Consider the following 144,179-nt stretch of genomic DNA (forward strand, 5'->3'; position numbering starts at 1 on the left):
TGTTGACCTAAACAATCGTCTAGCGCGTGCGCGTTAAATGATATGCGAGCAACTCATCGTCTACGCGACGTGATTCTCAACGATCGCGTACTCGATCGTCAAAACGATACGATCAACTCTTAATCACATACCCCATCGTTTAAACGATGCATTCAACAACGATCGCATAGAACATCTTCTGCACGATACGATCAACCCTAGATTGCCTTCTTCCTTGAAGAACCGCAACGTTTGCCCAAAACTTCGACGAACGACTCAAAACTTCAAACAAACTTTAAATACAGACTCGATAACGATTATTAATGCCCAAAAACACAGGGGCCTTTACAAACAATCGCAAATGTAAAAGGATCTAAATCAAACTGAGGCTAATCATCCCAAAAACATCCATTAATTTGCACATCCACAACAAGTTTAACCATTAAACAGCGTAGAAATGCACCCACCATGAATGTAAATCTTATTTCGTTGCAACAGATGAAATCGGAGTATCAGAACCTGGCTATGATACCAATTGAATGATCTCTTACTAAAGAGTTCTATGAGCGCGTTCGGATCTCTTCGATCTCACCGTGACCAAAATACATATTATACATTCAATACATACAGTTATGCAAACAAACATTAATTATCGGCATGCTATGAACAAGAAAATAACAAAGGAAAGAGTGTCATACCAGTTGAAGACGTTCTTCAAACTTCGGCACTCCAAAAGTGGAAAACCTCCACGTGATCTACCAACGCCCAACAGCAGCATGAACACGAATGCCGCGGAGACGACACCACCAGAAAAAAGCCCCGAGTGTTCTCAGAGTGAAAACCCAAAGGGTGGTCTTTAGTGAATTTGGTAAAGGCAAAAAGAAACATGAATCGTGTAGGCGATAAACAAGTGGAAGGGAAAAAGACGCTATCCCATAGTAGACTGCTTATCGTTTAAGAGGAGTTACACGATCGTGTAGGATTTATTAATGAACGTTTAGGAAAAGGTATATGATCGTTTAGCAAAATTGGCACACTGTACGATTGTTTAGAGAAGCTATGTGATCATGTAGGCGACAATGTGCGATCGTTTAGGCGAAGAGTGCTATCATATAGGCTCTCGATTTTCTTTAAGCGATCGTTTTATTCTCTAACGCGCGCTTGCGAAATCTTTTGGGCGATCAATTGAACCATTCAAAAATGAAAACATTTTTCATTTTAATTCATCGGTTACAATAACCGATGCTGCCCCACTAACCCATGTTCGAATGTGAATTTTGGATTAATTATCATATAATTAACCAACTAATTAATTAATAGATATAATCATATTATATTTTTATCCTATAGTTTGATATCACATATCTACTATAGTATTTTCTCCTCTACTTGATATAAATCATATTTATATCTAATTTCCTCCAAAATAATGTATCTCATATATTTAGCCAATTATATCATATATAATTAACCAGTCCAATTATATCATATATAATCAAACTTCCTCTTGTCAATTTGAACATTTCAAATTAACGCAAATACTACTTCTCGACTTTATCCAAGCTACCCAAGGGACCTAATGGACCTGTGGCTTGAAGCTCCAACGGTCCATGAATAGCTGACTAAACTCTTTAGCCACGAGATCCACCATTCGTTAACTGCCAGGCATTCCACTAGAGACCAACAGTTGAACTCTTCTTACCACAGATATATTTCTATGTCCATCGGATATAACCAATCATGAGTACGATGACCCTTCATAGATGCTCGTAAGTACAGCTAGGCTATATTACCGTTTTGCCCCTGTAGTTACATCTCACTCCTTAAATACCAATGATTCCTCTAATGAACAATACAACATAGTCCAACTATGTGTGAACACCTCTCTGGCCAAGAGAAGGTGTGTGGCGTCACATCGTTCAAGCCCCAGAATCAGTCCTTAAGAGAGCTATCTATCTACTTACCCCTGCCTCGGGGAAGGAGTGAATTTCATCTTGTGTAGCTGAGTTCCCAATTCCCAAATCAGACGAATCCCCAAAATGGTAGGATTGAATCGGCGATCTGGCCACTCACACCCATACTAATCAAAGGACCGCTCTCAATGGCGGGAGTTCCCAACTTACTTAGGATTGAGGTCATGTTACCTATGGTCATCCTAGTGAAGTGAAGTCTCTGTCATGAACGGTATTATATAACGAGACGTTAACACTTCATGGTCAGGTCTTATACAAACTCTTTGTATAGGATGCCCCCGCTCGCATGTCCCCAACACGAATGATCAGGATTAGACCATCTGTGACAAGACAACACTTGTGACCATTCCACAAAGTGGGCCGCATCCGTAGCGTTACCAGGATAAGGTTTCCCTTCTATATTCACATACTACAGACCATTTTGGTTATCACTCAAGACATGATCCACTTGTATGTCACCGCATACATGCTTGAGTCACATATAGATAACCAGGGATTTTATGTTTATTGGTATGTGGTAAAGCAAATAAAACAAGTAACTGAGCAAAATACAAGATGTAAAGTAATTATCATATATTAACAACACAAGCGTTCGTACAAACTATTTACAAACTACATGACACGAGACTTTAAGGCATCAACTCCAATAGTGTAAGCATAAACAATCATTTAGCAACGATCGTGTACCTTTGACTATGCGATGAAGCATGAAGGCACACGATCGTGCAGCGCGCATCATGCAACGCAAGCCTTAAACGATAAACTAAATGACAACGATGCGATGAAGCATAATCGTCTAAAAAATAATTGAGCAAGCGTCAAGGTATCATATACCAGATGATCATGCAGTCAATGACTATGCCATGAAGCATGCTAACTACACGATCGTTTAGTGCGCGTGCCTTTTCATTAATGATGAGCATCAGATGCTCTACGCGATCGTTTACCTTCAGCATCCACGCGATCGAGCAACTAATGCTACGCGATAAAGTAAATGTTTTACTCCATCGTTTAGTAAATATTACATGATCAGGCAGAACATTTCTACACGATCGTTTACCTTGGGCTACACGATACGACCATCCTTTGGTCTTCTTCCTTGATGAGAACTACATCTCCATGCTTCGAAACTTCATCACAAACGACTCAAACAACTTCAAACACTTTGAATACATACTCGATTACTTGTTAATTATGCCAAAAAGCATAGGGGCCTTTACAAGTTAACACTTTGTAATCATAAAGAAAACTTCAGAGGCAACCATCCCATAAACATTCATCAACACATCCACAAATGCATTTAACACTTAAACACAATGTAGAAAACTTAAAACTCACCATGACTGTAAAATAAGTTCAAAACATAAATGGATTTGGAATATCAGAACAACCTGGCTTTGATACCAATTGAAGGAAATCAAACACGAGGATTTCCATGAGTAACGGAAGAGATCGTTCCAAATTCCATTCGAATTGAACACAAGACAATTACAGTCTAAACGAAAACTAACAGGTCATGCATAAATAGAAATTACAGCATGATATATGATGATACAAGGGATAGAGGATACATACCTTTGAATAACTATTCTTCACAAATCCCTCGATCAATCTACAAGCGTCCAAGAACAGCACACTCGAACGCAACAACCGGTACAACCAACGAACACGAACACAACGAACGACCAACAACTCCTCGAAACCAATCAAGTCTAACTCGATCCACGAACTGAGTGATGACACCACCACAATGATTACCTTGGTACTCTCGGTGTGAGAATCCAAGAGTGGTGGGCTTTATATGATATTGGCTTGAAGAAGAGACTAGAGGTCTACGATCGAGTAAACGATCGAGCAAGTGAGAGATAAAAAGCTGGCCTATTGCATAGACAATGTGCTCGATTGTTTAGTAAACGACAACCTATCGTATAGACTTAGCCACTCGATCGTGTAGCAACGATCAGCTAAAGATAGTCAAAGGTAAGTGATCGCTTAGTTGATCGTGTAGTCTCTTAATACTATCACTTAGTGAAACTCTTTCACTTGATAGCTTTTCTCCGTGAGAACTTTCCGAATGAGGCAACCTTTAAAATTAGGAAGACCATTTTCCTTTTATATCACAGTTACGATAAAACTTTCAATAATCTCCCACTTAATCGGTTATTAGAGAAAAAGAAATTAATTATCATATAATTAATATATTATAAATAAATATGATAACCAACTTATCGTATTATATTTCCAACCCCAAAATCTGATTCTCAACTTGAACCCATTGAGCTACTAAGGAAACCTTATGGACCTGTAGCTTGAAGCTTCAACGGTACGTGAATAACTGACTAAACTCTTTAGTCACGGGATCCACCATCCGTTAACTATCGGGCACTCCACTAAAGACCGACAATTGCACTTTTCTCACTACATATATATTTCTGTGTTCATATTAACCAATCAATAGTGCGATAACCTTTCACATATCACTCGTAAGTACAGATGGGCCAATGTACCGTTTTACCCTTGTAGTTATATCTAACTTCTTAAGTACCAATGATTCCTCAAATGAACAATAAGTCATAGTCCTACTATGACTAGGTCCTCTCTTCTAAAGAGAGGATGTGGCCACTATGTTCAAGACTCAGAATTAGCCATTAAGGGAGCAATCTATCTACTTACCTCTACTTCGGGGAAGGAGTGAATTCCATCTTGTGTAACTGAGTTCCCAGCTCCCCAATCAAACAAATCCCCAAAAAGGTATGCTTGTTGAGTTGGCAATTTGGTCACTCTCACCATACTAATCAAATGACCGCCCCCATAGGTAGAAGTTCCCAAAACACTCAAGATTAAGGTCACATCACCTATGGTCGTTTTAGTGAGATGTAAGTCTCAATTATCAAAGATGTTATATAAAGAGACTAATCATCTCGTGGTCCGATCTTATACAAACTCTTTGTATAGGACACCTTCGCTCGCATGTCTCCACATGAATGGTCAGGATCAAACCATCTCTAGTAGTTCACAACATTTATAAACCTCTACAAAGCGGGTCATATCCGTAGTATCACCAGGATAAGATATCCCTCATTCATCCTTATACTACAAACCTCTTAAGTTATTACTTCATGCATGATCCACTTATATATCTCATATACATGCTTAAGTTTTCATACCATAACCACAAATCTTTGTTTATTGGATGTGAGTAAATGCAAATGAAATAACTCTTATTTTATTAATAACAATGTGTAAAAAGTTTACAAACTATGAGACTCCGAGAGAATTAGGACACCAATTTCAACAGAAGGAACTATAAATTTAGAGAACCAGTGAGCAGAAGTAGATCGTTCCAAACTCCATTGTGAAATAACATAAAGATTTACAATTTTACAGAAACATTTATGCATAATATATAAATTACAGCATGCTTCTTAATTAGAAACAATGGATCGAGTAAATGATACCTTTGAAGAACCCTTTCTTCACATATCCCTCGATAGTTCAGCAACTCAACCAACAACACGAACACACAAACAATTGGAAGATCCTCGATCACCAGCGAGTTCAACTCAATCCTCGATACTTGAACAGAATTGGACACCACCACCTGATTACCTTGGTATTCTTGGTGTGAGAATCCAAGAGGTGTGGGCTTTGTATGAATTTGGAATGAGGGAAAAAGGAACTAGACGATCGAGTATGCGATTACCAATCGTTTAGAAGAAGAAGTCTATCGTATAGACTTGTCTACTCAATCATGTAATAACAAGTAACTATCGTATGGTAAACTCGATGACAATCACTTATTCTCTCGATAAGTAATCTTATTACTTGATCCATGAATTGTATGAGATGAATCATGAAAACTATTTTCATCTTTATCCATCAATTAGCCATAAACCGTGTAAAACCACCCACTAAGGTGGTTAATTGGAGAAAACAAATTATTAATTATCTCATAATTAATATATTATAAATAAATACAATAACTAACTTATCATATTATATTTATGACCTATAGTTTTAATATTGCATCATATGCAATATATAAACCATAGTTCTTTTCTCTTTTACGACATTTAATATAAATCATATTTATATTAATTCCTCAAATCAAATAATATATCAAATACATCATATCAATTATATCATATATAATTAAATTAATTGAATTATATCATATATAATCAAATTTCTTCTTGTTAATTTGAACACTTCAAACTAACCTAAAAACTGATTCTTAACATGAATCCATTGAGCTACCAAGGGGACCTTATGGACCTGTAGCTTGAAGCTCCACCAGTATGTGAATAACTGACTAAACTCTTTAATCACGATATCCACCATCCGTTAACTATCGGGCACTCCACTAAAGACTGACAGCTACACTCTTCGCACTACAGATATATTTCTGTGTCCATTGGATATAAACAATCAATAGTACTATGACCTTTTCACAAATCGCTCATAAGTATAGTTTGGCCAATTTGCCGTTTTGCCCTTGTAGTTACATCTAACTCCTTAAGTACCATTGATTCCTCTAATGAACAATACATCATAGTCCCACTATGACTAAACCTTTCTCGGGCCAAGAGAAGGTGTGGTGCCACATTGTTCAAGCCCCAGAATTAGCCTTTAAGGGAGCAATTTATCTACTTACTCCTGCTTTAGGGAAGGAGTGAATTACATCTTGTGTAGCTAAGTTCCCAACTCTCCAATTAAACAAATCCCCAAAGTGGTAGGTTTGAGTCGGCGATTTTCCACTCACATCCATGCAAATCAAAGGACTGCTCTCATAGGCAAGAGTTGACAACTCACTCGGGATTAAGGTCATGTTACCCATGATCATCCTAATGAAATGAAAGTCTCAATTATGAATGGCGTTACATAACGAGACTAAACATTTCGTGGTTCGGTCTTATACAAACTCATTTTTATAAAATACCCCCGCTCACTTGTCTCCACATGAATGATCAGGATCAGATCATTTATAGCACTTTACAACCTACAAAGTGGGTCGTATCCGTAGTGTCACCAGGATAAGATATCCCTCATTTATCCATATACTACAGACCATGTAAGTTATCACTTAAAGCACGATCCACTTGTATGTCTCCACATACATGCTTAAGTTACAACGATAACCATGGATCTTAGTTTATTAGCTTGTGATTCATGCAATTAAAAGATCTCATATTTCATAGACTGAAATGAATAAAATATCTCATATTATAAATTTAAAAAAAAAACATTTGTTCATATATATGTTTACAAACTATAGGACCCTACGAGATTTAGGGCATCAACCCCAATATCAAGGAGTACTAGGCTTATTGATGTTAGAGGTGCCAAACATCTTTCCAAAATGTTTAAGAACATGATTAAACTGCTTTGAAATAAGTGATATAGATTCAGCAAGGGAATCCCCCAACTCTTTACATGGTTCAACAAGTTCCTCTTTAAACGAGGATTGAAAAGCAAATCCTTTGTTCTTATTCTCAGACTTTCCATCTAAAGACATCTCAAACGTAAACAAAGAACCAAATAATTCATCCATTCTCAGCTTTCTTATGTCTCGAGCTTCCTCGATGGCAATGACTTTCATGTCAAGACTCTTAGGTAAAGACCTAAGAACCATTTGCATAAGTTTTTCTTCTGAAATTTTCTCTCTAAAGGCAAACAACTCATTTGCAATACCTAACAACCGAACATTGAATTCAATAATAGATTCTTCATTGTGCATTGTAAGGTTCTTAAACTTCAATGTCAACAATGACAGCCTTGACATCTTGACTTTAGAAGTTCCCTCATGAGCAATGGATAAGATATCCCATGCCTCATTGGTAGAGACACAAGTATTAGTTAGTATGAATATGTTGCGGTCTACACGATTAAATATGACGTGCAAGGTACAAGAATTTCCCAACGAAGCTTTATCTTATTTTCCATACCACTAACTCTGACTTCAAGATTTCCTTTCCATCATCAGTTTTGGTGGTAGGAAGAGACCACCCAAAGACCACAACCTTCCAAGTTTTGTTATCTATTGACTTCAGAAAGGTTATCATTCGAGCTTTCCAATATGAATAGTTTGTTCCATCTATAATTGGAGGACGAGTGGTAGAGCCATTTGATCCCATCCATGATCAAAGCACCCGAGGTGAAGGTGACGCGCTTTGATATCCATTGAAAGAGAAATAGGATGATTCCCCAATCGAAATACGGATATTAAACAGAAAGCATTGGCAAGCACTGTAACAACAAAAATACCAACACCAAGTAAACAAGTAAAGGCACACAAAAGTTGGTAACCCGATTTGGTGATAATCCACCTATGTCTGCGAGACAGTGTGCCTAGAAAAAATAATCCACTAATATTAAAGAGTTAAGCAATTTACAATGTTAGTACTTACCTGTAATACACAATCACTACAATGACTCACGTAAAGCTCAACTCACTAATCACCTAGGCTTCTTCTAGACGTGAGACTCCCTCTTAAGTGTAATTAAGCTTCCTCTAAGTTTGATAATATTAGTGTTAGGCACTTCATCTTTCGACAGTGTGTGAGACTCCTCTCAGTGAGATATCTTCCCCTTAGCCAGCGAACTCCCTTCACCGATGAATCTTAGGATCCCCCTAAGATGGAGAACTCCTTCTCGTTTTAGGCTCCCCCAAAGACTGAGAATCTCTTATATGGCAGCAATGGCTTAGACTCACCCTAAGATCTAATTTACCTCAAAGTGTTGCACATCAGTGGATGAAGAACTTGTACAACAAAATAGCGAGCGACATTCAAGAACATAACATTGCACAACAATGCCCGTAGGACAGAACACGTCTTGCTTGATCAACAAAAGCGAAAACCTAAAATGTTCAGCATAAATATCCTTAAATAATCAAATCTAAGAAAGGAAAAAAATTCCCATTTGGAAAAGATAAGTCGTGCCTCAATAAAGAAAAATATCAAAAAGAAAATTATAGCCAGATATTTCCAGATAAGAAAAATATCATGCAGGAAAATAAACTATTGTCTGAAACAAATGCTAAGACTTTATTTGAGACAACCGCATAAACCACTGCCTTAGAAAATCATAAAGCCAACTATTAAATCTTCAACATATTAGATCAAAACACCAAGACTAGACGGAAGCAGAGATGTGATCTAAAAAAATATATATGGAATCACACAATACAACAACAAATATATTATAAAAGAAAGGGGAAAAAATACATTTTCTAGTACAATATTTCTTTTAGTAACACCCTTATATGAATATAAAAAATGAAAGTCGGAAGTGAAAAACAAAAAAGTTACAAAATGATAGCATGATCTTTTTTTGTAACCACCATTCTACATAAAAATATTGCATTTTGACAAAATACTATTATTCATGAAACCAATAAGCCTATAATATACTTTAATGGTCGTAGGATGGCATGAGTTGAACATGCTCAAAAAATGGAGCTTGTCTGTAATGGTCTATTTACATATTCACAAAAACTAGAGTTGTCATTAAGAGTCTCGTTAGAGGTGATCTTTGTCGAAGTTAGTCACTTGAGGTAAATATTAGTATTGGTTGTCAGAGGTAGTTGTCACCGAAGTTGATCATCGAAGGTGGTATTCGTCGCAGTTGTCATTGAAGGTAGTTGTCGAAGCTCGTAGTTGGTTGTCAGAGGTGGTTTTGTTGGAAAATGGAGTTGGTTATCAAAGTTGGTCGTACAAAGGTGGTTGTCAAAGGTGGTTATCGAAACCTGGAGTAGGTCATCAGAGTTAGCGACGCGAAGATGGTCGTTAGAGTTGATCACCGTAGTTGTTGTCAGAGGCGGTTGTCAGAGTCCAAAGTTGATTGTCAGAGTTGGCCGTGTGAAGGTTGTTATTGGAGTGTGGTAGTGGTAGTCACTGACGATGGCCGACGGGTGGAGTTATTGAAAATATTAGGAGGAGGGAGAGTTGGTAAAAAATTACCAACTCAACTCACGTTGGTGAGTCAAACACCCTCCTAAGTTTAAAGGGTAATTTATTTTTGTTTTCTCGATCTAGCAAGTGAGAAAATTTGAACTTTCAACATGTTAATTACTAATAAACTATACTCAATTTAACGTTTAATTTTAGATCTGACGAATATAAAGTTTAGAAAGAAAATGTATAAATTGAAGTGTCGAGGGATAATAATTGACAATTTACTTTTAAAACAAAACAAATATATGAAAAAACTGATAATTAATCTATGATTTAATATTAACATATCAAACCAATATGTTAGTGATATTAACATGATTTTCGTACTAGAGATAGAAAAAAAAAAAAAAAGAACATTTTCTTAACATATCAAATCAATCTCTCATCTCTACTAAAAAAAAGAACATGAGTACATCAAAGATCCTAGGTATTCTAAATACTATCCAAATTTTGTCAAAATAAATGGCGGATTATGGCATTTCCCCCCACAAAATTTCAACAAAATTTATAATGTTTATCAAGGCATGATGTTGCCAAAGGAAACGAGGGAATCGAAGCTTTTGGACTTTCCTACTGAAGAAGAAGAATAAGCTGTGCGTGCGCTCGCAACTCGTTTCTTCAACCCGACACCACCGATAACTCGAAGGGTATGTGTTCGAATTCAATTTCATTACCTTCTGTTAATCATTTTTCTATGCTGCAAACCTGCACCCGAGTTTTCCTTCTGGGTAATGGCAGAATTTTCGAGGGTTGAATTTTTTCCGGGGGAAATACGAGTCTTACTTTCAGTTTGAATTCGTTTTCAGTCGTTTTCGAGTTTCTGAATCTTGGGTAACTTCTTTTGCTTAATGGGTAGTTAGGGTTGTGCATTTTCTTTGCTTATGTTTGATTTGGATTCAGTTTTCTTGGGTCTGTTCCTGTTTCATTTATTTTTCGAACTTGGTTGAGAATACATGATTTTAATAAGTTTTTGATCTGGGGAAGAAGAAAATTTGTTTTCGTGGAGGTGGGTTTGAGTTAATTACTCATTCAACTGACAATTGGTGAATGGTGGTATTGATCACATATGCGTAGGGCTGTATTATGCTCATTCATATGCTGGTGCTTCTGGATCTTGGCAGGTTTGCGAATGGACTTTTTGGTGGTTGTTTTCTAGCACAGGCACTTTGATTGTTTGGAAACTGGTATCGTCGTGGGAGTTGAACTTTTAGATTCCTGAAGTGATGTGGACGAATATTTTCAAAATTGTATGTTCCTTAGCCCATTCGATTTAGATCTATCCCTAATTTATATGCATGGTATTCCCTTGTTTTAATTCTGTCATTTTTCTGCGTTGAATTTCTCTTTATGTTTGTTCTCATAATGGGAACTTCAAACTTGGTTACTTACTGGTGCTTTGCACATTTTCCTCTTATTACTGAGCATGATCAGTGACATAAGTTATGGAAACTGTACAATCTCGAAAAACTCAACTGCAATTGTACGATGGAGCGGGATTGCCTTCTTTTGAATGAACTTGGTGGTTAAGCTATAGATACGTCATATACATGTTTTTGCTAATTTAGTTTATTGAAATCCTTTAGAAGATCTATATTGGAACGTTCTGGCACTTCAGATGTGGTCCATTAGAAACTGAAATCTATATCAATGCTTTTAAGGTGATGCTGGGCAATAGATTAGGCAGGGTGAGCATGAACACTCAATATTTTGTCATCGTAAGTGCCTCAAAGAGGTGCTTGTGTCTCCTGTTTGTTTCCTTCTAATTGTTTTGTTTTCCCCGTTTGGAACTTAGCAAAGAAAGTTTTTTGTTTTGCATCATGGTTACTTGGCTGAAATATTCTTACTCCCTAAAAGGCAGCATCTTTGGCAAAAAAAAAAAAAAAAAAAAAAATGCCAATTCCTGAATTTTAGTCTATGAAAAGAATATTGTCTTCTCAATTGCTTTGTTTTGACTGTGCACATGCATGTAATCTATTTATCAGGTACAACTTTCCATTTCTAGAAAGTTTGCTTCACTATTCTTAGGCTAATCCTTCGATACATTTTATTTTTGAGTTTATTGCATTTGTATATTTACTGTTAATGCTCTCTACTTTGATTTTGTCATAGGGGGGTCTACATCAAATATCATGGTTCCAGTTTCTGCCTAATGAATCTGATTTGGTTACTTTACCAGATAAAAGGTTAAAACTTACTGAACCCGTTCCTTAGATTAACATTTAGGAGTTTTTTTGGGTGGTCTTCCACTTTGTTAACTATGCTAAAATTAGGCTTTTGGTGTTGAAAGTGCGAAGGTTGAGCACAATGATGCTGCCACATTCTTGGTGCTTTCATCACATGTGCAATTACAGAAGGAAGGATTTCTAAGCACTTGGACCAACTCATTTGTAGGGCCTTGGGACCCATCTCAGGGTTTGCATAATCCCGGTGAGAAATGGAAATGTGGATGCAATATGTATTTTTTATTTATCTGCCTAATCTATTTTTCTTGTCTAACGTTTGGTAATTTGGCACACCCAGATGAGAAAATTAAACTATGGCTTTTTCTACCTGGGCGCCATTCCTCTGTTGTTGAAACTGCTCAAGCAGCTGTTTCCAAGTTAAGGGGTATGTGCTACTCATGAAGGCATTGTCGATGGTTTAATGAGTTATACAACTTTTTTATGTATTCAATGCATGAACTTGGCTATAGTTCACTCAAATTAATTTATTCTTGTTTCACTTTATGTACAAACTTGACTACTCTTGAACTCATTCTCCATGGTTAAAATGGCCTGTGTTCCACTCATCATTTATGCTCTGTGGCAATGTCTTTCTTCACCATAGTTATTGCATCTGGACTGTGGATCTCTCCTGGGGATTCAGAGGAGGTTGCAGCTGCCCTTTCTCAGGCATTACGAAATTGTATCGAAAGGTTATTTATTTTGGCACGCTGATTATACGCCGTGTTATTTGTTTATTCATACTCAAAGCTAACTTACCTGAGATTGGCAGAGCCCTAACTGGACTTTCATACATGAGGTTCGGAGATGTTTTCACAAAATATCACTACATGCAAAGTGAAGAATTATTCAGGTTTCTCTTTAATTCTTGTCAGCTTCTTGTAATCTTTCTTTTATATTGCTGCTGTGGACTTAGCAAAAAATAGTTGATTATGTTTCTATGTGATGCCAACTTTGGTGCAACCATATAGGTCTGACATGTACATTGTCAGTGCAGCAAGCTGTATAGTTAAGTCTTGAGTCTGGGTGTTCCCTGTTTTTGTCTTTGGCTTGCTGTTTTTTCTTTATGCCTTTGTTTTATTTAGTTTTATCTCAATGAAAGTAGGTTTTCTGATTAAAGAAAAACAGTACATGGGAGCAAGTTTTACTGAGATGCAAAATTTTATAGAGTCGCTCAATTGGCGGTAGAATCAAGTTCAAGCAAAATTTTAGTGGGTAGTGAGATAGATTTCTTCCTTAATTTGATTGGTCTGTTAGGGATTAAGGTATAGTTATGAATCTTTTTGACATACTGATGTAGTGGAGTTTGGGTAGTCTAATTAGGAAAGAACCTTAAAAGTGATTTGTGTAAATCCAATAGTGAGTTGTCTAGGGTTTGTTTTGCTTCCTGAATGGCTTCTGCCAAAGATGGGATGTTAGATCTGGTAAAGGGTTGAGGGAGTTATATGTCACCTACACCGTGTGTCTGACTTCTAAAAAGAGAAGTAAAAACACACTTCTATTCTTCAAATTTTTAACAAGATTAATGTAAAACACTGAAAAAAAAAAAAAAAAAAAAAAAAAACCAAAACAACACGTTGAAGCCATATAAAGCTGGGCCCTGGGGAATTAGTATGCACCTTTTCAACTGAAATGACCCAAATGGTGGTTTGAGGGTATAATTTTGTCAAATTTCTCCAAGTGTTTATTTTTTTGGAAGTTGAAGGTTAAATGCGGGATCATTGTAGTTGGAGTATGTTTTATTGTATACTTTTCTTTTAATCCTTTTCATCAACTTTCTACTTTTGTTCTTACCTTGGTTTCCAAGTTTTTCTTTTTCTAAAAAGATCCTTGTTCGATCTTTTTTTTTCACTGATGGATACCAATGGTCAGGAGAGGGCAACCTACGATGGAGTTCATATTTGCTGCTACTGAGGAGGCAATCTTTGTGCATGTCATTTTATCTGCAAAGTAAATTCCCCTTCCCCCCCCCCCCCCCCCCCCCCCCCCCCCCCCCCCCCCCTGTTTTAAGATGCTGACCATGCAGGTTAAGTTGATAATTAACTGATCTTTTTATTTTTCCTAGACATATTCGAGCACTATCAAATGCAGAGATTGAAAGAGTATTGAAGCATTCTGCTCACAATTCCTGTCTTGGACTTCCAGGTTAGCTGGGAAATTCAAACTGTAGGACAGTGTTGTAATTTCCTTGTGGTTGATAATTTTGTCACTAAATATTTCTTAGTTAGTTTCATCTTAAAGAAGTTTCTTAGTCGATAATTTCTCTATAAATACAGGCTTTAGGTTCTTGTGTTAGATAATAGAATAATGAATGCATTTGTGAATTCTTAGAGAGAGCTTGTTAAAACTCGAATTAGAAAAAACCATTCAAGCAAGTGGTTTTTAGCTTCTTCAGGAGTTTATTCGGAGTTTGTCTGGAAAGGCTTGAAAGATTATTTGTAAGCGAACTTTTTCGTTGGCTAGATTGGTTTGATTCCACTAATTTAAAGGTGTCCTCTTGGTGTTCTCTGTCCTAGCCTTTTGTTGGTTTCTCTCCATGATATTTGTTTAATTTTCAGTTTTTGATCTCTCCCATTAGAGTTTATATATCTTGAACATTAGTCTCTTTTCATTTTATCACTAAAAAGTTTTTTTTTCTTTTGGTTAAAAAAGATTTTTTTTGAGTGCTTTGGCTTGAACACAATAGGACAAAAGAGATGTTTTTGACATAGCTTAAAGTTTTTCTTCTCTGCCTTCTTTTGAAGGAATCCAAAGCATGTCAAAGTATTGTAAATGTCATACATATTCGAGGTACTCTCGTAATGGGTCTTTACTTTCTTTCCTTTGTAAATCAGGAGGAATTGTGAGTCGTGACTATTTAATTCTACCATTATTTGTAATTAAAATATCCTCAATTGTTTAATGCCTGAACTTTTTGTCCTTTTGACTTCAGTTTTGCTAGCTTGAAGTGCATATGTTAGGATGATATTTATTTTTCATTCTTCATTCACAGATTTTTTTTTTTTTTTTAATGTTCTTTTATTTTCAGTGATTGTTTCGCCTCATGGAATTCGAGGTAGGTTTACTGGATGTTGTGCCAGTGATGTTGTGAAACGGATATATTCCAGGTATTACATTATATGCTGTATGCTTTTCACTTGGCAGAATTCTCTCTGTATTTTCTATAATGTTAGCCGTTGTTTTTATTTTCTTTTTTGATTTGTGTGAACAGTTCTGGCAAGTCTAGGACTTCATATGGATTTGTAGGTTTACCCCATCATGTCTCTCAAGGTGGCTGCCAGTCAAAAGGGCAAAATTGCTATGTTGAAGTTACCCTAGGGTGCCCTAAATCAGTGAGTGAGAAGCCTCTGCAATCCAATTCAAATTACACAAAAAACATATCAACGCCTCAAGTTACAGAATCTCTTACTGGACGATGTGATCTGAAAGGATCGTCAAACCATTTATCTTCTCATAAAAAGACTTTTATCTATCCATCCGAAGCAGTGCTTGTTTTGTTATTGCAAACGTCATTTGCCAGGTCTTCTTTGAAAAGGTAGTTACCAAAGCTTGCACTGTTTGTCTTCTTTGAAGTGCTTCCAATTTAAAAGATAGAAGGAGAACCCTTTGGTTACATTTATACGGATTTTGTGCAATTTTTTAAATGGAAGTAATAACTGGATTTTCCTTAGTGGCCACTTGTTGAAAGACAAAGGTAAATTACTTTGGTTAAAGTTTACGGGCTTCCCTGTGGATTTTAAAGTACAAAAGGGATGAAAAAGAATTTGAAGTATTGTAGAAAAGCTTCTCGACAATGTTTTTGTTGTAGTTGTTGTTGGGTGGCATTTTCTCCCCTTCTTTTCTTTTTCTTTTTCTCCTTCCTCTTCCTCTTCCTTCTTCCTCCTCCTTAGAGGACACATATATTATCACTGATAATGAAATAAATGAACCAACCTCTTTTCTGACATATTATTGGTGTTCCCCCCATCATGTTACAACCTCAATATATTATCACTTTCCTCCATGATGTTACAACCTCAATGGTGTGTTCTTGGCCGGAGACAGAAAGACGACGACTGTGAGCTCTTTGTGGGGATTGATTCTTTAAGACTTTTGGGGTTGTATCAGCTCATAATAGAGGGCGGTGTTTGATGTTTAAGGAGGTGCTCTTGAATCCTCCCTTTCACAACAAAGGGAGGGTTCTTTGGCAGTCTTGATTTTTCACTATGATGTGGGGCATTTGGCTTGCTGGTAGAATTTTTCGTGGGATGGAGAGGTCGGAGGAGGATATTTGGGATTTTATTAGATTTAGTTCTTCTTTATGGGCTTCCATTAATTGAGTGTTTTGTAATTGTCAACTTAGTGTTATCTTTTTGGATTGGGACCTTTTTTTGTAATTGGGTGGGTTTTTTTGGATTTTGGTAGATCCTTTCATCTTATTACTCAATGAAAGCTCGGTTTCTTGTTTTAAAGAAATGAAGCTTGGTTGGGCGTATGTTTCTGGTCTAATCACACAAAAACCTTTTGCCTTGTTGCACTGCTCTGCTATGAAGCTTGGTTGGGCGTATGTTTCTGCTATTTGGTGGCGTTTGTTTTTTCTACTAACTTTGATGTTGAACTTTTCAGATTTTGGCTGCAAAACTGGATAGGACCCTCATTACCTGGTTCATCTTTCTACGTGCATTGGTAAGGATTTCATCGCATAGCATCTGACTGAAGTTATATGTTATTAGATTAAGAAATACTATTTTATCATGTGCATATTGCTTGGATGTTATTGTGTGCATGTTGAGCTGGATCCTAACATAATATTTTGCGTTGTCTACTTTTCGAAAGTTCATTCAAAAGTAGAATTGATATCGACTTGGAAAAGTGCGTGTGTGTGTATATATATATAGTGGTTATAGATAGGAAACCATTATTTGTTTTTAGAAAAAGAACAGTGCAGAAGACAAAGGGAAACAACAAACAAGACATCCCAAGTCTACGGCAAAAAGAGGTTTCAAAAATACCCTCCAATCACGTCACTATGTTATAAATTGTTTTATTTCCAAGAATCAACGATGACAGCTATCATATAGTGATTTCTTGTTTTTGTTTATTTGTTTGTTTGTTGTTGTTGTTGTTGTTGTTTTTTTTTTTTTTTTTTTTTTTTTTTTTTTTTTTTTTTTTTTTTTTTGAATAAGAAAAAAATTTCATAGATATATGAAGTTTTGCAACATTAGGGAGGAAATCTGAAGGAGAAGTTAAAATAAACTTCTCTATTTGGAGAAAAGAGTAGAGCAGCTATATAAATGGAAAGAAATAGAGTATTTATACCAAGATATAGCTAAATAGACAACATAATAAAAAGATTATCAAAAGATCTTTCCTTATCATTGATAACCCTTTGGTTTTGATTGATGCAAGTGGTTTAAAGAAAACCCAAGCTGGGTGAACCCATAGAAATTTTTTCCTTATCTGAGAAAGGGTGGTCGGTTAGGGTATGGTGAAGGAGACTTGTAGATTACATGGGAGAGCTGTGGACCATTTGAAAGATGAAAAAATCTCCTTCCAAAATCTGTCATAATACATGCTAGCAATAAAGCTTTGCTTCTGTGTTTCAGCATCATTTTTTGCAAAATGGGCAGTTTATACGAATTTATTTGAAAAAGAAAAAAAGAACAACAATAATGTAGTGACATGGCAAGGTTGCATTTCTTCTTCTTAATGCGTGTTTTTCGTTATCCTTTCTTTATAAGAAATATATCTATTAAGAAAAAAAATTAGCCACATGTCAAATTCTTAAATCACCGATTGACCCAAAAGCTTAAGCTGATGGGTGAAAGTGGGTTTAATTATATATCATCTAACACTCTCCCTTGTGGGCTTGAAATACAAAGAAGATCCAACAAGTTGAAAGAAATATTAATTGGAGAGGAACAATATTGCAAGAGTTTGAACACATGACCTTTTGGACCATCTATTCTGATACCATCTTAAATCACCAATTGACTTCAAAACTTAAGCTGATGGGTGAAGGCAGATTTAATTATATATCACTAACACAAATCTATATGAGTTTTTTTATTCAAAGGTATATTTTCATTTATATGTTTTCTTTCTTGCTAAGGTTTTAAGTTGGTAACTTTCGTGTATGTTTTTGAAGAGGTTTCATATCTCTATATTAGTGGCATTCATAAAAGATTGTCTATAGTAGTAGTGATTGGAATAAATATTTAAATTTTATTAACCAGTTTCTACTTATGGTTGTTGTGGTTTCTGTAGCAATGGAAATGTAGATTATATGGAAGGGTTGTGGACTGAGACTGATAAAATACGTTCACAGCATGGTTACGATAGTAGCAGCAATAGTAACAGTAGCAGCATTGGTAGCATAAGCAGTAGTTCTAGTGATAGTGATTGCAAGACTGGAGCCAGCGAACTTGAAGCAGATGCTGATTCCTTATCTTGTAGGCAGTCTGGATTGTCTTCAAATGACCAGTCAGCAAACAGTCAAAAATTGGTAAGCTCGATTAATGTTCTTAGAATTAGATTTTATTTTCTGTAAGTAGTTGTATATGATTAAGGACCCTGCAAGTTCGACTTAATGTTTTGGCATGGGAACACCTAAATTTGGGGATGATGTTAGATTGTCACTATATGCCATGCTGGTTTATGATTTCATTTTGATTTGTACTTCTTAGACTAAAAAGAAGTTCCAAGAATTATTATTCACCTGAACAGTAATCGGTAACTTGTGCCCTATTTGGTTACAAAAATGGCATTAAATTTTTGTCTAACATGTTGATATTTTCACATATCCTTGGATTCAACATCAACATTGACATAAGGGGAGAATCAACATTTCCAGTTTATCATTAAAAAAATTCATAAAACATAAAAATAAGCAACAAAATAATGTAAATATAATATAAATAATTGACATCTTAATTTTTTACCTTTATGTTTAGAAAGTGGTGAAGATCTGCAGAATGTTTTCTTTGATTGCTCTTATTCAAGCAAATGCTGGAGAAAGCTCTTCTAGTTCAATTTTCGTTAGATTTTTCGAATAGAGCATAAGCAACAACATCTCCCACATTCTGACTGGCCCAATTCTATTTCCTAAGGCACAAATTATTTGGTCAAACTATGGCTAAAACCTTGATTTCAGGAATTTAGTTTGAGCAAAATCATTGAGTCTTCCCCAACAGGTCATTGATTGGTCTAATCGGTTTGGATTGGCCCATTTGTTAGCTTCTTATTGGTGCTCTCAGTCAAAGCTTTTAGTTGATTATTCTTTTCAAGACATCTTAACTGGAGGGTTTTTATTTATTTCTTCATTGTAATTAGCTAATTGTGTCTTTATCTTTTGCTTCATGCTGTAAATAGATAAGATGAGAGTACTATGAGAGTGTCAACCTAGTTGAGATGTCCAGGAGCACTTGCTGATCTTTAGTCCTTCAGATTACTATGCTTATTATTATTTTGTATTCTTGAATTTGGAACTTTGAATCTAGAGTATTAGTCTCTTTTCATTATATCAATGAAAAGTTTGTTTTCGTTTTTTAAAAAAAACTTGTTTACAAAGTGTAAAATGTTTATTTATTAATCTAAATATACATTTTTATTTTTTATTTTTGAAATCTTCCTATATTTATAATCTTCCTAGTAATTTTCATGGACAGACATTTTGTCGATACTTTCATGGACATTTCCGTAAAATTGAGACTTCGACATTTCCGTTGACATTGATTGGTCACGATATTTCTTTTAAAAATGGAGCTTGTTTCTTGACTCTCTTTATCCAAATTCCTCACTTTTAAAAAATTCTTTTCCACACTGGCAAAATTTTAAAAAAGAGAACATTTTCTTAAAAATAATTGCATAATTTGAATACATTTTAAAACATGATTACAAAGAAATTGTTACTATACTGGCCTGCCTTCTAAAAGTAGAAAACCAATAGCAAAATCATTACCCAATGGGTATTTATGTTTTCTCTTGTGGAGGAAACTCTATGGTTCTTGTTTTTGAGGTGGAAACCATCTTTCTGTTGGATTCTAGCGTGGTATTAATTCTTTATTCTTTAGTCTTTCTTTTCTTCATTTGGTGGGGGATGGGGAGCTAGAGGAGCTATAGCCTAGGAACAATTGTATCTTTTTCATTTTATTTTATTCTTTGATTTTTAGTTGAACAACTGTTGGTCGAGAATCAAACCATCAACCTTTTTTTTGGTAATTGGGGCCTTCATCCACTAAGCTATGCTTAGATTGGCAGAACAATTGCACTTTAACCAATACGAAATGGACCTTCAATAGATTCTTAGGCGCTATCTTCCCATCGGCTCTCTTGATGTTATTTGCTGTAACAAATTATAGTCTTAATGATATCTTGACTAACTGGAGAGCTTTTTTCATCACTCTTTTGATAGGATTTTTTTACAAGGTTCCCCTTTTGTTTGTAATATTACATATCATCATTGAAAATCATTTTTTTCTATTAAAAAAAGAATATTGCTCATGCTGCCTCTAGATTTTTGTAAAATCTACTAATATCTTCTATTGGACGATCAAACTGTTTATTTGTCAGGGTATTAAGCGGCCTCGTTCAGGGATGCCAGATGCGTTAGATCAAATGGGTACGGGTGCTCAAATTCAAGATGCTTTCAAATCTGATTTTACTTCCACCGAGCTCAACAATTGCACTATTACAGGAGTTAGTAGTGAGCTGATTGGATCTCCTTGGGACTGGGATGACGATGACCGGGGTGGGGACGACATTGAAGATCTCCTTTTGCATTTTGGGGGATTTGGAGACTTCTTTGAGAATGATGTTTTGCCTTTTGGGGAGGTATTTTCCACGTGTCTTGTGAAATGTTCTGCTGCAGGATGATTATAAGATAGTTGTTATTTGTTGCATGTTAAGTTTCTTGTGATGCACAATAGCTCAAAACAAACTTGAATCTCAAAGTAAGCTATATAAGATGGTTAGTTTTTTATTTTCTTTCCTGATCTGTTTATTGAAGTTAATATGGCCCTTGAGTTACTTCATTAACCTTTAAAAATTTCCTTTCCGTTCATATCCTCCGGGAGAAAAGATCCTCATTGGAACGAAATTTGAGCTTAACTGCAAAAATCATTTTGGATTATTAAAATCTACCATCAATTTTGATAATTTGGCTCTGATGTGTGATGATAACTTATTATTATTATTATAAAAGTAAAAACCTTTTGATAAGAAATCTAATGGATTTTATTATTTTGTAACCCACTATAATTTTTTCACTCCCTCAATCTTTCTCAGTCAAGCTGAAGGCAATCTGTTTCTTTCCCCCTCTTAATATTCTTGCTGATTGTATGAGTATGATCTTGGAGCTCATCATGATATTATCTTCTGAAGCCTCCAGGAACTGCAGAGTCACAATCTCTTATGTTTTCTGCTCCGGACTACACTGATGTAGGTAACAGTCCAGTTGGGGTCATGGATGTTTCTGATCAGATGCTTTTGCCCGTGGGGTTTCCATCCTTCGATAACTTCAACCCAACTGTTCCAATGACGACAGAGGAGGCTTTAAGCAAAGATCATGAAGTCACAAACAATGCATTGTCCTCAGTAACAGCCAACCAAACTTCAGTGTCTTCTGGGGAGTTTGATCAAATTACTAAAGCTGAAGCTCTGATGACACTTGCTCCAGAATATGGAGCAGTTGAAACTCCTACAAGTGAGTTTTCTTCATCAATCTTCCGAAGTCCATATGTTCCAAAATCTCGGGAGCTAGAGAGTTCAAACTTAAGCACAAACAGTTACATATATGGTGCAACACCACCGTCTTCACCCCATTTTGATAGGTCGGATGAGAAGAGTGGTATCTCCTCAAATACAAAACCATCTAATGTTCTACAGGCAAAAAACTATTATACACATGTCGACAATGTGAAAGAGAAACATGTAAGAAAATCAGCTGCCTGTAAGAACAGCATCTCTACATCTGATGGGCTGACATCATCTCTCTCAAATCACAATGCTGTCAAATCTGCACAAAGGAAAACGACCGAGGACAGTGTCAAAGCCGATTGTTTATTTATGTCACAGAAGCACGTTCTTGCAATGGAAGTTGAATGCTTAATGTTCCAAGCTTCTATGTGCAGAGTACGGCATACCCTGCAGTCTTCTGGTAGTTCCACAGTTTCTGGTACAAATCAGCTATCTAGTGATCCAAGTACTATTACAGATTATATGGCAAATGAGGTGAAGAAGAAAGATAATATTCCAATTAGAATAGCCGGAGATGTTGATGGGGGGATACTTGATGGACACCTTAATGCACCTGTTGGTGTTTGGCGGTCTGTTGGAGTTCCCAAGGTTCCAAAGCCCTCAAACTCACCTAGTATGGAGCTTGGGTCATCCTTACCCCACAATTCTTTCCATGAGGATGGAGTGCTCTCTTATGGGCAAAGACAACCACTTCAGGAGCTCCTTGATGCCTTCCCCTTACTTGTCCAGCAGGCTACTTCTTTTGTTGACCTCGCCTTGGATGCAGATTGTGGTGATGGCCCATATGGCTGGCTAGCATTGCAGGAACAATGGAGGAGGGGATTTCCATGTGGGCCATCAATGGTTCATGCAGGCTGTGGAGGAACCTTAGCCTCTTGCCATGCATTGGACATTGCAGGTGTGGAGTTAGTGGATCCTCTCTCTGCTGATGTAAGTGTATTTTCCTCTTATTCCTCTTAGTTGCTATTGCATGCACACAATTTCCTATCTTATATTTATATTATAGACCTCGACTTTATTGTTATAATTTGTTAAAGGTATTGTTCATGCTTACTATCTTGTTATCATCATATCTGCATTCAACAAAAATAACTTCTGTATGTTTCCTAAGTTTTTTTTTTTCCCTTTTCTTTTCTTTTTAGTCATGTCCGGTATTATTACTTTACTGTTACTGTTATATAATCGCGTCTGTGTGTGGTGTTCTTTGTTTTTCCTTGCCATGCTGGCTTATTGATGAGATGTAGCTTTAAAGATGTTCTGCTGCGTTATTGCTGAATTATCTTCCAGGTTTATGCTCCGTCGGTAATGAGTTTGCTGCAGTCTGACATGAAAACAGCCTTGAAATCTGCATTTGGCACTTTGGATGGGCCATTATCTGTAATTGATTGGTGCAAAGGTCGTGGTCAATTAGGTGATTCAGGAAGCATGGGCGATGGATTATCTGCCGAGTCTACTGTAAATGAATCTAAAGATTCTTCATGTACTGTTATGCAAAATATTGGAGAGCCCATAAGCCCCTCACATTCTTCTGCTAGTGGATCATCTAGTCTCAAAGGTATGGATGTTATAATTTATACAAAATGAAATGTTTAGTTCAGTGGATCATGCAATTTTCTGATACTGTAGGTGGTACCACGATGGATAATTCCAAAATGGATGAAACTTCCCAAAGGAGATCACACCAAGAAATCTGCAGTTCAGGATCCGACCAGCAACTGCCTTCCCGGCTGAGGCCAACAGTTATTGTTCTCCCATCACCTGCAATACTTGTTGGGTATGGATTTGATTATTTAATCGCCTTCTTTGTTCTTAGAGGTTAAGTTCATATTTAGGATATCCTGATCTGTTTTGTTTGCTAAACATTATGTACTTTCATAGGCTATTTAGTATCACGCATAGAATATTACTCTATAGCTTTTAAATGATGGCTGCACATTCAAGTTGATGTCACTATTAGAAGATTACTCCTCTGTACTATGTGTGAATGGCGTTCATTGCATTTTTTATTTTTCACTTAAAGAACTATAGATTTTTTGGCCTTTCGTTTAAAATTGTTAAATATCTTTTTATCATAGATTGCTTAGGCCCCTGTCATGCAAATGCCATGGAATTATCTGTTATCAAACTGCAAAATTGTATGTCCATGTTTGAGGAAGAAACTATTAATAAGCAAAACAATCAATGGTATTTCAAAAAAAAATAAAAATAAATAAATCAATAGACTGAAGCAAGGAAATCCTAATATCTCGCATAGACTGAGATCCATGATTAGACATTCTTGAATATTTATTATTATTTTGGTGGATAACAAGTCTATTCTTAGATGGTTAACCATTAAAAACTGTTTAATCATAGTCTGGTGCGTATGTGAAATAAAAAGTGAGTTTGTAGAGATTTTAGGTTCATTTGTTCAGTTATGCATCTGTGGGAGGTTCTCTTATATTTTCATTTAGATGAGCTACTGTTATCAATATCATCCAGTGAGAAAAAATGATGATATGTAAACAGGTACCAAGATGATTGGCTTAAGACATCTGCCAACTCTCTGCAACTTTGGGAAAAGGCCCCTCTTGAACCTTATGCTGTACAAAAACCAGTAAGTTGATTGAAATCTGAACAGGTGGCATCTACAAGGCACTATTTGTCTTCTTGCGCATATTTATTTACATGGTATAGATACTGAAATGATAATATCATTTGTACCCTTTTAGTGACATGGATTTTTATTTTATTAAATGTTGCAGATAAATTATTGCGTCATTTGTCCAGATATTGATCCTCTTGCATCAGCCGCTGCTGATTTTTTCCAACAACTAGGAACAGGTTAGTAGTGATTTGTTATTTAACTAATTAAGATGCAGAATTAGTTATTTAGAAGGCTACCGGTTAGAAAGTAATTCTGATCTAGTTTAGTATTTTCCATCCGACCGTTTAAGAAGGAATATTATCCTACGGGTGATTGATCTTTTAGAAATGGATAAATACTGTTCTTATGTGGATAAAATTGTCGCTGTTGCCTTCTGATAGAGAAATTCCATAGGTCCAAACAAGATTCATCCAAAGGATTTCTTTGCTTTCACATAAGGGTTGCACAAAAAGAGGGGTTTAAGAAAAATGTACGCATTAGTTTCTTTTCGTTTTTTCAATGGGATTTGCTCGTTTCTTGTTAAAAAACTGTAGGGATCTTTTGGGAAGACCATCTCATGTCTAAGGGCAGCCATCACATCGTTCCAAACTTCCTTTTTTTCTTATATGATATATTAGAAGTTTATGTTGTTTTTCAAGCGTATTAGAGCTTTATGAGACTAAAATTAGAAACTTGTAGCTTTGTTGTAGTTTTATTAGATATGAGAGGGAGTTTTTGTAAGTGTAACTACTTTATCATGATGAAGGTTGAAATGGCATATTTGCTTTGTATTCTTTCATTTTTTTTTTCAAAATAGGAGGTTGGCTTAAGTTGGGTTTTCATTTTAGAAAGGAACCTTGATTAAACATAATCCTTTTCATATGCTCATTGCTCATTAACTGCTTTCAAATTTTTTAGCGAATTACAGTTGATTGACCAGCTTCTTCTTCGGCCTTGTTTGTCACCAGTGTATGAAACGTGCAAGCTGGGAACTCATACCCCGCATAATTTAGGGAATCAAATGGACACAGATTCTGGGAAGTGGTTGTCTTCAGGTTTAGTTCTACTTGATTGCCCCCAATCAATGAAAATTGATAGCAGTAGTGCTTCAATAGTTGGTTCAATTAGTGACTATTTGCTTTCTCTCTCAAATGGATGGGACTTGACAAGTTATCTTAGATCTCTTTCAAAAGCTTTGAAAGCTTTGAAACTCTCTCCATCCATGTCAGCCAATCCAAAAGAAGGAAGCAATGGTTCTTGCATGGTAAGACCTTTGAATATTTTCTACTTTTTTACCCATTGCATGTCCCTCAGTGTATATTATTTCCTTTCTACTTAACTCACCTACAATTTTTTGCCCACCTTAGGTACTTTATGTGATATGCCCTTTTCCTGATCCCCTGGAAGTATTGCAAACTGTCGTTGAATCTTCTGTTGCTGTCGGTTCTGTCATGCTCCAGTCAGATAGAGATAGGAGAACAATAATGTGTAGTCAGGTTGCAAAGTCGTTAAGCTGCTCAGCAGCTGTTGATGAGTCATCAGCATCAAACGTTTTAGTTCTTCAAGGGTTTACTCTACCTAAATTGGTATTGCAGATTGTGACAGTTGATGTGATTTTCAGAGTGAGTAGTCCATCAGTAAATGAACTTGTCATTCTTAAGGAGACAGCTTTTACTATTTATAACAAGGCTCGCCGAATATCACGGGGGACACCAAATGATGTGGTCCAGTCATCATCAATATCCAGTAGATCTCATTCAGTTCTATCATCAATGTCACCTTCCATTCCAGGGATGTGGAAAGACTGTGTTGGTCCTAGAATAACTGGGCATTCCCTCCCACGAGAGGGTGAAATTGATGGTACCCTGAGGTCTGGAACCTGGGATAATTCCTGGCAATCAAGGGCTGGATCATTAAGTTGTGACCCAAACCGGATCGGAGAATATTATCTTCAAGAAGATTCTTGCTACATGTTTGAACCACTTTTTATTCTCGCAGAACCTGGTTCACTAGAGCATGGAATTTCACCAATAAATCCTGTTACTCTAGGAACAGAGTCTTCTAAACCATTATCTGATGACAACAGCGGAGCCTTTTTACAGAGTACAAATTCAGCAGTAGTTATGGATATGGGAACTAGCTCTCAACTAGATGGACCTGAGATGGATGGATTTGGACAGAAGAATCCTAGCCTACACTGTTCCTATGGATGGACAGAGGACTGGCGCTGGCTAGTATGTATCTGGACAGATTCGCGAGGAGAATTGTTAGACAGTCATATATTTCCATTTGGTGGTATTAGCAGCAGGCAGGATACGAAGGGTCTGGAGTGCATTTTTGTCCAAGTTCTGCAGCAAGGCTGTATGATACTTCAGTCATGTTCTCCTGATACCAGCGTTTCCAAGCCCAGAGATTTGGTTATTGCAAGAATCGGAACGTTCTACGAACTTGAGTATCTAGGTACAGATTCCTCATATCATTATTATTTTCAGCTTTCATTATTTGTCGATACACAGAATTTTACATACTTACCCATGGCTTCGTATATTCTCAATTATTCACTTATTAGTTTAAAATCCTGAAGTTCTATTGCACAATTACGTCAACAATTTCATGCCCAGGTGATCTGCCTGGAAAGGATCCCCACTTAAATCTTTTTTCTTGATGATTTTACTACTCACTATTTTCACATACCCATCCACTTAAAATTTACAAAATTTCCGGTTGAAGATTTTCAGAAGGTAATCTTAAATTTCTGACCTGTTTTGGCTTGGAACTAATGTTGCTCTTTTTGTCGTCTTATTATGATTAGAGTGGCAGAAGGCCATTTACTCACTATGGGGATCTGAGGTGAAAAAATGGCCCTTGCAACTTCGCCGCTGCATGCCAGATGGGATATCATCAAGTACTAATGGGAGTTCCTTGCAACAACAGGAGATGAGTTTGATTCACGATAGAAACCTTTCTTCCTCCCCAAATCCTTTATATAGTCCGCATTCAAAAACTACAGGCTTTATGAAAGCTGTTATTGGACAACCTGCTATTCGAAAACAGCTAATGGGTGGTCATGCAGTGGTTGACAACTCAAGAGGATTGATTCAGTGGGTGCATAGTATTAGTTTTGTTGCAGTTTCGATGGAGCATTCTCTGCAGCTATTACTTCAAGCTGATTCACCATCTCCTGGTAAGATAAGTTGACAGTACCTGACATATGCCTTATATTCTTCAATTGATGTTTTACAGCTGCATCTTTTTTGTTCAAGTTTTGTAGATTATTACCTTTTTCTCCCCTTCTTGGTTATGTTGGGATAGTCCAGGCCTTGGGTTGGGCGTGGGTGCCCTTGGTATAGGAGAGCCCAGATTACCCAAGTAAGAAAAAAGACAGTCGCCAAATGAATACAAATTTGTATGGACTTATTCTTCTGCACTATCCCAACATACAATTATGCAAGCTTAGGGTTTGCAATCCATAAACCTAGATGTCTTAAAATCATGAGCCAAACATTCCCCATCCTCTATTAATTTATTTTTAAGGAATATTTGGGATTACGGGAATAACCATGCGTAGTCTTTTTCATCTTGTGTGTTAGAAGACCTCCAACTTAGCTTCTGGAAATTTCATGAGCAATAAATGTTTTGAGTGATTGTTTAAGTACATTGCAATAGCTGTCATATGGTCTGTCTATCATTTCAAATGTCCTGGATTTGGGTTTCTTAAGGTGCATGGAGAAATATTTGTGCAATGCATTTTAGGTTTAGCAGCAGTAACTTCTCTCAGTACTTACCTGAAGTCTTTCACAGGTGGAAATCAAAGCAGTGTACATACGGGTTTGTCCTCGTATCTTGAAGGCTTTACCCCTGTAAAATCACTTGGTTCCACATCTTCTTCTTATATACTAATCCCATCACCCAGTCTGCGTTTCCTTCCCTCTAACCCTCTTCAGCTTCCCACATGCCTCACTGCCGAATCCCCACCTTTAGCACATCTCCTCCACAGTAAGGGCTCTGCGGTTCCACTTTCCACTGGATTTGCTATTTCAAGAGCTGTACCCTCAATGAGAAAGGATTCTCGAAGCAACATGAAAGAGGAATGGCCATCAGTCCTTTCGGTTAGTCTCATTGATTATTATGGAAACAATATCACACATGAAAAGAATGTCCGCGGAATTGTCAAGCAAGTGGGAAGAAGTTCAACTGTGGAATCCAGAGACTTTGAAGTAGAGACACATTTGATTCTTGAATCTATCATAGCAGAGCTTCATGCCTTATCATGGATGACTGTGAGCCCAGCATACTTGGACCGACGAACTGCTCTGCCTTTTCACTGTGATATGGTTTTGAGACTCCGGAGGATTCTTCATTTTGCTGACACGGAGCTTTCTAGGCGTGCCGAAAAAACAAAACATTAGGATGATATCAACTGAGGTAATCCTCAGGTTGTTTCTTGCTAATTATTCTATTGAGACCGTCTTACCATGTAAAGTTATATGTATTATAATTCTTGTACATGCTAGATAGGTGGGCAATTCTTAATTATATGCTTAGTTTGTAGGAATTAGGGAAGAGAAAATTAAATCTCAGTTCAGATTTATGTGAAAAATTAGGACAGATGTATATGTAACAAAAGGGAATTGCAACTTGAAAATCAGTGTGATTGAGATCCCTTGATTTTCTCAGAATATAATCAAATGATAGAACCAGTTATATGACAGCCTCTTTTGTTACTCCCAACCAGCAGTTATCAATGACTATCATAATCAGTTTATCCGTGTCTAGATTTTGTCCCATGACCAAAAAATGACAATTTGCAGGTTAGAGATGGTATTCTGACAATATCCTTGTCTAGAGTTTGTCCATTGACTAGGGTTTTTTTTTTTTTTTTTTTTTTTTTTTAAGTTAGTATGAATTCAATGTGATAGGAGGTTCGAATCTCTAACCTCATAGTTTGTCTTATCTTGACTGGTTGATTTATGTTAGATTATCTTTATTTCAACTTTGTAGATGTGTGGGACATATTGACAGCAAAAGCTTGATTGAAAAAACAAGTATATAAATGATGGTGATCAAAGTTTTTAGAAGGAAATAAACATGGGGTAATTATGAAAATGTGGGATGTTCTTATCTGGCCTGGTTGCCACACAGCCATGTGATTTGATCCTTGGTTGTAATGATTCTCTATTGGTTGTGTTCTACTGTCCTTATATTCTGCGTCTATATTTAAATCTACCAAACCAAGCTAAAATATTCAATACAAGCATATAATAAAATGTATTCTACCAATAGGACCAAAAGAATGTCCTAAATTTGTGTAATTCACAATGAATGATATGAAGTGACATTTTACAATGCACTTTGAATTTGTTTTTATAGAATAGCCTTTTGGGAACTATTTTATGCAAGTTCTTGGAAAAGCATTCTTATGTTCATTCATTGCACATTTATTTCCATCACCTATTATTTTGTTCTTCAGTTTTTTCTTTGGTCCCAACTTCTAGTTCATTTTGATCCATATAATTTTAAAATGTTTATTTCGTTCTTTATACTTTTAACTCATTTTGATCTTGCACTTTCAAAATGGTTATTTTTTTTAAGTTCAAAGACTAAAGTGAATCGAAGTTGAAAGCATAAGGATCAAAATTAACATCTTAAAAGTATAGTGATCAGAATGATTCAAAATTGAAAGTATAATGACCAAAATGAATGTTTTGAAAGTAAAAATAATCAAAATGAAGGACAATTGAAAATATAGGGATTAAAGTAATCTTTAAACTTTTTCTTGAAGAGTGTTTTCTATCCCAGATGTTTTTGAAAAATCCTTTTATCATAGCATATGCTTTTATTAAAATATTAATGGTAGTTTCTTAGCATATGAGCACATGCAAGGTAGGCTAGACCTTGCAATAAGCTAACCTTCTTTAATATTTAAGCAATACTTTAGCTTTGGTGGTTAGGGATTAGCATATAAATATTTAGAGCTGGTAAGGTTTTAGCATATAGCTTAAAGTGAAGAGTCACTTTAATAGCTTTTGTTTAAGTATTGGTCTTTAAGGATTTTTGTTTTGTTTTTTGTTTTTAATTATTGTTAGGTCTTATTCTTTTGGAGTCACTTGCACTTGGTTTTACTTTTGCTTTTTTTTGTTCCTATTCTTTTTGTATGCTCCTTTGTATTCTTTTATGTTTTTAAGTTTCATTTTTCATTCTCATTCTTAAAAAATGATTAATGAATTAATGGGGTAATTTGTTTTTTTTCATTCATTTTCTATTCAAATAGTAGGGTATTTTATAACAAAATGTGATTACAAAGGGAAATTGTCCACACTAAATTGGCTCCTTTTGAGATATGTATGATATCTAAAATTGTTTAACAATGTTTAGATAAGTTTGGATAGTGCAAGATATTGGCTAGCTAATCGTTTTTGTAGTTGGAATAATAGTTAAGATACCAATAAGTGGAGCTTATTTATGTCGCGTTATAAATACTCTCGCTAAGTAAAATTTTAGCTTTTGATTAAGTTATTTGAATACTTCACTCTTGGTATTATGGCAAGTCATTTTGTATATGAACCTCTTTTAATAGAACTTGTCGCTATTGATTTGACGATTCGTATTAGATCCAGTGAAGCAAGAATTAATTATTGAGAATAGACAAATTGATAAAACTATAGTTAGAAGTCTCGTACTCCATCCTCGGAGTGGTAGAATGGAGAATTGTTCGGGAAGAATGTAAATATCGACCTTATGAAACTTTCTAGTTCCAAAAGATGTTTGCTAACCAAAGTTTTGATAATTGCATTTTAGAACAATAAAAATCAAATGATATTGGGGTAGTATCAAAATTATCTTTTGCCCCCTCTCATTCTTTATAGATACAAGAAAGTTCATACCATAATCTGATATTGATTTACTTAAATGTAATTACTAGTCATCTTTAACTACAAAAATTACTTTCCTATATAGACATAATTACAAAAATTAGGCAGGGATAGATAAAATGTTTTATAATATTAATTTTGATTTGCATAAGTGACTGTTTTCAAATATAGAAAAGTGAACTAAAATAATTACAAATATAACAAAATTTAATTTTATTGCGATAGATTACTATCTATGCATATTTGTGTCATGATAGACATAGATATTAAATGTGAGCAAATACGTCACAGCCCATGTGCATAAATGAGCATTAGCATGTGATACCTTTTCTCTCTATTCTGTCCTCTCTCTCTCTAAACTTCCAAATTTCATCAATGAAAGAGAGAGACATTTTGTTTGAGCAAGAAAATGCCAAATGGCAACATTACATTGGTTTTTAAATGCATTAATTAATATTGAATTTTTCTATATCTCACAACAAATATCTAAATGAAATTGTGGCCATTCTTCATTCCTAGTTGGAATTTTGAAGTGTACTATCAACATAACTCTTCTTGGTATCTAACTGTTTCTTTAAAAAAAAAAAAGAAAATTCCATATGTGTTTCATTATCATTGGTTGAAAATTTATCAATAAATATTAAGAGGGAAAAAATTCAATTTGTACCTCTATATATATATATATATATATATATATATATATATATATATTTTGTATCAAGTAAAATTTAAACTTTTGTATGTAAATCAATTTATACATTTCTCTGAGTTTTTGTTTTAAAACCATTAATATGTCATTTTTGAGAAAAAATATTTTAAATGACAAAATTATTGAAAATATTTATAAATAATAGTAAAATATCACAGGCTATTTGTGTTAAATCGCGATAGACTGCGATAAATTATTATCTATGTCTATCATTCTATCATTGATAGACATAAATAGTAGTCTATTGCAGTCAATCACAGATATATTTGTAAATATTTTGGTTCATGTTTATATATTTTAAAAGAGCCCTAATGTTTATATGTATATGGACTTCTTTAGATATATGAATTGACATAATATTACAGAAAATCGTTGGTGTTAAATAATTGATGTCGCTTGTTATGAATGTGAGTAGTTTTTTATTTTCTCTAATTAGGAAGAATTACATAATAATATTTCTTGTTAATTTGGTAGAAATTTCGCACCTATTTTAAATTGAATCAAGTAAAAATAATTATAAATTGCCCTATCAAAAAAATGCCCAATTCTCCTTTGGGGGGGAGGATTTAATTCGATTTGCTTATGAAAGTTTAGAATATATCTTAATATGTTTGGAGCTTTTATTGATATAGCTCTCAAGGTTTAAAGTTATAAATTCATTAGGATTGTTTTCAAATATATGAAAATGAACCAACTTATTTACAAATATAGCAAAATGTCGTTTTCTATTACTGGTATACTGTGTCATTTTGTTATATTTAAAAATATTTCGCATTTTATCATTTAAAATAATTACCCAATTTATTTTTCCTTAAATATTTATTAAAATGCACTCACTATATAACTTGCCTCATCTATTAACTTAGGATGACTAAAAAATAAGTTTGGGAATATGTTTGATTTTTTGAAACCCCGAAACATTGAAAAAGTTGCTAAATAAATTGTTTAATTCGTATATGTTTAATTTTAGACGACTTTTTAATCACTTTATTTGAAATTAAAGTTCTGTTTTTTAAATTAAATATATATTAAAAGAAAATTTTCTCATATAGAAAAAATGTCAAATTATTTACAGAAATAACAAAAAAATACTGATAGACTTCTATGAGTGTCTATTAAGTAATAGAACTTGTATCCGTTTCTATCACAATAGTATCAATGATAGACTTCTATCAGTTTCTATCACTAATAGATACTGATAGACTTCTATCAACCTCTAACAATGATAGACTTTTATCAGTTTTTATCACTGATAGACACTGATAGACTTCTATCAATCCGTTTTGGTTTATGAAAAATGGATAATAAAACCAAAAAACTTGTATGTGAAAGTGATTCCTCTTAATTTTAGAAAAATCAAATGCATATCAAAGAGGGTCTAATTTAGTGGTTAAATTAAAATTTTAGTTCATGAACTTTCAAGAGTATCTAGTTCTCTACCTTTTATATTTTTATTTAATAGATCCCTATTATATACACAACTTACAAAAAGTAGCTGATCTATTCAATATAAAATTAAATTTTATGTTGATTAGAACCTAAACTCTTAAATAGAATTTGTTAAGTTCATGAATTTTGGAAAATGTCAAATAAGTCAATGACCTATTGGACACTCAAGTGTTTAATTTTGAAAATAAGTCACTTAAAAAAATTTAAAGTGTTTGACAACCATTCAAAATAGATTTTGAAACACTTTTAAATAATTTTTATAAAAAGAATTTAAATAAAAGCGACTTCTTCGAAAAATATATTTTTTTTCTCTAGTCAATTTAAACAGGTTCTTATTTAATAATTGCAAGTACTTATCTAGACGTAAATCCTAAAATTTATAGACCTCTTATTATTATTATTTTTTAATTATATGATTAAATAGATACCAATTTGAAAGTTACCTAAATTATTTAAATATTCAACTTTGCTTTGGTCTCAATATTATCATCATTCACCATATATATTTTCATTTTAATCTAAAGTTTTGGATTTGAAAGTTTATAATAATGGAGTCTCTGCCTGTAAAGCCACAGCTCACTCACTGACCTCCCATGTGCTGAGTCTTGATTTTGTCTCAAACATGTTTTTCATATTTTGAAATTTCTATATTTTTATACTTTCATCTCTTGAAAAAAAAAATTAATATTATTTTATTTTTTGAATCCATTTATTTTGTCTCTATATCTTTTAACGATCCATTTTAGTTTCTACACTTTCAACTTTTACTAATTTTAGTCCTCTAATTTCAAAACGTGATTATTTTGATTTCTGTTTGCAAAATATTAATATAAGAAACGAAGTTTTATTGAGCTTTTTTTGTGCAATCACTAACCAACATGGTATAAAATTTAAGTAGATTTAAATTTTTGGACTGTTTTCAAATATAGAAAAATCAACCAAAATATTTAAAAATATAACAAAATTTCACTGTCTAATAGACTATGATAGATCAATATTTATGTCTATCTGTGCCATATAATAGTCTATTGGGATCTATAGCAGATGTAATGTGTTAATTTGTTATTATTTATAAATATTTTCAGTAAATTTGTAAATTTTTGCATTTTACAATTGTAAAGGACTTAATTGGTAAGTGAAATATAATTGCAAAATAAGAGCATTACAAAAAGGAAGAGGATAAAAAAAAATAATAATAATAACATAACATTAAATATGAAAAATATACATCAAATTAATAATCCCAAATCACACCCAAACAAATTCAATCATTATAACCTCACAATTAATAACCCCTAATTGAAAAAGAAAAAATAAAAAAAACACCAACCCATCTCTCCATTTCCTTCCTTCATAGACATTACATAATTTCTAGAGAAAAAAAGAATGAAGAACATGGGTTGTTTAAAAAACACACACATATTTATATATCCATTGGAAATTACTATATAAATGGTGAGTAAAATTTTTTAAAAAAATGAAGAATTTAGAGGAAGAATCCAAGAACAAGAGGAGCAAGAGAAGCCATTAAAGTTGGAAGAGAAATTGGAGCATCAGAGGCAGGGCTTGGAGCTGGAGCTTCTTGAGCTGCAACAATGGAGGATGATGAAAAAGCCATTAAAACGACCACCATTATCATCATCATCAAAGCTTGAGATTTCATTGCTTCCATTGAAGAAAATGCCTTAAAGCTTTGATTTTTATGCTTAAATTTGAGAAATTTGAAATGGGTTTCTCTTTGTTTTTTGAAATCACAGGTAATGTTAAGAGAAATGATGAGGAATTTGTTGGTATTTATAGCCAAAAAGGGGAAATTTTTATTATTGTTATTATTATTATCATTATTTTATTTAAGGTTTTTACAGGGTGGTTTGATTTGGTGGTGTATATTGCCAAACAGCTGTCTTTAAGGTCCACCACTTTTTTTTTTTTTTTTAAAAAAAAGATAATAAATTTAATTTTAATTTTAATTTTAATTTTTTTTACAGCTTTTTAGTTTGGTGGCAAAATCCAAAGAGAGTTGAGATGTTGGTTTTGCTTGGTTTAGGGTCTTTAGAGTAAATGATGATGATGACCCTTTTTTTTTTCTTTTTCTTTTGAGCATTATTAGTTAGTTGGTTATATATGCTATTGGTGAAATTAATGTTAAATATAAAAAGAGGTTATTTTCTTTTTCTTCAAAAAGAAAATTAAATAAAGTAAAAAACGTCGACCCAAAAACAAACATTTGAGATTTTGTACATTGAGTTATTTCAATAAGATATCATATATATGTTATATTTACATACGTGGCATTTTGTTTCATATTTTCTTTTATAGGTAAAAGTACTTTGACATAAATCAAATAATTGAGATTTTGTAAACGAGTTATTTCGATAAGGTATCATATGTTATATTTACATTGGTCACATTTTATTGCTTATTTTATTTTCCTAGAAAAAAAAAGTAAAATCACTTCGGCGCAAATAAAAAAATTGAGATTTTGTAAACGAATTATTTCGATAAGGTATCATATGTTATATTTACATTGGTCACATTTTATTGCTTATTTTATTTTCCTAGAAAGAAAAAAGTAAAATCACTTCGGCGCAAATAAAAAAATTGAGATTTTGTAAACGAATTATTTCGATAAGGTATCATATGTTATATTTACATTGGTCACATTTTATTGCTTATTTTATTTTCCTAGAAAGAAAAAAGTAAAATCACTTCGGCGCAAATAAAAAAATTGAGATTTTGTAAACGAATTATTTCGATAAGGTATCATATGTTATATTTACATTGGTCACATTTTATTGCTTATTTTATTTTCCTAGAAAGAAAAAAGTAAAATCACTTCGGCGCAAATAAAAAAATTGAGATTTTGTAAACGAATTATTTCGATAAGGTATCATATGTTATATTTACATTGGTCACATTTTATTGCTTATTTTATTTTCCTAGAAAGAAAAAAGTAAAATCACTTCGGCGCAAATAAAAAAATTGAGATTTTGTAAACGAATTATTTCGTTAAGGTATCAAATGTCATATTTACATTAATCACATTTTGTTGCTTATTTTCTTTTTCTAGAAAAAAAAAAAAAAGTAAAAGCACTTCGACGCAAATCAAACAATTGAGATTTTGTACAACGATTTATTTTGATCAGATGTCATATGTTATTTTTACCTTAGTTATATTTTGTTGTTTATTTTCTTTTTTCTTAAAAAAGAGAATTAAAAGTAAAAGTACTTCAATGCAAATCAAACAATTGAGATTTTGTACAATGAATTATTTCAACAAGGTATCATATGCTATATTTACATTAGTCACATATCGATATTGTTGCTTATTTTCTTATTCTTGAAAAAAAAAAAAAAAAGTACATCAATGCAAATCAAACAATTGAGTTTTTGTACAACAAATTATTTCAACAAGATATCATATGTTATATTTACATTATTGATATATTTTTTTTTTATCTCCTTTAAAAAGAGAATTAAAAGTAAAAACACTTCGACCAAAATCAAATGCCAAGATTTTGTACAACAAATTATTTCGATAAGATATCATATGTTATACGTATATTAATGACATTTTGTTGCTTGTTTTCTTTTTTCTTTTAAAAAAAGAATTAAAAGTAAAACACGTCTGACCAAATCAAACAACTCAAGTTTTGTACAACGAATCATTTTGAGAAGATATCGTATGTTATATTTTTACATTAGAGACATTTTATTTTGTTTACTTTCAATGTTTTATTATTTTTTTACGATACAATCGAAATATCGAAACTATAAAAATGTAAAAATATCTAATATGTTGATAAAAATTAATACCATGATTATATGTTGGAATCTTCATTTTGTTGTTTCATTTGTAATGCTTTTTTTTTTTTAATATATATATATAAACTAAACTTTCCCTTAAAGAAAGATCTAAAGATATTTCCTTAAAGTAAAAAGTACATATGTATAAGGGATAAATATATGAGGCTGAAATCGTTTTCTTTTTCAAATTATCTCCAAAGTTTTATTATCTGTCCTTATATGTACAAATCTTTCTAAAGATTTGTTTGTTTAAGTTATTAAAGAAACAACGTTTTGAGAATGAACTAACATCGAAAATTATTTCAATATTTAAATATATCGAAGAGAATAAACAGATTGTTTGATTGAAATGTGGATAGATGTGATATTAAAAAAAAAGTTTCAAAAAAATCAAATATGAAGGAGTTTAGAGTTAGAAATTAGACATAAATTGGTTAGTGATTGAAATTGATATTTTAACAATAATATGGAGTTGGTGCATTGTCTACATCTACTTGCATTTGGTGAAATGTTTGTTTAAATAATGTTCATATGTTCATATCTTTTTATGTAAATTTGAATTTTCAAATTGATCATAAAAAGAAAGAAAGACTTGTTCTTTCAATTAAAAAGAGAAAAAGTTACAAAAGTTGTTCTTTTAATTAAAAAAAGGAAAAAGTTATCAACCAAAGTTAGAAGTTCAAGGTAATTAATTTCAAAACTTTGATCTCTCTCTCTCTCTAAAATTGGATCTTAATTTTGAAATTTCAAATTGTTGGGTTTCCCAAGGAAAGATTTGAATTTGGGCTTGTTGGGTTGAATTTGAGCCCAATGAGCAATGGACATTGTAGTGATTGGGCCAATTGAGATATTGGGCTGGGCCTACTCATCCCACAATATTAGACAGAAGACATTCACACACACACACACACAATTGTGACCTATTTCAGGCAAATTATCGAAAATAACATGTCTAATTTTTTATCTTATAAAATTAGCATCATTTTTTAAAATTCATTCAAATAGTTTTTCTCCGTCCATCTCGGATGAAATCGAAATTACCCATTGTTTTAGTCTTTTTGGACCTTTGTTAGTACATCTCGGTAGATTTAATATCGAGATTCTACTCATTTTTAAATATTATGAAATCTACCCAAATCTTATACAAAAATTTATATATTTTTAAATTTTATCCAAATTCGTTTATCTTTTTCAAATTCTTTTGTAATTTTTTGGTCAATTTTTGTTTCCACAATTATAAGAACTTTTAAAGTTTCAAATAAATTTATTGATTAATTTTTTTTTTCCAGATGAATGGTTTCATTTTGATTTTAAAATTTTGGTAAAGATTACATTTTGCAAAAAATCTTAAGTAAAATGTGGAAAATATATAAAATCTCGATATTAGTCTGCCTAAGATTAATGTTGAAATTTTAAATATAGACAGATTAATACCAAAATTTTATATATTTTTCATATCTTACCTATTTATTTGAAAATTATAATATTTCCTAAAATTTAAAAATAAAAACCAATCACTTGAGATCCATCTAAAAAAAATCATTTGAAATAATTGATAAATTGTTTTGGAAATTGGAAATTTGGGTTAAAGATTTTAAAAATTTATTTAAGATTTTAATGTAATATTTGGTAAAGATGACCAAATTTAGAGAACATTTGAAAATATCTAAATTTTGATTTAAGTTTTGGGTATATTATATAATATTTAGAAAAATTATTAGAATCTCGGTCTTTAATCTACTAAGGAAGGCCCAAAAAGCCAAAACAATCGATAACGTAGAAAAAGTTAGCTTTTTAAACTAAATCTTGAGAAAAACTATTTGAACAAGTTTTAAAAAATGTACTAGTTTTGTAAAATGAAAAGTTAAAGATGCTATTTCTGACAATTTCCTCCTATTTCACAACTTATATTCCACTATGGTTTTTTTGTTCCCAAGTTTTGCTATAGAATTTCAAACAGGCATTTAATATTTTTTTGTTTCAAAGGATTTCACTTTTTTTTAAAAACAAAAAATTAAATAAAGGATTTCACATTTTAAAACTCAAGATATTTTTATCTAAAAAACTTTGAATCTCATCTATTATGAATCTTCTAATAATATCCACCATTGAGATGAAATTTTTATATCTCGAAGATGAAAGTAAAAGTATAGACTAATTTATTAAAAACCAATGGCGATTAATGCTTACTATTAATTTCTATTAATTATTAAATATAAATATATAATTTAGAGTTGATGAATTTTAGCTAATACATTTACCATTAATATTTTATATCATCTTAACTATTAAAAAAAAAAATTATGGTTGATTATTACTATTCGGATTAATGTATATTTATTTAATTATTATTAGTAATTATATTACATAATTAAATTAATGTTTAATATAAAAATATCAAATGATTAAATAATTAGTCAACATAACACTATATAAATAGTGCACAATTTATATTAGGACTAAATTAATTGTTCCCTCGGGATCATTTGGTTGGAAAGTTTTATGCATGTAAATTGACACATACATACAAAATTTATGTTTGTTTCACACTTTTGAACACTTTGCCTGAGAATAGACCCAGACATCCTAATTTTATTCCCTTCCAAAACGGTGGCAATGTTGTTCCCTCTCCATCTATTTTACATTTTATATATAATTTATTTTGAATATAGTTAACTAATTAATAAATATTCATTTAACAAAATTAATATAAATATTTATTTTAATAAATCAATAATAATCTATTAAAATATTTACTTAACTTATTTTTACACTAAAAACTTATTAAATGGATGTAATTATTTTTTTTTAATAAATAAATAATTAATTAGTTAACAATATATTAAATATATTTAATTAAAAAATAAAGATGAGTTAAATTTAGTTAGTACAAAAATTTATTTTCAACAATAATTATAGATTTCTTATTGTTTTTTTTTTTAATAATCAAAAAATTATTTATTGAGATTAATTTTAAGTTGATATTTCATTAAAACATATAAAATTTCTTTATAATTCTTTATTAATATCCTCTATTAACATATCATATTTTTATCTAATTTTTCAATTGTTTGTTAAAATATATTTTCTTATATTATTTAATTAAAAATAAAATTACTAAGGTTGAACTTAATTGATTATAAAAATGATTAAGTATTACATTATAAATTATATGACGTTCATTAAATATATTAAATGATTGATTTAATTAAAACTTACTCAACTTTCAAATATTTATAATTAAAATTATGGTTGATTTTTAATTAGTTAAGTTTTACCAATATATTGAACGATATTTAATTTTTAATTAATTAATCAATTATAATTATATATTGTCATACTTAATTTTATAAATTAAATACAAACATGATTTTTGTTATAGCGTTTCCATGCACAACCAAATAAATATCTTATTCTCAAACATCATGCATCTATCAAATTTTAAATCAAATACTCTTTAAACGTTTAACTTTAGTTTTATGTACACAATTTATAATTCAAACACCAACATTAATTATCCTACATGTTCAATCACCTATATTAATCATCTCAATTATTTAATATTTCATAACCCAACAATTTTTATGGAAAATTTCAGCTCTATCGGCTAGATTTCTAAGTCGTTTTTATTAATTTTTATTCCAAATTTATGAACTTTCAAGGTTATTATATATATTCTATAATTGATATTGTCCATTAAAGATAAATTATTTTAAGTATTAAGAGCATATTATTGTACCATTATATTCTCAATTTCACCCTTTTGTCTCCATTTTTTCTGGTGCTTTTTGGGTAAATTTTTTAGTTTCTTTTATTTGCAACTCATTCTACCACTATTGGTACTTCATGTGTGATTATCATATTCGCTAAAAGTTTGGTGAATTTAATCAAAACCCTATTTGAATTGTCATAGGCACCGTCTATAAGAGCATATAATATGTTATTACTGTCATATTATTTACAAATATATTCATCGTATTTCACTAAATGGGTACATAAAAATTATAACCTCATATTGTTAAATATATATAACTCCATATTTATGAAATATGGACATGGTACAAAATATACAAAAGAAACGAATAAAATATAAACATGTATGAAAACATATGTAGCGAAATATTCGACAAATTCAAATTTGGACTTCTTTATGAATTGAAAAAGATGTATTTTTTGGGGTCTTGGTACTTGTTATTCAAAATTTTTGTATTTTTGAAAGCTTTTTTTTTGTTCCTTATTTATTTTGTGTAGGCCATCTTGGCCTTAATATACTAAATTCAAGAACAATTTTCAAAAGCATATAAATTTCTTATCAAACTTGGGGAATTTGAGAATCTCTAAAGAGAAATATTGGGCATGGTAGTTGTCTTTGGTCATCAAGAACTACTCCATAGGCCAATGTGGATTTGTATTGTTCTTAAGGTGTTTTTTTTTCAAAAGCATTTGTAATGATCAAGGATTTGTTGCCAAATAAGAACAATCAAAACAACCAAAAAAATTATGGAAACAACTCACAAATCATTAAAAATATTTACGTTAAATTATAAGTTTAGTATTTGAATTTTTCAGCCCAATATCTATTTGATCTTTAAAAAGTATCTAATAGATTTCTTAACTTTAAATTTTGTGTCCAATTGATTCTTGAAATTTTAATTTTCTATCTAATACAGGTATGTTTAGACTGACTAAAGAAAAATATTTTTCAAGAAACTCATTTTTATTTAATCTCTTTTGATACAAATGGTTTATTACTTTGAAAGTATTTTAAAATCTATTTTGAGTGGTTACCAAATACTTCAATTTTTTTTAAAAATAATTTATTTTTAAAATTAAATAATTGGAAAGTTAATCCAAACATATCTTGAGTCCTTGACCCATTCAACATTTTATTTAGAAAAAAAAAAATTTACTAACATATTTGACATAAAATTGAAAGTCAAAGGTTTCAATAAACACTTTAGGTCTATATTAAAATAATAATTATTTTTTAAATATATCAAAGATTTATTAGATATAAAACTAAAAATTAAGATATCTATTAGATCAGAATCTATCCATACAGGAATTAAAACTTCAAGATTTTTCTTGCCCTAAACTAGACTTTTTTTTTTTCCTTAAAACAAATTAATGGATATACTTTTAAATCCTATTCTAACTAATATTTTCTCTCTAACATTATCTCTCTCTTTCTAGGGTTTTCTATCTTTCTAAGATTATTCTTTCTAACATTTTGTTTTGAACAAACTTGTCTATCTCATCAAACTCCATTTTACTTATCAAACATGAATCTAAAAATAAAATATAGTCACCAAAATAGGTTAGTTTTTAAATATAGGAAAATGAGATAATTTATTTACAAATATAAAAATATGTCACTATTTATCACTTATTTCAAATAAAATATAGACCAATAGATATATATCAATGCCTATTACGGATAAACAATGATATTTTGCTATATTTAAAAATATTTTTAGTAGTTTTGTCATTTAATTAAAATAATTACCTTACCAAATTTTTATGATTTTTTTAATAGAAATTTAAAAAATGCCCAAAAATTGAAATGCTATAAAATGTGGCATTTTTGCTAATCATTCACATTTTCATCACCAATATTTCCCCTCTTTTTTGCTATTGAAACTCACTAGAACCCCTAAAGAAATAATCCATCTAAAATAAAGGTGGAAGAAAAGGGGGAAAAGAAAAAGGGTTTACCTAAAACATGGTTCATCCATCTTTCTTTTTTTAAGATAATCAATATACATACAAGGTTTTAATTGAAGTTTATATTCTACTAAAAAAAATTGTAAATACGTTTTTAAAATTTATAATAGGCTACTAGACTTGTCTAAAAGAAGAAAAGATGCACAAGGGGTCATCCGAGCGTATTTAAATAGATACTATGTTAGTTAGGGGGCAATACATACCAAAAGGTTCGAAGCTTTTCGGGAGATTTCCAAACGAACAATTTCAACGCCACACTCAATTGTCAGCGACAGGGGACCCGGTTCGGTCAGGTAATAGAAGCTAAGAAGAGATGCTTTCCATGGGGTTACTTAAGTACCCTAACAGAGGACTTTTGGATAACAAGAAGACGAGGTGATCCGCTTTGAGAAACACACTAATACATGAAAAAAAAAATTTTTTAGTGTAGATTAAATTTAAAATTTATTAAAAGTAGGAACTAAAATTAGACAATTAAAGTACATATACTAATATTCAACAAATTTATAACCAAAATAGTATTTTAAGGAAAAAAAATTAACTTAATTCTATTTATCAAGCATCATAGAAAGATATCAACTTTTAGATTCAACTTTCTTAAAAAATGTAGTTTACAAGTTTTAAATTATTCTTTTGTATTTATATTTTTTTTCACATTTATTCTCTATGAAATTTCATGATTGATTCGATCTTTTATAACAACTAGTTGAATACTACGTGCAACACATATGTTTTATAAGAATAAAATAAATAATTGAATAATTTAAGAAAAATATGTAATAAAAGATATATTGGTTAATTAATTTTTTTAATAAAATTAAGTATTTTAAAATTTTGTGATAATTGTCACTTAGTTAAAGATATATATATTTTTTTATTTGAATAATTTGATTAATTTCAAATTTTAATTTAAATTCAAAATATATATATTCAAATTTATGTGATGACCCTCTTTTAGTTTTTTTTTTTTTAAAAATATTTCTTTATTTTGATTTAGATATCTGCCTAATTTAAACTAAACGAATATATTTTTTCCATTTTTTTATTAAAATTATTGACAATCATCTCTTAGTTGAAAATTATTTATTTATTTATTTCAATTTGGATGATTTTATTAATTTGTTAATTTCAAACTTTCAATTTAACCAAAATATCATTGTTTTTTTTAACGGCATGATAATCCTCTCTAAATTAAAAAAAAAACAAAAAAAAAACACACACGTACATAATTTTCCCCCTACAAAATATTTATTTGTTTATTTATTTGAAATGGGATGATTTGGTTGTTTTTTTTTTATTTGATTAATGTTTTTGTTTCGTGATAATTCGTGTAGTAAAAAAATTTATTTAGATTTGGACAATGTGATTTTCTTCTGATTTCAAACTTTATTTTGAGCTAAAATGTTGTTTATTTTTGTTTTTAATATTATTTCTTTTCTTAGACATAAACCTTAAAAACTTATTTGCAAGGCGTGTTCTTAATTTTAAACTTTATTTCAAAGAGATATTACTTTTTTTATTGGATGATTTGATTAACACCTTAATTTCTTCTATTTGAAAAATTCACAATTTGTTATTCAGTCTAGTCTAAATCTAAAATCAAAACTCGATTATATAATTAATCAAATTTAATTTGATCACACTCCATTATAAAAATGTATTCATAAAAAGGAAAGAAAGAATAAAATGTGGTGGAGGATTGAGATTCCCTTTTAATTGTAAAGCTGATCAATATTTAATATTCAATTATTTTACCATATAAAAGAAATATATTATAGAAGAAAAAAACACCTCACCAATTATGGAATAATAGTTGGAGTAGGAGTTAAAGACCTAGTAGAAAGAAAACAAAGAAAGTAATAAACAAGATAGAAAAGGAGAAAAAAGAAAAAGAGAGAGATAATCGATGAAAATTTGGAGTGTAAAGATTGAATTTATAGAAAAAACTGATTTGATCCTAAATCAAATCTTGAAAAATTCAAAATTGAAACCTTTTTCTTAAAATGAATAATAATATTCACGTTAAAATTAAACGAATTTTTTTAAAAATATTTAATATCATTTACGTTTGATGTTAAAAAATAGGAGGAAAAATAGAATTTTTTTCTTTTATGTGTGATGCTAAAAATTGGGGCAACATAATTCATTTAATGATTTTAAACATGAAATTACTTAATATACCCTTATAATCATCTACTAAAGGGACAAAAGAAGAAATCAAATGTTTCTCCCCCATAGTCCCTTTTAGATAGCATAGATTATTTTTCTTAAAAAAATTCAAATAATTTAGGTCGATGTAATTTAAATCATGTAAATTTAAAAATAATTATTTGATAATAAATTATAAAAAAAATATAATATCAATTTTGAAATAATTGAAATAATAATTGTACATTGATCCCTATAACTAAATAACACCATTTAAGCATTAATTTTTTTTTAAAAAAAAACAAATTTCGTATTAATTTACCAACCACTGTAACTATTTTTTTCTAATTAAAAAAACTAAATCTATCAAACATCTTTTCACTTTATTTTATGGTTGATTGTTCCACAAGTACAACCGTCAATAATTATTTTAAGAGCTATCGAAATCCTAAATTAAACCTTAATTAGGTTACGCTCTAAAAACGTCAATACTCGAATAAATATTTTTGGGTGAGTAAAACAATATATATAAGAATGAACACAAAAGAAACAATGTTAAAGAAATATGAAAGAGAGAGAGAAGAAACCACCCATCTTCAACCTAAATCACTAAAATCCAATGCCCAAGCAACTCTCACTTACATTTCCAGTTGATAAAGAGAGAGTCATGGACTGATCCACAACACAACAGGTCATGAAGGAAAAAGAAAAATCAAAAGTTTGAATTTCATTCGTTATATCTCGGTTTTATTGTCACGAGTAATTCCAAATGTTGATAAAGTCTTTTTGAGCTCGGAGAGAAAAGATATCAAACTTTAAGAGCTTTAGAAATATCCTCTTGAAAAAAGTGATAACCTCAATAAATTCAACTGATTCAGTAGAATGTTTGTAACTTTCTTTAACCGATATGTTTGAATAGATTTTAGACGCTTCTAATACTATCTTCATCTTATCGCTCTCTCTACGCATTGATGATCTTTTTTTATACTTTTAACAAAAAAAAAAAAAAAATAGTAATAATACTAATATGTCAAACAAAATAGTAAATCTCTGCTCTTTTTATATAAAGTTAGCCTCCAATCAAATCTAAGAATTAAGACCATATTTGCTAATTAAGTAATGGGTTAAAAACAAGCAAAACGTGACAAATAACATTACTAACATTTTATGTTCATAATAACATCCCTTTGAAAACACAAATAGAATATATTGTCATTGGTGTTCTTTATTAATTTATCAAATTTGTTTTTCTTTTAACAAAAAATATAATAAAAAAATCATTTGATTTGTATTTATTAATTGAAGAAGTAATATTGACAATATGTGTAATTAAAGAAAATTCTCTATTCTTATACTATGTTTTTCTTTTAAAAAATAGAATTAAAAATTTACCTTGTTAAATTCTATAATTAGATGCAAAACATTTTAAGGTCTTCTAAACAATAATGTTAGGTACTTAAGTTTAAATATCATTTTAGAAGAAATTAAAGTATTTGGCAACTCAAAATAACTTTTCAAATGTATCTTAATCAGTTTTTATTATAAGTGTTTAAATAAAAATGAGTTTTTTGAAAAATATTTTTTTTTCTCAAGTCAATCAAGTCGAGCCCAAAATCAAGTTCTTATAAACTATTTTGTATGGTCCCGTTCGGTAACCATCTATTTTTTTTTTTTTTAAAAAAAAATTAAGTCTATTTCTCTCAATTTCTTACAATGGTTTTTCATATTTTTCGGATAAAAGAGTTGAACTCTTAGCCAAATTTTAAGAAAAAAAAAAACAAATTATTAAAAACTTCTTCTTTTTAGTTCATACAACTTGGTTTGGTTTCTAAAACTGTGAGTAGAAAGTAGATAAAAAAAAACAAAAAATTCAGAGGTGAAAGAAGTGTTTATATGTTTAATTTTGAAAAAATCAATAAACAAAAAAAAATAATAATAACTAGATGGAGCTTTACAAAATTTATTTTTAAATCAATGTAAAAAAGTAGTTAATAATGCAAGATAAGGACTTGTTTGGAATGATTAGAAACAAAAAGTTTTTCAAAAAAATCATTTTTATTTAAATTCTTTTGATCAAAACGGTTAAAAATATACATTGAAAGTAATTATCAAACACGTCAATTTTGTTAAAAATGACTTAAAAATTAAATACTCAACAAATTAAATCAAACACACCCTAACTCTAAGTTCTAATGTTTACCAACTTAATTAAAAAAAAATAAAATTAAAATTAAAAAACGATTAAATGTGGTCAAAATGGTCCTTTTAAAAATCCGAGTACCAAAAAGTAGAATAAATATGAAATATTTTTAATCCAAAATTATATTACTACATTTTTTTTTTGTTTTGAAAAGATTATATTTCTACTATTACCAAGACAAATGGTAGCATAAATGATGGCAATGAAAATTAGAAAAATGGATGACGTGGCAACAATCAAAGTAAACATTTAGGGTTAAAATGATGACGTGTCAAAAATTAAAAAAGTAAAAAAAAATGGTATATATGAGCCACAGCAGATTGCAACTCATGTGATTAGTGCAATGTACGCAAAATTTCATTGAACAGATTTTGTTTGAATTCATCAACCCGATGTCACGTGCACTTGAAAATTTCAATCGGGTCGACCCGAGCTTGATTTCACCGTCCATTTCAATCCAACGGTCAAAAAAATTCCACGATTTTCCTTTCCATTTTTAAATCTAAAAAAATAAGGGGAATAATTTTTAAAATAAAAATTTTAAAAAGAAAAAAAGGAGAGTAGGGTGAAAAACTGAAAACACAGAAACAAACAAAGAGAGAACAAAGAAAAGAGAGCTTCTCTGCAACTGAACTGAAGAGCGGCCGATTTTTCTTCCTCTGTTTCCTTTGAATGGTTAAAACCAACTGTGACCCATTAATCTTTAATGTCTCTTCTTCCATTCTAGCCATTTTTCTCTTCTTCTTCTTTGGAAGATTGTTTTGCCATTTCCATTTTTCTCTCTGGTGGTTCATCGGTTCTTTTGCTACCTGGATTCTTCTTCCATTGCAACTGTGATGTTGATGATGAATAGCGATTGATAAGAAGTTTTGGTAGAGGTAATTGTGTTTTTTCCTTCTTTTTCTTTTGTGGGTTTTCGTTTAAATTTTGGGGGAAAATGAAGAATGGGGGAAACTCTGATTCTGAATCCGGTAATGGGTTGAGGGAGTTTTGTTTACTTCTCACTTTTCCTTTGTTTCTTTTCAACTTATGGAAGAAAGAGTAGTTGATTTTGTTGCAGCTTTGCCTGGTAAATCATGTGTTTGGTTAATGATTGTTAATTCATTGAATGCAGGGTTATTATTAGAGGGAAATTGTGTTTATGATCCATTGATTTTTGGGGCTTGGATCTTGAGGTTAGTTTTGTAGTGCTATATTTTTTGTGGGGTTTTATTGATTTTGGAGTGTTTCTTTGTACAAAAGAGCAAATGAGTGGATGTGATTTTTGTTGCAGAGATATGGAAAAGGAAGAAATAGGTCAGAAAAGCAATAAATCTGGTGAAACAGATTTTCTATTGCAGTGGGGGAACAGGAAGAGGATGAGATATATGAAAGTTAAGGAACCACAAAGAATTACTAATAAACCCGATTGTTTAGGGAAGAAGAAAGTTTCTTCTAAAGGGGATCGCCGTGTTGTTTCAGCTGAGAAAGCTTCATCTACTCATCAAACTCATCGCCTTAACAAGTAAGAAACCAGATTCCTGAATCAATTAGAAAGAAAACATACTCCATTTTTCCTTTTCTTCGTTTGTTTTTCTTTAATCCACCAAGTTTTAGGTTTTCGAATGCTAAAAGAAAATCATATTTAAGGTCTTGAACAGCTTAAAACTATATCATTTTCCACCCCTTTTTAGAAAACTTGATGAAGTATCTTTGTATTTGAATGCTACAATTCTGATTTGAAATGTTGATGGTTAGAAGAGAGTTTGTTATTTCTACTATCCTATGGGTTTCCTTTAATGTTGTAGGGTCAGGCGAGTTGTCTCGTGAGATTAGGAGTGTCTGTAAACTGGCCCAAACAGTCAAAGATCGCTAAAAAGAAGAAGAGTTTGTTATTGGTTGTATGTTGTTAGATAGATCCTTATGTGTATCTTAAGCATTCTTTATTTTCACTCCTTTCACTTATAACCTTGGGATTTACAGAATCATGTAGGCTATTATTGGTGCTAATGTTGACATGATATTCTGTTTGGTCACAGGAGCATTGTTGCACCAACTAACAATCAAAGAACAACCATAACATCACCAGAAAAGGAAGATCGATACTATACAACAAGGGGTTCGATGGGCGTTGATGAAAAGGCCTCAATGGATCACCCTACAGGAAACGACCGAAAAGGGTTTGTCTGGCCAAGGCTCTATATTTCTCTGTCTAGCAAAGAGAAGGAAGAAGATTTCATGGCCATGAAAGGTTGTAAACTTCCTCAAAGGCCTAAGAAAAGAGCCAAGTTGTTACAGAAAAGCTTAGTTGTAAGTGTTTGCTACGAATCATGTTTGATAGAGCCAAGGAGGAAAAGAAAGCAATCCCGGGTCAGACCGAGGAATCCTTTCGGTCTCCTTTCAGTTCGTTTGAAAAATCAGCTAACTCCTTTCGCTTGTGTGTGGATGCAGCTGGTGATGCCAGGTTCATGGCTATCAGATTTGTGCCAAGAAAGGTATGAGGTGAGGGAAAAGAAGACATCAAAAAAGGTAAAATAACACAACTCCATGTATAAGCTATTAGGCCATCTTTACTGCTCTGCAATCAAAATTCCTGCAACCGTAATTAACCGTAATTAATAACTAGTTTTCTAGAAACGTATTTGAATGAGCCCCACTTTTCACCCACTTTTCACATTAGGATGATTGATTGATTTCCAATAAACATGACTTTAGTGTAAAACATTCACTTAAAAATGTTATATTAAAGATTTTGTGAATCTGGAAGCTGACAAAGTATTATCAATCCATCCCTACCCTTTTTTGTGTGTTTCTCTTTCTAATAATAACTTGAGAATGTTATTGGAATATGCAGAGACCCAGAGGATTGAAGGCCATGAGAAGTATGGATAGTGAGTCAGAATGACTGAATCAATAAGAGACAGAAATAGGGGTACACATGGGATAGAAATAACCTCTTGTTTGATAGCCATATTTTGGAGGAAGGGAGAGTAGACTTTGGATTTTTTTTTTTTTTTTGGTTGGTTGAAATTGATTGGGAAATTTTCAGAATTGAGATGATGATGTAATATATAAGTCACCTGGTTTCTTTCTAGTGCTATTTGATTACTAATTGGCTAAATGAGTAAATTTAAATTGGTAGAAATGATTTCTTTACTTTTTTTTCCCCCCTCTTTATTGTTTGGATTCTGATGTTTGTAATTTTAGCTTTCTTCCTTTTCAAGTTATGGGTTGCTTCTAACTTTTGAGTAATGGCTTACCCCACAACCATTTTATTTTATTTAAGAAAGGGTGTGACTGTAGTTCATAGGTTTAAATATTAACCACTCTTGACTTCATTGTTATACTTTGTTACTAAACCTTAATAGAGAAAAATTAGGTATTAGTGGTTAAATATACTAGGTTTCAAGAATATCACGCTTGACTTCGAAAAAATCAACATTTAAAATTTGGCGAAGAAGGTTCTTGAAAATATTCCTGAATTTTCAAAAGTATCAAATTTGTAGTGATGAAAGACTTTTTTTTTAAATCTCTTTTGCAATTTAAATTACTCTATTTATTGTGATTAGTTAAGAAGATTAATCATGAAAGGTTAAGAGTATTAATGCAACTTTTAAAAGTAAGGATATTTTCAAAACAAGGTATTATCGGTTTCGGTCTACATACTATGGATAAGGATATTTTTTAATTTTGAAAGTTTAGGGGCATTACTAAAAAAATTTAAAATTTAAGGGTATTTTTGAAGTAAAATACCAACCATTTTTATTCAAAACTAAAGATAAGAGTATTTTTTTAAAAAAAATATTCAAGTGAATATATGTTCAAGGATACTTTTGACAGAATAGGAGAATTTTCTATAATTTAACTTTAATTTTTTTTTTACAAATTTTATTTTACGTTATGATTTTAACCCTTCAAATTTGTGTCTAATAATCTATACTTTTATGAGAGATCTAACATGCGTAAAGATTTGAACTTTGAATCTTTAAACTAGTGGTATATGACCATGCTAAGATCTCTCGTACCTAAATTTTTCAAGGTATCTAAAGGTTCTTAAAATTTGAACTAAAAAATTTGGGCGTAAGTGAGATTTGGTTTCGCTTTTTCAATATAAAGTTTTGTTCTTTCTACACATATAATTTAATTAAATAGGTCCAATTATAAAATTATTTGAAATTCCGTAGTTTTTCTTTCTAACTCAAATGTCTAAATCACCTTCCACGAATTTTAGACATTTTGAAAAATAATAATAAGAAAAAATAGAAATAAGAAAAGATACATATGAAAAAAAAAAAAAAAAAAAACATATCATATTCACAGGCATTAAATGGTTCTTTTTCCAGAAGCTTTATTTTTAAAAACAAATCTTTGAAGAAATCCTCGTCTCTCCATTTTCCAAATCCCCTAACCTTGGCAAACTCCTCCTTGCAGATCTTGTCAAATCGTCTGAAACAACCAATTCATGACTTCAATTCCAATCACAACATTTTTAGGCGTTTCAACATGAACTTTGATGTCAGCCTCACGCTGCTTGACCTCGGCGCCCTCCTCCGCTTCTTCGGCATCAAACCCTCCGACGACCAACTCCATTCTCTCCTCTCCAACATGGATTCCAACGGCAATGACTCCATTGTTCCTCCTTAACCGAATCATACGACAACGGCTCCATCGTCCTCCTTAACCGAATCAAACAACGGTCGTTGGATCCTCACCTGCGTCACCAGCCAAATGGTTTCACTCGCTATCCTAGGATTCAATTAGACAATCATCAATAACCTCGAACTTGAAAGTCACATGGGCTATAGTACATAGAATACATGGGGTTTATTTGTACATTTAGTTTTCAATTTCAAATACATGAGTTTATTTTCAAATAATCTGAGGATGTCATCTATTTTAATATAATATATATGTATATATATGATATGTGTGTGAAATATATATCTCAATTTCAAATCTATACGTATGACAAAATATGTGGAATATATATTTTAATAGAAATGAGACTAGAAATTAAAATATGTAATATATGTTATATAAGAACCTTAAATTTATACTAGTTCTAAATATATTTGGAATAAACCTTGTATCTTTTTTAAATAACATTGTATATATTTGAAATAAATCTCATATGTATACATAAGAAATGAAACACAGATAAAAATGAATATTTGTAACAATAATTCTGCAATAAATACAATTTATTGAAATTTGGGATTTTGAATTTTAAGTCAAAATCCAAAATATGTAATCTAGAAAAATTTGTGAAATTTTGAAACTAATTGGAAAAAAATATCCTCCCAAAGAAAAAACTCCTAAAATCAAGGAAATTTAATAAATACTAAATTCGTTTTAATTTTTTTTTTAAATAATTTAATTATAAAATAATACAAAAATTCAATATGAGGGAGAATATATTATAAAACAATACATTTTCCTAAATTTAAGGGATATATGCTATATTCGTTAATGAATAAAATAAAACAAATCATTAAATGAGGATATACAATTAATTATGAAATATATTAGAATTATTTTTTTTTAAAAAAAATATCTCCAAATAATTATTACTAACGTTTGAATTACTTTAAATATTTAAGTTGTAAAGTAATACTAATATTTAATAAGAGAGTGTGCATGTTAAAATTGTTCAAAAAAATCCGAAAATTTAGTTATGAAATATAACTAAAGTTTATGACATTTGTAAAATATTGTTTATGAAATAGGTCAATTTTATAAATCTTTCTAAAGCCTTTTTAATAATCTTTTTTAATTTTTTTTCTTCCTCCCCGCTCTTCACCCCAAGGGTGACTTCAGATGGTGTGGTGGCAACCTGTGAAAACGAGGCACCGACATGCATGGAGAGAGAATGAGAGCAGAGAGCTAGAGCACAAGCACGAGAGGAAAAAACGAGAGAGAACGACATCAAAAGGGAAAAATACAAAAAAAAAAAAAAAAAAAAAAAAAAAAATCAGGAAAAAGAAAAGTTTGTTTGCCCAAGCAAAAGATTAGAACTTACTTTTAAAAAGCCAGTCAAATCTCATTTGACAATAAAGTTTAGGTCATCCGTTCACAATTTTCAATCTTGTGGACAATACATCTTTTGACCACAAAAGTGTAAAACCTATGAAAAGTTCAGAAAGCTACACTATTAGACCAACTCATAAAATTATTAACTTAAAATTTTAGATATGTTTCAATTTAGTCATAGTTCTTTCAAAAAAACCAATCATGCTAGTTTACTTTGAGCAAACATTGGTTAGGAAAAATAATGATGACATAATAGTAATAGAATAATCAAAATGACCAATTCTCATAATGATACTAAAAGAAAAATGCTTAAGATATTAAGATATTTTGCTGAAATAACAAATTTCTCTTTGCAAATCAAAAGTGCTCTCAAGGTCAACCTCAGAAGGGTTGAAATCCTTCTCATTCTTGTTAAATTGGTGAAGCCTCAATTGTCCAACTATTAGATTTTCACATTCTAAGACTTTCTTTATCATTTTTTTTTTTCAAGTACAACTATGGGATGAAGATCGAACCTTCAACATTAAGGAAAGAAGGTAAGCCAATTACGGTTGAGCTAAGCTCACCTGTATTCGTCTTGAACACAAATAGACATTTCTCCCAAAAGGCTCATACATTATATGGACAACTTTACAAATATCAACCATGAATTTTTAACTAAATTGAAATCGAATCATGGACGTCTACAATACGAGAGACTGAGTATAAAACAAAAGATTATATTGAGATTAAAAAAAAATGCATTTTTGTACAATTGAACTCGATCGACAGTTAAAGCTTCCAAAACTGCAGCTAGAAACATAAGCATTCCCCAGCTACATTGCTTTCTCTATAGTGCCCAAACTGACTAGCTCTGCTAATTTTTGTTTCCTATTACTTTAGCCCCTCCACCCAAAAAAGGGGAAAAATCATAAAGAAAGAAATTTACATTACAATGCCTATAGTTAAATACAAAATCTACCTATATACATGATTGACAAAAGTACCTGATGTACTACTCTTTGAATACTGAAAAGAATCTATTAGGCACCCTTGCTTTAGCATCTTCTTCCCCATGTAAAATCAGAAAAAGGCGTAAGGCTCGTTCGGGATATTATGTCTAATGTTTTGAGCTCATGTCGGACTTGCAACTGCAGCTGCTTGTATCTACCAAATTGCTGACCCAAAAGGGCTTGCCCCTTTAGAGGCTGAGGATATATATAACATTGCAACCTGAGAAGAATAGACTCGGATTAGTTTCAACCATCTTATGAGAGTAATGATATTGTCATCAGCGGGTAATCATTCATGAAGAATGAGTATATAGTGCATACTTGTAAATGCTGTGCTGTTAAAGCATAAAATATAGTAACCCAAATAATACTTCAGAATAAAAAGTGGCTTGTATTACTAACTAAAGTGGAAAGCAATAAAAAAATTTTAAAAAAAATGAAAAAACAAAAGAAAAGCCTAGGGCGAAGGTGAGGGAGGGGCAATGTTTTAAGCAGAGCTTGAGGCTTGCCTCAAGGCAAGACTTGACTTTTAACCTCAAGACTTACGTTGAACCATAAGAGGCATACTTCTCTCCTATAAGAGGCTTACGCCTTTGTGAAAACACACTGAGGTTTAAAACCTCAACATCTCGTCTAATGGTGAGATAAATAATAGTATTTTCTTCCTTCAAAAATATAAAGGTTAGAGTTGTGAGAATTTGAACTATGACTACTTCAAGTGAAAATTATGGACGTGAATTTCTTCACACTTTTATATGACTATCATCACGTTTAGCAGACCTTGGTCATATCAACTTAGGATTTGTAAAATGTTTTTTTTTATTGAATTTGAGGCTTACATCTTATCATACCTTGAAACTTACACCTCACCACTTCAAGAGGAAAAGTCAAGGCCACCTTTAGCTATGTGCACTGACCATGGCAAGCACCATTGTTGCCATGATCATGCCTTTAGGGTGTAACATGAAGTGTGTCATAAAGTAGAGGTGGGGTGGCACCAGTTTCCTTGAAATATAATCCTTGATTTATAATGTCTAAAAACACCTTAAAACTCATTAGCCCCACGTGTGACAAATCCTCTCAGCAGCCTTTTCCTACCTTAACAGCTAACAGAAGGTGTAGTCAGCTCATTTGCCCTGAAGTCTGCTCTCTTGCAACAAGTGTCTTCATCACAAGGGAGCGTTCTTCAACAATTTCCCCTGCTAGGGAACTAAGTAACAGGGTATCCCTTCAAATTTCTTTCCTTTCAGAGGCCAAAGTAACCTCCATAGGGCAAATGAAACGGCACTAACTTATTGAAAACCAGACAAAGTGACCAAGATAGACGAAAGGTGAAGGAATATAGAACTTAGGAAAGAAAAGTTTACCAGGCGATTCTCTCATGATTGATAGGTCAATGAAACCCATGAAGCAGAAAACAGACCGCCAGCCCAAGCTACTCGAAATGTTGGTGGATGCACAAAGGCATCTCGCCTTGTATGATAAAATCAGCTGAAGAGATGATCACATGTGCTATAAAACATCCAAGGTTATAGACGCTTTAGTGAAGACAGAGAGGACAAATGGCGCTTCTTCGCCTGGGTGTATCGTTGTAGGCACAATTGTGTAGCCTTTCGGATCAGGTTCCAGAACCATCTCGCATGATATTTCACGGGAATTGACATAGTCTGTGCCCCCAACAGATTCATGCAGGTAAATATTGTAAGCTGCTCGACGTCCACGGGTTTTCAAGATTCTCATTCCAATGTAGAACATCATTGAATCATGACTTGATTGATAGTTCCTGAAACCAGCAGCGGTCCTCGAGAAGCTCACCCCCTTAAAATGTATAATTCTTTGAGTCAATAATGTCCCGAGAAGTTATTCTCAAATTCAAGTAACGAAGATTTCAATGAAATTATTGTTTCCGTTTCAGAAAGAAAAATCAAGTAAAGAAATACCTGGGTTAAGGTTATGAATACATGTACAGGATATGATGCATCTGGCCCAGAAGCCCTCAATCGAAATTGTGGATTTTGATGCCATGTATCATAATCTTGACAGCCACCAGCACTATAACCTCTCCACTGGCCATGCACGGAATAGCGCATCTCTGGAGGATAGATTCGACAAACATATATTGATCGAAAGTGTATCTGAAAATCTTGCCATGACATCCAGAATATTCCATCTTTTGACTGCAAAACACATACAAAACATAAAAAGCAATTATGCCGTGCTTTAGTTCATTGTCTCATATGATTACAATGTTGAGAATCAGAAATCACACATTTGATTCGTGCTTTAGTTTTTATGATTTCAAGTCTCATACGATTACTATGTTGAGATCACACACTTAGATTTTAACATCCATTTTTCATTGTACGTCCTTTCATCTAACAGCAAACTGGCAGTCAGTGTAAGGACAGACCTGCGGAATATGCTTTAGCTTGTGCTTCATCCTATCAGTCCATTCGGGTGAAGTATCAGCCCAAGGGCCATTCCACTCAACTTCATTGGCCCATGGATTTCGTATCTGAATAAGCTTGTGGCCATCAACCTCTCTTACCTGAAAATTCAGGAAAATGTTGGACATTGTTCATTGTGACATTCTATCAGAAAATTGTACAAACCTATCAGATTCACAGGTAGAAACAACTTACCTGTAGCAACGAATAGGCATGTCCTTGCACAATGCCGCTAGAGGATATGTGCACATCTGAACCTGATGGACTGCCAGCACCAAGTAAAAATCCCTCTTGTTTAAAGCGCAACAATTGAGACCATAGCCTACCACTAGCTAAATCAATCTGGGCCTGGGCGCTCCTCATGTCGATCTCCTCACCAGCACCTCCAGTAAGATCTACAAGTGCATCCTGAACTAGACCGCCCTCCAATGCCTCGTAAGACCCATGTAACTTAGCATATGCCTTCTCCAGTATGGACACCCAGAGCTCATTACCTTTCCTACTCGTAGCAAATGCAGGTTTCCCCGGTGATTCACATGGGATCCAATCATCAACAACCACAGGGACCCACTCACTCTAGAAAGAGAGAATAATATACACTAATCAAAATATTAATCACAATACATCTAAACAGAAATTAGAAAAATGAGCAACGGAGACTTAATTACGAGTTAGAATACGTATTAGTAAACTGATACTGTTATTCAATACAGGAAGATGTACAGATTGGATCAAAAACAATTCTTGAATCCTTTTCTGATTGGTCTTTTATCTTCAACTACAAAGTGGCTGACGATCTCTTCTCTACTATCCTTTATCATCCGTTCAAAGACAAGGCAAAAGTCGGCTCAACACAGTTACAATTACAAGTTTTATTTGGTGCACATGGTTAGAAAGAAATAACATAAAAAAATTTGTAATGTTTTATAGGCAATGTTTTCTTCGTTACAGCTTCTTGGTGCAGGCTCAGTAAAGATTTTAGTAATTATTTGTCCCTTACGAATAATTTGGTGATATGTGTATTCATATCACCAATTAGGAATACAGCTCAAGGTGGGTAGAGAACTCCTCCACAAATAGAAGAACTAAAACACCAAAAGCCTTGCACCAAAATTCTGTCGACCAAGAAACCATGTGTTGAATGCTATAGGCAATCTTCAAAACTCCTATCATCAAAGATTCTAAGATTTTGCTCCTTCGCACATCGCAAGTCAACCATAAAGTAGCTTTTTCTTTTTCCCCTAAAAGTCCCATCAAACCCTCAAATAACCAGTTTTCAACCTTTTTGGGGAAGCAGATTAAGAGCCCAAACTCTGTTTTAAAGAAAGGACCGCCCTTAACCATACAAAGATTGTGAAGCATCAGGTGTCAATGGTTTCTTCCCCTTTTGAGCAAAGACAGAGTAAGAAACTTTCCTCCCCTTTTTGTGGTAATTATTCTTCTCTTTAAAATTTAAGGAGGAGAAGGGTCGCAGACACCTTGCTAAATACCAAATCTAAAGAGCTTAGAAGAGTTACAATTCATCCAAGACATTGAGGACCTTTCCCAATTGGTTTTTTTAAGACTAGATCCTACGCTGAAAACAAACAGAAAGGCTCTTTCTCCCACCACATAGAAGTAACCTAGCAATAAAGATTAGGAACGTGAATAAATTAGAAACAACAGAAGAATTTTACACCAACAATGCTGAAACCTAGCTTGTATAATAACATATTATTTCATCAACACCGCGCTAATGCATGAGCACCAAATGATAATTGTCAAAAGCTCACCTGAATACAGAAGCGAACTGTATAGATCCCTTCATCATTATAACGTGGAGTAATAATCACTTCACAAATTTTGGAAGCCTCGGTTAACACCGCAACAGCACTTAGGAACCAACAATCACCCAGTCGTCCCTGTTTTATTTTATCACATAGACATGTTACTTGTTAAACATTAAAGTTCAGTAAGATCAGAGCCAAAAATGGAAGATTAAATGCTTGATATTGGTAAATTCAAAAGACAAATATGATCATTCCTTTTGCAAGGACAAACCAAATGGACAAATATTTTAGTGGTTTCTCAGAGACAAACCTGACAAACATCAGATGGATTAGCAGCCTCAGAAAATAAGCAAGGCTGAGATTCTATTCTGGCCTCCTTTATTAACTCCACAGGCCTCATCCACTCGGAAACAACCTACGTGAGAACAAACATTTTATGAAGAAAATATGACACTAATTAAGAGCCTCAATAATCAGATGACCAGTCAGAAAAAGTACCTGTAGTTTAGAAGGTGGATTCTTTGGATCTACATACAAAGACTCATCATTTGGAGGAAACTCCTCATCAGTAAAATGCATTTCTCCTCTTGCAGAAAGGGCTTCTTTAACAGCCAATTCTACTGAAAGCATCCGTTGGTTGATTTCCTCACATGTTTCCATACGAGGCCTTCTAAACTTCCTTGTGAAAGAATCCACATCAACTACTACTCCATCACGCTCCAATCTTCGTTTCCTTCCACTCGAATACTGTCCATCCCAATCCACATCATCCCTATCATACAGATCCACATCTGCAGGATCACTATCCCACTCATCAACCTGAGGAAAACAAATAAGGTATCCATTAGTCAATAGGTTCAACTAGAATGTAGCTTGCCTCTCATATCTTAATAGGGAAACAGAACATACTCTAGATGGTGAATCCGCCCACTCCCAGTTATCTTCTGCGAAATCAATCATATTAAAGTCTGTGGAGCTAATAGCTGCATGGAGAGCAGCAATTTCATCTTCAGTTAAGCTCCTTCCCCAGAGAAACACGTCCATAATGTGCATCTTGGACTCAGCTCCTTCACTATCTGATCTTCCAAATATGTCAACATCTGTGGGGGGTCTAACACCAACCCAAATTTCTGTCCCTTGCTCCCAAATGTTATCGCCCACATTTAATGGCAACCCAGTCTGGTAGCCGTCAAACCCACCATCTAAGTAGCAGGTTGCTTCTCCCAAATCAGCATCAATGGTCATAGTTACAATATGCCACCTGCAAATAAAAGTTAAAATATTAAATAAACTTCTGCTGTACCAAAAGATTATTCTCCAAAACAGCCAGAAGAAGGGGGTTGAAAGCATGAAACTTTTAAGTACAAGGAAAGAGAGAGGAAGGGTTGCTCGGTCCGGTTCGCAAAACAAATAACAAATGCCTTACATCAGCAACACCAAAGAAAGCAATCTCACGCAAAATGAAACAAAGCAGAAGCAAGAGGGAGAAGCTGCTTAGTTTAGTACTCAAAATAATCGACACAGACCTTCCATCAGCAATACTGGTTGCACTTATGCTCCACTCCTTTGTGACAGTAGATTGTCTATCACCTTTAGTAATCAATCTGAGACCAACTTGCCCAGCTTCAATGCCTTGTTCGGAACCAGCCACCAGAAATTCCCAGCAAACCTTCTTTTGATACTCCGTGCCAAACAGACAAACAGGACCAGACTCTGGCTGAATCAATGCAGCAATTGAAACGCTGATTTTTCGACTTTGACATAAACTAGCCTCAATCTGACCACAGTGCTTGCCACATCCTATTGGCTCATCATCAAGAACGCAGACAGCATCATGGATTCCTGTCTGTAGAGTACAATGAAAACGAAGGGTAAATATTACATTATTATTATTTTCCTTTTCCTTTTTTTTCTTTTTTGTTGATTGGAAACCATTCATTTCATTGATATTCTTATCTTGAGGCTTACAAGAAACTAATCCAATGGGCAAAGAGATGATAAACTATAATTACAAAAGGGGAAAGTCTATTTATGCCAAGACAGAGATAGATCGATGATAGAACAGATAAAAGATACAAGAATTCCTTCCTAACCAAATGGACCACATAAAAGTCCAAATGATGTTTAGCCAAAGAATTCTTTTCCCCTACTTGAAGGGATGCCCAATAAGCAGGATAAGAGGAAATCCCAAATGTCACATGAAATGGTAGTGTGCCAACCAAAAGCCTTCAGAACAAAATCCCAAAAGATTTTAGCCAAGGGTGAAGGGGCACAAGCTGAAAAGGGGGCCTTTGAGTTAGCATCATTTTGCACAAAATACAGAGCATAGAGAGACGTCTAGCCATGGGAATCTTTGTTGAAGCCTAAGAAGCACAAATACAGATAAAAGACACGTATACAACACAATATGGACACGGCGACATGCCATGTTTTAAAAGTTTGACACAATATGGTAAGAACATGTTTATTAAAATATATATCATTTTTATACCAAAAGAAAATTCAAAGTAAATGGGATGACGTATTTCACACTCAAAAGTTATTATTATTGTCATATGTGTGTCTTTTTAGTCTACTCAACAAGTGTTCTATGCATGTCCAATACATTTGTTGCACTAATAAGTGTCCGATACGTGTCCAATAAGTGTGGGAGAGTCGGACACGGATACGCTAGCCAAACGAAAGTGTCCGTGCTTCTTAGATTGAAGCATTACGATTTCAAAGAGGGAACTTGGGTGTCAATTACTAATCATGTGGGTTTGAATAAGTCAAACCTAGGATGGTCATCAAACCACAGAAAAGAGAAGACAGAAATCTTAATAATGCATTCCACAAAAATAGCCAAGGAATTGCAGTGATGCAATGGAATAAGCAAAGCATGAAGCTTTAGCCTGTTAGGCTAGATAGAGGCATTTTATCAAGTTGTGCTCAGAAGGGTCACATCTCATTCTGAAAGCAGCCATTAAAATAACTATTTGATCACTTATTCAGAATATTTTGATTGAAAAATCAACTTGCCAGAGAATTTTGACTTAAAAACATATATTTTGGCTAATCTACAGTAACCCTAAACTCTAAACCCTATCTAGTTCACAAAAACTCAGATTTTGATGCTGATATTTTCGAAGAATCTTATGTAAGATTGATGACATTTTCCAATCAGGAGATATTGCCACGAGAAAATGACTCGTATTAAGGCTTTGTTCAAATTACTCCCTTAGTCAGTTAGTTATTTCTCTTTTCGGATCGGATCTAATGTTAATTAAAGTTATTATCAGCTCTTCTCTGCTTACGGAATATGTCCATCCCTTCTACGTGTATTCACACTTTTGATTCTGATGAAGATTCTGAAATTACTTAGTATAGAGCCTGAAGCATTTTTTTTGAAGAAAAAGTGTTTTGAGTATCCTTATCTTGTGGACTCCGTTGATGCTTTTGAGGCATTATTTAAGGATGATGTCCAAGATAATTAGACTATCTCGACTATTATCGCCAGTTATACTACGAGCTCTGTTCCTTCAAAAGTTTTCATCTTCAATTAAGGTTTGTGAAATACAATTCAAAGAAATTCACCCTTTATCCCCTCTTGTAAAAATCTAAGGAGTTTTGGCAGTTAGAATTTCAATAAGAGTTGGATTTTTTGTTTCGAACATCAGAGAACGTGGGAGTACTTTAAAAGTGGTTGCTTTATAGAGGGTGCCTAACTTTTTGTTTGTTGTTTTTGGAAGATTTAAGTGATGGCAGTTTAATATCACCTGTTGGGCTCTATTTCGTTTTCCTGTTGGAAGGTATTAGAGTGTTAGGCGAGAGTTTCTTTTCAAGATTCTTGGAGTTGGTTCTTCAATAGCTTCTTTCATCAATTTTTTAGTCCGTGCATCATCGATGAGTTTTCAGTTTGCTCTTTGACATCTTTTGTTTGGTTAGTGGTCGTTTTTTGGGTTTTTTTGTAGCTTTGTAGTAGCCTTTGTTTCTCAGTATTCGAAGGAGGCATCTCGGTCGTAGTTGTTTGTAAGTTTATCTCTATGTGGATGTATTTGTTGTTTGTATTTTTTCTCTCCTTTTGGGAGTTCGTATTCTTTTAAAATTTTATTCCTTTTCACTACATCAATGAGAAGTTGTTTCTTGTTTAAAAAATATCTACAGTAGTTTGAACCCCCCACCACCCAAAAAAGGATTTTAGCTAAGCATAGAATGGTAATATTAAACTGCCCAGCCCAAGAAAAAGGCCATATTCCTTATTTCATCAGAAAGAGTAAAATACTCAACCTGAAGTGCACGGCGAGCTAACTGGGCTACTCGAATCCTACGAGCAATGCTTGACACTCTTTCTCGAGCAAAAGAATCCTCAAGAACAGAATCACCTCCAACGGCACGCACAGCTGCAGCCATGGCAGCAGCTTCTCTACCACCAGCATTTGGAATAGAGGACATTAGAGAAGCTTCTATTTCCTTCCACTTACGCTCTTCTTTCTCCAGTAAAGCCTTTCTTCTTTCTTTACCTCTTCCCTCCTCCTCACGTCTTTGCATTAGGATTTCTTCTTCCATTTCTTTTTCCCTTATATAACTACAATGTATACAAGAAAATTAGAGATCCTCCATATTTCTTAAAGAATAAAAACAAAGTTATTTACCTCTCCTGAATGATTTCAAACTGTCTACGGTCCTCAGGCATCCACTTTTTTATTTTCTTAGCACTCAGGTCTGAAAAGCCTATGCTATCAAGAAAAAGTCTTAAACGAACCTCATCCTACAAAAAATAATCAACCAAATCATTACAGAAGTGCTAAATATAATTGAAACAATTTAAAACTTATCAATAAAACGGCTCTTATTATAATATTTATTAAAATAAGTCAATATTATATATCTGTCAGTTTCCAACTGCCAGACAAGAAGCGTTTCCATCTACCAGTTAACAGAAGTGAAGGTATATTTCATCAATAATATGCAAAAAGCACAGGACATACTTGAACTCGCTCAGCTTTGGCGGTCAAACCAAGCAAAAGCAGTAAATAGCCACCAAATTTGTCCCACATGTATACCCATTCTGTATCAATTGCCTCTTCCAAGGCCAAAATACGAGCATGAGCACACATTTGCCTTCTGTGATCAACATCATTAGTTGTCTCATGAAAAAATGGCCTCCTGTATCTCAGTCTGCAGAAGAATGATCCCGCAACTAACTCCTCGTTTCTCAAGCGATCTCTAAGTTTCATAACATCTGCCCTTGGAAGCACAAAATTTCCTGCTCTATCTCGCATGACGGTAGGATCACCAACTAGAAGAGCTGCAGAACTAGCAGACCTCTGTGGAGCTGAATATGTTCCAGATAAAGCATTTCTAGTCTGGATAGTAAACATGTATTAGTCCTATTAGATGCAGGGACAGCATTTCATAATAGAAATAGATCTAAACTAAAAAAATAAAAGTTGCAGTGGCGAATAAATGAAGGCACCCAGTAAAACATGCACTAGGAGCATGAATGTACATTCTAACAAGTAACCTTTTGGGTGAATAAGAGATTATATGATCCACATATCATAACAGAGCATCAGAAAAAGAATTTGACTACATAAAAGGTCGAGCTGCAGTCAAGAATCCTTATGAATACAGTTAAACAGAAGGTGATGAAAATGCATCTAGTAGTATGTACATCACATAAGGTAATTTTAATATGTATTGTAGTCAAACACACCTTGGTGGCAGACCGAGAAATTGCTTGAATAATAGTTTCCTTGCTGAGAAAGTGAACAGCATCTTGCATCATCTACATATATTTGAAGGCATTGATAATGTATTAAATAGTGAGTACAAATTAAAGACCCAGTTCTTTTACAGAGGCCTTCACAATGGATAGTTCATACCTTGAGAGTTAAACAAGGACGAGAGACAGCAAAACCAAAGGATACAACAAGAGTAATTGCTGATACAGCGGCTCCAGCAAATGGTGGATAAATAAGCAAACTTGCAACAACACCCCAGCCTTCAGTTGCTAATGCTATCCCATAAAGCACAAGAAACGCAGCACTATGAAGAATAAATTAGCAAATATCAGATGGTTTTTCTAATACAGCCCCATACACAATATCATGAAGAAAGTTACAGACATTTGCCAATGAATCAAAAAGAATCAGAGAGCTAAACAAACCTGACATTCTTCCCACAATCTGCGTGAGCATCATAAACATATACAGGAAGAACTCTTGGAGAGTAAACTACAATTGGTGGTGAGAGTAAAACCTGCAAAGTATGGGGGTAAAAAAGGTGATTACAAGTAATAATATTCTACTAGTTAACAACTGACAAAATAAAAAATGATTAGCAAAACACGTTAAAGAAGGTCAAGACCCACAGTTAATGCTCTTCCAGCCAGAAGAAATAAGAATAAGAAATAGCCAACAGAAGCTCCCACAAACGGTTTGCCTGAAGGATGAAAAAGAAAGGCATTATTAGAGTGGAGAATTTTTACTTTGTAACCAAATTCATGACTTTTCATAATCGAAGAGAAATAAACACAAGAACAAAAAATAAGATCGACAATTCCTTATCTCACCTTCAAACCATCCAACGAGGAATGCCGCCAAAGCCAAAAGAAAAGCAAGGAAACAAACAAGAAACATTTGGGTCCTCGTCAAATAAAAGTTGTTTGAAGCCCAATGGTGGACAGAGCCAATTGCTAGTACAATCATAAGAAGCACCAGAAGAAATGCTGCCCCAATCTGTTTATTGGAAATAAGGTGCCATGAGTGAAATGAAGATGGTCGAAGCATACAAAAATAGAGGTATTACAAGTCTTCTCTTACCGTCCAAGGTTTGATTACAACTATAACAGCTGATATAGCACCAAGTAGCAGGAGAAGCCCAATACAAAGAAATGCATAAACACCTCGGGAAAGCCTCCAGCCATCATCTTTCCTGAGAACACATACTCAAATGGTAACAATCATCTCTCTCCTTAATGTTAAAACTAAAGTTGGCCAGTAACGTAACTAGCTGCAAAGTTCAGCCATTCCATCCACACTGATTGTACAAGGTATAGGCTCTCACCATTTATATAGTCCAGAGCAAAGAGAGAGCAAAGCAGGGATGCACACTAGCGGAAGCAAGGCAGCAAGAAAATCTCCACTTGTAGGAACCCCATCATCTCTTGATTTCACAACTTCCAAATATGATGCACCACAAAACATGACAAGAACCACTATAAAAAAAAAAAAAAAACACTATTAAGACCAACTTTAGGCAGACCTATAAAATATAAACCACTAGTTTTAGAACTCAAGGACACAGTTGTTCAACCAATCGAACAGATCCTGTTCAAGTAAGGAGGTCATATAAACCACTAATTCAAAGAAACTAATCCAAAAGGCCAACTATAGAAAACCTGAAGATGTTACCTGTGAATATGGCAACACAAACAGCAGAAGAGAAGGAAAAACGGTATGTTGAGAACCATGAAACTATTGGCAGCACACCAGTGACAACTAAAGAAATTGCAGATGCCATAGCCCAGCCAAGGTACACAGATGTGGCATAGGGCGATGAGAAGCTTTTGTCATCACCAGTCCACCCTTTGTAGCGTAAATCATTAAGAGGCTTGGCAGACACTATAGCACCAAGAGCTATCACAGATCCAGAAAACAGTGACATACAAATCACAAGAACAATCCCCTGTAAAATCATCACGATAGCGAAATTAGATGCAGCATTGAACAGTGATTGAAGAGTTATGAAAAAAAGAAATAAATAAATAATAGAAACAGGGAGATATTGTAAACATAGAAATAACTTGACAAACCCATCAATCTGGGATTGCTTTATGGAGCTGTTCGGCATTTGTTTGGCTTAGAACAGAGACTATTATTCTATGATAGAGGCAGTTTTTCTGCAGCCACCATTTTTTGCAAAGGGTTAAGGCCTTCGATGGCTGGTTTGTCAAATTTCTATGGAACATTTGGCTTGAGAGGAATGGTAGGAATTTTAGAGGTTGGGAAGAGGTTCATCTCTTGCTATGTTCATGTTTCTCTTCTAAGCATCAGTCTCAAAGAATTGTTCTTTCCACTACTAAAATTCCCAATATAATTCTCCATGTAACTCGTGAAATTGAGTAAAGAAAACTGAGATTGCTGAAGACTCAATGTTATCAAAATTGATTCTTCAAGTTAATTATGATTAAACACCTGGAATTATATTATGAATTTTAGTAGCGGAAGAGTTGTAATTAGGATTATAGTAGTGTGCTTGTACTTACCTGAAAAGTTGGTTAGAAAGACTAACCATAAACAAAAGGAGTTAGAAGTTTAGGAGATAGGCAGAATTTTAAGGATTGACCCTCTCTATGGGCTACTCACATCGATGTTTTATAAGGCTATTTGAGGCTTAAACCTTGAGGGTCACCTCGAGGGAAACTCTAACCTATGGCCTTGAGACTTACGCTTCCTTTGAACCACAAGAGGCAACTTTGTAAAAATGCACTGAGGCATCTTTGTAAAAATGCACAGAGGCTCAAAGTCCCTATGATTCATTTAATGATTAAAAGAATTATATTAATTTGCTTTATTCCTCACGATCCCATCTACAAGCTATGCGAGCACCACTAATATTCCATAACACCCAACATTACACCCCCTTTGGAAATTTGAAATACACCTTCCAAGTAGTCAAAACACTTAGCTGTGAACTCCATGCTTCCTTTTATCCTGAATCTCTCTGTGATGTCGTGTGCCCGTAATGTGTCGCTTTTTTCATATAATAAAATGTTTTCTTCTAATTTCTTTTATTACTCTGACAGAAGAACCTACTTCTAGTTCTATTGGAAAATTTGAGAACGATTTGCAACATGGTAAGAATAACAAATCCCACCCATAACAGTAAGATTACAAGAGTCAAGATCAGAAATTACAACTTGAAACCAAAACTTCCATTTTTACAAGGAAGTAAAATGGGAGAAGTTTTTTTTCTTTTTCTTTTGTTTTTTCATAAGAAACAATTTCATTGATGTATGAAATTACAAAAGAAAGGGGGAGAAAGGACCCCGGACCAAAGGAGTTTTAAAATTTTAAAAATTAAAAAGCAGGCATACAAACCTCCTTTGTTCCAAGAGTTCGTTGGTTTCCTGCAGAACCCATGCACTGTACTCGAGGAATCCAAAACTGGTACCCATTCCGGATCCATATAGGAATGGCAAGGGAAAGACAAGCTACCATGAGTGGAACTGTTAAGGACAGCCCTAAAAGGACCGATGACTTGCTGCAAAACAGAGCGTGTACAATCATTAACTAAGGGGAAAAAGTCAATGGATCAAAATAAAACTAAAAAAAGGACGGAAATCAAAAACTTTTGCTACAAAAATTGACATAGTGACGGAAGATGAAAAAAGGCTCCAGGTAAAAAAGTTTTTAAAAAAGGCATGAAAACTGGAAAGGTGTTGGAAACTGTGCAGATGAAATAATAATAAAACAGAGGAACTATAGAACACTCAAAAGAAAGAATTCAATTCTTAGAAAAATGGACATGAACCTCAATGTAAAAGAAGAGTATGAATATCAATATGGAAGTATAAATAAATAAATAAAAAGGTCCAGTTTCCAACTTTCCCAGGCCACTACAGCTGTAGAGCTTTTCCAAAAAGACAAAAAAAAAAAATACTTGGTGATTGATGATATTGACAAACCTCAAGAAAGAAAGTAAAAGCCCCACAGAAGTGCTGAGTAGCCAAGCGATGAACCCATACTGCAGAAAAAGATCATATTGAGGCATAGACCAAAATAAATAATATCATTAGAAACCTAATGCGTGTGAACCAAATCATAGAACTATACACTCAAGAGAGTATCAGTTAAAAGATCTTTTTTATAAGAAATCGAGCTTTCATTAAAAATAATTAAAGAATGTACAAAGACATCCGGAAAAAATAACTACCCAACAAAAAAGAGTTCAAAAAGCTACAGGAAAATACTCCCATCTTAAAGGATAAGACCTAGCTAATAGTTACAAAAAGCCTTATTCCCCGAGGTCCAAAGTGAGGTATTGATTATTAAACCTAACAACCTCCCAAAACTCTACTGCATCAGTGCCTCTTAAAAGCCTTTTCATTCTTCACAAGTCAAAGCATCAAAGAAGAGCGAAAAAAAATACACCTGCCAGGGAAATGAGATATGGGGAGACAACAAGACAACAAAACCTCCTCCATCCCAGCCCTACAATCTCTGCTCCAACTCCAAGCCAACTAAACTCCCAAAGCGTCCTAAAATCTAGACCATACGCAGAACTGCAACCCCAGGGGACATTGTCAGGATTCTTTGATGCACCTTTGTAAACAGAACACCACTACACCCGCAAAAAGAAGGAAGCATGTTTTTGCATGCAGTATAAGATGTTCACGCTTCCAAGCAAGACCTGCTAGACAAAGAATGTGACTTCCTGGAACCTAAATCTTCCCAAGTGAAGAAAATTAAGAGAGGCGGGAGGAAGAAACGCAATCCTCGTAAGAAAAAAGAGAGAACAAGAAGAAAAGCCCAGGAGAAGAAGGGGACCAAAATGAGATCCCTCCTACCCTAAACAACATAGGAGTTCCTCAAAAACTAAGACCTCCACATTGACATACCAAACTTTCAAGTCCTCAACCAACTGGACTGTGCCTAAAGGGGATGACTATCAAAGCCCAATCTTATGCAAGATTTTTGGACACCTATGGCCAGTAAGATTTGGACAAGACATTTCACTATTCACCCTTCATCATGCTGAGAAAATAATGATGCTCGCCCATATAAACTAAAGGCATATATTTCCAAAGTTGCATAAATGTGAAGGACAGAGTACATCACTTCGTACTTGGCCTAAATTCACCTAGGATTTTTAGGCCAGTATCTATGTTTGCATAACAGATAAAATTCACATAGGTTTGCTCTGTTGTTTAGTTGCATCTTATGAAGCACAGACAATCCATTTTATCCAGTGTTCATGTCAGACACACACACGCTCCAGACATGTGTATTTTTGTTTATTTATTTTTAATTTCAGGCACGTGAGACACGTTTGGGACACTTCCTAGACATTCCGGGAAAAAAATTTAAAGAGAAAATTGTCTAACCTTTTATAATTGATTTGGGGCTTTAAATTTGGGTCCAACATAAAACGTATATTTGAAGCATGAAATACAACTCTAATTTCATTGAATTCTTTGTTTTCAAATTTCTATTTTCAAATTGCCTACCTAACAAGCCCTGCAATATCCACAGTAGAAAATAAAGCTCTATATGCAACCTCCACATTACAAGAAAAGAGCTGTTTCCACCTATAAGAAAAGAAATGCTAGGGGCTACTAAAAATTAATGTAACTACGAAAACAATATTTCATTGATGTAAATCAAAACAATTTTCTTATCTGCATATATTTAATCTCACAATGGAATGCATACCTTCCGTGGTTTTGACGTCATTGACATTTCTTCTGCTTGCAGTGACTGGAGGAAAGCCATAATCGAACAGACCACGGGAGATAGTAGTAAGACAGCAAAGCCAAATTCAAACTGAAAGCACAAGAAAAAGTTTTAGTTTGAAGAAACACAGAGTTTACCTTGACATTTCACAAATTTGATAATTCCAAAATTCAATAATGCCATAGTACTCCATATATGTAAGTAAAAGCTCTATTCACCTGTTGGTGTTTCGCATTTATAATGTCAATGGTTTTTGGACGGAATATGGCTACAATGATTGTTTCAATAATAAAGACAAGACTAAAGATCACCCATGCCCGTTCTGGGGTCCCGGCTACATTGTGTAGTACAAGCCTGGAGAACTGAAGCCACTTTTCAAGCCCGTGAAGTCTCAGTTCTTCAGATAGAGAAATTTGATTAGGAAGCATGTTGTCAACACTGTTTGAATCAATGATAGTAATATCAGTATTATCTCGATGTTCTCTGTCCGCATCCAAACTACTCCTTTGAAGTAATGCAAGGATAGTTGGGTCCAAGCTCTTCTCCTTTAACATCATTGCAAAATTAGGATCCAGTCCTTTATTCTGCAATAAACTAGCCAATTCACGATCCCCTTGTCTAGAGCTTCTCTTCAACATAGATGTAATCCTTGGGTCACTCAACCTTTCCTGCAATGCCAAAGCCAAGTTCAAATCTAATGTCTGTTGGTTTGCGGAAGTTGACGTGCTAGATTCACAGCCTTGACTGTCAAGCCCACTACTAGAACAAACCACCAAGGAACTATTATGATCAAAAATTTTATCCACGAACGACATTGCTACATCAGGCTCTTGGATGATAGAACGACAAGAACTACTCCGCAAAGCCAAACTTGGCCGTCCACTATCCATGCTCTTATCACTGTTAATACCCTCTTGTGAACTACCAGCTCGACATAGGATGCCATTCCAATTATTACCATCAGCTGTACATTGTGTTGCTGGCCCACTCTTGCTAGTAGATTCAACAGCATTACCAAGGTGACCTGCCTCAACACTGCTACTACGTTTCATACTTGAGCCACAACCATCTGATGAGCTTGATGAACTATTTGGTTCTTTCCTGCGAAATCCCTCTCTCAAGCGAATCACAGTGCTTTGCAAGGCATCTCTCCTAGCAGCAAACGGATCTGTTGCTGAAAGATGACGCATCACAGCTGCACCCAATAGTACAGAAGCTACAACTGCATAACTTATACAATGTCCCAAATACCTGATGCAGAAGGAAAAATGAGAACCATGATAACAGTTATCGGATTTAGTAATAAGAAAACCAAATGAAATTGGTAGAAACAAACCAATAATGAACTCCAAAACAAATGAGAAAAACACGAGACATGCCAGCCACAAAAAGTGCTAAAACACCACTTTTTAACAGCTGGAACCCGTACAAGCATGCCCCTACATTCCAATCTACAAAACAAGTACCCAAAAGAATTAAAACATCAGAAAATCCAAGAGTAAATAAGGTTAAATATAGGTGAAGCAGTTGGAACATACCAAGAATGATGACAGCAGCAGAAGTAGTGGCACCAAGCCAGCGTGCCTCCTTAGCCGTAAGGCCATATAAAATAGAGTAGGCAACAAGTACTAAAACCGAACCAACATAAAGAAGCCCAAGATGTGAAGCCCTGAAAATGGAAGATCCAACCCAAAAATGAACAATCACACTATCAGCTGACAAAAATAAATTCTTTGAGAAGGGAAACAAATTTCATTGATAAATGAAGTAACAGGGTCGAGCACCTAAAGGAATATTACATGAAAGTCAGTCAATTAGCAATTAAAGTGGAGGCTACAGTCAGTAAAAAGGATGTTTACATTTACACTGATACAATGCATAAAAAAGAATGGAACCCATAAAATAATCAAAAGAACAAGAAATATCCTTGAAAATGCGACCATTCCTTTCTCCTCAAAGAGACCAAAAAAAGACTCAGTTGAGAGCAAGCCAACCCACAAAAAAAGAGGATATTTTGATAAGGCCAAAGACCATCCAAAAACCTCTAGAATAGTCGTCCAATAATTTGATGCAAAGGAGCAATGGGAGCAAATAAGTGTCCTAGAGACTCAGAATTTGACAAACACATAATACAAATGGAGATGAAAATAAGGGCTTCTTCTCTGTAGACGATCAGTCATGTTTACTGCACCAAGACTAAGCTTCTGTAGGAAAATCTTAATCCAATTTGGATAAGTATCATTCCAAATCTCTAAATAAAGATTGTTCAGAACTAGGTGTAAAAACCTCTCTAAAAGATTTAACTGAGAACTTATTGGAAGGATCTAGCAGCCAAGCCCAATAAACATCGAGGTTCCTTAACCAATCAAGGAAGAAGATGAGAAAGTTTATCCCCATTCACCCACATTGATAGGTTCTTGCTTACCGACAGAATTCAACAGAAATTTGCTTTTACCACATCCAAGAGACTTGAGAGACCCACCTCCAATCACTACCCTATTCTACTATCTATCGGTGTTGACAAATGGGGCCCAATGCCATTCCGCTTTGAGAATATGTGGCTTCAGAACAGGGATTCTGATATCACTGTTGATTATTGGTGGAAGATAACCCCTTTGTGTGGTAGACCGGGTCGTGTACTTATTGTTAAGCTCAAAGGTCTCAAAGTTGTTCTCAAGGAATGGAATAAGTCTACTTTTGGTTGTATCAACACACAAAAAAAAACAGCTCATTGCCAAAATCACCTTACTGAACAGCCTTGAGGAATCCAATGAGTGTCTTCCTATGCATAGGGTGCAGAAAAGAAGCCTCAAGTCCCAACTTCTCTCAGTGGTGGCCAAGGAGGAAACCCTTTGGAGACAAAAATACAAGTATTTATGGCTTAGTGAAGGCGATCTGAGTACACGGTAAGCTGAATCCCAAATTGAAGCTGAATTCATAAGCTTCTTTTCTAGACTATACACTAAGAAACCCAATCTCCAGGCATTGCCCCAGTTAGTCTGGCCCTCCTTATCTACTCAACAGTCACAGTAGTTGGAACTTCCCTTTACTGAAAGGGAAATATGGTTTGCGGTCTGCTCTCTTGGTACAAACAAGTCTCTGGGCCCTGATGGCTCTACAATCGAGTTTTATAAAAAGTCTTGGCACATTCTTAAGAGCTGACATATCGAGGGTGTTCCAACACTTTTTCAAGAATGGTATCATCAATGTTATCCTTAATGAGACTTATATTTGCCTTATACCCAAGAGAATTGATTCCCGAAGAGTTGGTGACTACAGACCAATTAGCCTCACAACGGGCGCTACAAAATTTTGGCAAGGGTTCTCCCTTCCATTATTTCTAAGCACCAATTGGCCTTCGTAGAGGTGTCAAATACTTGATGCATCTCTAATTGCCAATGAACTCATTGATGAATGGAGGAGGAAGGATAAACAAGGCATTGTGATCAAGCTCGACATCGAGAAGGCTTTTGATACGGTGGATTGGGCTTTCCTTGACTCCATCCTTCAAGCTAGGGGTTTCGGTAACGATTGGAGAAAATGGGTCATGGGCTATCTAACTTCTGCAAACTTCTCTATCATCATCAACGCTCGTCCCCAAGGTAAAATTCGTACCACTAGGGGTATCAGGCAAGGAGATCCACTGTCTCCCTTCCTCTTCAACATTATTATTGATACCCTTCATAGACTACTGACTCAAGCTAAAGCGGATAGGAAAATTCAGGGTTTTGGGGTTGGTAAAGATGGCCTTTCCATTAGTCATCTTCAATTCGCCGATGATACTATCCTTTTCTCCACATACAGCCACGACTACATAAAAAATCTACTTGATTTCATCAATGTTTTTTAAGCTTGTTCTAGCCTATCCATCAACCATCACAAGTCTAAAATTTTGGGCATTAACCTCTCCTCGGTTGAGCTTCAAAGTATTGTTGACCTCTATGGTTGTAAGGTTGGTACATGGCCTAATTCCTACCTTGGGCTCCCCTTTAATGGCAAGCCGAGGACCCTTTCTTTTTAGGCTCCAATTGTTGAGAAAATCAAGCGGAGAATCAAAGTGTGGGCTTCATATATTTCTAAAGGTGGTAAGCTAACTTTGATTCAAGCAACCTCTCTACTTGTCACACCCCCACTCAAGTTTACCTCTTATACTTGGAAAGAGATGTGAGGATGGCAGGTACCACCCTTTTGTGGCACTTACTATCCAACTTCCTAATCTCAATCTTAGCCAAAGATAAATAATTTAAAACTTTTATTTTATTACAACATGATAAAGTTCATACAACTTAGTAAATTTACAACTATTTGCTTTTTACCCAGACCCATCAATTGATTAAGAAGTTCATCTAGTGGCAGACCTCGACTTCGAGCAACAACCAGGACTCTTCTGCTACCTGTGAAGGAAAACATAAAAGGAACGAATAAGCTAGAAGCCCAGTGAGTGGTAAACAACTTGCAGGGTCTTTTACAACTCTTAACAACAATCGGAACGACGTTAGTGCATCAACAGATCATAGCGAGGTTACTTCTCAAACCTCAACCTTGTTGTAACCATTCCTGCAGTTCCTACACACAGTAGACAGTTGATCTTTCTATGTCTCACTCCCTATGTGCACATAGATCTACCTCTTATGGCTCAGAACCTAGAGGATCGATGTGTATAGGTTTTGAGCCTCCAAGAGGTAGATCTATGTGCACATAGGGAGTGAAACATTAAAATATCCACTATCTACCGTGTGTGTAGAAACTGCATGAACGGTTACGAACTAGGTCAAAGTTTGAGAAGTAACCTCGCTATGATTTGTTTACGCACTAACGTCATTCCGTTTGTTGTTATGGGTTGTAAGAAACCCTGCAAGTTGTTTACCACTCACTGGACTTCTAGCTCAATCATTTCATTTATGTTTGCCTTCGCATGTAGCAGAAGAGTCAAAGTCAAGGTCTGCCACAAGATGAACTTCTTAATCAATAGACGAGTCTGGGTTAAAAAGCAAATAGTTGTAAATTTACTAAGTTGTATGAACTTTATCATGTTGTAATAAAATAAAGGTTTTTAATTATTTATCTTTGGCTAAGATTGAAATTAGGTTAGGTAGTTGGACAGTAAGTGCCACAAAAGGGTGGTACCTGCCGTCCTCACATCTCCTTCCAGGTATAAGAGGTAAACCTGGGTGGGGGTGTGACACTACCTAGTACCTTTCCCTCTTCAAAATACCTAGCAAAGTGGCCCATATGATTGAAAAACTCTATAGAGATTTTCTTTGGAAAGGGAAAGAGGAGGGGTCCAACCTCCACCTTGTCTGTTAGGATCTTGTTACTCTTCCCCCGAGTGTAACAAAAGGGTGGTACCTGTTGTCCTCACATCTCCTTCCAGGTATAAGAGGTAAACCTAGGTGGGGATGTGACACTACCTACTACATTTCCCTCTTCAAAATATCTAGCAAAGTGGCCCATATGATTGAAAAGCTCTATAGAGATTTTCTTTGGAAATGGAAAGAGGGAGGGTCCAACCTCCACCTTGTCCGTTGGGATCTTGTTACTCTTCCCCAGAGTGTTGGTGGCCTTGGGATCACTAATATAAAGTTGAGAAATGAAAGTCTCCTAGTAAATGGATTTGGAGGTTTAGGGTGGAAAGACATGCTTTGTGGAGAAAGTCATTGTTGCCAAGTTTGGCTCCTCTGTCTGTGATAATAAAGTTGGATCACACACTCTGTGCACTCGGCCCATGAAAAAACTTGTCTTTTTATCAACCTCTGGTGGATCAACATGCTGCTATTCTTAGTAATGGGTGCTCTATCTCATTTTGGCTTGACTTATGGGTGGGCACGCAGCCTCTTCATATAGCCTTCCCTAATCTATTTGCTCTTTCCCTTGCCAAGGAGGCCTCCGTTTTTCACCTTTAGAACACTTTAGAGGGTTGTTAGGATCTCCATCTTTTTAGGCATCTCAATCATTTGGAAATTGCTAAGTGGGCCAATTTGTCTCTTCTATTCACAAACCATCAGCCTCTGCAATCTAATGACAAATGGTATTGGATGCCGGAACAATCTGGAGTTCTCTCCTCCAAATCTTGGATTGCTCTTAGGTACCACAACAATACTAATGCGTTTGTTGGCTACACCGAAGCTATTTGGTCTGATCACTACCCAAAAAAGATCAAATTCTTTTTGCGGGAACTTGCTTACAAAGTGGTCCTTACACATGATAAGCTATAGCATCGTCTCCCAACAAAGATGATCTCTCCCGGTTGGTGCCCTCTTTGTAAGAAGGATAACGAGACTCAAAGCCATCTCTTCATTTTCTGCCCATTATCTGCATAGTTTTGGAACCATATTCTTCATGCTTTCAGCTGGTATGTGGTCTTCCCATCAGACATCAATCATTTCCTCTCTCTTATGCTCGACGATGATCCGTTCAAGGGAAAGAAGAGTCTTCTTTGGAAACAGCTCATTAGAGCCTTTTTGTGGTATGTTTGGCTCAAGCGTAAGAGCCACCTCTTCGACGACCGTGCTCAGCTCTATGACTATTTTATGGATCATGTTGTTCATACTGCTATCTCTTGGTGTAAATTGTCAAATTTATTCCATTCTTATAGTTTTGATTCTCTTTTGACCAATTGGAGATGTCTTCTATAACTCCTTTGGTTGGAGCTCCTTTCCCTCTCTCTTTTTGTAATTTCAAAAAAATTATCCCCATTCAATGATTTTCAGATCATTGAGGTTACAATAGACACTCAAATCCCAATAGGTCCAAATTAGAACAAACAGATCTCTAGGGAGCTTTAGAAGAATCACCATGAATCTGATGAGGCCAAACACAACCAGACTGCAATCTATAATACTTGACAATAATAATGACTAACAAGTTTCTTTAAAGATATGTAAATTCTTTTTTTCCCTAAAGATACATAAATTCCAAACAACCTAAAGATGAATTATTGTTTAGCCAGAGTTCTAGCACACGTTAACTCCTCTTCCCAATCAGGTCATATTGTTTGCAAATGTGACTAATAAAGTTGTGCGTGAGAAGAGAAGGAAGAGAAAGCAAGGCCTCCTTTCCAATTAACATATCAAAAAGGTCAATGAAAAACTAGATTGGAATTTCTTAGATGCACATAATTGACTTTGGCTACACCAACATTCTCAATGGGAAACCAAGCGGAATCTCACCGCTAAAGAACCTTGTCAACATCTTTCCCCTTTTCTCTCTCTGTTTGTGTTTGGAACAATATTGTATAAAGAAGTTGAGGTTTAGTTGGTTGAAGGTTTTCTCATTTGTATGGGAAAAATACATCTTAATCACCCCCAGTTCGTTGATAACATCCAACATTTTCTCATTGATGGATTTAAAAAACCAAAGCTCATCCTCAAAACATCATCAACCTGTTCAAATATGCTTTCAGCTCGAGTATTGACATGGCCAAATTGATGACCAGAGTTCAAGTGAGGTTGCCAATAAGCAGAAGTATACAAATGAGGGTCTTGGCCACTTAAATGTCCTAACTTACCTCTTGGCAGCAATCTGAAATATTATGTGGTTTAGCTTTTGGAAACTAAAACTTGAGAAAATCCAAATAAAACTTAGCATTTAACAACTATAAGGCCTTAATATCCTGAAGAGAAAGACAACAGTGCACCACATGATTCTCTCAAACCTTCCTAATACTTGTTTGTTTCTAATGAAAAGTCTACCAACCCTGTTTTAATCAATAAAAATATAAGATATGCTCACTGGACAGTTAACATTTCAAGATTAAAATATAATTATAATATCACAAACTAGTGAATCCATATTTGAAATATTATTAAATAGTTAATTGACTACAACATAAACTATTCACATCACAGGGTCAGTACGCCAAATTGAAGGATTTTTTTCCTCGTGATTCACTTAACTTAATCCTGAGCAGATGAACAAACGGGACAAATTATTAGAAGAAACAAAATAATAAGAACGGATAAAAAATGACTTTAACGTGAAATCAAAATATGGAAGATTGAGGACACAAGTATCCAGAAGAAAAATAGAAAAGACTAAATAGAAGAAGAAAGAACCCAAAAATACATCCACAGTATTACACCATGGGAAACCAAAAAACTAGTAAGAATAGTGGTCACTGGCCACATAATTATAAGATTTCGTAACTAATTGATTTTATAAAGATGAAAGAATGATGTGAGAGCTTGCCTACTAGATTGACGAGGATACAATTCATTAGGATCAGGTGGTTCAGGTAAAGAAGCCAAGGGACCCACTTCTATACAATCAGAATATGCAAACTTATATGCCCTCCGCACATATTCATCCACATCTAATCCATTTCCTGAACCAAGAGAAAAATATGTAAAAGAGGATGCAAAAAATAGATTCCTGTCAAAGAAAAGGAATGCAAAAATAGAAGAAATTGTTTGGTGGTGATGAGTTTTTGGGTATACCATTAAAGACCATCCGACAAATGAAGAGCATGTTGATTGCTAAGGCAATTGCTGATATACCAAAAAAGAAACCAGAAGGTGAATAACGCTCCGATGCACTAGAACCAGCTGTAACATACACAGCACAAAGTTCATATGCACATAGAAGCGCAACCGCCAAAAGAAGAAGTATAGCAACAGCCCCTGTCCAAGGAACAAACACATCGTGACGTCAAGATGAATGTATGAAAAAGATTTTTAAAGAAAAGATTACTGCCCTACAAATGATGCAAGAAAGCACTTTAAACAACATCGTGCTGGTATGACATATTGCAATCGTGAAGTTCAAACACCTGATGAACTTCCGTCAATACAACATTTTCCCATTTACCAATTAACTTGTCCCTGAATGAGTGCATTGTTAATAACAATTAGATATCAACAACATAAGCACGACATAGGATTTTCTTTCAACATAATCAAAGCAGACATATGGTAAAGCACTCCACGAAGGTATAGATGGACTTTCACAACTTTGCTAATCATCCCTAGACGTAATCTTTATCTCAACAAAAGCTCGAAAAAAAAAAATAACAATTATTCCAAGACCTAGATTTCAATAAAATTAAAGGTAGATATATAAGATGCATTGCATCCTCTAGTCTAAGGATTTCAATTTTGTTGGATGTCCTCAAGGTACTCCTCTAGTCTAAGTATAAAAAACAGGAAAAGGCATCAAAGTAGAGTGAAGTTACCAAAAGCAAACTTCATGCACAAACTTCATTTTACTGATTATTTTTTATAGAAGAAACTTTGTTATACTGGAGGGAAATGAGATACACACCAATTTTTTTTTTTTTTAATATTTGTTAGTGTATGAGTCATTCTGAACTCTGAACACACCTCGACTTGTGTATTTTATCGTCGGGATACATTTTCTTGTCAAAAGAACTTATAGGATATTATATCCTAGGTAGGTGACCAGTGACTACCATGATTCGAACCCATTGTTGGTAACCCCTTTTACCTTTTTCATTGGCCTCAATGACCATAGGTCAACCATGGTGGCAGTGGGATACACCAATTGAGAAAACAAGGAGACGAACGTGAGAACCCTTCCTACCCTTCCTCTACAGACTACAACATACTTAACGAAAACAAACTCATGGAAAAAGAGAAATGAATAGATTTTTGTTCTATGCTCACCGAGGATGCACAACAGTTGGTTGGCATCAATTTTGGGTCAAACTGACACCGAAAACTAATTTATCAGTTTAAATCAGTCGAGGAACATCAAAGTCTAGGAGGATTTGTAGCACCAACCGACCGGCCACATTGGCAGTTAGCCAATTTTGTCCTCAAACCAATGTAGAATAGTACGGGAGAAGACAAATGAAATAAATCATTAATAGAAAAGAAAGAAATCTCTAATCGAAAGGAAAGAAAGAAGAGAAAAAAGAATGGAGGGGTGAGACGGAGAGATTGAAAAGTAGAATAAGAGAGACAAAGGTGAAAGAATAAAAATATAATTTCTTTTCTTAATATAAAATTAAACCAATCTATTCAAAATAATAACAAAACAAAACCAGTTGAGTGGTTTAGTACACTATAGTTTGCACAGCTCTGCTATTATTATTTTTTTTATAGGGTCTTTCTTTGGGGTAAGAAAATGAGCTTTCATTAAGAATATTTAAAGAATACAAGGGCAATAAGAAAAGGCCAAGAAAATGGAGCCCAAACAAATTACAGAAAAGGACTTTAATCCATAAGAACGAGACTAATGTCATAATTACCCAAAAAAAAAAAGGCCCAGAAATCAAAGCCCAAATGGAGGCATTAAAAAACCTAGTCACCTCCCAGACCTCCTCACCCGATCGCTCAACCTCTCTAAAAATTTTGTTTTCTTAGGATAAGAGCCGATTTCATTGATAAATGAAATATCCGAAGATATCCAAAAGTACAAGGGAACCAAATCATATGGTATACAAAAGGTGTTTCCAATTTGTAACAAGGAACGTAAAACTATGGCACTTAAGAGCCGGTATATCTTTACACCAAAAAATAGCATTGAAGATGGCAGAGTCTAAGACGTCAGTTGAAGTCTTGTATTTTTCCCGGAAGATACGAGCATTTCTTTCATCCCAAATCTTCCACAAAATCTCAGCGACAATGCACTTCCATAATTGCTCTTTGGAAGCTTTGAAAGGTAGATCATAGAACAATACTCTATAGCAGCAATGATGTCATTTGGGGGGACCACTGTCCACTTAAATGCCGTGAAAATTTCCGACCAAACCTCTCTAAAAATTTTGTTGTTTTTCTCCAACCAAATACCCCACAAAAAGCAAAAGAAGTTAGCTTGCCACAAAACTTTTCCCTTTTTCTTAAAAGAGGGATTCATAAGCACCTCCCCAACAACGAGCTGCCATCCCTACCTAAGCACCACACATACCAAACAAGAATCTCCAACAATCCTAGAGAAACTAAGCAAATTGGCAGTCCCACAACAAATGTCAAGGTCCTCCTATAAAGAATGCATCATTGCATACACAAAACGAAGGAGGAACGCTTTGTTTTATATAATAACACTTCCATTGAGAAAAAATGAAAGAATACATGAACATACAAAAAAAACTAGCCCAACTAAAACAAGGGTCTCCAACTATACAAAAAAGAACCAATAGAATAGATACAAAAGGTCTTCAAAATCAAAACTTGGAGGGAAACGTGAAATCTAACAAGGAACCAAACATCACTTGGACCCCTTTCCAACCCTCCAAACGGACTATTGTCTCACTCACCCCAAAGATCCCACACAATAGCACACACCCTAGCCAGTCATAAAAATCGACCCTTGTCACGAAAGGCAGATGGAGGAGGAAGGAAGGACGCTTTTAGATATGATCCTCTCATGTAAAACCTACCATGCAAAAACCTTAACCTTCTTTGGAATTTTAACCCACCAAAAAAAGGAGAAAGTAGAGGTTGAAATATGAAGGAAAGGGTGGAACAAGAACTGTCTAGAGGGGTCAGGGAACCAAATAAAAATGTGTTTTCCAAGAATGGTTACTATTCACTTTCTGGAAGATCATTAAAGTACATTAACTCTACTTTGCTTGAAAACTATATTAACTCTACTTAGAGGTCTGGATAATGACCCTAGCAAGGTTTGGTCCTACTGAGGTTTCATGTTTCGCTCTGGGTTTCGGTTTCGAAGCTTTTTTGTAATTATGCTCTTGGTAATATCTTACTTAGTTGAAGGGTTTAGAAGGGTTGCTTTTGTGGGCTTTTTTTTGTATGCCCTTGTATTCTTTCGTTTTTTTCTCAATGAAAGTTGTTGATTCCATAAAAAATGATTCTCACCATTTTCCTTTCCCATAATTCCAGGGTATGATAGGGGAACTTTGGATTTACATGCAATGGTGCCCATGATACTCACCTTGCAAGAGAAACATGCATGGACCCTTAAACCCTTCATGTTGTTTCTTAGCTAAATCTTCTTTTTGCCTATTTGATTGGGCAGCTTTTTGCTTCAACTATCATTTCTTCACCAAGCTTAGGAAATTTAAAATTCCTTTTTTTCCTAGAGGAAACAAATATTTCATCAATGAAACAAAATAATACAAAAAGGGAGGAAACTGTGCCAAAGGAATTACAAAAAAGCTTTCCATGTGGGTAATGGAATGTCCGAGCTATAATTTGCGACGGATGGTAAAAGTTTGCACAGGTATAGAGCTAAAAAGATCGAGTTCATAAAAGAGTTGAAAGAACTCTGGTTTTATTGAAGGTTCATTAGTTCCTCTTGTGTGAAGCCAGAGGGTTTTCTTCTCATTTTTTAAATGACAACAAATAGAAGCAAAAAGCAATGCAATGTTGGTAAGTAGTATGGCATGTTAAATGCTTCAAGAATAACCACCTGTCACAAAGAGAGAAATGAGAAATAGGTGCCTCGACATTGGAAAATTTAGATCATGTATTATGGAATGTCACTTTGCAATGAACAATTGGGGAGATTCCAAAAGATTTTTTGGTGCAACTTCAGTCCATGTATATAAGTAAGGCCATGATTAGAGAGGTACCTATTCAAATCGTCTTTCACAATAACGTCAGCTTCTATGGCAAGCAATGCTTTGCACCATCAATCAAACAACTAGTTAAAGATAAATAGGAGAATCTTCAAAGGTGGGAGGTCTGAAGTACGGGACATCTTTAACCCTTGACTTACAGTTTCTCGACAAATTTCAAAATTTTTCCAGTGGGTTTTATTCTTAAGAAGTCTGTGCTATATCTACAAACATTTATATGCATAAAACATCAGCTATGTTTACTTACTACCCATGTGATTCCACATGAAGCTCAATAAATAATTTCATGTTGAAAGGGGATCCTAAACGAAAAGGAGTCCATGACCTCGTGAGTATTAAGAGAGGTCAAATTCCAAACTTTTTTCTTGAGTATACCCATTATCAAAAAATGGACATCACTTTGGGACACATGTGGATAGCCACCCTATCAAAGGGGCTAAAAGTCAGCCAAAAGAGCTAAAACTCTTTCTAGGTTGTCTAACTATACGAAATCCCTTGGGAGTGAAGGGATAGGTGGAACATGAGGGGATGGAAGAACTACTAGAAGTCATCCATAAGATTGAATACCTTTCTGGCTATAAAAAAGGGTGAAATGTATCATCAATCAGAGGTTGGAACTTTCCTCCAATCGGAATACTTTCTTTCCCATAGTGCATCCCCAATTGATACAAAAGTGCACGTCACATGCAATTCACATCACACTTGCATCATCAGCTATGTTTGCTTATTACGCTAGATTCATCCCCACCTACCCTATCCGTACAATATTACATTAATGCAATTTGTCTCGCACATGCGTCTTGCATGATTGAACATAGTTCTTTTTTTCTTTTTTAGTAAGAAATTAAGCTTTCAATGAAAATAGTGAAGGAATATACAAGAACATGTAAAATCAAGCCCATAAAAAACCCTCAACCAAAAAAAATGCTCCACTTCAAAAGAATGATTCTGAGTTGATAATTATAAACAGTCTGACAAACTGACGCCCATAAGAAGGCACTAAACATCACCGTCTCCCACACCTCCCACCTCCTCCGAAGACCACTCCATCCCTCTAAAAATTCTACCCTTTCTCTGAATCCACACACCTCACAAGATAACTAAACAACAATCCTACCCAAATTTAACTATACCAATAACATCATAACCAACTTTCAACTTTTTCTCAAGGTGAAATGAAGAAAATCGTTGCTTGATAAGTTCATATGGCTCTTATAGCTTGTAAGCCATGCCTTGATCTTTGTGCTGCTTGATTGACGACGTATGGCCATACCTACTTAAGCGTACTATTATTTTACCACAAGGAGGACAAATGAATAGACTTGTCAATTGGGGAACTTTTTCACACATTAGAGGAAAAAGCTTTAGACACTTCCAACTCTAAAATCATCCAAACATGCATATGCATACGGATATAGAGATTCGAGATCATTATATTACTAACACCCCATCCATACTTTGTTGACCAACTTCTAAGAAAACAAAAAACAGTAAGATTATCAAAAGGTTTCTAAACCTAGACAGTTCTAATGGTGCTAGAATAAACCAGAAGTATGCTAATTGCTAAACAACCAACAACTGGACTACTTGCTCCTCGTAAAATCTCCCTCCTCTCCCCAGCTGAATACAAAAATCTTACCACTAACCATTCAAGAAAGTCGAATGTCATTTAAAAAGATAACAATTGATAGGAATTTTATTAACCAGATACAAGGGTGAGTAGTAATAATTTTTTCAAAATTAGACCAAGTACAGCTACATACTTGAGCTTTGCCATTGTGTTCTCCACCAAAGCATAATTGAATAAAATGCCAGTAGAAGAGCGGTGCCAGCCATCACTACAGCAAGCCCAGTAATGTCTCGACCCAATATTACAATCAGCCAGCACCCCCATATGATCAGCACCACGATTGGAGAAATAACTAATATCCATGCAGATAAAGAGAGAAAACCACAAAGCAAATCCAGTTGAGGTCCTTGCAAGATGTTTGGCCACTTTCTAGCAAAGATCCAACTGAAAAAAGATTGTGCTTGCATTAAAAATGATGAAAATATAATATATAAGTGTGTGTGCATGTGTGTGTGTATATATATAATATAAATATATATAAGAAACCAGAAAAATATATTAGGGACAAAAGGAAGACAAAAGAATCCATTCATCTACACCATAAAGACGTAAGCATCCATTTCCATTAGACACATGCATGCATAACACAATAAAAACCAGGCTTAGAAAAATGGGTATAACAATTTTCGATAGGCATTTCAAGATAAGGAAGATGATTTATTATAACGAGTGATACAAAACAACAGATATTGACCTACCGTTTATCTTCATTCAACTGCTCAGAAACCAGACAATTTACCTATATGTTTTAACCTTTAGGGCTTTCATATTGTAAGAACTATAACTCAATCATAACCCAAGTAAGAGAATAAAGAAATGTTTGATCCAGACTCCTTGCCCTACTATAAATCTTTCCAACCCAGGACGACCCAGCATTCAGTTAATCGACCCGCTCATTGGACAGTGATGCTCGCACAAGTAAATTTTTATGATGTACGAATTATAAAGCATAATCAAATACCGATGTCCCACACTAACATCCACTACCTTACCACAACATTCTTGATTACAACCTGGAACCAGTAAACTAATACAGCATTACAAAAAATTCTGGTGCCATCCAAGGAAAATTCACAATAGAAGAGACCAGTATATCCATAACAAACAAAAAAAAAAAATTACCTGTAAATCCGCCATGGACGCCAGTTCACAGCCCAGAGTATGAAAAACGAGGCGGAGCCCAGCACCGAGAAGAGCGACCCTGATATCACACACGCTAATACCACCTTATGCTCGCCCCCTTCCATGGCGTCCTCCTACTAGCTACCCCGCATGCATCAAAACCAATACTAATTCCACTGAAAAAAGGAAGAAAAAATGCAAGAAACAAAGAGAGAGCACGATTAAAACTGAAAACCCAGAGCTAAAGAAGTTACCATGTGAGGAACGAACTGGATAATTGTTACCTGTTTCACTGCAGCTGATTGATGAGACAGAAACAGCATGATTATGAAATTCAGCTAAAATGGGTAGTGTTCAAACATGGGAATTTAGGGTTTGGGGAAGGGAAAAAAGGAATTGGGTTAGCTCGGCATGTGAAGTAAAGGGTGAGGAAAGAGAGAGAAAGGTGAAGAAGAGTGAGAAAAAGTAAAGTTGTTGGAATCAAAGTCAAAAAAGGAGAAATGGGGAAGATTGGAACAGATTTTTAGGGTTTGATGATTTGGGTTTATCTCTGTGATTTCAAAGATTTGAATACCAAACAAAAATGAACAAGCTTTTGAGAAAGAAGAACAAAAATTTTAACAAAACCCTACTGGTTGCTCTCTCTCTCCCTCTCGTTTGAACAGTGAAGAGTGAAAAAGGGGAAAGGTTCTTTGGAGAGAAAAAAATAATAATAATTTTTTTATTAAAAAAACAAAACAAAATAAAACCAAAAAAAATGCTTAGCGATGGAGTAGGAAGACGATGGCTGGTAAAAATAAAATAAATAAATCTCAAGATATCTCTTTATTATTCCCACTCGCGGATAATGCGCGTTTTATTTACGCGCTAAAATTATTAAGTTTATTGGAACGTGTTCGCGTGCGTGGGAGTTGAGAGTGGGGAATCATGAGCCAATGTCTGAATGGGAGAATTTCTTCGTTCAATTAAAAGATAAAAAAAGGGATGAGACTGTCAATAATAGTTGGAGATATAATAAAATAGAAAAGTGTTTTTTTTATATATGTTTTCAGAAAAAAGTGAAGTAATTTGTTTAAATTATTTGGATGTAAGAATTATCTTATATATATTGTATGGAATTAGGTAGGGATTGAAAAAGGTCCATTTTTTTGTTTGTTTTTATATTTGACAAATTTGACTTTTTTAAGCAATTTGGTCTCACAAGTCTCTCTCTCTCTTTCTAAACATGTCTCCTTTAACTTTTTTAAATATGGTATGTAGGTTTTGAATCCATTTGAAAATTTGATTTGAACAAACCAACAAAGAGTCAATGAAGTCTTCCAATGAATACAAGTTTATCATTTCTTTTTAGTCATAGTCATGGTTAGACGTGCAATTCGGGACGCATCTTCTTTCTTATTATTTTTTAAGTAACATTCAATCATGAACATTATTCTTATGTATTCTCCGTAATATAATCAACACGAAAACAACAATTAAATTCAAGTCCTTAGCTTTTGGCATGTACTATAATATACTATTTATAATTTATTGTTTTAAAATATTGGTAATTAATATCTCAAACTTGCATGAGCACAACTCGGGTAAAAGTTTTTTATGTTCACGTCTTTTCGACCTATCATCCTATTTGTTGAGCGGAGAACATGGTCCTAGAAGGTATGGATCGTCGAGTTGGTCAAGTCTCAGCCTAACGACCAAATCCTTCCCCGATTGTTGAGGAGGCATCTCGCTAGACATCCGCCCTAATGGCACTTTAAAGTTGAATTCGGATGCGACTTTCTTTAATGGTATTGTTGGCATCAAAATCATTGTTCGTGGCTCAAAAGGAGATGATTTGCTTGCTATAAAGAGGCATTTTTCCATGGTGGGTTATGTTCTGCCTGCTGAGGCTCTTGCCTTGTTTCATGCCCTCTCTACAACTATGGAGACTAATATTGATCCGCTATGGGTTGAAATAGATTCTCATATCCTCTGGAAGCTCTTGGTTGGGCAAATCAAATTCATCAATGAGGTTCATGATTTTATTGATTCTATTCGTGATCTCCATCATTGTGGTTCCATTCTTGGTTTTCTGAGTTAATCGCATGAGTAATTACGTCATTCATAATTTAGCTGCCCATGTTCAAAGACTTAGTTATTCGATTATTTGGCCAGAGTTACAACTTCATTGGGTTGATGTTGCCCTTTGTTCTAATTCGTTTTGTCCTCGTGCTTTCCTTTCCGTTTATTTCATTTATACTTAAAAAACAAACAAAAACCTGGCCGATTAAGTCATACACCACCAATCGAGGGGTAGTAGGTTCAAAATTCCCTTGCACTCGTATATTGTTAAATTGGAAAGAAAGAAATAATGAGGGAGGGAAAAAACTTAAACGTTGTTTCTTATAATAGCGATGGCTCTACTTTTTCCCGAACAATAAGTGGGAGTATGGGATCTTGAACTTTTGACCTCAAGGGAAGTAATAATGCATGTACATGTTAGTGTGAGTTATATTCCCCTTTGGCACAATAGTTGGGTTTTGAACTTATAACATTTTATGATAAGTAAATATAGGCTGGAGCATATACTTTCAACTAAGAGGTCGTCGAATGTCCTAATCTCTCAAACACATATATTGTTGAACTATAAATAAATAAAATTTGCAATTAACAACTTATGTTCTAGATATTTTTTCATTTAGTATATAGAACGAAGAAACAATAAACCAACTCTTTTACCGTATTCTAATTTTATCTAATCTATTGTGCCAAGGGAAAGATTCCAGGAATGGCTTTGCTCTAAGAACATGGGATTCTCTTATCTTAATTACTTTTTAAATACGTTACCGGGTAGGACCGACCTCTGTATTTTGATTTCCACTATAACAAGTAAAGTAAGCTCTAGCCCTTACATAGTACATTTATGAACAACTTGTGGCACAATGTTATTGTTGAGGTTAATGCCCTAAATCTCATAGGGTCTCATAGTTTGTAAACACATATATGAACAAACAGTTTTGTGATTTATAATATGAAATATTTTTATTCACTTCAGTCTATAAAATATGAGATATTTTAGTTGCATTAACCAAAAATCAATAAACTAAGATCCCTTACGGTCCGGAGGTGGTTAACGTGGTCGTTTAATGAATAGTTATAGCCCAGGTTATCATTGTAACTTAAGCATGTATGGGAAGACATACAAGTGGATCATGATTTAAGTGATAACCTAAATGGTTTGTAGTATATGGATAGAGGAGGAAAACCTTATTCTAGTGACACTACGAGTGTGACCCGCTTTATAGGTGTTACAAATGTTGTAAAATGCTACAAATGGTCTGATCCTGATTAATCGTGTATTAGACATGCGAGCGGAAATGCTCTATACAAAGGAATTTATATAAGACCAGACCACGAAATGTTTAGTCTCGTTATATAACGACGTTCATAATTGAGACTTTCATTTCACTAGGATGACCATAGATAACATGACCTTAATCCCGAGTGAGTTTTGAACTACTGTCTCTGAGAGCAATCCTTTGATTTACATGGGTGCGAGTAGCCAGATCCCCCACTCAAACCTTCCACTTTGAGGATTCGTCTAATTGGGGAGTTGGGAACTCAGCTACACAAGATGGAATTCACTCCCTCCCCGAAGCAGGGGTAAGTAGATAAATTGCTCACTTAAGGGTTGATCCTGGGGCTTGAACAATGTGGTGTCACACCTTTTATTGGTCCGATAAGTTGGTCACTCCTTCCCCGAAGTGGGATTATGATGTATTGTTCATTAGAGAAATCAGTGGTACTTAAGGAGTTAGATGTAACTATAGGAGCAAAATGGTAAGTTGGTCAAGTTGTACTTACGAGCGATTTGTGAAGGGTCATCGTACTATTGATTGGTTATATCCAATGGACACAGAAAATATCTGTAGTATGAAGAGTGTAATTGTCGATATTTAATGGAGTGTCCGGCAGTTAACGGATGGTGGATATCGTGATTAAAGAGTTTAGTCAGTTATTCACATACCGTCAGAGCTTCAAGCTATAAGTCATTGAAGGAAATCAAACACGAGGATCTCCATGAGCAGCGGAAGAGATTGTTCTAAATTCCATTCGAATTGAAAACAAACAAATGCAGTCTAACCGAAAACTAACAAGCTATGCATATACATAAATCACAACATGCTAAACGATGATACGAGAGATAGAGGATGCATGCCTTTGAAGAACCATTCTTCACGAATCCCTCGATCAGTCTACAATGCGTCCAAAGACAACAACACACGAACGCAACAATCACCACGCGAACAACACAAACAACCAATAGCTCCTTGAACCCAATCGAGTCTAATTCGATCCACGAACTGAGTGAGAACGCCACCACAATGGTTACCTTGGTATTCTCGGTGTGAGAATCCGGGAGTTGTGGGATCTGTATGATCTTGGCTTGAGGAAGATACCGGAGGTCTACAATCGAGCAAGTGGGAAATATGACATTGTCTATCATATAGACGATGAGCTCAATCGTTTAGTTAAAAGCAGCCCATCGCATAAACTTTGCTACTCGATCGTGTAGTAATGATCAGTTTATTAACTATCGTATAGTCAAAGGTAAGCGATCGCTTAGCTGATTATGTAGTCTTTCAAAGCTATCGCTTAGTAAAACTCTTTCACTGGATAGTATGTCTCCGTGAGAACTTTTCGAATGAAGTAACTCCTAATTTAGGAAAACAATTTTCCTTTTATCTCACGGTTACCATAAACTTCTAATAACCTCCAACTCAATCAGTTATTAGAGAAAAAGAATTAATTATCATATAATTAATATATTATAAATAAATATGATAACCAACCTATCATATTATATTTATAACATATGGTTTTAATATTTTATCTCATGAAACATATAAACCATAGTTCTTTTCCTATTTTATGGTACTTAATGTAAATCATATTTACATTAATCATCCATTTGATGTATCTCATACAACACACCAACTATATTATATATAATTGAATTTCCTCTTGTTAATTTGAACACTTCAAATCAACACCAAAATCTGATTCTCAACTTGAATCCATTGAGCTACCAAAGGGACCTTATGAAATGTAGCTTGAAGCTCCAATGGTACGTGAATAGCTGATTAAACTCTTTAGTCACGGGATCCATCATCCGTTAACTGTCAGACACTCCACTAAAGACCAATATTTGTATCCTTATACTACATACCATTTAGGTTATTACTTAAAGCATGATCCACTTGTATATCTCATATACATGCTTAAGTTTACATAAAATAACCACATATCTTTATTTATTAGAAATGAATAAATGCAAATAAAATAACTCTTGTTTTATCATTAACGATGTGTACAAACTGTTTACAAATTACGAGACTTTGGGAGAATTATGACACCAATCCCAACAAGGTTCATAAGGTCTCCTTGGTAGCTCAGTGGATTCATGCTGAAAATCAGTTTTTGGGTTAGTTTGAAATGTTTAAATTAACAATTGAATTTGATTATATATAATATAGTTAAATTAGTTCAATTATATATGATATAATTGATTTAATGTATTTGATAATTTGATTCGAGGAATTAATATAAATATGATTTATATTAAATGCCATAAAAGAGAAAAAGAACTATGGTTTATTTGTTGCATATGAATCAATATTAAAACTATAGGTTATAAATATAATATGATAAGTTAGTTATTATACTTATTTATAATATATTAATTATGAGATAATTAGTATTATTTTTCTCCGATAACCAACCTTAGTGGGTGGTTTTAGGTAGTTTATGATAACTGTGAGATAAAAGAAAAATAGTTTTCCAAATTCATTAATTTGAGACATTTCACAGAAACACTATCGAGTAAAAACGAGTTTTACTAAATGATAGCCTTAGAGACTAAACGATCGCATCAAGTTTTCTATACGATAAAACTAGTTTCTACACGATTGAGTATTATCTATACGATAGACTTCTTCCTTCTGTCACATACTCAATCGTCTAATTCCTCCATGTGAAACCCGAATCTTAATTTCCCTACTTAGGCATGTAATTAAAAGAGTTAACTAAGTATAAGTTAAATTCTATATTGAAAAAAAGGAAATTTCTAAGTATTGGAATAGATTGCTTGAGTAGCTTTGAGTTGAGCCTTAACTAGTAAAAAAAAAAAAATGGCTAAGTGTGAAGTAAAAAAGAAACCATGTGTTTGGTGTTAGGAAACATTAACACATGAGGCTCTAATCAAACTAAGTTTATAGAGGTTATAAGGGATTAAGCATTAAAGCCAAGGACAACCATGCGTTGAGCTCGTGAGGTTTGGACGCATGTTGGCTGAAGCATTGGCAAGAGGCGCTACCCAAAAGTTGCTCATGCATTGGGATGATAAGAAGCTACTTGAGTGAGAACGAGAAGGCTAGACAATGAGCGCAAGGCACTTGACACTGAGACTGGGCATGCGTTCTGACTAGTATGTGCAAGGTGCTGGGTTTTGGAGCGTGCACGCGGACGATTGCGTAGTTGTATGTGGCGCTAAACGATAGCACTAGACGATAGTGCTACACGATCAGCATATGCGTTAGACAATGAGCCCAGGTGTTAGACAATAAGCGTAGACGTTGGACGATGCGCTAGACATGAGCATTGGACGATAGGCGAAGCGCTAGACGATGGGTGTTGCGCGATAGATGCAAACGCTAGATGATGGTGCTACACGATAGGCGAAGCGCTTGAGAATGGGCGTTGTGCGATAGACGTAGACACTAGACAATGAAACTACACGATAAACGGACGCACTAGACGATATGCGTGATGCGTTAGACAATAGACGTTAGTGCTACAAGATGAGTGACAGCGAGATCGTTAACAATGAAAGGTATACGATGAGCGACAGCGAGGTCGTTAGCATCGAGAGATTACTAAATGATGAAACTATGCGATGAGGCATAAGTACTATACGATATATGTAGGCGCTGTGTGATGGGTTATGCATTAGATGACGAGCGACAGTGAGAGGGTTAGATGATGAGCGACAACGAGAGATTACTAGACGATAAGCTATTCGATGGGTGCAAGAGCTACACGATGAACTAGATGATAGGCCAAGCCAGGGTAGATGCATAGTGGAGTGTTCATGCATTGACGGGGCTGGCGGTACATAAGGTTTGTGAGGTTAGATTGTTTGATCTTGAGCAAGAGACTAGGACGTTGGTAAGCAACAAAGACATACTAGTGTTAGTCATAAGAAATGCAATAGCAACAGGCTAGACGATGGTAAGATATACCATGAGGCGTTGAGTGAGACCTAATTTGACCCAAGGATTGGTATGCGTTGGTGATATGCTATGTGCCAAGGACATCCGAGGGTAGTGGGCGCATAGGACAAGGCTGGAGCAAGCAGTATGCATTGGAATTTATGATGGTCATAGGTCTAGTTGAGCGCATGTGCCAAGGGTAAGCCATGTGAGAGAAGAAAGGGATGCGACCAATGACTTGCGATGTCTTGAATTTAGTATGGCTCAAGTGATGTGTTGATGAGAAAGCCATAGGCTGATAGTGGCTAACCGAGAAAAGATTAAGTTTAAGTAAGTAGGAGGTGGACAGATGAGATCTCGTGCAAGTTGAGGTGGACAGCCGAGGAGGCATACACAGAGGGACTTGTACATTGGCTAAGGGAAAGGAAGACACTTCAATGTCTTTGTAGCAAGGATACGCATTGGCAACAGAAAGAGAGGACACCTGGACATACAGCCAAGTAGGAGGTGTCGAGCTTGGATGGACTTTGAACGCCTATAAATAGGGCCAAAGACTTATCTTCAAATGATAACTCGAATTATCTTCAAAGGGTATTAGGAAGAGTGTATGAAGGCTGATTGGGAAGAGGCTATGCGTTGGTAGTAAGACCATGTGCTTGGTCAAGTGCTTCCAAGCGAAGGACATGTTGACAGACAGTGGGATCATGAAGTAGCATCAATTTAGGACGAGGAGTTCTCCCAGACTACTCGTGCATTTTAAGTGATTCCAAAGCCACTTGAAATCTGAGAGAGTCTAGTTTTCAAGGCAGGGCTGTTGGAGAATAAAATCCAAGGAATCAAGCTGGAGAGCGACGAAAAGACAGAAGGGTCGAGCTCTCGGGTAAGCTTGGGCCAGTCTTGATGATTTAAGGATTTCGGCCAAACCACGAGGAGTTATGAGCTAATATTTTAAGGTAAGCTTCCTGAGACATTAGTATCGCGAAGTAAGGCTTGGAATAATGATACTCTAAGCATGAAATTGAATATGGAATTTAGAGTTAAAAAGGGAACCTGAGGAAACTTAAGGAACTTTGAAGAGAAAAGTTCCTAACCAACCAAGGTGAGTGGTTATTCTACTGTTTGTATGAGTGATTTCTATGTATATATGTTATTATATATATATATATATATAATATTTGAAATATTGGAATAATCGGGAAATGTATTTTATCTGGATTTAATTGTTGTTGTGTTGTCATAATGCGTGTGTAACTGTATTAGGAAATGGGATTTGCACCCAGGATACTGTTAGCATGCTTTGTGGACGATTGCTTGGGATTGACACGATATCTGGTTGGAATTGTCAGCGTACCCAACATGTCTAACAGAAAATGTCGACATGTGCACATTCGACGAGTTATATGGTGTTGAGATTGTGTCCACATTAGTCATCGTGGGTTATTCACGGAGAGTACCCAGGGAAAATACATGATCATGCCAGGGTTGTCTAGCTGACAGGCTGGGGAGGTTACATTTTGCTATATGGTTGTTGTTTGATTGTGGAATTGTTTTCCCAAAAATGAATTTTTGAAATCAAACATATTTTCGTATAAAGCTGCCACTCACTAAGCTTTATAGCTCACGTTTTCCATGTTTTGTTTTCTTTACTCCCCCCTAGGTAGCGAAAGGTGAGGAGTTCCAGAGTACTGATAAGGTCAAGTTCTACCACGCTACAGTCACACTTTCATTTTTTTTAGAGTTGTTGATGTAAATTTTGTAGTTAAACCTGAGAGTTGTGTAGACGTTATACTGTTTATAATAAAATGAGTTAGTCAAACAATCGTTGATTACATCTTTGGCTTAAAGTTTACTGAGTGTAGTAAGGTAGAGATGGGCAGTAGGTATCACAAAAGGGTGGTATCTGTTGTCCTCATGCCTCCCCTCGGGCTCAAGAGGTGGGCTTGGGGCGGGGTGTGACACTCCATCCCTCTATCCAACTCCATACAGAGCCCACAGCTCCTGGATTCTCACACCGAGAATACCAAGATAATCGAATGGTGGTGTCCAAATTTGTTTGAGGATCGAGTTGTACTCGCTGGTGATCGAGGTTTTTCCATAGGCTCGTTGCATTCATGTTATTCAACGCATTGTTGTTTGATTGAGGGATACATGAAAAAGGGATTCTTCAAAGGTATCAATTATTCGATCCCTTGTCTTTAATTAAAAAGCATGTTGTAATTTATTCTTCGATGCATAACTGTTTCTGTATGATTGTAAATGTTTATGTTCTTTCACAATGGAGTTTGGAACGATCTACTTCCGCTCATTGGGACTCTAGATTTAGAGTTCCTTCAGTTATATAATGTATTCTTTTAGTATAATAGAATGGAGGGGGTGAAGACAACTAATGACATAACAAAGAGCATAATCCCCTCATGATGGGACCTTAAAGCCACACAGCCGAAAATCCAATTCTTCAAGCATGGACAACTAAGTCATGAACGACAGAGTCATACTTGTGATTAACCAAGAGGAAGCATTAAACAAAATCATAGTGATAAAAGGTCACTAATGGAATCAGTAGACACTTGAACTTCATTCTCGTATCTATATTTCCCAATAAATAGGTTCCAAATTATTCGTGAATCAGTTTTAGCCCAGTGAAGGAAAATGCTAGCTTTAAAAGCTTTTTAAAGGCTTTCAAACATGGTAGTAGCCTCAGCAAGCTTAGTATACCTCGTCATAGGAAAATGTATCTCCATGGCAAACATAACATCCCCTCTGAGCCATGAACAAAATCCTCACTTCACCAAAGATTGCCAAATCGGAGTTCACTTGACATTTATTCAATAAAATTGTTGTTGAATATTAGACTAAATCTAATAAACTGAGATCCATGGCTATTACATGAATACTTCAACTTTTTTTGGAGACATAAAGATGGATCAAGTTCGAGTAAATAGCCAAAACAGTATATAATATATGAATAAGGTTTGGTACCTTATTCTGATAACACTATCAGACACAACATATTTTGTAGATAATGCAAACGATGTATCGTGAATCGTTTATATAGAGACATGCGAGTGAGAGCGACCTATGCAATGAGTTTGTATAAGACCAGGACCAAGAAATAAGTCGTTCTTACTTTATAACGTTGTTTCGTTTAAGACTACCTGTTTCAAATCGATAACCTAGGTAATTCGACCTGAATCCCGAGTTAATTATGAACTTCTGTTTATTCGAAATTATTCTTAGATTTGAATAGGTGAGGGTTGGCTCAACAGTGTCAGCTCAATAAGTCTCCTATTTCAGGGATAAGATCGGATAGATGGCTAGGACATAGGGTACAAGACGGAATTCACTCATACCCATCTCTAGGGTTAGTAGAGAGGTTGTTCTTTTAAGTACTGATTCCAGGTCTTGAACAAAGGGCCCCCACACTCTCATTGGACCAAGAGGGACTACATTTAGTGATTGGATCACAAACCTATTGTTCATTAAAGGATCAGTGGTACTTGAGGAGCAATATGTAATTTTGGGGGTAAAACAACATTAGACCCAGTCGTTATTACAAACAACCTATGAATAGTCAACTTACTGATTATGGTTAAATCAAGTGAACAGAAATATATCTACAGTGAGGAGAGTGCTATGTATTAACATAGTAGTAGAAAGAGTACCATGCTACGTCCGGACTTCAAACAGTTTGCTTTAACCATGTTAATAGTCCCACATTATTGGTTGATAGAGAATTAAAGTTGATTTACCAATGTATCACGAAATGCTATGTTCTTCAATATGATTTCTTCATTTTGTCAGAAGTAATTCGCGGGATCATGCACCTTTCCGTAGTTATAACTAGAAAAGTTTACTGAGCTGTAGTGGTGTGTCTCGGTAGTTAACGAATATTGATTAATTCGGTTTAAATAGTGTAGCCAATTAATCTCAAATCGTTGGAGCTCGTGATCTGTATGTCCATGAGGTCCCTATACTAGCTCGTAAAAGATTAAACCTTGAATTGGAATATTTAGTGAATCTGAAGTGTTCAAATTCAGTTTAAGGTTTCATTTTGAAGTGTTCTCAATTTAAAGTTTGAATATTAAAGTGTTCAATTTCAATTTAATGTTTGGACAATCATATTCGATATAATTAACGTTTAGATTTATTGAAACTAAGCGTATTTGGAAAGTTTAAAATATTTAAATATTGATTACATGAATATGATTCATGTTTGGATTAGGTGTTTTATTAATTTAATATTTGATATTAAATTATTATTTATTTAGTTAATTAAATTTATTTATTTGGTTTTTTAATTAAATTATTTTCAAATTAAGAAAATTCAATTTTGAAAATTGAATTTTAGTTTAAATTAATTAAATTTGAAAACTAAATTAAATTGAGTTTGAAAGTGGGTTTTAGTGGATTTATCCAAGTTTTAGACTTTTTAGTGGAACAATACCAACATCAACACCTAGCTCACTATGTTAATGCCTGAAGTGTCAAATAGCTTAAGGACTTAGTGCTTGCATGTTTATGTCAAATAAATACTTCAATTTCTAAAATTGAAAGGGATGACAAATTCTAAAATTTTGGAAATTTCTGAAAAATTTGTTCGAGCTCTCAAACCCTCTCCAAGCTATATCTGATTCCTCTCAATTCGGAGTCAACTCAAATTCAAGACTGAGAATGGTAGAGAAGATTTTATCGGTGGTTTACTGTAAATTTGAAGGTCAAATTTGTGGAGAGCATAAGGATTAAGGTGGAATTCTTCAAAGGTAATGAATTGAAACCCTTATATTTGAAAAACTGTTTTTAAGCATGCTTGTAACTAGAATTAAGTGTAATTAAAGTGCTTAACGATTACATATTTTATGCATTTTTATTCTATCAATTGGTATTAGAGCATGATTTAAGCACTCAATTAACGTTAATTCGAGTTTGGTGGGTGAAATTATATCGATGCATGTTTGGTAACTGACCTCCCAGATTAGCTTCTTAACCTAAAAGGGCATGTGACGACAGCAGTTACCGACCCTCTCGTTGGCACTTATTGCCTAACTTACATTTAAAACCTTTTTTAGATATGCATTTATGACTTGATAACAACAATATTCACAACCTCAGAGCTTAACATACTAAACGTACTGAATAGACTAACCGAAACCTAACATTCTTACATCAATAGGTTCTATAGCTACTATTCACATTCACAACTATGTACACTATAAAATCCAGTGAACTCATGACACTAAGTTTAGTCCTTATACGCACAAAACATGTGTTATAGAACAAATACCTAATCTTCCTTTAACCTTGAGTCTTTGAGTGGCAGAGCAGCAATAGAATTAGTTTATGGGGAATTGACCGCTGCCTAGGGAGGGAAAACATTTAAAAACAAAGTGAGCTACTAGCCTAGTGAATGACTTAATAAAAATATCTCATGCTTAAACTGAAAGCTAGAAAATAGAATACTGGAACTAAAAACATGCCAAGCAAACGTGTACATAAAAATTTTAAAACTATTGTATCTGAAAACATAGCTGAACTGATTCCCAGTTGAGAGAGAACCATTTTGCTCGGTCTCTCAATGTCAGATATTCTTGTTTAAGAGAGAACCCTTTTGCTCAATCTCTCAAACATAAGCCTGGGCTGGAGTAAGAACCTTTTTGTTCAACACCTTTTATCCAATGTTGGGAAAGAACCCTCATAATTCAATCCTATTGAACTGATTAACTGTCATATGTGCATGTAGAGCAAACGGATCCTGATGTCAAGGATCATAATTGAAGCAGGGTACCACTGCATATTACTAAACTGAGTGAATTATTCTAATACCTTCTCTAAGTACTTCAGTATCAGAATCATAACATAATTGAAACCAGGTAGTACAACTCAAATACCTTCTCTTTGTACTTCAGTATTGAGCTAAAAATACCTGATAGAAAAACATTTTCATAAAACAAGCTTACTGAAAGCTTGATCTCATAAAACATAGTTTTCATAAGAATATCATTTGCTAACGCATGCTCAACAACATTAAGAGGATATATGCTTTAAAACATAATACAAATACTTGTAACTTAAACATGTCATAGAATCTTCTTTTAAGAACTACCATGGTTCAACCATTATACCAAAGCATATTTCATAAACTTTGTAACTAGCATGCGTTTATAAACTTTAGAGAAATGTGTTGCTTGGAACTTCTTGTAAAATAACTAGCATAAAAGTAACTATCAATAAAGCATGGATTATAAAAATATTTATGAACCATTTATAAATCATTTATAGTCACTCGCAGGTCCTTCAAATTTTCTTCCTTAAGGCTTGATAGGCTTCTCCAATGGGCATTGAACCTACACGTATAAGCATACTACTTAGTGTTTACATTAGCCTTCCTTTTAAGCCTACTCAATAAATCAAGATCACATGGGAAACCATCACATTGTGCCTTCTACCCTTCACTTTGAGGTTCAGATACTTAGCCAATTTGGAGGGCTTGAGTGCCAAAAGAATGCACCCTTTGATCGCCGACACTCCCCACACTTAGAAAAAATTTAGAGCATTAAACTCCAGATTCGATTTCAACAATTCATAACTAAATTTCCATAACTCATCTCAAGAAACGTCCTTCTACAAACTTTTTTCAACATTACCTTTAAATTTCAGCTAAAAAATCCCCGTCGTTTGATCTAGAGATTCAAACTTTCATCATTGGCCCCAATTCAAGCAGCTGCCTGGTTGTTCAACAATTTCCAGTTCAAAATTCAAAAATATATAACTCGAGTTCCAGGCCTCATCTTAAAACATTTCCTTCTACAAAGTTGTTTATAATTGAGTTGAAAATATTAACTCAAATTTTTAGGCTAAAAAATCTTTGTGATTCGTCATGGAGCATCATTTTGTCACTGATGGCCTAGATTCACCCGAGAAATGAACCCTTCATCTTTATTTTTCTTCTCTGGCCTTATTTTTGGCGAGTTTTCCCACAAGAAGTACATCCACAGAAAGTAGACAGACAGAGCTTTCAAATGCCACTAGAATTACACAAATAGCCCGAGTAATCTGTCCAAACCATTCAAATGAAGTTGGCCATCCTTCCTATGCTACTACCAAACTACTTGCATGAAATCTCCTTGGGCCACTTAGCCTACTAAAGATTAATGACTAAGATTTGATTGAGCCACTTTCTTTCCACTCCACTCACAACACAATTTAGCATTAAATCTCATAGGATAGCATGACCTCCTCTTGGTTTCCTATACTTAGCCAAAATTTGACCATTCTTTCCTATATAGCCATCCGAGACTTCTCTTGCTCTTTAGTTTGCTTTCTTCGTCCATCACTCCTAACCAAAAAATAATCTCATTACAACTCATTTGAAGACATCACATAACTTACACTTGCTTACTTAAGGTAATTGGGATTCGTGTATTACATCAACTTTGGCATTATAATTCTTTTTTATTCAGTTGTTAAATTTCTAATTGGCTCTTGGTTGATGAGTTTTAATGTGTGCTTGAGAGTCTGTAATTTTATTGGAGTGCATAAATTTTTAAATAGGTTGTAATTGAAGATTCGAGGAAGCAAGGTCAGTTGCATAAACTAGAAAAACAGCCACTGACTTCGCAGCGTTGTGACACTGTTTTTAGAGCGTCACGATGCTATTCATCCTGAAGCCTTGCAATGCTAGGATGGAGCATTGCAATGCTGCTCATCCCAACCCATAAATGGACGCGCACGTGAATTGGTTCGTGGGAATGATTCGAATGGACCGGTTCGATGGCCTGAGGTCCGGTTTAACCCAAAATGGACCAGTTTAGACTTCTTTGATGCTTTGGAGGGTCGATTCGGGCGGTTTGGATCCGAATTGGGTCGATTCAAGCAGTCTAAAAGTAACTTGGAGTTGTTTTTTAAAATTAATTTTGTAATAAATTGGTTTTTGGTTGCTTAGGACACCATAGTTGGTCCATATAAGAGTTGTTTAAATATTTTATGCATGTGATGTATGTTATATTTAAAGTAAATATGTATGTGCATATTGTATGCCATGTAGATTTAAAATTCCACCATATGAGAGCATGTTTTCATGCATCAATACATGTTAAAATTGGTTATAATGTAATAGTATTCATGATTAGGGTTTCATAAGATTAATATAATTGTTATATTAATGTATGAAATGCTTAAGCATTTGTTATAGCATGTCTATGGTATGATAAGGGTTATGAAATGAGTTAGACATTTAAAACCTATAACAAAAATAAGATGCATACTCACTTAGGTTTAACAACAACTTGATTTAATAGTTAAAATAGGTCGTTATCTTATAAAACGTGGTTACAAACTCAATCGATCTATAATCCTGTCTAAGTCTGTAGATACTTAAGTTGACGGTTTACGTAACACCTCTTACCTGAGGATTTTAGCCATATACTGAGCATTGTTAACCGGTTTTATGAGCATGCGTGAGTGGTTTGTGGTTTTAAAACTGGTTTATCACCCATATCTCGTAGGTTATATCCAATTATAAACATTATACTTGGATAAAACCACATAGACTTAAGGTGTTTATTAGTTGAATTATGCCTAAGTAAAGGAATATACTCGAACATTTAGAACACTTCAGCAAGAGATTAATAACATATACGATATGTTGTTCTTAGCTCTCACATCTCTAAGAATTCACACCGTAAGATTCATGCTCGACTTCATTTTAGCCTGGGAGTGACCTCCATTCGGAAAGTGTTTACATGGGTCAATAGCAAGGTGAATAAGGGAAGTAGTTCATAGTAAGTGGGTGAAGGATATGCATCAACTTGTCCTACGGTCTCTTCCATTAGTTTGGACCCTGAGATTCCTATATTGCGTATGCTTGTTGACTTTAGGCAACCTACGCTAGTCGTTTGACAAACGGTTATCCCCTCGGAGGGTCGTAACATGAGATTCAGAACAACTCAAACTCTAGAAATGGATAAGATTTTTTTGGTCAATTCCCAACCTTGACTATCCAGTTTGGAACCATTGTAAGGGTTGACCTTTGAAGTATGAAAATGAAGACTTACAGAATTACTAAGTGTTAGTAAGTTATTGACCGAAGATGGTAACTAAATGATTATAAGAATAAGAGTTATTTAGGAGATAGTATTTAGTCAAGAATGTCTTGCTTTAGCGAATGAGTATTTGACTGCCCCTCGGTAGTGATGGGATGAAAACCCTAGGCATAGTGGAAGCCAAAACATAGAACCTAAACGTATTTAAAATTGGCATCTAAAACAAAATATTTTTACATTGGTATAAAACAAGAAAAAATAGATTAAGCATGCAATTCCCAAAAACCTAATTATACAGGGGAAAAACTTACATGACAAACCTTCTGGGAATTCTGTGGAATTTGTACGAATTAGAAATGGGCACCACCACTTGGAGTTATCCATGTTCTTGGAGGGAAATTGAGGAGATGAGAATTGTGAGATTCTCCTTTTTTTGGAATTGGGAGGAAGGAGGAAGAAAAAATGCAGAGAATTTTCTCATCAATCAAATTGATTTGCACTGCACCTTTTTTCTTTCTTCTATTTTGATACAAAAAGAATGAGAGAGGGTGAAAGTGACGAAATGTGGGATTCATTCCATGTCTCTAATAACTACCCTACGTGGGGAATTGCATTTTACTTAATTAAAATTAAATAAAACTATTTATTTAATCTAATTAAAAAATAAAAACCAATAACTATTTAAATCATACTTAAATGGTTCACTCTCACATAACCTATAGTGTTAATACGCATCTAATGTGCATTAATTTTAACCTATAGTTTTGATTTAATCAATTTAATTAAATTCAAAATTCAATAAAATAAAATAATTAATTAATCATCCAATTAAATAACACATATTTAATTTAAATTTCTCATTTGAATCATATTTAAATATATTTCTCTCATTTAACCTGTAGTTTGATGCACATTATTTTTAACCTATAGTTTTTAATATGAATCTTATTCATGTTAAATTAATATTCGAATTCCTTTCAAATATTTCGTTCTCTCATTTATTAATCTTGAATCATATCTAAAATTAATAATACAGTATAAAATTAAAGTTTATATTAAAATGTATTAACATATATTGAAAAATTCCAAATTATGAATTTGAACATTTAAAATTCGATTTAATGACAAATTACCTCAATACCTTTTACAAGCTAGGAAGGAGACCTAATGGACCTGCAGATCAGAAGCTCCAACGATGTGAGATTAATTGGCTAAACTCATTAACCAAATTAATCAATATTTGTTAACTATGGATACACTGCATTAAAGACTTACAGTTGCACTTTTCTCATTATAGATATGTTTCTATGTCCACAGATATAGACCAATAGCAGCAAGTTAGTTCTTCACGAGTGTTCGTAACACCAGTTGGATCAAATTACCGTTTTGCCTCTAGATTACCTCTACGTCCTTATGTGTCGATGCTTCTCTAATGAACAACCTGTTTATGGTCCAACCATTAAACGAAAACCCCTTTCGGGCCAATGAAAGGGTAACACCCTTTGTTCAAGTCCCGAATACACCACTTAAGGGAACACTCATGTCACATCCCTCCCAAGCCTCATCACTCAGATTAAAAGAGGATGTGAAGATAGCCAACACCACCCTTTTGTGATATGAGCTGCCCAACTTCATCGATTTAATAGCTAGGTCATTTCATTAATAATTATAAATAATTAAACATATTGTTTTACATGCTTTAACCTGACTATCCTAATGACTTCCAGTTAACATGACTAGAATCCCGCTCTGTGAAATAATACCAATTCAGACTTCAGGTGGCTTTCCCAGAATGATCCACTTTGACTACCAGGGGGGGGGGGGGGGTGAAGAAAACAAACATGGAAAACGTGAGCTATGAGCCCAGTGAGTGGTGCTTTTATAAGAAAGTGAGATTGACTTTAAAAATTCATTTTGGGGAAAACAATTCCAAAATCAAACACGAATCACATAGTAATAAATGTAACCTCCTAAGCCTGTCAGATGGATGTCCCTGACATGATCATGTATTCTCCGCGAATGACCCACAATGACTAACGTGCACACAATCTCAACACCCTATAATCCACCGAATGTGCATGTGTCCACAATTCCTGCTAGACGTGCTTGGGTACATTGACAATCCCAGCCAGATACCCTGACAATCCCAACCAAGCGTCCAAAAAGCATGCTAATAGTATCCCGGGTACAAATCCCATTTCCAAATCAATTACACAAGCATTATGACAACAACACAACAACAATCAAGTGCAGAAAAAACACATTTTCCGATCATGCCAATATTTCAAATATAACCTATATATATATAATCACACATACATATATATAGAGATCAATCATACAAACAGTAGAATAACCACTCACAGCTCCTCCTGCTCTGTTCTTTAGGAATTCTCTTAGGCAGCTTCTTGCCCCCTTTCCTTGGATTCTTCCTTTTTCCAAGAATTTCAAATTAAATCATTATTCCTCCAATAATCTAAATTTATTCACAAATAATCTTAAAAATTATAATAATTAGCTTACCCACTTTAAAATAACCAAAAATAGGCCGAGCTTTTCCAAAACAGCATTTTGGAGGTTATTTTGACAAGTTGAGAGGTGTTGGGCAGCAGGTAGACACGTCTGTACATGCAGGTGGGCAAGGGACACGTTGAGTGGTAGCTTTCGCACAGGCAACGCTGGGCATCTGGGCATGCACCTGGTTGATCGCGTGTAAGCTGGGCGATACGGCCTATGCAGGCGTGCACTCGTGCTGGCTTGTGTCAGTCTGGATATACGTCTAGCAAGGCGCTTGCGCTTGCGCAGGTGAGAACGCGTGACAAAGTTGCTGGGTGATAACCTATGTGTTCAGCTAGACCACCTTGCTATTAGCGCAAATTCCTTCTCCTACATAACTCCAAACGCAAAAGCAGCCCGGTTCCTCTCACTATCATCTTTTCTGAGTATTTTAACACTGGTTTCACTCAAATGGCCTAAGTGATTTGTGAGAGTCCTTTGTCCCAAGCCTTCTATTTATAGGCGTCCAAAGTCCCCCCAGCTCGACACTTTCTACTTGGCTGCATGACCATATGTTCTCTTTTTCATGTTACCAATGGAACTCTTTGCCATATTGACACTAATGTGTCTCCTTTTCCCTTAGCCAATGCATATGTCCTCCTTTGCATATCTCCTCGGTCGTCCACCTCAATTTGCATGAGATCCTATACTTCCCTAGTTTGCCACATGTCCAGACGAGCTGCTACTTTCGATTTGCTCTCAAAGTTCTCCTTCGTCAACGCATACACCACTTACCTTGGCCCCATGGCTTGGCCATCGCATTCCTCTTATACATCCATACAACTTCAAAGCCATAGCACACCCCACTTGTCGTGCGTTCTCGCCAATGCAAGTGTGCGCGCCTTGTTAGACACATATCCGGACGAACGTAAGCCAGCATGAGCGCACGCCTGCGCGTGCTGCATCGCTCAGCTTGCATGCGATCAGCCAGACGCATGCCTAGACGTCCAGGGCTGCCTGTGCGAAAGCAACTGCCCAGCGTGTCCTCCTGCCCACTTGTACGCACAGACGTGTTCACGTGCTACCCAACACCTTCCAACTTGTCAAAATAACCTCCAAAAAGCTCTTTTGGAAAAGCTCAGCCTATTTTTTGTTATTTTAAAGTGGGTAAGCTGGTTATTATAATTTTAAGGTTATTTGTGAATAAATTTATATTATTGGAGGAATAATGATTTAATTTGAAATTATTGGAAAAATGAAGAATCCAAGGAAACGAGGCAAGGATCTGCCTAAGAGAATTCCTAAAGAACAGAGCATGAGGAACTATGAGTGGTTATTCTATCGTTTGTATGATTGATCTCTATATATGTGTGTGATTATATATATAAGTTATAGTTGAAATATTGGCATGATCAGGAAATGTGTTTTGTCTGAACTTGATTGTTGTTGTGTTGTTGTCATAATGCGTGTGTAATTGCATTTGGAAATGGGATTTGTACCCGGGATACTGTTAGCATGCTTTATGGACGCTTGGCTGGGATTGTTAGGGTAACTGGCTAGGATTGTCATCGTACCCAAGCATGTCTAACAGGAATTATCGACATGTGCACATTCGGTAGATTATAGGGTATTGAGATTGTGTCCACGTCGGTCATTGCAGGCCATTCGCGGAGAATACCCAAAGAAAATATATGATCATGCCAGGGACATCCAGCTAACAGGCTGGGAGGTTACATTTATTACTATGTGATTCATGTTTGATTCTGGAATTGTCTTCCCCAACATGAATTTCTAAAGTCAAGCTTACTTTCTTATAAAAGCACCACTCACTGGGCTTATAGCTCACGTTTTCTTTGTTTGTTTTCTTTCCCCTCCCCATGTAGTGGAAGCGGATCGTACTCTCTTAGCCTAGGAAAGGACATGATTGCAGTAGTTATCAACCCTTTTATGACACTTACTGCCAACTAACTTTCAATATAAATAATCTGATACCAACATGCAATCTCACACACAGTGGCTGCCTCTATGGCCAAACAACATTAACTATTACATAAACATATAAACATTTACAGAGATTACATCACAAGTCTCATAAGTCTCGACACCCAAACTTAGTCCCTACATGAAACAACTATCACATGTGTACAACTATTTACAGTAACCACCTAGCAGATGGGTTACAAGAACTCTTGTCTTTAAGTGCATACTAGATGTAGAGCTACCTTCGAAGGATTTGATCGCTACCTAGGGAAAAGATAACATTTGAAAAATAGGGTGAGCTTATTAGCCCAGTGAGTGACTTAAGAAATAAAACTGATTCTCATGCATAAGTTTCAATAAAGAGATCATACTAAAGTATAAACTTTTACAGTAACCTTGTATTGAAATATAAACATTTTCCAAGCAAAAAACATGTAAAGTTGTCTTGATGATTTAAGCATTCCAGCCAAAGCATAAAGAGTTCTAAGCTTAGATTTTAAGGTAAGTAAGTTAAGACATTTTTAAACCTATTTGCAAAAGGAAGTGACTCAAAATAAGGTATGGAACTATGAGTAATCTAAGCTTGAAGTTGAATATGGAATTTAGGGTTCAAAAGGGAGCCCGGGGAAACCAAGGAACTTCTAGAGAGAAAGGTTCCTATCCTACCAAGGTGAGTGGTATTTCCTTTAAGTCTTAAGCATATATTTTAGAATATATGTATATGATTATGTTGTGAATGAGTAATTAGAATAAGAATGAAAATATGTGATCGGGATGGTCAGGGGGTTCAATATACCTAGTTCTTGAGCCCAAAACAGAAACTCACGGGATGGTCAGAGGACCGAGAGGTCTAGTTCCTAAGCCTATGAGAGGAACCTCATATGGGATGGTTAGAGGGCCGGCAGGCCTAGCTTCCGAGCCCATAAGCGGGGATCTATGTGTACATAGGAAACACATGAGAGCAGACTCATTATGATTAGTATCAGTTTAACTATCTACCGTGTGTGTAGGTAAAGTTGAGAACATACTCATTATGATTAGTATCTATTTATCTATCTATCACGTGTGTATGTAGAGGACTGACTTATTCAAGGCTGAGGTTTGAATGTTAACCTCGTAATTGTGATATGCTTGTGTTATTATGAGTTGAAATAGACTATAGAAGTTGCTTACCACTCATTGAGATTTTTGAAGTTCATTCTTTTCTTTCCTATTTTTCTTCCCAGGTAGTGAAAAGTGAGGAGTTCCAGGGTGCTGCTAAGGTCAAAGTCTGCTACACCACAACCACACTCCCAGTTTTGGAATGCTGATGTAAAATTTGTAGTTAAGACTAGGAGTTGTATAAACATTGTATTGTTTGTAATAAAATGAGTTTAGTCGAACAATTGTTGTTTATATCCTTGGCTTAAAGTTGTAGGAGTGTAAAGAGTTTCAAATGGGCAGTAAGTATCACAAAAGGGTGATATCTGCCATCCTCATGCCTCTTTTTGGGCTCAAAAGGCAGGCTCAGGAGGGGGTGTGACAACTCATCTACTTACCCTGAAGTCAGGAAGGAGTGAAATCCATCTCGTATGATTATGTTCCCAGCTACCCACTCGGTCTTTTCCCTAAAATGGTAAGCATATTGAGTCGGCGAACTGGTCACTCTCACCCATACAAATCAAAGGACAATCCCTCGTGAACAAGAGTTCATAATATACTCAAGAGTAAGACTAAGTTGCCTAGGTCATCATATTGAAATAGAAACCCAACTATTCAATAGAGTTACATCTAGTGGTTACTATTTCGCGGTCCAGTCTTGTGCAAACTCATTGTTCAGGATACCCTTACTCGCGTGTCTCCTACACGAACACACTGGATCACTGTGTTTGTATCAAATACAAAGTGGGTCGTATCCATAGTGTTACCAGGATAAGGTACCCAACCTTATCCCTATACTATAGACCCTTTAGGTTGTATCTTAAACATTAATCCCTATATGTCTCTACATATAGTTCAAGACTCATAAGACAACCTAGGATGTTAGTTTATTGGATTTTAGAATTAATAAGACAAAATTAAATAAAACACCAATAACACTTATTAAGAAAAACATTAATATCTATTTATTAATGACGGTCATTTAATTACATTCATATCTACGAGTTTTAGGGCATAAAACCCAACAGGTAGCACTTATTATGACTCACTATAGTAACGTTACAAATAAAAAATGAATTTTGGGTACATTATTATTATTTTTTTTGTTAAAATTAAATTGGATTTAGAAACAATTTACTGATTATAATTTGTTTAAATTTCAGCATGTTGAATTCTTCAAAATTACTCACTTCTGACATGTTTAACGATAATGATTATTCAACATGGAAATCAAACATACTAGCAAATGATGATTTGAAACTTGTTTTAATGGAGGAATGTCCTCGATTTCCCAAGTCTTTTGCATACCAAAATGGTTGGAATGTATATGACAGATGGTTTAAGGCAAATAAAAAGGCCTAAAACATTATTCTAGCAAATATATCTGATATAATAGTTAAGAAAATTAAGAACATAGCTTTTGCTAAAGAAATCATGGATGTTATGGATGAAGAAACAAAGAAAGCACGACAAAATAAATACGATTTGTTTGTCATTGAGACATGCTTAGTGGAACATGATAAAAAAAAACCTAGAAGATAGATTTAGGTGCTGCTAATCATATCTATGCTTTCGCTCAGGAAACTAGTTCCTGGAGAAAACTTACAGAAAACAAAGCAACTTTTAAGATAAGGACCGGGGAATTTGTTCCAGCTAAAACAGTGGGAGATATGAAGTTATTTGTTGGAGATAAACACATTTTACTCGAAAATGTCTAGTATATTCCTTTTATGAAAAGGAATCTAATATCTATCTCGTGTTTGTTTGAACAAAATTACAAATACTCTTTTGAAAACAATGAAGTGTTCGTTATTTCAAAAGGTATTAAAATATGTTCGGCAAATTTAGAAAATAACTTATACTTGTTAAAACCAACTGAGGTAAAAGTCGTTTTAAATATAGAGATGTTCAGAACAGTTGAAACTCAAAAGAAGAAATGAAAGATTTCCCCAAATGCCTTTCGTTGGAATTTAAGATTAGGGCACATGAATCTCAATAGGATTAGGAGATTGGTCAATAGTGGACTTCTAAACCAATTAGAAGATAACTCTTTACCTCCACATGAATCTTGTTTTGAGTGTAAAATGACCAAAATATTTTATACAGGAAAAGATCTTAGAGCCAAAGAATCCTTAGAGCTAGTATATTCATACCTTTTCGGTCCGATAAATGTTAAAGTTAGAGAAGAGTATGAATATTTCATCAACTTTATAGATGATTATACGAGAAATGGCTATATTTACCTAATACATCATAAGTCTAAAACACTTGAAAAGTTCTAGGAGTATAAGGCAAAAGTTGAGAATTAATTAGGTCAAAAGGTCCAAAACTTCGATCAAATCGAGGTGGTGAGTTAATGGACTTAAAATTTCATGACTATTTGATAAAGATGGAATTCAGCCCCAACCCACATCACCTAGCACACCACAGCAAAATGGTGTAGCAGAAAGGAGAAATATAACCCTGTTGGACATGGTTCGTTCAATGATGAGTTACGCTCAACTACCTAGTTCTTTTGGGGTCATACAAAAGAGACTGCAGTGTATATTTTGAGTATGGTTTCCTCAAAAAGTGTTTAAGAAACACCTTACGAGTTATCGAGAGGACGTAAAGGTAGTTTACGTCATTTAAAGATTTGGGGATGACCAACACATGTATTGGTGTAGAACCCAAAGAAATTAGAACGTCGTTAAAAAATATGTCTATTTATAGGCTATCCTAGAGAGACAAATGTGGTTATATTTATGATCCTCAGGAAGATAAAGTATTTGTATTGACAAATGCAACATTTTTAGAAGAAGACCACATTAAAAATCATCAACCTCGTAGTAAGCTAGTATTGACTGAGATGTCCAGAGAAACTACAGATAAATCAACAAAAGTTGTTGATCAAGTTGGTCCTTCAACAAGAGTTGTTGATGAAAATGGAACTTTATATCATTTTCAAGAGTTCAGAATGTCTCAACGTAGTGAGAGGGTTGTTTATCAGCCTGACCGTTACATGGGTTTAATAGAAACTCAAGTCATTATACCTGATGATGGCTTAGAGGATCCATTAATTTTTAAACGGGCAATGGAAGATGTGGACAGAAACCAATGGATAAAAGCCATGGACCACCAAATGGAGTCAATGTATTTCAATTTAGTATGGGAACTTGTAGATAAACCAGAAGAGGTAAAACCTATTGGTTGCAAATAGATGTATAAGAGAAAACGAGACCAAGCTGGTAAGGTACAAACATATAAAGCTAGACTCGTGGCAAAAGGGTTTACCCAAAGAGGGGGGGGGGGGGGGGTAGACATGAAGAAACCTTCTCTCCAGTTGCCATGATTAAGTCTATTAGAATACTCTTGTCCATTGCTGCCTTTTATGATCATGAATCTATCAAATGGATGTCAAGACATCTTTTTTGAATGGCTATCTTGACGAGAGTATTTATATGTCTTAGTCAGAGGGGTTTATTGCACAGGGTCAAGAGCAAAAAATTTGCAAGCTTAATAAATCCATTTATGGTTTAAAACAAGTTTCTCGATCCTAAAATATGAGATTTGACACTACAATCAAATCTTATGGCTTTGAATAAAATGTTAATGAACCTTGTGTTTACAAGAAGATTGTCAACAAAACTGTAGCTTTTCTTGTCTTATATGTTGATGATATTATACTCATAGGAAATGAAGTATAATTTCTGGCTACATTAAGAGATGGTTGTTTTCGCAATTCCAAATGAATGATTTGGGAGAAGCACAATATTTTATTGGGATCCAAATACTTCGGAATCACAAGAACAGAACGCTGGCATTGTCTTAGGTGTTTTATATTGACAAGATGTTGTCTAGATATAAAATGTAATTTCCAAGAAAGTTATGTTACCTTTGAAGGAGTATATCAGCATGCAGCAGAAGCAACAAGTATCAACAAGTATTCTAATTCATTAATTTTGGCTGTAAATAAAACATGCTTATACAATAATAAGAATGTTTCAAGTAATACCTTTGTAGAACCTCTTGAATCACGAATTCAGCTGCAGATCTTCTCCAAATCTTCTTGTGAACCACCTCAAGATCCTCCCTACTATTCTCTTTGAGCCTTATATTGAGTGGTGGGACTCAAAATAAGCTTGAATGAAAGGAATTTGGAGAATGAGCTCACTGATGTAACTTGAAGAACACTTCTTTAACCTCACAAGTTTTCAACAAAACTTCAGCAAGTTCTTCAACTATTACATGCCCTATTTCTACTTCCATCTTCTCTATTTATTGCAGGACATTCATGCAAAAAAGAAGGTTGCATGAGGTGCAACTCATGCTTGAAGATTGAATCAATATTCAAATGGACAAATGAATGAGCTGCTTGATGAAGGTGAGTGGAGAAAACCTATTTTTCTCATATTTGTGTTTTCCAAACTTTTCCAATATCAAATTGATTTCCAAAAAATTTGACAATTGAAAACTTTATTAATTTTGCAAAATTAATTTCATAAATTAATTTTCTAATAAAGTTAATAATAAATAATTAATTTTACACAAATTCCACGTTCATGAATCCATATTCATGAATTTAATATTTAAATCATATTTAAATTTTAATTAATTCTCCAATTCCGTTTAATTATAAAATTAAACGCATAATTATAACACATATAATTACTTATTCCCTTAATTCTAATTTGAACATTTCAAATTAACTTATCACGCTACTCTAGAGCTAATCCATTTACGAGCTAGTAAGGGGATCTCGCGGACCTACAGATTATGTGCAACGATCTAAGATTAATTGGCTAAACTCTTTACACCGAATTAATCCCTATTCGTTAACTAATGGGTCACTCCATTAAAGCCCATAGTTGCACTCCCCTCACTGTAGATATATTATGTCCACATGATTTAATCATAACTAGTAAGTTGACCCTTCACATGTTGTTCATAATAATGGTTGGGTCAAATATTTATTTTACCCCCGAGATCACGTCTTATTCCTTAAGTTCTTGCTGATTCTCTAATGAATAATTGGTTTGTGATCCAGTCACTAAACCAGATCCCTCTCAGCCCAGTGAAAGGGTGTGGCCCCTTGTTCAAGACCTGGATTTAGTACTTAAGAGAATAACCTTTCTCCTATCCCTAAATCGAGTAGGTGTGAATTCCATCTTGCACCCTATGCCCCCAGCTATTTATCCGGTCTTACTCCTGAAATGGGAGGCTCATTGAGCTGGCGCTGTTGAGCCAACCCTCAACTATGAAAATCTAAGGATAATCCTGAATAAACAGGAATTCATAGTTAGCTTAGGATTAAGATCGAGTTACCTAGGTCATTTAAGTGAAATAGTCAGTCTTATACAGTAAACAACGTTATAAAGTAAGAGTGACTTATTTCTTTGTCCGATCTTTATGAAAACTCATTGCATAGGATGCCCCCACTCCTCATGTCAATACATGAACAAATCTAGATCACTTTGTTTGTAGTATCTTTACAACAACTTGTAACAGCTACAGAGTAGGTCGCATCCAATAGTGTTACCAAAATAAGGTACCCAATCTTAATCATGTACTATACACTGTTTTGGCTGTTTACTCGAACTTGATCCATCTCTATGTCTCTATATAAAGTTCAAGTATTCATATAATAGTCATGGATTTTAGTTTATTAGATTTAGATTTTTACGTATCCAATTTATAGAATCAATAATAAGTTATTGACTATAGAATATGTTTATCTTTTACAAACTGCGAGTTTTAGGACGTAAAACCCAACAATATTCCCACTTGGACTAAAAATCAAGTGGATCAATATATACAAATATATACAATGTTGAATTACATTGAGAGAACAAAAAGTATAAAGACGATAAACTAGGGCATTAGATACCCATAAATTTTCAACTATTGTTGATGCAATTGTCATTTCTCTGGACATTTCATCTATTACTAGCTTACTGTGAGGTTGATGATTCTTTATATGGTCTTCTTCTAGGAAAGTTATATTTTTTGATACAAGTACCTTGTCTTCCTGGAGATTGTAAAAGAAACCATCTTTTGTTTCTTTTAGGTAGCCTACAAATAGGCATACTTTTGAACGACGTTCCAACTTTTTAGGATTTAGCACCAACACATGTGCTGGGCAACCCCAAATTATGAAGTGACGTAAATTTCCTTTACATTCTCTCCAAAGCTCATAAGGTGTTTCATAAATACTTTTCGAGGGAACTATGTTCAAAATATATGTTGCAATCTGAATTGCATGACCCTAAAAAGAATTTAGTAATTGAGTATAACTCATCATGGGACGAACCATGTCCAACAAGGTTTTATTTCTCCTTTCTACTACACCATTTTGCTAAGGTGTGCCAAAAGCTGTAAGTTGAGACTGGATTCCATGTTCTATCAAATAGTTCTGGAATTCTAGGTCCATATACTCACCACCTTGATTTTGTCGTAGTGTTTAAATTTTTTTACCTAATTTATTTTCAACCTCAGCCTTATATTCTTTGAACTTTTCAAATGTTCCAGACTTTTGGTGCATCAGGTAAATATGGCCATACCTAAAATAGTCATCAACAAAGCTGATGAAGTATTCATACCCTCTTCTAGCTCTAACATTCATAGGACCACAAAGGTCTGAATATACCAACTCCAAGGGTTCTTTGGCTCTAAACCCTTTTCCAGAAAAAAGATCTTTTAGTCATTTTACCCTCAAGAAGGAATTCACAAGGTGGTAATGAACAGTCTTCTAACTTATTTAGATGACCGTTCTTAACCAGTCTTTCAATCTTGTTGAGATTTATGTGACCCAGTATCAAGTGCCAAAGATAGGCATTTGGAGAAACTTTCATTTTCTTATGAGTCTCAACAGTTTTAAACATCTCTATATTCAAAACGGCTTTAACCTCAGTCGATTTTAACAAATACAAGTTTTTTTTTAAAAAAAAAAATTTGCAAAACAAATTTGGTTCTTTCTTATATTGATGAACACTTCATCATTTTCAAAAGAAACTTTATAATTTTGTTCTAGCAAACAAGAGACAAATATCAGTTTCCTTTTCATAGAATGAGTGTAATAAGCATTTTTCAGATAAATGTATTTATCTCCTATAAATAAATTCATATCTCCCACTGTTATAGCTGAAACAACCTCCTTGGTCCTTACCTTAAAGATTGTTTTGCCTTCTGTCAGCTGTATCCAGGAAATTGTTTCCTGTGAGAATGTACAAATATGATTAGCAGCACCTGAATCAATTATCCGACTTTTATCGTTTTCCACTAACCATGCTTTGATAACAAGTAAACCATATTTATCTTGTTGTTCGAATTTTTCATTCTCATCTATATTATTCCAATATTTAGATGAGTTCGGAGATAGAGGAAAAACCTCTGTTAAAACTCTTTTGGTATTATCAACTGCTAGTAATTTGTTTGTTGATTCGATTTTACCGTTATCTAATTTGGAAGTGAGTATTCTAAAAGAATTTGACATGCTGAAAAAAATTATATAAATTCTAGTTAGCAAATTGCAACTAAATCCAAAATCAAGTTTTAGCAAACACAAGTAATAAACAATAAACTTATTCTGAAATTCAATAAATTTTTATTAAAGTTTGATTCAATAAAATTGTATTGAATATATGAATTGCTTATTTCGTTTTAGAAATAAATCTAATAAATTAAAAGATCCACGCCTATTACATGAGTACTTAAACTTTATGTGGAGACATAAGAGTGAATCAGATTCGAGTAAATAGTCTAAATGATCTATAGTATATGAATAAGATTTAGTGTCTTATTCTGGTAACACCATCGGATGCAGCCCACTCTGTAGTAGTTACAAGGAGTTGTAAAGTGCTATAAATGAAGTGATCCTGATTCGTACATGTAGTGACATGAAGAGTGGGGGTGTCCTGTGCAATGAGTTCGAGTAAGATCTTACCAAGAAATAAGTCACTCTTACTTTATAACGTTGTTTACTGTTTAAGACTGACTATTTCACAACAATGACCTAGGTAACTTGACCTTAATCCTGAGTTAACTATGAACTCCTATTTATTCGGGATTATCCTTAGATTTGCATAGGTGAGGGTTGGCTCAAGAGCGTCGGCTCAACTGGGTAGATAGCTGGGAACATACGGTGCAAAATGGAATTTACTCATACCCGCTTATAGGGATAGTAAAGAGGTTGTTCCCTTAAGTGCTGACTCCGGGTCTTAAACAAAGGGCCCGAGAGGGACTCAATTTAATGATCGGATCACAAACCAATTGTTCATTGGAGGATCAGTGGGACTTAAGGAACAATAGGTAATCTCGGGGGTAAAATAGCCTTTTAACCCAACCGTTGTTACAAATAACCTGTGAATGGTTAACTTACTAATCATAGTTATATCGAGTGGGCACAATATATCTACAATGAGGAGAGTGCAACTACTAGGCTTTAGTGGAATGACCCGGTAGTTAACGAATGAGGTTAATTCGGTGTAAAAAGTTTAGTCAATTAATCTCGGATCGTTGGAGCTCATGATTTGTAGGTTCATTAGGTCCCCTACTAGCTCACAAATGGATAAGCCTTAGAATAGCGTGATAAATTGATTTGAAACGTTTAAATTCGAATTAAGGGAATTAGTAATTATATGTGGTATAATTACACGTTTAGTTTTGGAATTAAACATAATTGGAGAATCGATTAATATTTAAATATGATTTAAATATTAATTTCATGAATATGGATTCTTGGTAATGTAATTGGTATTTACCTAATTTAATATTTGATATTAAATTAGTTAAATTGTTTAATTAATTATTAATTTTGAATTTTGAATTTTTTTTTTTGTAAAATTAATAATTTTTCACTTTTAAGTATGAAATTAAAAAACTGAAAAATGACATTTAATTTTGAAAATGAATTCAAAATTAATAGAAAAATAAAAAATGGAGAAATGGAAAAACCTACAAAAAGTGGGATTTTCCCACTTTCTAACCGAACATCTTATTCATTTCTCACTACCAAAAATTGGAGTTGAAGTTGGCAGAATTTGATGCAATTGGATTGCATGATATTTGAGGATATATCACATAAGCTTCAGCTGAAAAACTCTCATGCAATTGATTGAATTTGCTGAGAAATTCTGGAGGTTGAAGAAGGTCTTCGACCTTGGTAAACCAGTGACCTCTTATTTTTTCCCTAATTCAAGCCTATTTTGAGTCCCACAACTCAATCTAAGGCTCCAAGAGATTAGTGGTGGTTCACAACCAAAGGAAAAGGAGATTTTACCCGAAGATCAAGATTCAAGAGGTTATTCAAAGGTATGTGTTGAAACCCTCTTAATTTTTGTGAACATGTTTATTTTGATGTCAAAATTAATGAATTAAAATGCTTAATGATCCCGTTTTCTTACGCTGCATATTTCTGTATTTCAATAATTGGTATCATAGCATCATTTAAGCATTCAATTCGAGTTAATTTTGGCTTGGTGAGTGTTTTTCATAAGTTGTATGAAAATGGTGAACTAATGTGGTTTTTTCTGAGTTTTGGCATTGATTTCTCTTCAATTATGTAGTAATTCTTGTAACTGGCTCTTGATTGATGGGTCATAATGTGTGATTAAGTGTCTGTAATTCAACTAAAGTTATTAGATTACAATTAGGTTGTAATTGAAGAAAGAAGTGAAGAAGGTAGAGTAGCAGAAATTGAATTTTCAGCCACTGCCCAATACTCGATGCATGATGCCATACTCGATCATACTCGATGGCATTACTTGATGATATTTTGGTGCATACTCGATGCATGACACCATACTCGATGCATGATGCCATACTTGATGGTACTCGATGGCATTTACTTTACGTTATTTTAATGCATACTCGATGCACAATGCCATACTTGATGGTATTTAGTGAAATACTCGATGCTCGATAGTACTCGATGCCATACTTGATACTTGATGGTACTCGATGGTTTTTTGCCCCGTTCAACCTAATTTTGAGCATTTGAGATCCGGTTCGAGAAGTTTGGGTCCGGTTCAAGGTGGTTCAAGCGGTCTAGAAGTATTTTGGAGCCAGTTTGGGTTATTATTGTAATAATTAGACCTTTGTTTGCTTGAGAATGCCAAAACTAAATCATATCAGTTTGTGTTTAATTCTTTATGCATGTGATGTATGTTATAATTAAATAAATATTGTATGTGCATATAGTATGCCATGTAGATTTAAAATTCCACCATAGGAAGCATGTAACATGCATTGAAAGTATGTTATAAGTTGTTATAATATATAGTATGCATGTTTAGGGCTTCAGATGTTTTAATATAAGTGTTATATCAAATCATGAGATATCTGATGTATGTTGAGGATGTATACCATGTCTAAAGTATTATAAGTTGTTATAAAATTGGGCTAGACATTTAAAATTCATAACAAAGATAAGCTGTATACTCACGTAGGTTAACCACTTGTTTTAATAGTTAAAATAGATCGTTATCTTATAAAACTTGGGTTACAAACTCAACCGGTATATAATCCTATCTAAGGTTGGAGGTATTTAAGTTGATGGTCTATGGAACACCTCCTATCTGGAGATTATGGCCGAATAATTGAGCGTTGTTAACCAGTTTTATGAGCAATATATGAGTGGTGTGAGGTTTTAAAACTAATTTATCACTTAGACATCATAGGTTAAATCCAAATATAAATTTTATACTTGGATAAACACCTAGACTTATGATGTTTAATTATTCGGAACAAACCTGAGTAAAGATATACCCAAACAAACATTAAGACACTTCAGTGGGAGTTTAGTAACATATATGATATGTTATTAGAACATGTCAGTGGGAATTTTAAAATGCTTTAGTGAAAGATTAATAACATATACGATATGTTATTTTTAGCTTTCGTGTCCTTAAGCACTCTAGAATCAGTTGCAGACCCTTGGGAAGATATATCCAGACAGTGCAATCACAGAAGTCTATACCCTTGGGAACCTTCAATCCGTGTGGTTGAGAAACTGCATCCCTAAGCACTCTAGAATCGGCTGTAGACCCTTCCCACCCTGGCGGCACAAATATGAACTCATCAATTGGATAACAGATAGCAAGCACATTCGTGGCTGTCTCACCTTTCCGAATACAATATCGAGGACGATCGCCTGTACTTACATCGACCTTGATGTATGTGCCATCAAATGCACCCAGACAGTTCTGTATGGGATCATTAATTGACAAAAGGATAAACATTTCCTAGATTCATAAAAATCTAGAACCTAATATTTAACCAGAAATGGAATTTAAATTGTTGTAATACCTCAAACCACTTCCACCTACTATCAGTGCAGTCGCTCGTGATAGGCTATGGTTTTTTCAATAGTAACTCATGAAGTTATAGTATTGTGGTTAGAACGAACCTAAAATGCCCCGAAACAGTTTCTCCAAACTGTGCGAACTATCGTCCAACTACCCGATTCTTAACGTCGTGCACCAAAATGTGGAGGAAAATTGCCACCATCTCTTGGACATCAACGCATTGAGTAGGTGCCAGCCAACCAGTAATCCTAAGCATATTACAGAGGATGGCAAAAGTTCGTCTATCCATTTGCGTGCTCTTGCGACAACAGACGTCATTCTTATAGATAAGTTGAAAGAAGTTTAGCTGCCTAATCCGATGTCTAATGTGGGAGGGTTGGTTCTCTATTCTATGATGGTCATTTAGTAATAGGGCCAATGTTAGGAATAGTTGTCGTTGAGACGTGGTGATGATTGAAAGGATAGTAAAGACTGCTTCATTTTTCATATTTTGGGATAGGAACCTAAATCCTTAGGATACAAAAGGAAAAATAGTTTTATGAGGAATTGGGTCTAAATTGAAATACATTACTACAACTTCATTCGAGGGTTTAACTAGTAGATTGGTAAATTAATCATCTCATCCTTAAATCCACATATATATAAAAAAGTAAGACTTTACATTTGAATTATATTAAAAATCTATGATTTACATAAAATTTTAAAAACAAAGAGTAGCAAGTAGCATGGTCTTTTTTATGATTTATATTAAAAATATATGATTCAAATGAAATCTATTTATTTATTTTTATTATTCTTTCATAAGTTGGTTAAAGGATTTTTTTTTATTATTATTAGTATTCTTTTCATAAGTTGGTCAAAGGTATGTGAAAGTTGTTGCATTAGCCAAAGTTGATAGAAAGTCCGTATTAGTTTCAAAACTTTACTAGGAATGAAACGTTTCAAAGATTAATTACTAAAATAAATAAATAATTTTTTTTAACTAAACATGATTATATTAATTATTACTAAAAATGAATAAATTAATTAGAATATTGATAATTGACCATAATTTATATATTGATAATTTATTTTAAAATAATTAAAAATGATTACATTGCTAATTTATATTAAAATAATTAAAAATGATTATATTAATTACTGAAATTTATTAAGCCTAAGTATATATTTATATTTATCAATCAATTAAGCATATTTTTATTGTTCAATCTTCCAAAAATAAAAATCTCACATTTTTGCAAGGTAACTTAGGTAACTTCAATAATAAGAAGCATGTAAACATTAAAAATAAATAAAGACAATGCAAATACTCATAACAAAATTAAAAATTAATAAACAGTCAATAACACCAAAAATAATAATACCAAACAATTATCAAACAATTCGTGTAATATCAATTGTAGAAGGAGGAAACACCAAAAAATACAACTGAGATGGAATATAAGGGAATGAAAAAAAAGTAACACGTCAACCTCAAACTAATTGCATATTCCGTATTAGTTTGGGCTGCATAACAAAACAATAAAAATAAGTTAGAAAAATTCTAGAAATACTTAAAATGTAGGAAGAGAACTAGTTCGAATAGAGAAGTATTTATGTTGCTTCTATGAAGTACGATATGGATGGAGAGTCCACAGATTGCCAGATCAAAACACAATGAGGCCTCCTACCACCCAAACCAAAAGTTAGAAACTTAATAATATGAAAATAACATAACCAAACATTAGAAAGTATAGAAGGAGAAATTGAAGTTAAACAATTTACCAGATTGACAAAATAAATCTTGGACAATGGAGGCTCTCAGCAAATAAAGAAAGACCAATGTTGTTGTATAGGAAAAGTGAAGGGAGAGAGGTGGTTGTTGAACATTAATAATAGCCCCAACAAATATATTTTGTTTAAAAAAGAAAAAAAAAAGTGTGACCAGCCTCAGAATATTAAATTTACATCATAGGTAAATGAAATTAAATCCAATTAATAAATTGGTTGAGTCATTAATGAAGTAGTTGAATGGGTAGTGGAAATACGCAGATAGAATAAAATCAGCAAACAATTCATTAATAAAATCAACAAACAATCAGAACAGTCATTAATAAAGTTGGTGGATGGTTTAATAAATGAAGTAATTAATAATGCATAATATTGAAAACATGCAAAAATAAATAAATAAATAGGTCTAACACAATTCAAGATTCACCGGGGCATTAGAATTAGAACAATATTAAAAACGAAACAAACATAGAATCAGTAGGTTGCATGTTCAGAAAAATTAAATATGGCATGGAAAAACAAACAAGCCGTGAAAATGAAAATTTAAGGAGAAAGACACAAAACAAGACTCAATATTAACAACGAAACAGACAATCAACCATGTTTAGAAAAATTAATCATGGCGTGGAAAACCAAAACAAGGCATGGAATTGAAAATTTGAAGAGAAAGACAAAGAACAAGACACAATATTAAAACCGAAACAAGACACAAAACAAAGAATCGATAGATTGCATGTTAAGAAAAATAAAATATAACTGGAAAATCAAAACAAGGTATGAAATTAACTATTATCGATAGAAAGTCATAGAGCATATACAGTATTAAACACGAAACAAGACACATAAAAGAGAATCAATAGGTTGCATGTTTAGAAAAATTAAAAATGGTTCGAAAATAAAAACAAGGCATGAAATTGATTATTGTCAAGAGAAAGACACAGAACAAGAAACAGTACTAAAAACGAAACAAGAAACAGAACAGTCTCATCGATAGGTTGCATGTTTAGAAAAATTAAACATAGCTGGAAAATCAAAACAAGGCATGAAATTGACTATTGTCAAGAGAAAGACATAGAACAAGACACATTATTAAAAGCGAAACAAGAAACAGAACAATCTCATCAATAGGTTACATGTTTAGAAAAATTGAACATGGCTAGAAAATCAAAATAAGGTATGAAATTGACTATTATCAAGAAAAAGACAAAGAACAAGACACGATATTAAAAACAAACCAAGAAACAGAACAAAGAATCAATAGGTTACAAAATTAATCATGACATGAAAAATCAAAACAAGGCATGAAAATTGAAAATTTCAGGAGAGACTCATCAGTGGTCGATTTAGGGTTTAGAAAACGAACCTGAAGTGGATAGCGTTCTCCTCCACCAAGCTGCAATTTCTTCAACCAGTCCCTGCCATGCATCCAACGATCGACGTCCGAAGCAACAACGAGGACCAAAAACAAATCATACAACAGGTTATGGGTGAATGGAGGACCGTCAAAGCGGCAAGAACATGGTTGAGGACAAGATTGAAGCGGCAAGGGATAAAAGGGAAAACACCAGATTTGTGAGAAAACACTAGATCTGTGAAGAAAACAACAAATCTGTGAAGGAAAATGAAATGGTGACATAATACAATACACGTGAGAGAGATACGTGGTTGAGAACAAGCTTAAGGAGAAGATTGAAGCAGCTAGGGTTTTAGAGGATGGTTGAGCGAATGGTTGAGAGAGACGTGAGAGAGAGGATACCGATACGCGTGAACTGGAAGGAAAATGAAAAGTGACATACGATACGTGGAGGAAAATGAAATGGTGAGATACGAAAGTATGAAGGAAAATAGGCCCACAAACAATTCAAATCGGTGAGATAGGATTATGGGCCCCCAAACACTGAGATGATATACCAACTCATGTTATACCATCTTGTGTTGGGCCCCCAAATAGCCTCTTATAGTTTTATTACATGTACATGTTTTCATTTGATTGTCACTAGAGGATAATGACATATCAGAATCAAAATTGTTGGTATTTTCTTTGATTTCAAAATTTTGGTCATAAGAGGATTCTTCATTGCTATCTGATGAAGAGTTGGGCGTCTTATTCTGGTAACATTATCGGATGCGGCCTACTCTGTATGGAGGTGTTAATAAATTTAATAATTGAATTTTTAAGTCTTCTTCTATTTCTAAGTTATAAATATTCCATTTTATAGGACAATTGGGAGTTATTGTCCTTTTTGCCTATATTTATAACAAAAAATTTATTTTCTTTTCTTAGTAGTTTTATAATTTTTAAATCTTATTTTTTACTTTGATTTATAATTTTGTTTGTTTTGGTTATTTTGAAAATATTTTTGGCTTTTGTAGGATTTCCAGTAAAGTTTTCTTCTAAATTTCTTTGGGTTGTTTTCTTGCTAATGAAGCCTATATTTTCTCATAACCATATTGAGCACAAAAAGATCCAAGTTCCTACTTTTGCTTATGAAATTCATTTTTTCATTTTTGTTTTTAATTTAATGTCTGTGCATAAGGTTAATATTTTATTGTTGATAAAGTTAATTAATTCACAATAAGTTAGATTATCAAAAGGAATTGTACCTTGATAAGTTTGTCTTTTTGTTTGGCATACAATTTCAGCAAATAATTTCGGTAGTCCTGAGAGGAACTTTCTCTCCAATATCATATTGTAGTCTGTTTGGGTGTGAACTTTACTTTAAAAAACATCTTTATACTATCTTAAATCTTGAAGTTTTGGACAAGTAAGGTTGAAAAGTATTTCAGAACTTCGTTCTTAGAATTTAACGAGTTCCCCTAAAAAGTTATTGGTAATGGTGTAAATCAAAGTTGCAACAACATCTTGTGTTTGATTTAGTCCCGAGTCACTTTGTTCAACTTTAATAATGGTTATGATTTTTTTGTTATTACTTCAAGATACACAATTATCCCACCATCCTTTTAAATTTCTAGTGAATCAAAAAATTAGCATTTAAGCAATTTGGTGGTCAATATTTTGATGTATCTTATAACCAGTGGCCGTTAAGGTCATCTCATGCATTAAATTTAGAATTTGATGTTCAGTTAGGCCATCTATATTCCATTCATAAGTGTCATTTCCTATATATTGAGTACGAGTTAATTGATGTCTTTCTTCATATTGCATGTCAGGCTTGATTTAGAATAATAATTTTTTAATTTTGGGTATCTAGGATTTGTTATCTTTTGAAAGGTAAGGTTTTGAAATTGTTCTTCTAGGTTATTACAAAAATTCTCTTCTAGTTTATGTATACCAATAGTTTCATTTATGATGTTAACTTTTGATGTTTTTGATGAATTTAGATTTAAATTTTATAATTGAAGGTCAACTTTGTCTAAAATATTATTAGATTTTTTACTTAAACAATTAATTTATTTCAAATCTATATCTTAAATTTCAAAAGGTTTAAATAAAGGTTTTGTTTTACCAATTGGCTGAGGTTTGATTTTATAGGATAATGTTGGGGTTGGAGTTTAGATCTTATTCTCTCCACTTGGTTGGCTGTTATATGTAGGATTTTAATGGAATAATTATTTTGTAATTTTATATTTTTAATATCTTTTAATGTTGGTAGTTTTGTTTTGCTTTTAGGTATGTCAATCATTTTAAAAGGAGAACCTATTACTTCTTGATCATTACTATTTTGAAACTTAATTTCTTCTAAAGGAAGATATGGAGATGTTAGAATTTATAGTCTCCCATGTTGGAGACGGTATTTGTGTTAACAGTTTGATGTGAATAAGATGTAATATTTTGATAATACGTCCTGTATTTCATCCAATGGAATAAATATATATTTATTTTGAGTTTTTCTATTGTTTTATAGTATTAATCACGAATCTCACTTTGTTCAGTTTTGTTAAAGGATTCAAAAAATATATTTCTTAATAGTATGTTTTTGTTAAATCAAAATTCTTTATCTTATTCTATTTTATTAATTATAAGAGTTTAGAAATAACATTTAATTGATTGATATCTTGCTTATCGTAATGAGTTGGAGATAAAGTTGGATCATTGTCTTTTGTATAAAAAGATTGTGGTATTATATTATCAAAACGTACTCCTTAAAAGTTTATAGAAGTACTTGGTTGAGAAGGTTCATAAGTAGTAGAAAATCTAGGAAGTTCTATTATTGAAGATTGAAAATATATTATTACACTCTCATCTTCATTTTCAATAGTTTGGGTTAATTTTGGATTTTCAATCGATGGTTTAAAGGCGTCTTCTAAATTCCATTTGGAATTATAAGTATTTTAATTCCAAGATAACATCCTTGTAGTAAAAGTATTTGAGTACTCAGTATTGGCTTCCATTATTAGGGTTTGATCTTTAGGAGAAATCCCAAGAGTTTTAGGGGATAAATTTATATGCATTAATTTGTAATATATTTGAAATATTCCGGATTTACTTTGTGGTTTCCAATCCATATTTAGAATTTTAATATCAAGTATTAAAAATTGAAGTATATTTGGATCACTTAATGAAGCTGAAAAGTTTGGATAACGATGGAAGTAAACTAGTCATCTTTCTAGATTTGATTCAACTACAGAGACTATTGAATTTGAAAAATTTCTATGTCTTTTATCACGGAATAATAATAAAATTTGAGCATCTAATCCTATCCTATAAAGATGTTGTTGGGAATGTGACCAAAGTCCCACATTGGTTAGATAAGAGAAGGATCATGGGTATATAAGAGAGAATGACTATCTCCATTGGTATGAGGCCTTTTGGTTTGAAACCATATTACGATACACGTGAGAGGTTTTTTTTTTAAAAAAAAATGCTATATGAAACTTTTGACTATTGACTATGAGAATTATTTGCATAATCTTCAATTATGTTTGAGTCTTTTGTAATGTGGGTTGTAGAGAGTATTTTTCTAATTAACTTAGACATTAAAATTTAAAGCTTAAAATCTTTATTTAGATTGTAATTGTCTATTGTGACATATAATCAATATACTAAAATTCTACAACTCTGTAACATCAAGCTTACCAATGTCTTATGATTATATTGTCGAGAACACAAGGTTTACCAAAAGAATTAATTACCAAAACTCGGTTATTATCACAAAGGATACCTATAATAATATTAAGATAAAAGGCTAATAAATCATCAATGCTATATTAATGAGTGATGCTGGTTTTGATACCATTTTGTAATGCATTGGCACATTTGAAGGTGACGCTCCCAATCTCTATCTTTTATACCAGCAATGCGCAATCTGCCCCCACAATCCTCTTCTCCTCCTTCGCATGAAGACAGCCGACAACAACTATGTGCTCTAAGATTCAACCCTGCCTCCAACCGTATAGTCTACCGCACGCCGTTGACCGCTGCACTCCGCTGTCGGCTAAGTGGTTCTTCTCCGCGTCGGTAAGTGGTTCTTCCCCGCATCGGTAAGTGGTTCTTCACCATCCCACCCCCCAATATCTTTATTATGTGGAGCCTCACCAACGAATAAAGTCGTTAACTGTGTACTCTGTCGCCGCAGTTTTTCCAGTTATCGTTGCTATTGCCACCGTGCAGTCATCGATGGAATCGACTAATGAGTATTGATGGCTGTTTTGTGGGTTTGTGTTAAACTTTTGGTTTTCTGGATTGCTTTGATTATTGATTTGTTTCGAGGGAATTTTAGCGATTGGTCTAAAACACTTCAATGCAGTGTATTTGTGTTGGTTTACCTCTTTTTGGATTTGTTTTAGTTTATAAAGTTGGGTTCTATCACGGATAGTTTGGATATTTGTGTAGTAGTATTTTTTTATTTTAATTGTTCCACTATTTTTAAGAATTTGATTACTCAGCCCTTAACCATTCCAAAGTAGAGAAACATAGGTTATGACAGTCCAAAAGCGGCACAATGGGCTTCTTTTTGGGTCCACAAATGACCATCAACAAAAAGAACTGGGCTGAATTGGCAGCTCAAAACGCATTGGGCCCAGTTAAGTTGCAAAGGGAGGGGACGATCGGCCCATGAACTTAAAAGTACAAACAATGTGGGAATAAATATTGTTATTATTATTACTATTAACTTAAAAGTCACGTTAACGCAGTTTTTTTTTTTAAAAAAAAAATTTATTATTATTATTTAATAAACATTAACTCAGTTAAAATATATATTATATATTTATATATATAAACCTTCGATCATTAAAGTCTCTGTATGTATATATACAATATATATATAATCAAAAAGATTTGAAGGGGTTAAAAATCACTTTTGGTCTTTATACTTATAATTATGTAACAGTTTCTAAATCTCACTATGTAACAATCTAGTCCTTGAACTTTAAATTTTATAATGATTTAGTCCTATCATAGAAATTAATGTTAAAGTTTGACGATATTTCATTGATAGATAAATCGTTAAATTCATTAGAGACTTAATATTTTTACAAAATACAAAGGTTACATTATAAAGTATTAAAATTGACATATGATTTTGATATATATATTTTTTTACTTTAGGGACTAAATTCTTACAATGTCAAAAGTACAAGGGTTAAATTATTACATACTAAAGTTCAGAGACTAATGTTACAAAATTAAATATATAGGGGATGTTTGGGGTAGGGATTATTCTAAAATAACTATAATAACCACCTCTTGCTACGGTAAATATTATTTCAAAATCCATAATTAACTACGGTTTACACTATTTCAAAACTCCCATTTGTTACCGCAATTGCTATTTGCTAAAGTTTTTTCTGTTTTACATTCATCATTTTTTTATTATTTGTTGTAGCGTTTACCATTTCCTCGTCAAACTAAAATAGTTTATACCTCAAACACATACTATTATAACTTAAACTAAAATAATCTACACCCTAAACACAAACTATTATAATCAACTGTAATGTCCTAGTACTATAATAACTAATTTCTTACCCCAAACGCTCTAATAGGTACTAAATCATTATAAACCAAAGTTTAGAGACTAAATTGTTACATTTTTTAATGAAAGTTCATAGATTAGAAGTTTTTTTAACCTTAATTTCAAAATGTATCTAAATTTTGTTGTTCGAGCATTTATCGGACAAAAAGTATAGCATTGATTTATAAGTAAAATTTATGTCAAAATTATATCGAAATGTGAAAATTTCAAATTGATCATTTCATTACGATTTGAATCCCACAAAAAGGGCCATAAGAGGTTTCATATATGTTCGAGTAACATTAGATATTTATATGTGTTGTTTGTTTTTCAAAAAATTACACATAAGTACGAGTGAAGATTTGAATCTTGATTTTTAAAGGGGTAAATAGTGATTAACTGAAAATTTATCAGGTTGAATGTGAGAGATTAGAAATTAATCATATAGTATTTAGAGGATGCTATGATGAAATACACTATGAGAATGAAAATAAGACTTAAGAGGGTTAGCTTGAAATTATTATACTTGTACACTTTTGGAGAAATCTTTTGAAACTTTAATTTGACTGACACAAGTTCTAACTCCAAAATCCAATTTAGATTTGTGTTCAAAACAATATAATAACTAGGAGAGAGATGTTGAAGAAAAAAATATTTTTTTATTTATTTTGGAAAACATTTGGGTCCATCGGATGGATGACCCAAAAATTAGGCAAAAAATGTGAAATGACCCTTTTTTTTAAGGAAAAAAAATGCCGAATGACCCTTTGTTGACGTCAAATTCAAGTGAAATTACTAAAATATACTCGCATGCACGCGAAAAAGTAGTCTCGCTCTTGCTTTTTAGCTCGTCTCGCTCTTGCTTGTCTAGCTCGTCTCGCTCTCTCTTATTTTTTCACTCACAAGTCATTATATCTCTCGCTCTAGCTCGTCTCATTCTCTCTTCTTCTTTTTTTCACTCACAAATCACTATGTTTCTCGCTCTAGCTCGTCTCCCTCTCGCTCATCTCGCTATCTCTCCGTTTCATCACTCACAAAATCACTTATCTCTCTGCTCTCTTTCTCATAAGAGTTGGTCGCATCGGAGCTGCTCGCAAGGACTCATTGTGCCAGAGAAGAAGAATAAGATGTACAGAGGAGAATAAAACAACGTGCAAAGAAAGATTTCTCGCACCAGAGAAGAAGAGGAAAAAGAAAAAAGAAGCTCGTCTCGCTATCTCATCTTTTTTCTTCACAAATCACTATGTCTTTCACTCTAGCTCGTCTCACTCTCGCTCTCTCTTTGTTTCATCACTCACAAAGTCATTCGTCTTTCTTGTCTCTTGCTCACCAAAGTTGGTCACATCAGAGCTACTCGCATGGACCTGCCGTGCCAGAGAAGAAGAATAAGACGTATAGAGGAGAATAAGTCGGAGAAGAAGAAGATAACGTGCGGAGAAAGATTTCTCACACCGGAGAAGATGAAAAGAAAAAATAAAGACGATAATGTAACTTCACGTGGTCATGAGATCAGCAAAGGACATTTGATATTTTTTTCAAAATTTAGGTCATTTATTATTTTAGACCTTTAAAATGAATCTTTTGAGCAATTAATCCAAAACATTTTTCTTTCCTTATAAAAATATCACTTTTTTCTTTTACTTAGAAAGTTGAAATTTTTTCAAAATATAATAATGAGAATCTTGAAAATACAAAATATATATTCTTTGAAAAAGTAAATCCAACTTCCAAAAGTTTTTATTTAAATAAAATAAAGTATTAATTTACTTTTTAACGTTCACATATTGAGCTTTCCAAGGTTTCAATGAAAGAACACCCAAATAATAATAATAATAATAATAATAGTAACAATGACTATGGAAAGTTTTGGGATTTGTATTTATTCTATATCTTCGTTTTTAAATTTTGAGTTTAATTTCAATCTTTAAATCTCAAAATGTACAATTTTACTCTTGATTTTTTTTAAAAAAATTTGTTTATTATTATTATTTTTTTTACAATATGTGGGGGATCTAACCTCTGACTCGAGGTTATCGTACATATTTGATATCATTTGAGCTATGCTCAATTTTTGCAGTTTTATTTAAATTTGGTATTTATGTTTCAAGATTTATACTTTTAATATTGATTTTGTACTATATACTCACTTTTAGCATTTATTATTAATGTCAATTAACTAATTTAAAAGGAATTAAAAGAATTATAATTAATACCTTTTGTTATTCTTTCATCCCTATTTAAATTAATCTTAACATATTACTTAATGATTATTATAAATTAATCAATAGACCTTGACACCAAAAACTAAAAGTGAGTATCAAATAAAAAAATTGAGGTTAAAAGTGTAAATTTTGAACCCTACAGACCAAATTAAAACAAACTCAAACATAAGAGTAAAATTGTAACATCTTAAAACTTAGGGAATAAATGGAAATCAAACTAAAACTTAAAGACAAAAAGTGTAACATGGTCCTCTCAATGCTCTAACGCCCACATCGAATATGGACCGAACTATCTCACGACGTCCTGAACCCAACTCACTATCACCACGTTTTGAGTTAATAATAAATAACTGGCAGGTTTCAATAAAGAGTGGTGAGCCGCTCCAAGTCGAATCCTAACTCAATTCTATACATCATAAAGACGAAAAAGACCCTTTGCCACTTTGAAACCTAGGAACCTAATGTAAACTCGATCTCAAACCTATGGATTAAAAATACATTTTTTTTTCCTTTATTTTACAAAGAAATAACGAAATTAGTGATGTAATCAAACATAAATGGATTTACTCATAATACTCACCTTAAAGAAATTAAAACTTATGTTGATTTGAACGTAATTTTATCCGTTATTTATTATGTTTTTCATCAAAATGTTAGAAGTTCGAACATCCACCTCATGTGTTGTTGAGCTCAAAACAAAGTTTAAAGAAAACCCTTTTGTTTTCATGTGCAAGTAGTAGAAAGGTGGGAGAAAAAAAGGTAGGAAATGTGAGATTGTGAAGGAGAATTTGAGTGGGACAAGATAAGATTCAAAAGGGAGACGAAGTATGTGGAAATGGAAAAGATAGTACCATTCACTATCACTAGCATGCACATCACTTCCCAAATTTCTCTTACTTTATCTTACAAGGGACATTTTTTTAGTGATTAAAGAGAATCATAAAAAGGGGTTGCTCTACATCTAAATTATTTCCAAACAATTATAAAAAAATGACTTGAGAAAAAGATAGTTCTAAGATTGATGTCGATGTAGAAAGCATGGAGATTAAACGAGTTTAACAGCTTTGATCTCATTTATTTGTTGGAGAGATTTCTAAATACTTTGAACGAGTGGCGATAACATAAAATAGTATGGTGATCCAATTTTCTATTCCAACTTCTAGATAACTGTCATACCATTCAAGAGCCAATTTCCATTAGAAAAAAATTATGAAGAATTTCTACTGTAATGATAATCTTAAAACGTTTGTGAAAATTATGAGACAATATTGAAATTTTTGAAAATATAAGGATATTTCTAAAACAACAATAAAATTATAGGGAAATTTGTTATTTCAAAAGATATTTGATTAGTTTCAATGGCATTATTAGACATGAATGTTCATAAGTAGGAATTCAATACTTGAATCTCTTTTGATGATTATTTTTCCTAACTTGTGAGGTAGATAGATTCAAACTTGAAAGTTTAATATGAGCTTAATTTTATTACTCCCTTCTTTCCAAGGTCTCTTCAATCTTCATATAAGAAACAAATTATGTTATCTATGTTATTGTCATCTAAAATTGTTATTTATTTATTTTTTAAGTATTTTTAAAATAATATTTTATTTAGGGGGGGGGGGGGGGAAGGTGGTTCCACTTTTATAGAAGACAGAAATATTTCTAGACCCTTGTTAATAAAATCAAATAAACTATACAATGAAAACAAATCCCATTAAGAATAGAATCTCCTTTTTCTTTGTAACAATATTCCTCACAATCCAAAAAATAAAATTTAAAAAAAGAAAAAGAAAAAAGAAGACCCATTCATTCTTCATTAATAAAGCAACTCCAAGGGAGAGGAGTATACAATAAACTAATAAAATACACATTCACCATTATCAAGTCATAGCAAAAGGCCCTGTTTCTTTTCAGGCTTTTAAGAAACTTGGGCCACTTCCCTTACCCCACCACTTACATGGAGAGAATCTTTTCCTCTAAAAAAAAAAAAAAAAGAAAAAAAAATGACCCAGAGAGCCAAAACTTTCCACCAGTGAGAAAATGTCACATATAGCCCCTAACTAGCCTAAGAGAGGTAGTTTACAGTGAGAGAAGACTTTGGAGGGTAAAATGGTCATTTCAGCTTTTTTTTCATTGGCAATTAGGGTTTCTACCAGGGCCTCCATAGTAAAAGAAGTGGCCCCAATCCCCATTGCTGCCTGTTTGAACATCATAACAATCAGGTTGTTCTGTGAATGTGCCAATGCCTTTTGGGGGTTTGAGATTATTGGATCCATCAACAACTTGAATGTTTCTAAAATAACTTGCTTTACCAAATCCTTCATCTGGGAAGTGGCCACTCCCCATTTGGGTTGAAGTGTGTTGTCCATTTGGCTCTGAGTTTACAACTTCACCTCCCCATTCAATCATGGAAGCACTGTCTGCTAAATATGAGAATAGGAATGAAGGCCAATACCCCATCACAAAACCATTTCCAAATTGCATCCACCAATGCCCTTCTTTTGGATCCTACATAAATCAATCACCATTATGTATGTTAAAAACCAATCTAATACAAACAAAACTAGTAGTTTAAAGTGGGTTATCATTTCAGATCTGGAAGCATGAACTCGAAAAGGGCCCGAGATTTGTTATGGTGTCTCATCAAGAGACATGGTAGGGTCAAAAAAGCTTACATACACTCCGACTAATCAAAATATCAATCACCATTACGTATATAAAAACCAATCTCATACAAACAAACTAGTAGTTCAAAGTAGTCATTTCAGATCTGCAAGCACAAACTCAAAAAGGGGTTGAGGCAGAGTTAAGGTGTCTCATCAAGAGACGTGGTGGGGTCAGACAAGCTTATATACACCCCAACTAATCAATGACAAAATCTGACTTAATTTACAGGTGGTCACTGTGATTTCATGGCGAGTTTTGATTATGGTGAAAGGATTCTTGAGGGGAAGGGGGATTTGAAATAGCTTAGCACACCGTGACTAATCAATGACAGGAAATGACCGTTGGGTCACTAGTGTTTACAGTTTATCGTCGCCTTTTGGTGGCCCAAGGCCAACCTGTCATGGTTAAGGCCAAGAGATTCTTAGCAGCATGAGAACATAATAATGCACTCTTGTTTCAAATCTCCCCCCACCCTCCCCATCAGTGCCCTCATTTATTGCTGCAAGGTATTTATTGATATGGCCAAAAGATTTGAAATGTCTAGAGTGATTCAATTGGGAATGGGACAAGCAACCAACATCTGATTCTTCCCCCACATGCCCTCTTTCATTGGTACTATCATTTTCATGGATATTGGATTTTTCTCCTTGTTTTAGAAAACACTATCATGTTATTTAAAAATAAAGAGGCCTGGTTTTGGCTTTTACCTTCCAGACAAGTATACTAATGTCGTATTGTGAATTTCGGTATGCTGAGACTGGAGAGATGCTCGCTCCCATTGCTATATCGCTGTTGATTTGAATAAAGCCTGAGCAGAGGAGGTTGTAACAGCCTGTAGCTTGATATGCATCACTCTGGAAAAGGGGAGGGGGCAGGGTAAGCAAAAGAAACAAAGACAATCGGAAAACAAGCAGGAAATGTTCGAATGTAACGCAGGGCTCACCGTCCAGTATGTGAAGAGTCTCGTGTTGTTATCACCGTAGAGATCAGGACTAACCTGTTTCATGGAAGAGAAATAATGGCAGGATATTAATACTGTTAAGAAAGAATAAGAAGTTATGACATTTTTTCTCATTTATATGTTCAATCATTTTGAGTCAGTAACATGAAAGATAATGTAGATGATTTATACCTGCCAACCAGCTTCAATGCTATTGAGATCTTCACCAAAAGAACCTCCTAAAATCCAGAGCTGTGATAAGCTAAACTCATTAGGCTGTTGTATACTGGGCTCCCACACATTCATAGTTGCTTTAGCTCCATAATACTTATCTCCTTCCACATAAGCTATTGCATGCTAAACAAACCCAAAAAGAACAAAATCAGAGCTGAAAAAAGAAAAGTATAAGAGAGATAAAATAAAGGGAGAAAAGTGATAATTACCTGATGACCACTCTGATTTATGAGATCAGGCTCAGCAGACCTTGGGGGTATTGGGGTTGATCTATGCTTCTTTCTTCCATATCTTTTGACTGAACTTGCTCTCAAAACATCTTCATGTTTAGTTCTTCTAATGGGGATAGTTCCATCAGGACACTTTCCATTAACATGCCATAGTTGGTTTATTGGGTTTGGTTTTTCACTGGCTTTCTCAGCTACTTTGTTCTCATCAAATAGCCCTTCTGGATGATAACTTGGCCTCATCTGAAAACCCAAACAGAACCATGAGAGAAAGCTTTTGTGTGTTATAACTTTTAAAGAGAAAGTGAGAGAAAACTATGGCAAAGAACTGTTGAAACAAGAACACACCTGGATTTTATGGTCTTTGAGGAAAGGATGGTCAAATGCAGGTTGATGAGACATGTGAACACAGTCAATTAGGTCCCCATCTGGACTCTGGTTCAATAATCAGAACAAACATGAGAACCATATCAAAGAGCTTACTAAACATAAACACCCAGAAAATCTTCTTTGTTCTAAACTATAAAAGGTTATAAACTCCGTCTTCAGCCAAGTTTTCAGTGAAGTTCAACAAATAGAAACAACAATATATAGTGTTTAGCTCCTGAAAAAGTTAAGATACAAAGATTTCAAGAGAAAATGTGAAGTTAACCTTATTTGGCTTCATAACATTTTCCCACAATTTCCCAGGAAACAAACAGAGTGGCACCAGAGGAAAAGCTCATTTGAGTATAAAAGGGAAGAAAGTAGAATGTACCCATTAATGTTTGGTTCCTGAGAAAATGAAGGAAACCAAACTTTTTCCCAGGAAGAAAACTAATTTCTCTTATTAAAACAAAACATTTTCTCACCATTTTCCCAGGAAACAAACAGAGTGGCACTAGAAGAAAACCCCATTTGAGTAGAAGGTCCCATTCTTGTTTGGTTTCTGAGAAAATGAAGGAAACCAAAAATTGCCCCACATTTTCCCAGAAAGTAAACCCCATTAGAGTAGAAAAGGGAAGAAAGTTATATACATCCATCCTTGTTTGGTTCCTGAGAAAATGAAGGAAACCACCCATTTTCGGTTTTCCCCCATTTTCTCACACTTCCTCACCATTTCACAGAAACCAAACAGATCAAGAACCACCACAATCAAAACCCCATTTGAATAGAAAACAGAGAGAGACAGAAAACAAACAAACCTCAATGGTTTTAACAGCAGGTTTGTTCAAACGCCTGAGATGTTTTTGCACCTCGAGCTTCTGGCGAGAGCCTGATTCCATTCTCGTCGCACAGCACAAAGAAATCATCCCCAAAACACAAAAAATGGCGACGAGAGCTTCCATGGTCCTGCATCTGCTAAATCGAGCAGAACCCATCTCCAAAAACACTCTCAAAATCACGGATCCACAGCAAATCCCTCAACCACACTCCAAATGGAGAAAAACCCGGAAGAAGAAGAAGAAGAAGAAGAAGAAGAAGAAGCTCAGTTTAAGAACAACAATGGCGGACGGCCACTAACAAAACCCACTTCACATAGAGCTTAAAAACGAAAAACTTCTCTCTCAAAAAACCCACACGCGCACTTCTTCCTAAAAAGCCTTGAATTTCTCTCTCTCCCTCAAGAAAACTGCCCCACTTTCTTGTCATTTTCCCTCCGATTCGGACTTTTGCTGTACAAATCATATTTTCTTTTTCGTGTGTTTCATTTCCTTTTTCAAAATCTTGTAATGGGAAACAGTTGATTTTAGGAGAACCAATGGCTTTGCTTTTGCATGGTCAAATTTTGGAGATAGGAGAGGAAAGATTTTTGGATATTTTTACTTGCATTACATTACATAATCTAAAGATGAATACTTTTTTCTAATGGGACCTTTTTTTTCCTGTCACCCATTAAATTTAGACTTTTCCTTCCACTTTCTCATTATTTAATCCGTCAAAGAAAAAGGAAAATAGAATAAAATAAATGAAAATTTGTTTTAAATGTCAAACTCCTCAAAATATTTTTAACTGCAAGTGTCTATAGTATCTATCTATAAATGATAATAGTCTATTAGTGATATATTGTAATATTTTACTATATTTGAAAATATTTTTGTTTATTTTTTTATATTTGAAAATAACTCTAAAATAAATATTAAAATATCATCATGGTCCCTTAATTAGAAATTTGTTTAATTTTAATGTATGTATTTTCAAATGTATAATTTTAGGAAATTTCAATAAATATCAAATTTAGTCTTTCGAAGTTAATTTTTGTTAAAATTGATTAAATGATGATAATAGTTTTTATGGAATAAAATACAATATGCGTGTGCGCTTTCAAAATTTGTAATAAAAATGCTAACATATAACTAAAAAGTGAAAAAAAACAACAACAATAGATTAGCATTAGCAATAAGATATAAATTTAACCGTTATTGAGAGTTTATAAAATAAAATTGAACATTTGAAAGTATAAGAACTAAAATGAAACGAGTCTTGGAAATATAGAGATCATAATGGTATTTTAACCTAAAATAAATTAAATAAACCAATTTTTTCTCCTTCTCACGGGTCAAACAGTCTTTGGGAACCATAATGAGTGTAATTTAATTAGCATAAAATATGTATTATCAATTTCGAAGTGTTCAATTCTCTTCCTCATATTATATATATTTTCTAAAAAATTGTGAATGGTGAAATTTTTGCCTCTGACATGAATATATATATATATATTTTTTTTTTTTGTTATTGATATTTGAATTTCTGATGTCTTGGTTGAAGACATAGAATAAGGGCTCGTTTGTATTAATTTGAGAGAAAAAATGTTTTTCAAAAAATTAATTTTCATTTAGACACTTTTGATAAAGTTGATTAAAATATCCTAAAAATTATTTTGAGTGATTGTCAGATACCCTAATTTCTTCTTAAATGACTTGTTTTTTAAAATTAAACAGTTAAAAAACATTCTAAAGATACCATAAACCTGTCTATTATTTCTCCCACGTGTTTATAATATATATTTTTTTAAATGGGTATTTATAGACTTTGGACTTCTTATTTATTTTATTTTAATTTTTTAGTTTTGGTGGTTACTTGCAATGGTTTTTTTTTAACACAAAATTGAAAATTCGAGCATTTTGTATAATTTTTGTACAGAACAACGGCCAAATGTATCTAACTTTTTTTTAAAATCAAATTTGTAATTTAAACACTTGACAAGATTTGAATTTATAAGCCCTCGATTTATTTACTTTATACTATGTTCTTACTAATTCATGAACTATACTACCTTTTAAAAAAAAATCATATTCCTTATTTCTAAACTATGGATTATATTTAATTGGTTATTAATATTACAAATATAATACATTGAGTAAATTTTGGTAGCATACCATGTTAATTTCCCCCCTAGAGATTCCCAACAGAAAGAGACTAATATGGTAGCATAATTAAAAAAAAGTTCCCTCATATAATTAAATTATATCCAGGCTGATGTAATAAATAAATAAATATTTTTTAAAAGAAAAAAATGTACGAACTTGTTAATTCTATTCCAAGTATTTCCTAAACTCATAAAACATAATCCAGTTTATTAAACGGATTCTAAATCATAACTTAGTCTTTAAAACTGTATGATTTTTTAGTAGTTCAACGTGGAGTAGAGATTTATATAGAATATTGGTATTTTTTCTTATATCTTAGCTGATGACGTATATCTTAATCATTTTGATTGAAATAAATCATTATTATTATTCTCTCTACATGTTACTCGTAGTTTTTTTTTTTTTTTTTTTGTGAATTTGGTATATATAGACCTCAACTTCATATTTTATAGTTGTCGTCGTTAATGACAATTGACTTATTTTATTAGAAACAAAATTAAAAAATTCAGTACTCGATAAGAAACTTTTTACCATGATAAATGATTAAATTTACATTTTTTTTTATCAAATTTATAATTTAAACACTTGACAAAATTTGAGTATAGGTTGATCACATCACGAGCAAAATTGAGCTTACACTCATTTGCATCTAACTAATTTATGAACTATGTAAATACATACGTTAAATATGGACTCTAAAAGAAAATATACCTCTCATTTTTAAACGGTTGAATATATTTTTATTTAGTAGATCATTAATGCTAGTACTATGATACACGTTAGGTAAATTTTGGGTATTTATGTCATTTGATACATAAAATAATTTTTTTAAAAAAAGAAACACATCATATTAACTATTTTGTCTAAATATTGCCAACAGAAAAAAAAAATTATTAATATGGAAGCATAATTAAAAAACTTCCCATAGTATAATTAAGATAAACTACTTTTTTAATCATTGAATTTTAAAAAATATGTGTGTTTGGTCTTTGAATTTTCAAAACATACATTTTTAATCACTGACTTTTAAAATAGGTGCATTTAGTTAATGAATTTTCAAATTGTACCTTTTTAATCTTAAAGATTTTAATAATAGGTTTAAAATGTCCTCCAACTATTTTTTAATTTTCGTTTTATATATTTATATGAAATTTTAAATTACAAAAATATGTTTTAAACAAAAATCAATGCAACGAATTTTTAAACCTTTTTTTTTTTTTTTTTATAACTTAAAGACCAAATGAATATATTAATAAGCTCTAGACTAAAAAATATATGTTTTGAAAACTCAAAACCAAATACACGTATTATTTAAAACTCGATATTAAAAAGATATTTTTTCTTATTATTTAAATGATAGGGCTAACATTCTACCCATATATAACTATACTTATTCATTGCTATAGTTAATTTATTATTATTATAACTTTAAAAAAAAAAATAAAAAAAAAAAATAAAAAAAAATCCACATTCATGTTACCACAAAAAATTAAAAAGAGACCCATAATTATTTCATATCCTAGTGCACATTGTCTCATAGTGCAATTCATCATTCACCTTCTGATTTGCCACAGTCCTCCAATCTCAATGAATGAATAAAGTGGGTTCTAATGTTTTCAGTCAACAAAAATTATACCAATTTAAACATCACACACTTCAATATAATATGTCCAACATTCCTAATTATAATCCCACACTTTCATCACCAAATCATATCAACAATCAAATCATTTCATTCACTTATTTGAAAATTTTTTAAAATATTAAACTATTTAAAAAATATATATTAATTATATATCGATATACTTCTATAAGTATATATCGATATATCTATACTGATAAACTTTTATTGACCTCTGTCGTCCTTTATAAAAAAAATATTATATATTGTAAATTATTGAATATTATTTGGATGGTTATTTATAAAATGTAAAAAAAATAAATAAGATGTTCGTTTGATAAATGAATTATTCACTCACTTAAATATAGGTAGACTAGATAAATAGTGTCATCAATAAACTAGTAAGGGTAAGTATTGGGACTAATCATCGGTCTCAGTGGACAGAGTACCAATTACCATCTTAGCAGTTGATTATGTAATCTTTCACATTCACAATCGTTGAACTGAGAAACTATTGAAACATGTTGTGATGTGGTACAATTAAATGTAAAACACTGAGAATGACTAAAATTGAAATTCTAAAAGATAATTTGCAAAAGGATTGAAAGCGAATAAAATCAAATTTTCATACATGCAGTAACCAAAGCAAAACGTAGGAACCAAATCCACAAGGCTTTTAACATAGTAGAACCTTCTTCGTCTATAATCGTGTAACATCCCTCTTATTAAACTCAACCGCTTTAATCTAATTATTATCGTAAGATAGTGTGTTGGACATAACACCATGTTAATGTAAGTTTGATTTGTACCTCATTGCCTCAACTAATTCGTTTCCATCTTGTATCCTAAAAAAAAAAAAAAAAAAAAAAAAAAAAAAAAAAAAAAAAGGATATTTTGTACTATAATCATGCAATTAACAAGTGTCGCGTTTTAAGTAGCGAACTCGTCATCTTTTCATTGTAAAAAAGTTTTCATAGATTTCTATAAATATATTATACCAAATATCATATTTGGTCAGTATTTCACTCCTATACTAAAAAATAGAAGGGGAAAACATTGCTATAGTCCCCAAAATTTGTCTAATATACGTGTTTGATCCACAAACTCTTGAAATATATTTTTTCATCATGATTAAAGTATTTAAAGTAGTTTTTTTTTTTTAAATAAAGATATGACATTTGAAATTAGAAAATTTATCAGTAAAAGTGATTTTTTAAATAATAACATTTTAAAAAGTTATTATCTAAAAAAAGTGGAGAGAAGAGGAATGAGAGATTACTTGTTTTTTAACGTTAAAATACCATTTTGGTCAATATATTTTAAGGTTTGTTCAATATTAAGCGTTGTAATTTTAATTGTTCAATTTTAGTTATTATATTTTAGATAAATATAAATTTAGTGACTCAAAGGTTTTTTTTTTTTTTTTTCTACTGATACTTGTTACATAATGATAATATTTTGTATGCCAGAAAATATAATATAATATGTAAATATATTTATAAAATGTTTAGTAAAAATGTTAATAGATAACAATTTATTTTCTTGAAAAATCATGAATAAATTAGTAGTTTAAGATTTATTGAAAGTCTATGAATAAACATGATTCAATTGAAAGTATAAGGTTCGTAATTTAACAAATTATATAGACCAAAATGATATTTTAATTCATTTTTTAATTTAAATGGTGATTTTTGAACATTTTTTAAAAACTCGAAACAGAAGAGGAGAATAATATGAGAATTTTTGTAATTAGAATAAATTTATAATGTTTTTAAATATGTAAAAGAGAATTTATATAATGGATCAGATTCAAAATCAAGTGATCACTCATTCATATCGTTGTTCTTTTTCCCCTCTAGAAAAGCCAAAAAAATCGAATAATTTCACGTTATCTTTATTAAATTTAATAAATAATAAAATAATAAAAAATGACACATGGGTACATTGAGATTAAAAGAATAGTTCACGTGATATATTTTCACTTCACATTGCAACGAAACAAAAACCTATATATATAGATTAGAATATCATTTTAATTTTTATATTTAAAATCTATTATATTTTAATCTTTATAATTTTAATTGTCTAGTTTAATTTAAATATTTTTAATAATTTTTTATCAAAATTAATTAAATAATAACATTAAAAATAAAATAACTAAAATAGATAATTAAAAATCTACAACCTAAAAATGAACAACTTCAAAATCTACAGAAAATGATATTTTAATTTGATATTTAAAAAAAAAATTATTATATATAAATAGTTAAGAGATATCTACAAATTTTATAGAAATAGATTTATGAAAATGTCAGGAGAAGAATAATTAGAATATTCCAACAACGAATTTCAAAAAAATAACTTTATATATATAATTAAAAAACATTATCCCAACGGTAACGGACAAGCAAAGCATGGTAATTAACAGTGGGGGTAATTTGGTCATTTGGAAAATAAAGGACGAAAATTCCCATTTCCCGAAGAAAAAGGAAAAAGGAAAAAAATAAAAGTCATCGATTGACGAGAAGCAGGTAGCCGTTGCAGTTTCTGTCACCCTCGGTTAAGGTAGGTCACCCGCAGGTCACGCTAAGTGCGTCACAAGCTAGCAAACTTAAAACAGTGTATTTGGAAAATATTCAAACATTTCAATTCTAGTCAAGTGTTCTTAACAAAATAAAATAAAACAAAAATAATTCAAGTCCCCTAAAAATCATTTGTTTTTTTATTTTTATTTTTATTTTATACAATAAACTTTATATAATAATTTAGATAGAGATCCACAGTTCAAATATTTCCTCTCTAATTTGTATTAAAAAAAATTCTTTTGAAAATTAAAAAATATATTTTTAAATAAAAAAATATAAACAAATTTATTTACAAATATAGCAAAATGTCATTATCTATAAATGATAAGCGACAGACATTTACAAATATCTAATAGATATTTATCACGGTCTATCGTTTATTAATGGATGCATGTCGCATTCAATTAGTATAGACAGTGACATTTTGTTATATTCAAAAATATATTTTTGTAGTTTTACCATTTATTTATTTTAGAATTTGACTACTAATTCAATATTTTCTTTAAAAAATATGAAACTGTAATTATTAAATTAGGATGAAACTAGCATCAATTTAAATAAATAAATAATACGATGGTTGTTAAATAGGGACTTAATCTTTATAGTTTTAGGTCTGATAAACCGTTAAACTTTCATTTTTACATCAAATAAATTGCTAAGATATATTTAAAACTTTTAAAAAGTTCATAAATCTAAAATGGTCTATATTTGTAAAATTTAGGTTTAACACCTATTTCAGTTCATTAATTTTGAATTTTATTCTATTTTGGTCCATAATAGTTCCAAAACTTTAAAAAGTATTTACCTTAGTTCATACTCTTCAAATTATGTTAACTCTTGAGTGAAATCGTGTCTAGCATGTATTGAGCAAAATAAAGGTGAAATAAAATGTTAACAACCAACGTGTCAAAATAGTGAGTGATCAAAATCTTGAATGTAAAATGACTTTTGAGTTATCCTACAGAAAATTTTCCGACCTAATTCAAAATTGAAACCTTGAGCGTGGTTAACTTATTTAGCGGACTAGCCATCCAAAAATACAAATCATCTCATCACATGTTTAAGAGTTACAAAATCTTAATACCAAATGACAAACTTAGCACATTTTAAAAGTTTAAAAATCAGAATAGACATTTTTAAAGTCTAAGGACCAAAATATAACAGTATTCAAAGTTCATTGACCAAAATAGGACATTAAACCTAAAACTTACATATAATAAATGGTTAACCTCTTAGTTAAAAGTACATATTTTATCTCGGTTAAATTTTGCTCGTGTTGACAAACTATATTATATATATATATTTTTTAAAAAAAGTGTATTCAATATTACGAGATACGTTAATCCACCTACCAATATGGCTTCATTTTCCAATTCCCTAGAGTATATAAACATAATTTGTATGTCCTAGTTACGTCTTGAATTTTTACATTCATTAAATAATCTAATATCGAATATAACTTTAAAATGTTATATCGAATATAATTCGGTATATAAGATGTTAATTATCCTCTTAAAGGTAGATGGTTGGATCTCACCCATAATTATCGAACTAAAAAAATAAAATTTAAAGATAATAACAAGTAATTTTATTTATTGATTAATCCTATTTAAAAGAGAAATATAAAAATCATTATTGAATAGAATTCCAACACACCTACTTGAGTTGAAAATGTCAACAAAGTGGGGGAAAAAAACACTTCAATCATAATAATAAAATTCCCCAATCAATCCAAAAATTCCAATTGAAGCATTTTCTATTGAAATCATACCCACATAATCACATAAAAATCAAATATGTAATCACTTAAAAAGCATAATGAAGATAAAATATAAAAAAATATATAAAGCAATCTTATAAAGATATATACATCAAGCTTTATGAATATTTATTATCAATCACCTCCTCCTTGTTGTATTTATGCCCCCATAAAGTTTTCAATTTAACTAAAATAAAGGAACTTTCTTCTTCTTTTTTCCATTTCCCCCAACTTTTTAGCCATGCCTTTTGTCAAATTCAATCCTTTGTTTATTTCTCTCCCTTTCTTCCTTTTCATCTTTCCTTTTTTTTAATTAAGTATCTTTAACTTTAATAAACCCTTTTGATTAATGTATATTTAAGAGAAAAATAATGATGTGATGCAAAAGCTGGAATATGGGGCATGAAATGCATTAAATGTATAACGATATGATGAGACTTGCTTTAAGCTATTAATTGAGAAACCGACAGTTATATCAATATTTATATTTTTTTATTTTAACGAGTCTTACATTTGTGACAATCTGAATGGATCAAGATTAATTTAATTATTTTTTTTTTTTAAAAATCAAAGTATAATATAGAGATAGACTTGTGCCTTGAAATACTACTTAAACGACTCATAAACTTCTGCTTGGAGCACAAATAATCAAATATCATCTAACAGTTATAATTTTATTTTTATTTTTAGTTTTATGTTTATTTCCTTTTTTTTTTTTTACTTGTTTTCACCATTGTTGTCGGTTTTATTAAAACATTTGATTTTTTAGCTAAATTTTTAAAACAACAAAGACTTTAAAAATTATATATGTATATATAGTTTCCCCAACTAAAAAAACTTATGAATTTAATGTTTCTCCACTCAATTAAAAAATAATCAAATGAAATATTCATTATTCCAAAATTTAATAACTATAATGATATAGGGAGGTAAACCAATTATTCATTTTGGTTTTGGATTCAGTTTTCAAATTTAATACTAAATTGAATTGAACAAAAAAAAATTGATTTCCTCGTAATTTCGAATCAAATCAAACCGATGCCCCCGGGTAAAAATCAAAATTTTAATTTGATTCAATTAAATTTAGTTACTTTTAGTGTTCATCCCTAGGGTATATGTATCATACCCCAACCAGATATCCAAAAACAAAATTTCAATAATGTCATATAAAAATATCACTTTTCTTATTAAAAAAGTTAACATAAAACGAAGTTCTTTTATAAATTGTTTTGTTCCATTAGCTTTCCTGTATTGAGTTGACTAGCGAGTGCTTTTTAGCTTTGCCTCAAACTTTATATACATTTATTTATTAATTTCTCTTCTCTTGACAGATAATAAAAAGGGGATCTCAAAATTAGAAAAATAAAAAAACTATTTACACAAAATTGGAAAATTT

At 33.4% G+C, this 144,179-nt stretch overlaps 5 protein-coding genes and 1 long non-coding RNA gene across 8 annotated transcripts; 3 read left to right on the top strand and 3 right to left on the bottom strand.

Annotated features, from left to right (window-relative positions):
- Positions 1-10,243: 10,243 nt before the first annotated feature.
- GCT (RNA polymerase II transcription mediator) lies at positions 10,244-29,201 on the top strand. Of its 2 annotated transcripts, XM_039024766.2 has the most exons (24): positions 10,244-10,554; positions 11,029-11,154; positions 12,017-12,090; positions 12,195-12,334; positions 12,428-12,514; positions 12,734-12,821; positions 12,902-12,982; positions 14,002-14,079; positions 14,195-14,274; positions 15,158-15,236; positions 15,341-15,664; positions 16,735-16,794; positions 18,376-18,613; positions 20,680-20,728; positions 20,804-20,940; positions 21,490-22,794; positions 23,152-23,419; positions 23,491-23,638; positions 24,373-24,460; positions 24,609-24,687; positions 25,459-25,754; positions 25,858-26,950; positions 27,303-27,674; positions 28,292-29,201. In XM_039024766.2, exons 2-24 carry the CDS (start codon positions 11,131-11,133, stop codon positions 28,897-28,899), a joined length of 5,796 nt encoding a protein of 1,931 aa, XP_038880694.2. In that variant the 5' UTR covers positions 10,244-10,554; positions 11,029-11,130; the 3' UTR covers positions 28,900-29,201. The 2 variants fall into 2 exon arrangements, with proteins under 2 accessions (XP_038880694.2, XP_090167357.1); XM_090311231.1 differs by having other exon boundaries at positions 20,680-20,940.
- A 5,499-nt stretch (positions 29,202-34,700) lies between these two features.
- LOC120071485 (uncharacterized) lies at positions 34,701-35,293 on the bottom strand. Its single transcript, XM_039023799.2, has one exon. It carries the CDS (start codon positions 35,190-35,192, stop codon positions 35,007-35,009), a length of 186 nt encoding a protein of 61 aa, XP_038879727.1. The 5' UTR covers positions 35,193-35,293; the 3' UTR covers positions 34,701-35,006.
- Positions 35,294-47,952: 12,659 nt separating this feature from the next.
- LOC120071537 (uncharacterized) lies at positions 47,953-50,523 on the top strand. The gene is made up of 6 exons (XM_039023865.2): positions 47,953-48,277; positions 48,514-48,574; positions 48,673-48,903; positions 49,418-49,688; positions 49,830-49,907; positions 50,233-50,523. The coding sequence occupies exons 3-6, from the start codon at positions 48,677-48,679 to the stop codon at positions 50,281-50,283; spliced, it is 627 nt and encodes a 208-aa protein (XP_038879793.2). The 5' UTR covers positions 47,953-48,277; positions 48,514-48,574; positions 48,673-48,676; the 3' UTR covers positions 50,284-50,523.
- Positions 50,524-54,107: 3,584 nt separating this feature from the next.
- On the bottom strand, positions 54,108-86,379 carry DEK1 (calpain-type cysteine protease family). 2 transcript variants are annotated; one of them, XM_039023206.2, is made up of 32 exons: positions 85,590-86,379; positions 85,306-85,481; positions 84,317-84,567; positions 78,490-78,672; positions 78,242-78,377; positions 71,593-71,723; positions 71,391-71,505; positions 70,273-71,305; positions 70,034-70,144; positions 68,287-68,345; positions 67,700-67,862; positions 66,011-66,284; positions 65,664-65,814; positions 65,420-65,531; positions 65,170-65,335; positions 64,969-65,039; positions 64,765-64,856; positions 64,481-64,643; positions 64,312-64,383; positions 63,584-63,961; positions 63,248-63,363; positions 62,883-63,180; positions 60,143-60,462; positions 59,526-59,877; positions 59,115-59,435; positions 58,927-59,031; positions 58,620-58,748; positions 57,043-57,423; positions 56,811-56,948; positions 56,341-56,577; positions 55,768-56,218; positions 54,108-54,620 (listed from the first exon to the last, which is right to left on the bottom strand). In XM_039023206.2, exons 2-31 carry the CDS (start codon positions 85,428-85,430, stop codon positions 55,913-55,915), a joined length of 6,489 nt encoding a protein of 2,162 aa, XP_038879134.1. In that variant the 5' UTR covers positions 85,431-85,481; positions 85,590-86,379; the 3' UTR covers positions 54,108-54,620; positions 55,768-55,912. The 2 variants fall into 2 exon arrangements, with proteins under 2 accessions (XP_038879134.1, XP_038879135.1); XM_039023207.2 differs by lacking the exons at positions 54,108-54,620; positions 55,768-56,218; positions 56,341-56,577; positions 56,811-56,948; positions 57,043-57,423 and adding an exon at positions 58,268-58,469.
- Positions 86,380-125,563: 39,184 nt separating this feature from the next.
- LOC150038011 (uncharacterized) lies at positions 125,564-126,071 on the top strand. The gene is made up of 2 exons (XR_016527560.1): positions 125,564-125,703; positions 125,799-126,071. It is a non-coding gene; the product is annotated as an uncharacterized LOC150038011 (long non-coding RNA).
- A 5,118-nt stretch (positions 126,072-131,189) lies between these two features.
- LOC120071884 (tRNA-splicing ligase (DUF239)) lies at positions 131,190-135,238 on the bottom strand. Its single transcript, XM_039024295.2, has 7 exons — positions 134,653-135,238; positions 133,817-133,903; positions 133,451-133,711; positions 133,200-133,364; positions 133,011-133,064; positions 132,775-132,921; positions 131,190-131,908 (listed from the first exon to the last, which is right to left on the bottom strand). The coding sequence occupies exons 1-7, from the start codon at positions 134,827-134,829 to the stop codon at positions 131,531-131,533; spliced, it is 1,269 nt and encodes a 422-aa protein (XP_038880223.1). The 5' UTR covers positions 134,830-135,238; the 3' UTR covers positions 131,190-131,530.
- Positions 135,239-144,179: the final 8,941 nt, after the last annotated feature.

Source organism: Benincasa hispida, chromosome 2 (assembly GCF_027475165.1).
Source record: "Benincasa hispida cultivar pf3 chromosome 2, pf3_genome.v1.1, whole genome shotgun sequence".
Taxonomy (NCBI): Eukaryota; Viridiplantae; Streptophyta; class Magnoliopsida; order Cucurbitales; family Cucurbitaceae; genus Benincasa; species Benincasa hispida.

Coding starts and splice junctions, on each gene's coding strand:
- LOC120071537 (XM_039023865.2), top strand. CDS start 48,677: ATGGAAAAGGAAGAAATAGGTCAGAAAAGCAATAAATCTGGTGAAACA. Junction 48,904..49,417: donor CAAACTCATCGCCTTAACAA/GTAAGAAACCAG, acceptor GTTTGGTCACAG/GAGCATTGTTGCACCAACTA. Junction 49,689..49,829: donor TGTTACAGAAAAGCTTAGTT/GTAAGTGTTTGC, acceptor GTGTGGATGCAG/CTGGTGATGCCAGGTTCATG.
- LOC120071485 (XM_039023799.2), bottom strand. CDS start 35,192: ATGGAAGCAATGAAATCTCAAGCTTTGATGATGATGATAATGGTGGTC.
- GCT (XM_090311231.1), top strand. CDS start 11,131: ATGTGGACGAATATTTTCAAAATT. Junction 12,515..12,733: donor AGCTGTTTCCAAGTTAAGGG/GTATGTGCTACT, acceptor TCTTCACCATAG/TTATTGCATCTGGACTGTGG. Junction 26,951..27,302: donor CTACGAACTTGAGTATCTAG/GTACAGATTCCT, acceptor TATTATGATTAG/AGTGGCAGAAGGCCATTTAC.
- LOC120071884 (XM_039024295.2), bottom strand. CDS start 134,829: ATGGGTTCTGCTCGATTTAGCAGATGCAGGACCATGGAAGCTCTCGTC. Junction 133,365..133,450: donor TAAATCAGAGTGGTCATCAG/GTAATTATCACT, acceptor GGGTTTGTTTAG/CATGCAATAGCTTATGTGGA. Junction 133,065..133,199: donor GCATTGAAGCTGGTTGGCAG/GTATAAATCATC, acceptor TCCATGAAACAG/GTTAGTCCTGATCTCTACGG.
- DEK1 (XM_039023206.2), bottom strand. CDS start 85,430: ATGGAAGGGGGCGAGCATAAGGTGGTATTAGCGTGTGTGATATCAGGG. Junction 67,863..68,286: donor CTTTTACTTTCTTTCTTGAG/GTTTGTCAATAT, acceptor TCTGTTTTGCAG/CAAGTCATCGGTCCTTTTAG. Junction 64,644..64,764: donor GATTGTGGGAAGAATGTCAG/GTTTGTTTAGCT, acceptor TATTCTTCATAG/TGCTGCGTTTCTTGTGCTTT.